The sequence below is a fragment of the Antechinus flavipes genome, chromosome 2, assembly GCF_016432865.1.
Source record: "Antechinus flavipes isolate AdamAnt ecotype Samford, QLD, Australia chromosome 2, AdamAnt_v2, whole genome shotgun sequence".
Lineage (NCBI taxonomy): Eukaryota > Metazoa > Chordata > Mammalia > Dasyuromorphia > Dasyuridae > Antechinus > Antechinus flavipes.
In genome coordinates, this window is record NC_067399.1 from 146,291,128 (window position 1) to 146,415,066 (window position 123,939).

Genomic DNA, 123,939 nt, shown 5'->3' on the forward strand with positions numbered 1-123,939 from the left:
GGGGGTCCAACCTACAATTTAAAAAGCTTTGCTCCATACTATTATCCTTCATTCTACTGCTTTCCAGTTCCAAAATCAAATCATGTCTGCCGTTTCTACAGAAAATATGCATCATTCTATTCACTTATGGTTCTACCCACTATTCCTGTCCTTTACCAAATTAAAATACTTTTGTGTCAGTCTCATTAGTTAGAATGTAAGTATCTTGAGAACAAAGATTGGTTTTTGCTTTTATATTTCCATCTCTAGCACTTAGCTCCATGCCCAACTTATGGTAAATGATTAATCATTCAGTCACTTTCAATTACTCTTCATTTATTTATTCAGTCAGTCAATAAACATTTATTAAGTTCCTCCACTATTTCTGGTACTGGGCTAAGATGCTGGTGATACAAGCCAATCTGCTTTATTGGGGGGAGGGGTGGAAATGGGGAAGAGGGAGGTGGTTCTAGCTAAGATTGTTGTCTCCAGTCACCTCCATCAACCCCTCAGCTGCTTCTCTTTAAGTCCACCCCATCCCTCCCAAAAATCAGTGTTCCAGATTTTGTTCAAAAAGAAGACATCCTCTACTAAGCAAAATGGCAATAATTCGGCCTGGGGCTGGGGCGGGGGGGGGGGGGGGGGGGGGAGGGAGAGTAAAAGGAATGCAGATTAGCCAGAAGAATTTTAATCTCTGGGTCAGGGGCTTGATAAATGAAGAGACTGGACACTAAAGAAAGCAAAGACAAAGAGCACCCGGAAGGGTTATTTAATGCTTTAAACTGGAGTCAAGCAAACATAGTACTGTGTATTTACACTTGTGAGATTCCCCAAATGTGTGTATTTTTTCTCTCCTTTTTTAATTCTCACACACACTGGTAGTAAATTTTTTATGCCAGGACCAACTGGGTATATTGGACTACAATGGAGAGAGTATTATTTAGATCATTAACTGTGTTTCTGAAGTCAAAAAGAGTGGGCAAAGCCCGAGAGACAAGGGTTTGTTGTCTAATAAGTTCAGCTCATAGCAAAGGAATGTGGCCCCTAGTTAATGCCTTCTTTTCCCAACTAGCAGCCCTAGAGCAGAAGGAATGCCTTTATCAAGAGACTAGTGAGGATTCTGAGATCTCCTTGCTCAAAGACTAAGGGAATGCTAGATCCAGACAGAACAGGAACCACTGAGAACCAATTGGTTGCTAAACTTTCAATGGGAGTATTTTTACTTGTGTGGTTGTCGTTGAGTTATTTTTAGTCATGTCCAATTATGTATGATTCCATTTGGGGTTTTCTTGGCAAAGATACAGGAGTGGTTGGCCACTTCCTTCTCAAACTCATTTTACAGATGAGGAAACTGAGGCAAACAGGAGTAACTGACTTGCCCAGAGTCACACAGTGTCTGGGGCCAGATTTAAACTCAGAAAGATGAATGTCTGATTCCAAGTATCCAGCTCCATCCACTGCACCACTCTCAGCAAATGCTACAAATAAGGGCTTGATTGGTTGTTTTGTGGGGATTTGATGAGAAAATGCTGATAAAATAGATTAATTTTAAAGAATGTATCTGGAGTTATAGAGAGTCAATTGTTAAGCTTTTATTAGCACCTTGCACCAGGATCACTTCTCCCATCTCCATCTCCCATGGAAATTGCACCTAATTTATCACTCAATCAATATTTATTAAATAGATTCCATAATGGATAGAGCTGGGGCCTGGTGTCAGGCAGTGCTGAGTTTTAATCTGGCTTCAGACACTTGTCAGCTGTGTGATCCTGGACAAGTCACGTAACCCTGTTTGCCTGAGTTTCCTCATGTATAAAATGAGTTGGAGAAGGAAATGGCAAACCACTCCAGTGTCTTTTCCAAGAAAACCCCAAAATGAGGTTAGGAAGAGGCAAACATGACTAAAAAATGACTAAACAAAGATGCCAGACGTTGTGTTAAATACTAGGGATACAAAAGGAGCTCACAACCTAATGGAGACAACACATAAACAATTTTATACAAAACAAGCTATATACAGGATAAATAGGAAATATTTAACAGAGTACCACAGCCCTCCCTCCATTTCCACAAAATGCCTACTTAAATACTTTAAGGCTTTCAAATATTTAAATATTCAAGATATTTTATACATATTTCCTCATTGACCACCATAACTCTGTGAGGTAGGTACTGTTCTTATTATCATCATTTCCATTTTAAACTATCAATTTGCCCAGGGTCACACAGCTAATAAGTTTTCTGGGGTAAGATTTGAACTAGGTCTTCCTGACTACAGGTATATCAATCTTTCCTCTTCATCATTTAGTAGGTTCTATAATAATGGCAATAGCCTGTCATGTTTTAAGATCTAACTATCTCTTCCCATGAAACTCTTTACTGATATGTAAATAACATGACCACTGATAACACCTAAATCACCTATTTGTTCCTACTTCCTCCATTTCTTTTACTGGATCTGGGAGGTTGGAACTCTAACCTTGCCTTTTTCAGGATTTTGGAAGCTCCTTTATTAGAGATGTATCTACCAAACATAGAGAGGCACTGTTTCATCCTACAATGCCTTAGTCCTTTACGACTGTTGAGTGTCCAGACATTAGGCCTCTTGATACTAGGAATTTCCATAGGATTAGAGTATCCATGAGTGGCATCAGGCTTTACTGGAGCCATGTACACACTTCGCATTTAGGTAATCATCTGACACAATCATCATCACCCATTATCTTCAGATGATGCAAAAAACAAACAACCCCAAACTCCCATGGTCCTGAATATAAATTTGCTTAGACCATTGGGGACCTGACTCCAATCTCATTTCCCTTTGATTCAACCCCTACTTTTCTGTTCTTTGAGAGAAAACAAACTCATCAACACAGAATTGAGAGTAGGAACTCCAGTTTGCTCAGTTCCTAGTCATATGCAAACCCATTTCCCCTCCTCCTCTAATTACTGTCATTCAAAGACATTGTAGAATCTGTCAGTGGAAGTAAAAACCTGTTACCAGGCCAGCACACTTGAATCTCTCATCCTCACCTTTCTCAGCCTTACCCCTATACTGCTCGGTTCTTTCTTCCATTGTGCCCTGCAGAATTTTATGCTACTGTTAAGAAACTTCCCTTCATGGTAGACATTTTCCATGAAACTTCTCTTTTTCCTCTTACATGCAATCTTTCTATCTTCTTGCATTCATTGAAATCTGGTTACTTCTGGATGACACTGTACTCTTAGCTCTCTTCTCCAGCACTAGATATTCTTTCTCTCATCCTCCCTTCTACCTCCCTCCCAATATTCCCCCCATATATACCCTGGACTAAAAAAAGAAGTAAATTTACCTCGTGCCCCTTGTGTCTGGGTTTAGCATCCTGTCACAAAATACAAATTGAGACAAGAGTACAGGAATTCAAAGGTCACTTAGATTTTACCGACTTTAACAACTGGATACCATATTGAGGAAAAGGAGGGAAGAAGTAATACTGTGATACACATGCTTCTTTTCTTCAAACCACAGGAAAAGAACTGTTTTTAAGTGGAAGTAGTTAATCTAGCTTCTACAATTATAAAAAGTGAAAAGGAAAGAGATGACATAAGGTTTCAAAATGGCTAAATAGTGGTGCAACTGACAGAAATGTAATAGGCTTGAAAAGTTCAGTTTTGGACACTTTGAATTTGAAGTGATGTGGGACCTCCAGTTAGAGATGTGGCTCTATATCTCTAAATTTTCTGCAAGTTTTTCAATAGGCTCCTCTATCTTCACCACTCTTACTCTCTTCTGGCAATTGGGCTTTCTGACTTATCATTCCAATGCTACTGAACTCTCCAAAATTACTAATGATCTCTTAGTTGCCAAATCCAGTGACCTGTCTTCAGTCTTCATTCTCCTTGATCTCTCTGCAGCCTTCAAGACTGTTGATGATTCTCCTCTCCCTGATGCTCTTTTTTCTTTGGGTTTTCAGGAAACCCTTCTCTCCTAGGTTTTCCTCCTATTTATATGACCATTCTTTCTCACTCTTCTTTGCTAGATTCTCCTCTGTGGTGTTCTCTTCTTTTATATAATATATGATGGTTCTCTGTGGGAGCAGGTTTCTTGGGGAGGTTTTCTGGAGGCAGCCTTAGTTTCGGTTCAGAGTAATATCACTCCAAATGCAGCCAGGTGTTAAAAGTTCACATCTTTTATTGCTTACTCCAAAATAGCCCTGTTAGTTTTCTTGGTGTCCTATCTCTCTGCTTGGTTCCAAGAGCTCCCTCTGAATGTCTCCACGTCCAAAGGTTTGTCCTTCAGCCTCCAGCCAGCACAAAGGTGGAAAATGAAATGAATCTGACTCCACCTTTGAGAGTGGGCTTGTGGGCTTCCTCCCAGAGTGCCTCTGTGTCTATCCCAGAGTGCTCTTTGGCCCTAAGAGCTTCTTGCTTATATGAGCTCTCTAAAGGTGTGAACACAAGCATTGTTTCTATCAGTTCCACTTAGTACCTTGTTTCAAATTCTGGCCCATAGCATCTCCTTGTAAGATCAGATCAATCATACTGAACCATGCTAAATTAGATAATTATTGTCTCTATTAATTCTAATTACAACAGTTTGTAAGGATTCCAACACTCCTCCCATGAAGTAATTTGTCCTTCAAGGTTGTCTTGGGCTCTCTTCTCTTCTCCCTCTATACTACTTCACTTGGTGAGCTCATCAACTCCCAAGGATTTAATTACCCACTCTTATGTTGATGATTCTCAAGTCTTCCTATCCTGCCCCAAACTCTCTGCTGACCACCAATCTTGCATCTTCAACTGTCTTTTAGACATCTCAAACTGAATTCAGACATCTCAAAGACAACTTAAACTCAATATGTCAAAACCAGAACTCATTCTTTCCCTTTAAACCCTTCCCCAATTTTACATTCTTTGTTACCATAGAGAACAACTCCATCTTCCCAAACCTTGAGGATCCAAACCTGGAGGCATCCCAGATTTCTTACTTTCCCACCCTACCCCTTATCCAAACAGTTGCTAAAGTCTAAGATTTCACCTTTGTAATATCTTTTTTATAGAGTCCCTTCTCCTTTCTGACACTGCCACCACTGTAGTGTAGGGCCTCATCATCTCATACTTGGATTATTGCAATAACTGATGGTGTATCTGCCTGCCTCAAGTTTTTCCCCAATCCAGAATATCCTCCAATCAGCCACTAAATGATTTTCCTAAAACAGGTTTGATCATGACTCCCAGTCCCTCCCTCAAAAATTCCATTGGTCCCCAAGATCAAATACAAAATCCTTTATTTGGCATTCAAAGCTCTTCATATCCTACCCCTTTCTGCTTTTCCAGTTTTCTTACAGCTTATTCACCACTGCTCTTTCATCCAATAACACTGGATTTCTGACTGTTCTATGAATAAGATACTCCATCTTCCAGCCTCTGACATTCTCTCCAGCTATTCCCCATGCCTAGAAGGTTCTCCTTTCTCCATGCTGACTGCTGACTTCCCTAGTCTCCTTTAAATCCAACTAAAATCCCACCTTCTACGAGAAGCTTTCCCCAATCCCTTTTAGTTCCACTGCATCCTGGGCCATTGCCAGTCATCTTGACTTTCATTGTACTTTCATGACTCTGGAGGAGAGAATAAGGCTGATGAAGGATGAACAATAACAACAATTACCTGCTTAATTAATTAATTAAATTACTTCCCATTTATCTTGTAATATCTGCTTTATATATATTTGTTCACATATAGTCTCCCTCATTAGGTTATAAACTCCCTGAGGGGAGAGATTGTCTTTTTACTATTTTTGTATCCCCTGTGCCAAGCATAGTGCCTGGCACATAGGAGCCACTTAATAAATGCTTTTTTTTTTATTGATTGATTGATTCAATTTCCATATCTTTAAAATGTGAATAATACTTATATTATCTACCTTATGGAGCTATTGTGTAGAAGGTATTCTGTGAAAACTCATATAGATATGAACTGGTTATTCAAGTTATTCAGTTCCCTAACATGTGTTAGGTCTTTCTAATCTCTTTAGACCATTGGATAAGTACCTAGCATGTAGTGGGGTACTCAGTAATTGGGTGTTGATGATCTCATATATAGATAAAAAATAGAGCAATCATTTCAGGATTAGGTGATCAGGAAAAATAACACAGAAGGAGCATCTAAACTGATCTTAAAGGGCAAGATTTCAATAAATGAAGCTAGGGTGGAGACATGAATGAGGGTAGAAGGTAAAGCATTCCAAGAGAAAGAAATGACACAATTGATGACTTGGGAGAGGGAAAGCATGGTATATTCTGGAAACAGTGGTAAAGCTAGAGTGGCTAGAATAAAGAGTTAGTGCTGGGCAGTAAGACAACAATAATAGCTTGCTAGAATTTTATGTAACACTCTGAGAACTACAATGTACTATCAGAAAGAAAGGGCTGAAGGACTTCAATGTCAAGTTACTTTAGAGTGTGTAACTGTTCTTTCAGCCACTTTTCTAAAGTTCTTGTTGTAGTTGTTATAGAATTCTCTTCTTCTGGAGTTCTATCTTGGGATTTTTAAGCCAGCAATTTTCAATTTTTCTGGCCCCAGGATCATTTAACACTAAAAAATTATTGAGAATTCCAAAGAATTTTGTTTTACATGAGATATATATCAATATTTATTATTTAGAAATGACTACATCTCAGTATTTTTTACATCGGGGATTCCCTGAGATTCCCTGAGAGAATTTCAGGGGAGCCCTTATAATGCTTTGAGAACCACCATTTTATACATACTATTTTTTTTTTTTCCTTTTCTTGCTCCTTTCTTTAATTGCGATCCTGGTTTTGACTTTATTGTTTTCCTGCATGGATTTAACTCATGAATTTCCTTCTGTAGTATAGTGGAAAAATCTTCAGTGAGCAGAGAAAAGAGACTAGCTGCAAATGACATTGAAGGAGTAGAATCAACAAAAATTGGCATCTGAGCCTCAAACTAGGCTGCAAATCTGTTTGCTGAGATTCAGCAGTTGACTTCAAGCCTCTTCTACAAAGTTCTGAAATCTCAACTTCTCAGCAAAGGCAGCTGCAACTGTTACCTGCTTAATTAATGAATTAAATTACTCCCCATTTATCTTGTAATATCCTGCTTTATATGTATATTTGTTCACATATACTCTCTTGGTGGGGGGTTCCCCCACTTGCTGATAGTCACAGGAGTCTCCTAGAAGTACCTGTAACCTTGGCTACCCCTATCCAGAGTCCTGATTTGAGAATAGTCAGAGAAGAGTGCAAACCACAGAGCACCCCTTTCCTGTATTTTTCTCCACTGATTTACTTAGTAATCATTTTTCCCTCCCCTTTATTTTTGTTGTTCTTTTAAAATGTTAATTGGTATATTTCTTACGGTTCTGAGGTTATGACTGGGAGCTGGGTTTAGGCACAACCTCTCACTCAGCCATAACTTCCTCACTCAAGTTTTTTTTCTAGTGAGGGAAGTGGTACTTTAGGAAAGTTAATCAGGATGAAGTATGTAGCATGGAGTGGGAAACAGTCTGGTGACAAGGCAATCAGTTAAGAGGTTCTCGAAATTGTCTAGACATGGAACTGATCTTAGTTGATGGTACTGGGAATGGAAAAGGACAAGATGTATAAGAGATTTTAAAAGAACTGTTGCTACTTGGCAATTGCTTGGATGGATGAGGGATAGGGCAAGGAGGGGAAGTTAAAAAGAAAAGAAAGAATTCAAAATCACCTTGAGATTTCCTAGCTTGACTGACAGGGAATGCTTACTCAATTAATAGAATTGGGAAGTCATAACTGCTTGTTGTTTTGGAGTGGGAAATGAGTTTGTTTTTAGATGGCTGTTTGGGGTATCAACAGAACATCCAATTGGAAATAAATGTTCAGTGGGAAATGTAGGGCTGGAATTCAGGAGATAAAGCAAGGCTGGGGATAATAGATTTTTGATTCATGTGCAAAGAGGAAATGTTTGAAACCATGGATGTTATCTCTTCAGGGAAGTAATATAATAAGGAAGGTAAAAGACCAAGAATAGAACTTTGGAAAAAGAAAAGGGAAACACCAGTGAAGACTGAAAATGAGCAATCAGAAAATAAAAACATTTAAAAAAGGGAATTGTGGATGAGACCTTGCTAAAAAAAGATCAAATGAAATGAAGGCTATCATATTTATGGGAGGAAGTGGTGGGACAGGAAACAGACTGGAGAGTCACTGACAACAGTGGTAATGCAAGAGATGAGGTGCTGTTGTTCAATTGTGTCCAATTCACTGTGACTCCATTTGGGGTTTTCTTGGCAAAGATACTGGCGTGGTTTATTATTCCCTTCTCTCCAGCTCATTTTTGCAAATTAGGAAACTGAGGCAAATAGGGTTAATTGACTAGCCCATGGTAATATAGCTGAGTAAGTGTCTGAGCTTAGATTTGAACTCAGGAAGATGAGTCTATCTGACTTCAGGCCTGGAACGATCTACTTTTCTGCCTATGTGGCTAGAGACAAGGTTATATAAAGGGAAAAGCATTCTCATTTGGAATTATTAGGATGTGGATTCAAATCCTACCTGCTGATACTTAGTTTAAAAATTCTGAACAAGTCACTGACCCTCCATATCCACAAAACCCCAAGGATTGTCATAAGGCTCATATGAGAAAATGTTTGAAACCTTAAATCACTCTATTTTCTTTGTGAATGAGAATGTGGTAAAGGGGAGGTAAATGAATATTGCTTATAGAAATAGAATTGTAAAGCTGAAAGGGATTTTAGAGGTCACACAAAAAAAGAATTTCCTGGAAAAGTTTGGCAGTGAAAAGAGAGTGAAAGGGAAAGGCTAGAATATAAACTGAAGCTTCAAGTCTCTTGAGTCTTTCTGTTTTACTTTGGGTTAAGGGTGCCAGAACGGGACAGGGGGAGGGATTTAAGAATTCAGGATTGAGTTCCCAAGGCCTTACTCAGGTATCCCTGAGCCAGAGACTAGCACATTTTATCCTTTTGTTCTGTCCAGTTTCCTTCATCCTCTCCAAGGGACAACCACTTGAGCCTACATCACAGGGTATGTATGTCTCTGCACAAGCAGGTGCCATGTCTGCCATGTTCTCCCAGTCCTTCTCTTTAAGTTTCTGTTCAAGTACCCTGACCAAAGGCTTTAGTTGGTTCTGCTGTTCGTCATTTCATTTGCCCCTACTCATAATCATTTTGCATTTACTTAAAAATTGTGCTTTACAGTAGAGAATATAAATCCTTTGAGGGCAGAGTTAGTTTCACATTTGTCTGCCACCTCAAACTCAGCACCCTGTAACATAGAAGAACTTAATTTATGCTCTTTGATTGACTAACACAGAAGGATTAAAGTTGATGGAAAAAACTTCAGCCATGTCCAACTTACTGTGATTCCATTTGGGGTTTATTTACCAAAAATATGAGAGTGGTTTGCCATTTCCTTCTTCAGTTCATTTTGACAGATGAGGAAATTGAGGCAAACAGAGTTAAGTGACTTGCTCGGGACTACCCAGCTAGTAAGCATTTGAGGCCAGATTTATCTCAGAAAGATAAATCTTCCTGATTTCAAGTCTGGTATTCTCTGCACTGTGCTACTTAGTTGCCCCAGTGGGAAGATGGGTTAACTGATATAAAGTTTTTGAAAAAGTAGAAAGTGAGGGCTCTAGAGCACAGGCAGAAGTAGAGACAAATTCAAATGTTTTCATTCAACAAATATTTAAGCACCTACTGTGTGTCAGGTGCTGTGCTATCAACTAGGGTTAGTCACAAAGACAAAAAAGGGAGTCTTTATTCTTTTGGGGGAGAAATACATGTATGCAGATAAATAAATATAAAATAATTAGTGAAAAAGCTCTAGCAGCTGGAGTGTGGGTGAGCAAAAGGATCATAAGTGAGCTGAGCTTTGGAATTCTTCAAATTTGAAATGAAAGGAGTCTATTTTTCTGACAGGAGATAAGAAGACATTTTGAAAATACAGTGCTAATAGAGGTCTCTGGTCCCAGGTGGCAAAACTACTTGCTGTACAAAGAAAACATTTCTGGGGCCTGTTGCTGAGGCCTGACCAACAGACCATAGCCAGGCTCTGGATAGCACCCCAGGGGGCTGCAAATTCCTTCAGACGCCTACACACTGCTTTGTAAATCCTAGCACACTACAGAAGTGTGAGTTATTCCTATCCGCTCAAAAGAGGGAAAAACTGACAAGTGCTTTTTCTTCCCATAGCAGAGACCCTACAACCTCCAAATACGAAAAGATTCTCTTATTTAAAAAAAAAAAAATCATTCTAAGGCTCAAAAAAGGCGTTTCTCTGGACAAAGGCACAAAAAGAAATTCTAAAAACAACATAGACTTCCCACTAGTGGCAAGAGACAGTTTTCCTGGCTTGCCATTCCTGCCTGCTTTCAACCCCAACTCCCCCCCAACCTCCCAAGAGTGGAATGAGCAAGGGGAGGGGAGGAGGTTGGAATGGCAGAAGCTCCCCCCTCCTCTGTCCCAGCCCGCTTCTAAGAAGGAGCCGGACAGAACGGCAGAAGCAGCAGCAACAACGTGACGGAGCGCGCGTGCTCGCAGCTCCCCTCCACTTCGTTCCTCCCCCTCTCCCAGCCCAATCCTGGTCCTGCCAGGAGCAACCCGGAGCGGGTAGGGCGGAGGCAGGAGGGGGGCTGTGGGATGTCCTGGCGAGGTTCCTGTGTCTTTCACGTGGTCCCCAGCACGTCTGCCGCGAAATTCCCTCTCTTGCTCTGCTGGTATCCTCTTCGGTCAGCGCAGCCGGGTGCGTAGGGAGCGTAGCGCGTAATTTCTTCTTGGTGGGGCTAGTGTTTGTACTAGATTCCCTCCAACCTCCAACTAAGTTCGTGATTCTCCTCCTTCTCCTTGCAGGGTTCTGAACATAATGTTCCCTTATCCCAACCCCCAACCCCGATCCTTCGGAGAGTGGAAAATGATCGGAATGAAACCGTGCCCAGACTCCAATCTAACATGGAGAAAACCGTCTCGCAGCAAAGCCTCCCTAGTGCGGGGAAACAGGCAGCTGGCGTCTCCACCCCCTGGCTGGTGTGGTGTTAGGGGGAGGAAGTGAGGGCAAGGATTGTTGGCTGCCAGAGAGGGAGCGTGAACTGCTGGGGATCCCGTTCCATTTGATAGGTACATTCTAAACCGCCTCCTTTGAGTTCAAGGCACGTATACAATAAATAAGGCAGCCCCTGGCCTCAGGAAGCAGTAAGATGCAGAGCGTTCTCGAAAACCAGCCCTGCGCAGAAAGGGGGTAGTTTGTGTACAACTAAGAGAATAGGGCTGCTTTAAAACAGACTCTGCCCACTTCACTCCCAGCTCCTTTACCCTGAGGAGGTAGGAGGGGCCAGAAATTGGATCGGAGTGGCAGTCCTCCTCCGCCTCCTCCTGCTCGGTCTCTTACCCCGCTTCTCTCCCTCCCCCATCCTGTTTTCTATTGGAAGTCTTTTTTTTTTTTTTTTTTTTTTTTCCAGCCACCCCCACAGAGACTCAGTTCAGCTCCCTTAATTTCACTTCATACCCCAGACGAATTGAACTGAAAGGAAGTGTAGGCTTTGGAGAGAAATTACATCCTGAACCCAGGAGTTGGAGAAAAGGTTGGGCATCCATTGAAGTGGATTAGGATGGGAAGAATATGAGTAAAAGTCAGATACGCTGGATTTGAACCCTGGCACTTGATATCTGTGTAATATTCAGCTAGTCAAATTCAATCTGACCCAACATTTATAAAGCACCTACTTTGTGCAAAGCGTGCATGGTTCAAATTATATTTAGACCTCCAGGCTCTCTTTTCAGCTGCCACAGCTGGAGCAGATGAGTCCAAGTGACTGAAGCACCAAGGCCTTATGTGCTAGTTAAAGTAAACCTCCTCCACCACCACCTCCTGTCACACCTGGCTAGACACATCACAGCACCCGGTGCAGAAGAGACCAAAGATAATAACAGCTGCCCTCCCAGACAGCCCTGCTTTTAGATGGGCCTGAAGTCACTCCAATCCAGGAGAACAATCCCTGTAGCAATACAATGATCAACCTGCCGCTGAAGTACACCTGGAAAAGACCAAAGTCCTTGGTTTTGCCAAATGATTCAGAAATGGAATGTTTTGCTCTTTTTTTTTTAATCAATGGAAATGGTTTCTCAATGGAAATGACTTTAACAAACTTGGTGAATATCTCCATATCTTCTCCCTGCACAGCAAGGACCACAGATGGATCCTTTTTATCTTTTTTACTGCTCAAACATCCTAAAAGTGTAATCACTTCCATTAGAATGTAAATTCCTTCCTTCCTTCCTTCCTTCCTTCCTTCCTTCCTTCCTTCCTTCCTTCCTTCCTTCCTTCCTTCCTTCCTTCCTTCCTTCCTTCCTTCCTTCTTTCCTTTCTTCCTTTCTTCCACTATATTTGTGCCAGATTTAAAGAGGACATTCAACAGCATTAGTCTTCTCCTGCATAGAATTGATAAACTCAAACCACCCATCTCAAATGAGGAATTATAAGTGTTTGATGCCATTCTCAGCTACCATCTTACTTTTCTAGTCAAAGCTGGAACTTTTAAGCAGAGTGCTTTGCACATAGTAAGAGTTTAGTGGGAGGTTTTTTTCAATTATTTCATTCAGTTTATTGTTTGATGTTTACCTATTCCTTTGCTGATTGAACACTGCCTCATATTTTCCTTAAGATAAGTTAGGGAGATTATAGACCAATCTCCCTAATGAATATTGATGCTAAAATCTTAAATAAGATACTAGCAAAAAGACTACAGAAAATCATCCCCAGGATAATATACCATGATCATGTTGGAGTTATACCAGGAATTCAGGGCTGGTTCAATATTAGGAAAACTATTAGTATAATTGACCATATTAATAACCAAATTGACAAAAACCATATGATCATCTCAATAGATACAGAAAAAGCATTTGATAAAATCCAACATCCATTCCTATTAAAAACACTTGAGAGTATAGGAATAAATGGACTTTTCCTTAAAATAATCAGTAGCATCCATTTAAAACCATTAGTAAGCATATGTAATGGAGATAAACTGGAACCATTCCCATTAAGAACAGGAGTGAAACAGGGTTGCCCACTATCATGAATACTATTTAATATTGTATTATAAATGCTAGCTTTGGCAATAAGAGTTGAGAAAGAGATTAAAGGAATTAGAGTAGGTAATGAGGAAACCAAATTATCACTCTTTGCTGATGATATGATGGTATACTGAGGGAACCCCAGAGATTCTACTAAAAAGCTATTAGAAATAATCCACACCTTTAACAAAGTTGCAGGATACAAAATAAATCCACATAAGTCATTAGCATTCTTATATATCACTAACAAAATCCAACACTTAGAGTTACAAAGAGAAATTCCATTTAAAGTAACTACCAATAGTATAAAATATTTAGGAATCTATCTGTCAAGGGAAAATCAGGAACTATATGAGCAAAAACTATAAAACACTTTCCACACAAATAAAGTCAGATCTAACCAATTGGAAAAATATCAAATGCTCTTGGATAGGGTAAGTAAATATAATAAAGATGACAATACTACCTATTTATTTAGCGCTATACCAATCAAACTTCCAAAAAACTATTTTAATGACCTAGAAAAAATAACAACAAAGTTCATATGGAAAAACAAAAGGTCAAGAATTTCAAGAGAATTAATGAAAAAAAAAATCAAATGAAGGTGGTCTAGCTGTACCAGATCTAAAATTATATTACAAAGCAACAGTTTCCAAAACCATTTGGTATTGGCTAAGAAATAGACTAGTTGATCAGTGGAATAGGTAAGGTTCAAAGGACAAAACAATCAATAACTTTAATAATATAGTGTTTGACAAACCCAAAGACCCCATCTTTTGGGATAAGAACTCACTGTTTGACAAAAATTGCTGGGAAAATTGGAAATTAGTATGGCAGAAACTAGGCATTGACCCACACTTAACACCATACACCAAGATAAGGTCAAAATGGGTTCATGACCTAGGTATAAAGAATGAGATTATAAATAAATTAGAGGAACACAGGATAGTTTACCTCTCAGACCTGTGGAAGAGGAAGGGATTTATAACCAAAGAAGAGCTAGAGATCATTATTGATCACAAAATAGAAAATTTTGATTACATCAAATTGAAAAATTTTTGTACAAACAAAACTAATGCAGGCAAGATTAGAAGGGAAGCAATAAACTGGGAAAACATTTTTACAGTCAAAGGTTCGGATAAAGGCCTCATTTCCAAAATATATAGAGAATTAACTCTAATAAGAAATGAAGCCATTCTCCAACTGATAAATGGTCAAAGGATATGAACAGATAATCCTCAGATGAAGAAATTGAAACTATTTCTAGCCATATGAAAAGATGCTCCAAGTCATTATTAATCAGAGAAATGCAAATTAAGATAACTCTGAGATACCACTACATACCTGTCAGATTGGGCTAGAATAAAAGGGAAAGATAATATGGAATGTTGGAGGGGATGTGGGAAAACTGGGACACTGATACATTGTTGGTAGAATTGTGAATATATCCAGTTATTCTGGAGAGCGATTGGAACTATGCTCAAAAAGTTATCAAACTGTGCATACCACTTTGATTCAGCAATGTTACTACTGGGCTTATATCACAAAGAGATTTTAAAGAAGGGAAAGGGACCTGCATGTGCAAGAATTTTTGTGGCAGTCCTCTTTGTAGTGGCCAGAAATTGGAAACTGAGTGAATGCCCATCAACTGGAGAATGTCTGAATAAATTGTGGTATATGAATATTATGGAATATTATTGTTCTGTAAGAAATGACCAGCAGGATGATTTCAGAAAGGCCTGGAGTGACTTACACGAACTGATGCTGAGTGAAATGAGCAAGATTAGGAGATCATTATATACTTCAACAACAATATGATGATCAATTCTGATGGACGTGGCTCTCTTCAACAATGAGATGAACCAAATCAGTTCCAATAGAGCAGTAATGAATTGAACCAGCTACACTCATTATAAGAACTCTGGGAGATGACTATGAACCACTACATAGAATTCCATTCCCTCTATTTTTGTCTGCCTACATTTATGATTTCCTTCACAGGCTAATTGTACACTATTTCAAAGTCTGATTCTTTTTGTACAGCAAAATAACTGTATGGACATGTGTGTGTATATATATATGTATATATATACATATATATATACACATATATATGTATATATATATATATATTTAATTTATACTTTAACATATTTAACATGTATTGGTCAGCCTGCCATCTGGGGGAGAGGGTAGGAAGAAGGAGGAGAAAAGTTGGAACAAAAGGTTTTGCAGCTGTCAATGCTGAAAAATTACCCATGCATATATCTTGTAAATAAAAAGCTATTAAAAAAAAAAAAAAGATGAGTTAGGAAGACTAGATGTGGATACCTCCTTTTTATAGAAGAGGAAATATGCTGTGATGAAGCAATGTCTGTAAAGTACTTTGAGATTCAATTTGGTTCAATTGAATTTATTAATTTAAGTGCCCAATAAATGCTAGGTACTATGCTGAGTGCTAAGGTTACAAATGAGAGAGAGAGAGAGAGAGAGAGAGAGAGAGAGAGAGAGAGAGAGAGAGAGAGAGTTAGTTAGTTCCTATTCTCAAGAAGAGAGTAATATTATACTCATCTCTTTTGGGCAAAAAGTTTGCCTACTAAATGTAGGACTCCTCTCCCCTATAGTAGTACCTCTCTTTTCATAGACATTTATATTGTCTTAAGGCTGAGGGGATAGTAGTGCCGACATTATTAGCCCCATTTTGAAGAAGTGGAGACTAAGGCTAATAAAGTTTAACTGACTTGCCTAGTATTTATATGGTTATTAAGTAGCAAAACTCCAGGTCTTGTGACTTCAAGGTCAGTGCCTTTTCAGGACCTGGAAAAGCATCTCACTTAATAGTGGCAAACTAGGACAGTATAGGCAGGATTACCAAGGCGCATGGGGCCCCTCCTAAACTACAACATGTCCCAGAATCTCGTACCCTTCCTGTCCCACTATCAATTTCATCCAGCCTGACTGACACACAGGCCAGGTGAGGAATCTCAAGCCAGGAATAAAAGGTAACCCATAACCCCATCAATTAGATGGATGGTGGTGTGATAGTGGGCATCTTCCTGTTTCCCTTAATTTTGGTTCACATTCTCTGTCAGGAGAGCACTCTGAGTCTTATATGTCTAGTCTCAGGATCATAACTAGGAGCACTTCTGAAAGCTAACACCAGAGGCTATGAGAATAGAAAGGGAGTGTTGAAAAAGAAATTGTGTCTACAGAGAAGTGCTATATGTGTTTAGATTCCTTTCCAAGATGTATGCAAGTTAATGAAGCACATACATGTTTCAGATGTCTGGGTGTATATAAATGTGTGTATATATGTATATGTATGTATGTGTATATATGTAAAATATAAATTTGAACCAATTAGAAAACATTTGCCTAAGGGCCTATTCTGTTTAAGCCTTAGTATATGCCTTCAATAGCTCCCATAACTTAAAGATCACATAATTGAAAGTGGAAGAAACCTGTAGAAAGGAACAAAAAGTTCCTCTATAACCTCCAAGAAATGGTCATCCAGTGTCTTCTTGGATGGTGGGTGGAGAGGATTCCATTCCATTTTTTTGATAGTTCTAATTGTCAGGAACTTTCCCCCTTAAATATACTAAATCTGTTTCTTTATAGTTTTCATCTGTTTCCCTCTGGGCTCAAACAGAACAAGCCTAATTTCTTTTCCACATGACAACTCTTTAAATATCTCAAAATTGCTACTATATTCCTCTACATTATTTTCTTTATCTCCAAGATAAATATCTTAAGTTTTTTTAATTGATCTCTCATCATAGCATAGCTTGATCTCTAGTTCTCATATCATTTTTATTCTCTTATTTTGTAGTTTTCTTTTTTTTTTCAATTTTTTCATAATTATAACTTTTTATTGACAGAACCCAGGCCTGGGTAATTTTTTGCATTATCCCTTGCACTCACTTCTGTTCCGACTTTTCCCTTCCCTCCCTCCACCCCCTCCCCCAGATGGCAAGCAGTCCTATATATGCTAAATATGACACAGTATATCCTAGACAATATATGTGTGCAGAACCGAACAGTTCTCTTGTTGCACAGGAAGAATTGGATTCAGAAGGTATAAATAACCCGGGAAGAAAAACAAAAATGCAAACAGTGCATTCATTTCCCAGTGTTCTTTCTTTGGATGTAGCTGCTTCTGTCCATCATTGATCAATTGAAACTGAGTTAGATCTCTTTGTCGAAGAAATCCACTTCCATCAGAATACATCCTCATACATACAGTATCGTTTTGAAGTACATAATGATCTCCTGGTTCTGCTCATTTCACTTAGCATCGGTAGCATCAAGTAAGTCTCTCCAAGCCTCTCTGTATTCATCCTGCTGGTCATTTCTTACAGAACAATAATATTCCATAACATTCATATACCACAATTTACCCAACCATTCTCCAATTGATGGGCATCCATTCATTTTCCAGTTTCTAGCCACTACAAATAGGGCTGCCACAAACATTTCGGCACATACAGGTCCCTTTCCCTTCTTTAGTATCTTTTTGGGGTATAAGCTCAGTAGTTATTCTGTAGTTTTCCAGCTTCTCTATATCCTCAAAATGTTCTGCCTTCAAGCATGAATTGATATTTTGCTGAAATTTAAGTATATTATGTCTATGGTATCTATTGTCTGACCTACTATTAGTCAAATTATCTCATTCCCTCAAAAATGAGATTAGTTTAGAATGACCTGTTCTTGATGAAGCCATCACAGCTTTTAGTGATCACTGCTGGTTCATCTCCTTTTTGAAAAAAATAATTCATTTTATTACTAATCAGCAAGAAATATATATATTTCCATGTGCAAATAAAAACAGGAAAGAGGATTTTAATTACATATTACTCTTTAATATCTTTCATATCACTTCTCTTACAAAATTCAAGGTGCCTTCTCATGCCCAATATGCATTTTGCCATTGTTTGCTGGGTGATTTACAACTTCAATTCTTTGGAGACTGTGGAAGGGTAGTCTATGTTTTATACCTATCTAATCTTATATCATAATCTGAATAATAGTCATTCTTCTTTACCTTGGTTTTTTTTCCCCTGTAGATAATTATGCTTAATTGGCTTATTACTATCCAAAAAAGTGATCAAGAAAATGTCATAGGCTTATAGCATAATAGATCTAGAACTGGAAGGAATCTTACTGACCCAAATTCATTTTCCTGTCTCTCCAAAATTTTTATGAGGCATTAAGGGCATTCCTTGGCAGAGATCTGAAATAGGAATAGACAGACTTTCACAAATAAGATTCTGTGACAGACAACATCTTTATGGTCATACAATTGATGAAAAGATGTAAGGATATAAGATCCCCCTTTGCTAATTGCTTGTTGAGTATAAGAAAGCATTTAATTCAGTAGAAAAAGATAATACCTTAAAAGTTTTTTTCCATCAAGATGTCTTTCATACATATATAAAAATTATAGAAGATTTCTTGGACAAGGGTGACTTTGGTGATGTTTTGATTATTAATGTGAAAAAAGGCATAAAACAAAGATATAAATTCAATAAAAGGTGTTTGCCACTATCCTATAGAATATCCACCATGGTGTCCAAATCTAAGACAGATTTCCTATAGATGATAAGGTCCTCCCAATCTCCTATTTGTGGATAACATTATGCTGATTGAATAAAGTTCTGGAATGTCCTAGAACTTTCCCATCATTAAATACACAAGAAAAAACAAGTAGATGAAAATAATACTTATTGTACAGATTGCAAACTGAAGTTGGATAGGTAACCTATAGAGTTTGTTCATAAGTCTTTTTTTGGAAATCTGTAGTATCTTTGATAGACATTGTAAATGGACTATAACTAGACCCTAAATTGAATAGGAGTAGCAGTACAAACTAAAATGCTTTGAAGGAAATAATATTTTTAATGACTTAAAATTTCTCCCTGGAATAAAGGTGATGTGTAGCTGAGTCAAGGAATACCTTGGGCTCCAAAAAATTGAATCATATGTTCACCCAAAGGATCTGGGAAGAGCAGACAAAGGGAGAAATACATAACAAATGAAAAATTGTACTGGAGGAGATGCCTTGGTCATATAATAAGAGCAAGAGATGACAGATGAGCAACTTGCAATGTTAAGAGCTCTAGAGAAAGTAGCCCATATGGCAGATTTACAGGTTATGAATAAGAGATGTACATAATAGAAAGCATGGAGGGGATGCAATCTCAATCACTGGAGAAAAGTTACATTGTTGAAATCACAGATCCATTAAGGATTAATATAAAATGGAATGAATGATTAGATCTTTCTTTTCTTTTCTTGGTAATCTTTTCTTTTTGAATCACCGTTACTTCCCCCAAAACTCCTTTTCTTTTGTATTCCTTACTCCCTACTTCAGAAATCTTTCCTTTTACAGAGAAATATTAGTCGAGCACAACAAATCAACATGTTAGCTAAGTCTGAAAATGGATCTCTCATTCTACAACTATAATTGATCAACTTTCTTTGAGAGGTCATCAATCAACAAACATTTATTAAGCACCTACTATGTGTAATACTGTTGGATTAGGATACAACTGAAGATACAAAAACAAACAAACAAAACAAAACAAAACAAAAAAACAAGGCAAAGGTAAGTCCCTGCCTTCAAGGAGATTAGAATTAGAATCTAATGGAGGAAGACGACATGCAAATAAATATATACAAAGCAGAGTATAAACAGATAAACAGGAAATAATAGGTCATAGATCAAAGTTTTGAACTTTTTCAAAACTTTTGCTTTTCTTCTTTTTTCTTGATTCTGCTAATTTTACTCTGTATCATTTCATGCAAGTCTTCCCAAATTAATAATTTTGGTTTTATTATTAGTTATTTAATTGGTAATTAAGGGAAAGTGGTAATTAATTGTTCTGGGTTAAGACTTTCTAATCTCTTTCCCTAGATATAACTACTGCCACTGCCTAATCCTTCTCCTATCCATTTTTCTAGATTAGCCTAGGAGCAGCATTATGTGTTCTTCAAAATTTACCTTATTTCTTCCCTCACTGTATGATCTGGTAACATGGGTTTTCTGAGTCTGTTTCACTGCCTGTCCTTTCATTTTTTAGAATGTTTGCCCTCTTCACTTGTGCCTTCTGGCCTACTTTTTGAAGAAGCCTTTCCAGGTCCCCCAGTAATGATAATGCCTTCTTCCTGAGATAATTTTCCACTTTCATTGTAAATATCAAATATATTTATAACATGTTGTCTCCTCTATTAGAATGTAAGCTCCAGAGAACTTGTTTTTGCCTTTCTTTGTGTCCCCAGTATTTAGTACAGTACCTCATACAGTAAATGCTTCATAAATACTTATTAGCTTACTTATACCAAGTACCAACCACACACATCTTACCCATTCCGATACAGCCAAGGCCATACTGCCCTATAGACAGTGTCTCTCGGCTGGATTCCAATGCCAACTATCTGCTCCAGTCTGGTTCAAGGTGAGCTAAAAAATATTTTAGAAGAACTGACAGTGAGCAGAGGGGTGAGGTGGTAATAATGAATCCCTACCATCAAGGGGGAGAGGAGACACAAAGTTTAAATAAATAATAATGAATCCCTACCATCAAGGGGGAGAGGAGACACAAAGTTTAAATAATAATGAATCCCTACCATCAAGGGGGAGAGGAGACACAAAGTTTAAATAATAATGAATCCCTACCATCAAGGGAGAAAGAAGATACAAAGTTTAAGTAAGAATGATTCTACAGTCTAGAAGAGGGATGAGACACATAGGCTTAATGTGTTACCTCACATTTCATAGTGCTTCTGGATTTACAAAGATCTTTCATCTCACACATCCTTAAGAAGCAGGCAGTACAATTACTGTAATTTTACAGTTAAGGAAATTGAGGCTTACACATAGGTTAAGTCACTTTCCTTTGGCCGCACAGCTAGTAAGTATAGTATCCAGGTATGATTCGATTCTAATTCGCCTTTTCTGACTTCAATTCTAGATTCTGTATACTACACCAGGGATCATGGGTACATTGAAAGAGTAGTGCAAAACAAAGTATTGTGTGACATCTGATCTGGAAAGCCCTTACCATCTTCTGTCTGTTTCAGACCTGTTTTCAGCAGTCTCTCCCTCCTGATTCCAGTTCCCAAAGTCCAGATCTTCTGACTTAGCTGCTGGCTGCCAAGTGCAGACGGCCCTGATGTTGCCTCAATAGAGGCATCTGGAGATGCATTCTCCTGTATATATCTCCTATATTACATAGAATTGTTTACAGAAATAATGAGAAAAGGTAGAAAAAATGAGAGGATTATTTTTTTCCCAAAAAGGAGCCATTTGGAAGATGTTCTTAGGGGTGGATTGCTCACTTCAATCAGTCAGTAAGCACTTATTAAATGCTTACTATATACCAGGTACTGGGGATACAAAAAAAATGCAAAACTAGTTCCAGTCCTCAACAATCTCACTTTCCAGGGGACTCCGGCTCCAACTACTATGTATAACAAACAAGATATATACAGGGTAAATTGGAGGCAGTATTTGAGGAAAGATATTAGCATTGAGGGCTAGGGGGAATTCTTGCAGGAGGGATTTTAGCTGAGACTTGAAGGAAGCCTGGGGAGGTGAACCGCGCCCACCTCTGAAAGTCCTACAGTTTTAACATGACTTGGGGAAAATTTGAGCCACCTCCCTCAGGGTGATATTCTGAACTAGCAAAGTGGGTTCAGGAAAACTGAAGGTAGTACCGGTCTGTGCAATGAGCCTTCATATGCATCAAGGCAGGAAGGCAACCCATTAATGCAGCAGGAAGAGCTGCCAGTTGGTTTAGCTTCGGGGGAGGAGAGCCTATTTACATGTAGAAGTTTCGTGCAATGTCGGATGCTTGCATATGTAGCGGGAACTCCAGCGGTCGAGGAAGAATGCGCTTTGCATGGTGGCAGGGCGTGGTCAGGGCCGGTGGAGCTGTAGGGATGTGAATAATGTGGCCTGTGTGCCCACCAAGATCATTGGAGCGCACAAGGGACAGGGTGTGTGTGTGTGCGTGCGCGCGCGCGTGTGTGCAGCAGGGGAGCAGCGGCCCAAACCTGATGCCAGCGGGCTGGAAGCCAGCGCGGGGGCCCAGGCAGGCAAGCAGGCTGCAAAGGAGGGAAGAACGCTAGGCCCCAGGCGGGCTCTAGGGAATGTAAAGGGGGGCAAGGCCAAGGACATGCCCCCGCCCCTTCCTGCAGCTGACGCTCCCGACCCCCCACCTCCCGTCCCCAGCCCAGAAAGGGAGGGAGGGTGGCAAACACGGAGCCTCCCACCACAACTCCTGCAGCCTGGGGGAAAGCACTTGGACACCCCGGGGAGGAGGGCGGTGCTTTGCCTCAGCCGGGCTAGGGGGGTGGGGAGGGGAGAAGAGAAAGAGGGAGAGACTGGCTACTCCGAACAGACGCGGGAGCGCTGAGGAGAAGGAGGCGGCGCGCGCTGGACCCGGAGGGTGCCCCGCCTCCCGGCCAAGACGGGCGGGAGGGCGGGGCCTGTAGTTAAGGGCGGAGCCTGTTGCTAGTTTTGGGGCAGGAAACGGGAAGAAAGGGGCAGGTCCAACCGGGCTGCTTGGTTAGACCGCTTGTTTACTCCCGGCGGGGGAGCTTTAACCCTGGGGGCGGAGAAGGCTGGAGAAAAGCAAAACGCGGATTCCGGAGTAGGTGGGATTGGCAGGAAGGCGGGGAAAGGAGCTAGAGTTTATAGAACGGTGCTATGGCTGGATGGATCGATGGACGGAAGGATATTCAGCCAGTCTTTTTCCCTCCTTTCTCCAGCTACAACTCTTCCTGCCTTTCTGTAAAGGATGTGTAATAAATTGGTGCAATCTTTCCCATCTTCCCCTTAAGATGGGCTTTGGGAGGAGGACTGACCCAGACAACCCAAGTTGCTGGCAGTACCCCTAGCCTTATGTGGGTGGATGCCCGTGAATGTGTCCCTGAACACGTTTTTACTGCTCTTCAAATCCAGGAAATTATTCAACTGCAGTTTCCTCATCAAAAGATGGCATTTTAAGTAGCTCAGTGTGGCCACAGTTTGCGCAAATTGAATTCCTCATTTTTCATACCTGGAAGTCTCTTGACCTCAGTTTTTGGACTAAAGCAACTCACAGCAGTCAACAGAGTACAGACATTCAAAACAAGAAACAGACTGCAGGCTGCATGCATAGTCTGTAACACTCCAATAATTGTATTTAGAGGGCAATTTAAATTCCAAATAAGCAAAGTCTTCACTTTCAGATTCATCACAGACTTGTAAATTACATTCCATCAGCCCACATCCGACTTTTGCACCCATGGAACAGGTACTTTCAGCTTTTGGGAGGAGGGAAAGCTTTTTTCCAGCAAAACCGTATCTGGATAGAAAGATAAAAACATCCAACTTGTAAATGACCAGTGTGTAGCAACATTGCTCTCTGGCATAGGAGGAAAAAGGGGGATCTTCAGGTTCAGAAGTAGAGGAAGATAAAAATGTGTCAAGGAGAGGAACAACTAACTAAAAGAAGCTAACTTGGTGTTAAACTCTTGCTCAAAGTTGACCTACCCATCTGGTGGCCCCCCTGCCCCAAAATATGTTTTATCATATTGCCAGAATAATGTCATTTGATATTCTCCTTGAAGTTTTTGAACTTTTTTTCCCATTTTGATAACTCTCTTAATAGAAGTGGATGCATAGTCTGTAACATTCCAATAATTTTTAATTTAATACTTTTTTACATTTACATTTTTATACATTTAAAAATTTTTAGAAAGGATTATTAATTAATTAATAATATTATTAGAGGTTTATTTGTTTTGATGCTGTTTAAGGTCTTAATCAACCACACTAAGTGACTGGATAAGTGTATATAAATTACTTTCTTCCTCACTCTTGGAAAAGATTGTCCTTCATGGAGGGAATGAGAAAGAAAAATATTGTCATACCTTTCCCATTTTTTGACTGTTCCCATCTCAGATTCTGATATATTGAGGGTTGGCAGAAGAAATTAAATGGGAATTTTTTTGGTGTTTTTCAGAAGTCACAGTTGATGTACAAAGGCCAGCAGATAATAGAAAGTTTTTAGAAACTCAGAAATGTATAGTATATGTGTATGGTATTAAATAATATCAATGTATTTAATCTTTTAATATCATAATAATTCAGGCTTCTTCTCTGGTACAAAGGAAGGGTCAAAAAATTTACTTACATCTTCTAGATCACAAGCTCCTAGGATATGGAAGGTGTAACCGTAGTTGATTTTGGAAAGAAGGAAAATAGGTGATTTGGGAGCTAGGACTAGAACCCAAGTCTCAACTCCTAATGATGGATAAAGTAAAGGCTAACTGAGATGTTAAACTGAGCAGAAGGAAACAGAGGAGCAGTCCCTTCTTTCTAGACTGTGAGAGAGCAGAAATAGATCTTTCAGAACAAGGTCATATCATGAGAGAACTCAATGGTAAACTCAATGAGTGAGAATTAATGGTCAGAACTGCTAATTGGCCTTCAAAATATTAAGAGAAGCAGGTGGCTAAATTTCATCTCCAGTCCTTCTCTAGATTGATTTAGCTATCTTAGGTTTCTGTTAGCACCAATCTTAGTCTCTATAACTGTTTCTGCCTGTCTTCCACCTCTACTCTTTCTTCTGGCTTGTTTGGTTAATATTATTTATTTTTCCCACAAGTAGTGATAGGAGTTGGATGGGGGCCATGGCTAAAGTCTATTCAACCTCCCATTATACTTGATGCAGTCAGGTATAGTGAAAAGAATACTGGACTTCAAGTTAAGGGTTTAAATTCTGCATTTATCATTTACTATGTATCGTGTATAAAGTTATTTAACCCCTCTATGCTTCAGTTTGCCCTCTGAAATGGAAATAGATATTCCTATTTCCTGTATCCTAGGGATATTGTGAGCTTCCATTGAGATAATTTTAAGTGTTGTGTAAACTTTATATCTCTTCAGCTATTAATAAGATACCTAAGAAATCATATTGTACTCTATTACCTCCACATTTAAAAAAAGTACCCTAATGTCTGAGCAGAGAGCAAGAAATTAGATTCTATCACATGATCTCATGCCACACTAGGCAATTTTCTTTTAGTTGGTGCAATGGGAGACAAATGACTTGAGTCAGTGAAACCCACTGATACTAAAACTCATTTAAATTGATAATTTCAAATTTTACCTGAAGTATTAACTTGTAACAAAACTAATAATTTTGTGTCTCCTTTCCTTTTCTTTCCTTTACCTGTTATCTGGAGAAGGTATTAATGAATAAAGCAGAAAACAGGAAACATTCAAATTAATGGAGTAAGCCTAAATTAAATAACCTCAAACAATCCCAGAACTACAAAATCCTAAGAATTTGAACGGACCTTAGTGGCCATATCTTGTCCAATTCTCACACAAAAGGCATCCCCACTATAACATACCAGACAAAGGGTCATCTAACTTGTGCAAGACCTCTATGGAGAGCTACCACTTCTCAAAGCAGCTACTAATTGGACAGCTCTAATTGTTCAGAGGCTTTTCCTGAAGTTTAACCTAAATTGACCCTTTTACATCTTCCATTCATTGTCCCTAGTCCAGTGTTCTGAGGTCAAACAAAGCAAGCCTAGTCACTAGTTGATTATAAATGAGCTATGGAGCTATGAATTGTTGAGATAAAGCATTTAAAACTAAGACTTGAGTGGTCAGCGTGGAATGCAAAAGTTTTGCTGCTTCTTCTTCTTCTTTTTTTTTTTTTTTTTAAAGTATGGCACAGCTGGAAACAAGACTGAGAAATACTGATGTGATAAGATTATATGAGGGAGACAAAAGAATGAATGATCATAGGGAATTGGAGGATATGAAGAGAAGAGTGGAACTAATGGATTTCCAATCTAAAACCATGTTGCTTTGCTTTTGCAAAGCTTCTTAAATTATGGGTTGTGGGTTGCAACTGTAGGACCCTGGGCAAGTCTGTTTGTTCTGTTTGCCTTAGTTTCTTCACTTGTAAAGTGAGCTGGAGAAGGAAATGACAAATTATTCTAGTGTATTTGTCAAGAAAACCCCAAATGAGGTCTTGAAAAGTCAGACACAATTCAAACAGCTGAACCAAAAAAACAAAACTAATACTCTAAAAATTACACAGCTTACATTCTAAGGGACTTCGCATTTTACTTGAGCACAAACTATCCAGAAGCCTTTGAAGGGAACTGTGATCTTGAAAAGTGGCTTGATAAGTGAGGTGGAAGCTATCCTAAACAAGTAAAACAAAACAAAACAAAAAAAAAAAAAAAAAAAAAAAAAAAGAGGAAGAATCTGACCTTGGCAAATTAGAGAAAGGTAAAGATAAACCAGAGTCTCAGCTGGAGTCTGCATCCTGAACTTGATCACCATGCTTTCAGGTGAGTGTTTCTCTCATGTAAGACCCCTCCTCTCTACTCACATAGCTGCCATCCTGGTACAGGTCCTCAAAACCTTACATTTCGACCATTGCAGTAGCCTTCTGATTGGTTGCTGCCTCAAATCTCCCCTCATTCGATTCCATCTTTCACTTGACTGCCAAACTGTTTTTCCTAAAGTACAAATCTGACCATGTCACCACTCCCCCCACTCAATACATTAATTACTTCTAGGAACTTGAAATAATATTTAGCTTTTAAATTCTTTTATAACCTGTTCCCTTCATATCTTTCCAGTCTTCTTTCATTTTATTCTCTTTTACATGCTACATTGGTTTACTCATTATTCTTCTCAAGTGATATGATAACTCTTGTATGCCAATTCCATGACTTTTCACAGGTTGTCCTCCCATGTTTAGAATTTTTTCCTTTCTCACTTCTGCCTCTTCCCTTTTCAGGCTTAAGACTCTGCCCAAACTCTACCTTTAGCAAAACAAAATAAAAAACTGGCTTTCTTCCTTCCCATCCCAACCTAAGTGCCTGCCCTCTGAGAATATGTTTTTACATCCATTATTGTATTTTGGATTTTTTTTTGTATATTAATTTTTTTTGTCTTACCATTAAAAGATGAGCTTCTTGAGGATAGAGGCTCTCTTTTTTCTTTTTCTGTATTTCCAATACTTGTTGACTGACTGACTTCCGTCAGACATTGAACTGACTCAAGAATAGTGTTCAACTTTGGAGATCTCAAATTAGTGTGATATGGTGAAAAGACTACTGGTTTTGGAATCAGTGTTTAATCCTGTTCAGGAGCTCTCTACTGCTAAACAGAGATGGAGCTTTCTGTAGATTAGCCTTAAGGAAGAGACTCCAGGTTGACTCCAATTCTCCATTAGGAAAAAATCCAGCACATTATTATTAAATAATTATAAGTAATGTCTTTTGTGGACTTAATTATATGGGCTCCTAAGTCATATAACTTCCTGGATTATATCTTTTCTAATTTTCTGATCAGAAATGTTTCCAATGATGTTTCAGGGAGCTGTGCCGACAATGAAGGCCATTACATTTACTCAAATCTTTTGTTTATTTAACATTTCATATGTTTATGGCTGTGGTTATAATTCAAAGAGACTATGGGCAAGTACTATTTTTATTTCCTTTTATCTCCCTAAAGTATATAATTCCATGCTTTGTTCATAGTTGATGCTTAACATTTGTCTAATTGAATTAGGGTCCCAAGGAGCAAGATAGGATTCTTGGATTTCTCAAAGACCTAGGTTAAGAAGAGCAGGAAACACCAGAGTTCTGAGGTAGGTAAACAACTTAACTTTATGAATTTGTCATGGAGAGTGCCGCATAATGTGAATCCTATTTTTTTTTTTTTAAATAAGACTATAATCTTGGCCTGAATTTCCTCTTTACCTCCACCTGGCCTTGGTTTCTTTTATGCTTTTTTTCAGCATGTATCTGAAACTTTGAGGCATCTCTTATGCAGCAAATCTCAAGTCTGGCAGATTATCATGTCATTGAAATGCAGAATGTAAAAATATTTCTGGCACAGTTGGTCTGGGCTTTGAGGATCAGGCCTTCTTACCAGGCCCCATTTAAAGGGTCCCATACAGATAGAATATCTTGAATTTAGCTGTGTTCTGAATTCTACTCTGATTTTAAAAAATGTTCAAATTAGGGTACTGAATCTGGGTTGGTGAGCACAATTAGCATTTTCCTTTGCCCAATTTGATTTGGGGCCAAGGTTGTGTTTAGTTAATCTTGCAAAATCAAACACAATCTCAGAGACTAAAAAGGCATTAGGGGCCACCCAGTTTAACTCCTACTTGACAAAAAATTTCCCTCCACAATGTTCCCAGTAAATCATCTAGTCTTGAAGGGGAACCCCTTAGTTCTTGAAACTTTATTCCACTTTTAGATTGTATTATTAGGATGTTTTTTTTCTTTCACAAATTCTAGATTTGTTTCTCTGCAAACTTTTTGCCCATTACCATTAGATCTGCCTTCTGGGGGTTAAGTAGAACATCTTGTTTCCTTCTTCCACATGACAGACTTTCAAATATTTAAAGACAGTTATCATCTTTCCATCATTTTACCCTTCCCCCCCAAACTTCTCCAACTATCCTTAGTTCCTTTAACTGAACTTCATATATGGCATGATCTTAAGACACTTTACCATCCTGTTTGCTATCCATTAATGTTCTCTAGATAATCAATGTTCTTGCCAAAATTTGGCACCTGAAACTTAATATGATATTCCAGGTATAACATAATACCACAGAATAATGATCAGAATGAAATGGGATTATCAATCACTTTGCCCATTCAGGAGACTGTGTCTTTTTTTTTTTTTTTTTTTAAATGCAGCTCAAGATTACATTGTTTTTGTTTTTGTTTTTTTTTTGTTTTTGTTTTTTCTTTTCTTTTCAGATGAACTGCTTTCTAGTCAGAGTTCTTGTATTGTGTAAAGCTGATTCAAAAAAACAAATCTCAGGTGTAAGCCTTTGCATTTATTTCTATAGTGGAGGGATTGATTAGAACATTTTTAATGGGGCTGAGCACGCATGTTTTAGTTTCATGAGAAGGGATTCATGTTTCTTGGCCTTTTGCTAAAAAGGGCATGCTGGACCAGAAGCTCTTGGTTGGGTCACATGGTACTTGTAATTGGGCTTTCATATCAATGAGAAATCAGTGACTAAGTCAGGGTGAACAATCTATTCATTGAGTTTTTAAAGGAAAGGATAAAATATCTGCCTATCTTTTTTTTCTCCTCTATTTTGAGCATTTTACTTGGGATTTGTTTAGCTTTCTTCTCAAAGTCTACTGAGGGAAGGAATTTTCCTTTCATCTCCCTGGTAGCTACACACATGTAGCAGTGTGAACATGTTCTTTCCTAGATGAGCTTAGAACTGAATCTCAAGCCCCTAACTGCCTTTTCTACTGCCTCTTTCTTCCTTTGGGCATAAGAGACAGAACAAGCATCTTGAAAGATGGATGTTTCTAGCCCTTAAGGCTAATTTGAGAGTTTGAGAGGTCAGCAGTTCTTAGGTACCCCAGTCATGAAGCTTCAACTATAGTGCTTCTGAGAGGAAAAAAAGAAAGTATTACACCAAGAGGATTCTGTAGCCCAAGAGATAAAGCCTCAATTATACCCTGGCTTGTCAAGAAATCTGGACTTGTGAGCAATATACATTGTGTTGGTCACAGATGAAAGTGAAATCCCCACTCAGCAACCCCACAAAGAATTTAATCTTTTAAGTATTTGCTAATATGCACTTATGAATGTTTTGTATTTCAGATACTTTTTAATGAGAGAAATAATTGTTTTATACTTGATATTTTGTGTAGTTTTATATCTTTATGAAAGTGAGCCTGCTAGTATCTTTTGAGTAGATCGTAGATATGAGACACTTCTAATCTTTGTTTAACAGATTTTTCTCAGTCTTCAGTCTACTCAAATTGAGAGCTGAAGACTTTTGTCGGATAAAGTCATCCTCTGGACCAGTAGGTAACATCTTTGTTAAATTTAATCTTGTTAATTAGAAGGGAAGCAACAAACTGGGAAAAATTATTTATTTATTTTTCTGTCAGGGTTGGGGGAGTTTGGTTCTCAAATAAATATGTTGCTCAACCATTTCCTAGTCAAAGAAATATGCACTGACTTGGTCTGTGTGTAGTTAATTCTTTATTTACTATTGTATGAGTGATTTTGTCACTTGAAAGGGCTGTATCAAAAACACATCTATAGCATCAGTTGTCACATTTTCAGTTCTTTTTTTTAATTTTTAAAGCTTTTTATTTTCAAAACATATGCATGGATAATTTGATAACATTGACCCTTGTTTCAGTTCTTTTTCCCTCCACCCCTTCCCCTAGATGGCAAACAATCCAACATATGTTAAACATGTTAAAATACATGTCAAATCCAATATGTATAAACATTTATACAATTCTTTTGCTGCACAAGAAAAATCAGATAAAAAAGAAAGTAAATGAGTAAGAAAACAAAATGCAAGTGAATAATAACAAAAAGAATGAGAATGTTATGTTGTGATCCACATACAGTTCCCACAATCCTCTTTCTGAATGTAAATGGCTCTCTTTATCACAAGATCATTGGAACTGACATCAATTATCTCATTGTTGGAAAGAGTCATGTTCATCAGAATTGATTGTCATATAATATTGATTTGCCATATACAATGATCTCCTGGTTCTGCTCATTTCACTCAGCATCAATCATGGAAGTCTCTCCAGACCTCTATAAAATCATCTTCCTGATCATTTCTTATAGAATAAAAAAATTCATTCATATGCCATTCATATACCATATTCATATACAACATTCATATATCATAATTTATTCAGCCATTTTCCAACTGATGAGCATCCACTGAATTCTAGTTTCTTACCACTATGAAAAGGGATGCCACAAACATTGAAAAATTTTTTACATCCAAGGGTTTTGATAAAGACTTCATTTTAAAAATATGTAGAATTGACTCAAGTTTATAAGCCATTTTCCAATGGATAAATGGTCAAAGAATATGAACAGACAATATTTAGATGAGGAAATTAAAACCATTTGTAGTAATATGAAAAAATACTCTAAATCACCATTGATCAGAGAAATGCAAATTAAGACAATCCTGAGATATCATCACATACCTCTCAGATTGGCTAAGATGAAAGGAAAAGATAATGATGAATGTTGGAGGGGATGTGGGAAAACTGGGACACTAATACATTGGTAGAGTTGTGAATTGATCTAGCCATTCTGGAGAGCAATATGGAACTATGTCCAAAGGGCTATCAAACTGTGCATACCCTTTGATCCAGCAGTGTCTCTAAAGGGACTCACATGTGCAAAGATGTTTGTAGCATCCCTTTTTTGTAGTGGCAAGAAACTAGAAATTGAGTGGATACCCATCAATTCAGTATGGCTGAATAAGTTATGGTATATAAATGTTATGTTATGGAATATTATTATTCTATAAGAAATGATCTTCAAGATAATTTAGCAGGATGATTTAGAAAGCCCTGAAGAGACCTATGTGAACTGATGCTGAGTGAAGTGAGTAAAACCAAGAGATCATTGTATACTAGCAAAAAAAGATTATATGATGATCAGTTCTGATGGAAGTGGCTCTTTTCAACAATGAGGTCATTCAGGCCAGTTCCAAAGGTCTTGTGATGAAAAGTCATCTACACCCAGACAGAGGACTGTGAGGACTGAGTGTATCACAACATAGTATATTCAATCTTTTTGTTGTTTGCTTGTATTTCCTTTTCTTTTTCATTTTTTTTTCCTTTTTGATCTGACTTTATAGGTTATCTAGTCTAATCTTCTCATGTATAGAAGGAACTTATTGAGATTAGGGTAGTAAGTGGCAGAGAAGGAATGTAAAATTGTTCCATTGACTTCCAAGTTCAGTAGTGCTTTTTTCCATAGCATCTACCTTCTAAGGTTATTGTCTGGATCAAATGAGACAATACATATACATCATACATAGTAAGTATTTAAGAAAAGCCTATTTCCCTCTTCATTCCTCTTGTTCTTTCTTTCCTATTTTCTTGCCTGCCTTTACCTTCCTCCATTCTACTTTTTCATTATCTAAGTCATTGGTATAATTATTAAAGGAAGGTCAGATTTTGAAATTTCCTTCTAGAAATTAAGCTGAAACTGGGCTTGATCTGATAAGTTTCAAAGTCTGGTCCCAGTTCTGAATTTACCTAATTGTACTATCACATAGCTCAGAATTGTTGAACACTCAAGTTCTGCCAAATATGGTTACAAAAGTCAGGGGTGCTGCTGAGCCAGATTAAAATGTAATTGAGAAATATTTTAAAAAATAAATAAAAGTACAATAGAACATAGATAATGCTAATATGTGGTTTTCTAAGTCAATATGTGGGCCAAAGATATCCTTTGTTATTATTTAATGGTTTCTTTTTCTATTGGAATGGCTCCCAATTCTACGCACCTAAGTAGTATAGTGAATGAAGTGTCAGTCTTAGAGTCAGGAAGACTCAATTTTCTGAGTTCAAATCTGGCCTCAGACACTTATTAGCTTTGTGGCCCTGGGCAAATCACTTAACCCTATTTGCCTGAAGTTTCTCATCTGTAAGATAAGCTGGAGAAGGAAATGGCAAACCACTTCAGTACTTGTCAAAAAAAAAAAAATCAAATGAGGTCACAAAGAGTCATACATGACTGAAGAAATGACTGAACAGCAACAATTTCTATTTGAATTTGATATCACCAGCCTAGCTCATCTATTTTTATTTTGTTCAAAAGGATAAGAGGGACTTTGTTTGCCGTTTTTTTTTTTTTTTTGTTGTTGTTGTTTGTTTGTTTTTTTTTACCCATCTAGCTGTAGACCTGTCTAATCAAAGTCAAAGTTACATTCCTCTAGGAAATCTTAAGCCTGACACTGAATACTATCAAATCAGAGAATCATAAATGTTTGTATTACAAAGTAGCTCCTTGGGGCACCTAGGTAAGTGTAATGGATATTACATTAATACTAATTGGATACTAGTTTACATTATTACTATTTTACATTAATACTAATGGATATTAGTTTTCTTAAAAGCTATAGTTATTAGAATTGTAAATAGAAAAGTTAATATCAAAATTGTAAGTAGAAATGAAGTCTCTCAACTTGTTTTATCTACTGTATTCTTTATTATTTATTCCAAGAGCATGTTAAATTCTAGCTACCCCTTAAAAGCATTTAGGGACATAGCCTATGATAAAGTCCATATTCCTTCATCTTCCTCATAGACTTCATCCTACACTTAGTAGAGAGAGAAATCCTAATTTGTTTCCTATTCCATGCCTAAAAAATCAGAAATGTTTTACAGTAGATTTCTTACTTCAAAGACCTAAGTAAACTGAGACATAGATGAAAAAAATGCTAATATGCATACAGATAAATGTTCTGTCAACTAGTCAATCATCAACAAGGGTTAATTAAACTCCTGCTTTGTACCAGGTGCTAGGCATTGTACCTAGGCTAAAGCTAGGTGCTATTTGCACTTATTCATTTATTTGCATGCTCAACAAGATATGTAAAAATAAAAACTTAATTGTCCAATGTATTTAGTTTTTCTCCTTATCTGAGTTTACATACGTACGTCATAAGAGCATAAATATAACTAACAATTTTTCTGCCTAGGGCAAGCAGCATGAAGTATATCCTCTGTGGGTGTGTAAATTATCTCATGAGATCAGTTAATCAACAAGGATTATTAAATATCTGCAGTGTTAAAAGCATAGTGCTAGGTGCTGGAGAGATAGATAAAACAGCTCCTTTGACCAAAGAGCTTAAATTCTATTTGAGGAAAGATGTGTGTTTGTATAATGTATGTGTGTATGTGTATGTATACACACATATACACACAGACTCTCTCTCTCTCTCTCTCTCTCTCTATATATATATATATATAGAAACATGCACACAAACATATGTGACATATAAAATAATAGTATAAAAATGTAGCCATAAAATAAATATATAAGTACAAGAGGGAAGGGGGAAATTACTAGCAGAATGGGGAAAAGGAAAGGTTTTATGCAGAAAGTAATGCTTGTGCTGACTTTGAAAAAAACTAGTGATTTATGAGGTGGAGGTAAAGAAGGAGTACATTTCTGGAAGGGGAGGCTGGCCTATGTGAAAGCACAATTACGGGGCATGAAATGTCATGCATTGTTGTTGTTGTTCATCCTTTGTTCTCAAAGAGAACTGATGATGTCACATGGGTGATGTTTTGACTTGCAAATGAATTGGATTGAAGTGAGGCAGAAGCACATTGTCATCTCTCTCTCTTCCAGAGTAATGGAAGTCTGGTGGCTAGATAAAAATCGAGATGACTGATGGTGGCCAGGATGCAGTGGGTAATCTTGACCTTTCTAAATTAAAACCTCTCTTAGATCTCATTTTATCTGAGGTAACTTCTATTGAATAATTGAGGGCTAGGTAAGAATTGAGACAAAAGATGTCCTACTTTACCATCATCAAAGTATCAGCCTGGGAGAAGACCCTCAGAGTTGTAGGGCCAGGAGGATTGTTGACCTACAGTGTACATGAAAAGAAATAATGTAGAATCTGAAACAGAAATTCCAAGTCATTGGCACAAAACTGCTGTGGAAGCTATTAAGCAGAATATGGATGAGAAAGGCAGGGATGAGGAAGAATTCTGGTTTTTTTTTTTTCTTTCTTAATAGCATTTTATTTTTTCAAATACAGATAAAGATGGTTTTCAGCATTCATTTCTGTAAGATTTTGTGTTCCCGATTTTTTTCTCACTCCCTCTCATATCTTTCCCCTCCCCATGACAGCAAATAATCTGATATGGGTTAAATATGTACAATTTTTGAAAACATTTCCATATTTGCCATGTTTTGCAAGAAAAATCAGAACAAAAAGGGAAAAAAAAGAGAAAGAAAAACAAACAACAACAATAAAAAAAGAAAATTCTATGCTTCAGATCCATATTTAATCTCAATAGTTCTTTCTCTGGATATTTTCCATATCCAGATGGTATTTTCCATAACAAGTCTCTTGGAATTATCCTGGATCACCACATTGCTGAGAAGAGCTAAGTCATAGTTGATCATCATATAATCTTATTGTTACTGTGTACAATGTTCTCCTGGTCCTGCTTTCTTCATTCATCATCAATTCACATAAGTCTTTTTAGTCTTTTCTGAAATCAGCCTGTTCATTATTTCTTATAGAACAATAATGTTCTATCATATTTATATACCATAATTTAGCTATTCCTCAGTTGAAGGGTATCCACTCAATTTTCAATTCCTTGCTACTACAAAAAGAGGTGCTACAAACATTTTTGCACATGTAGGTCCCTTTCCAATGACGAAGAATTTTTAACTCAATGTCCTGGCTGCTAGCTTCCTATTTTAATTATTTTTTCTTGCTATTTGGTGTTAAGTTCTTTTTTTTTTTTTTCCTATTTTGCCAGAGGATCACAAGTGCTGCAATGTTGAAATTAGGTACACTTTTCCATAAGTACTTGAAGTCCCTGGGGACAATAGATTCAAGCTTAGAGAGCACATGTGACCAAAAGATAAATTCACAACTCCTGGTTATTGGAAATCTTTTTCTTTAATTTGATGGAATCTTCATCAAGTTCCCTTTAAGTGGAATTCTTTTCTGAGATCCATGCATTGGTTTCTTTGTAGAGTACTTGGTTTATCTATTTTGTTCTTGGTGTGCACTCAACTCCAACTGCAGATGTGATTGTCATTTCTACTTGCTTCAGGAAGTCATTACTGATTACTTGAAGACATTGCAGCTGACATAAAGGAGAATTCTGGATTTTCCAACTTTTCAAAATATAAAACTCTCTTTTCTCTTTTCTTTTTTGGAATAAATCTCTCCTTAGGATTTTTCTGCTTTGTGTTTTGGCTGCTTATCTCTTTAACCAACCAGAAGATATTTCCTATGTGATATCATCTGCTTTTATCCAATGACTTTAAACCCTATAGTCCTTTCAAATTGATTGAAGACTTATTCATCCCCAGTTTACTTTTGATTGATTATTGATTGATTCAGCTAAAATGTCTGGAATTTTTATGATTTATTAGGGGTTTAAGAGCACTCTTATATTCTCTTCCCAATTAAACATTTCCTGCCCTCAGCAAATCAACTGAAGTACTTTTAGTATAGTTAGTAGTCCCAAATTCTGAATACTTCCTTAGTGATTTGAGGAGATTTAAACATTGTTTTTTTTTTTTTCAGTATTTGTTGACTTAATGTCAAAAAGTGCCAAAAAGCTTTACCATATCCCCATTCTAGTAATAATAATAGCAATAGTATTAACATCTCACATTTCTATAATGCTTTAAGTAAGGCCTACAGAGCGCATCTTACTTTTCATAAGCAGGACCCAATTGGTGATATGAAAACAAGATCTTAGGATTGAAAGTGACCTCAGATATTATCCCATCCAACCCAAACTTAAAAATCACCTCTATAACATCCCTCCAAAGGAGTCATCCAGCCTTTCTTTGGAGATCTCCATGAAGAGGAACAAACTCTGTATTGAGGCAGATCATTCTATTTTTAGACAATTCGTTATTAGGAACATTTTCCCTATATAAAAACTTTTTAAAAAGTTTTTTCCCTTTGTAATTTCTCCCCATAATTCCTAATTTTTCCCTCTGGGGCTCAGCAGAGCAAGTATAATTCTTCTAAGTGTCAGTCCTTAAATACTTGAAGATAGCTATCATGTCCTATCCCTCCCCCTTTCTACACCCCCAATCTTATCTTCTCCAGACTAAACATCCTCAGTTCCTTTGACTGAATCTCATATCATATGACAAGATCTTGGTGTCCCTCATCCCTCTGATCTTTTTCTCCTGGGTGCTCTCTAGCTATCAGTGGCCTTCTTGTAATATCCAGTTTTCAGGGTAATAGGAAGGAGTGTTGCAGGGAGTTTTCAGTGAGTGACCTTTTGTCTTTCTAACCTGACTCTAGGTTATCCTTTATAAAAGACCCTTCCTACCCAGGAGAACAGATTAGTTCTAAGATGGTCCCAAGGATTGCAGGCCTAGTTTAGATGAGATTTAAGGATTTTGTTAAGTTTGTAAACTTCAGAGCCAACTTACACTAGTCTTAAAATTGACTAGAGGCTCTAAGATAGCTTTGAATTAGCTTTCCAACTGAAGGAATGTAGGATTTCCTAGAGCCCTACGAGGGTGTACTGGAGCTAGCTCGGATAGCTCCTGAAGACTGATTATTAAATTTAGTGTGAAAGTTTATACCTTCAGAAAATCAGCAAGAATGTTTAAGAAAAGCAGCACTGAGCTTGGAATCAGGAACACTTTTCCTGAGTTCAAATCTGGCTTCAGGCATTTCTTAGCTGTGTAATCTTAGGCAAGTCATTTAACCCTGTTTACCTCAGTTTCCTCATCTGTAAGATGAACTGGAGAAAAAAATGCCAAAATACTCCATTATCTTTGCCAAAACAACAATAACAACAACAACAACAACAAAAACCCTAAATGGGACCATGAAGAAGCAGACAGGGCTGAAATGACTGAACAATAAAAATTTAAGAAAATTGTGGAGATTGTATAACTATGTAGATTAAATTTTACCTACTCCACAGGACTATTTTGAAGAGAATTCTTTGAAAACCTTAAAGGACTCTATGAGAAGCAGTTGATGTAGTAAGTAGAGAGGATACCTTGAAGCATGCTTGAAAAGATCATTGGATTCAAAGTCATCCTACTGTCTTTGTGACCCAGGCATTTACTCAGCTTCTGGGTGATTTCCCAGCTCTTAAAAATATAAGTTGCAAATGTTGATTTGCTTTGACAGAGGAGTTTCCTATGCTAAATAAATTGAAGATCTAGTTATTTTAAGTGCTTTGTAAGCAGGAGTTATTATTATTATTCTAGGAGGGAAGTGGAAAGAGGCCCAGATTTTTTCTAGCCTTCTTCTATTTTGTCACATTATCTATTTTCTTAAAAAAGATAGAGACTGTCTTGCTTTTGTATTTGTATATCTAGTAGCTAGTCCAATTTCTGGCTTATAGTCAAATTTAATAAATGTTTATTGATTGATTGACTGATTGAGATACAAGACAAAAAGTTCCTTCTAGCTCTAGACTTGTAATGCCATTACACACATTACAATGTGTTGAGCAAGAGTGATCGCATTTGCTGGGAAGGCAGAGATGCTCACAGTACAGAATGGGAGCATAAATTTGTGTTGATTTATACAAGTACTCCTTACAGGAAAATGCTACTTTGTCTGTTTCTCTTTTGATATGTGCATGTGACTGTGAGATGATTGGTACTAAGCTTTTGTGTCAGCAAGAGCTTCCCATCTTCTGATTCTGACAAGCTCTGAGAAAGCGGGAACAGTTCAGAGGGGACTATTAGGGATTCAGGTTATGCTGACCTTGGGACAGAGATTCATAAGATTATAGCCAAAGTTGGAAGGGACCTTGAATATCATCTTCCTTTTTCATCATCTCCAGCTGGCTTTAAGATTGAAAGCCTCTAGTGAAGAAGAATCCATTATATTTTGAGGCAAGCTGTTCCATCTTTGGACAGGAAGCATTTTCTTTATATTGAGGGCCAATCTGCCTTTTATAACTGTTGCTCTAGATTCTTTTGGGCCTAAGAAAAACCAATCAAATCCTCCTCTCATATAACAGCCTTTCAAATATTTGAACACATCTACCCTGTCCATCCCAAGTTTTCTCTTCTCCAGCCTAAACAGCTCCAATTCCACGAACATATCTTTGTATTACAAGGTTTCACGTCCCCTTATTATGCTGTTTGCCCTCCTCTGGAAGCTTTCCAGCTTATCAGAAGCCTTGATCAATGCCATGCTGAACACAGCCAGAACTGAACACAATACTTTAGATAGGATCTCACCAGGAAAGCTATAGAGTGAAGCTATCACCTCAGTCATTCTGGACACTGTTTCTGTTAATGTAGGCTAATGTCATGTTAACTTTGTTGTGATATGACTCATTGAGTTAGGAGCCCGCTGAAAATCTCCAGGTGTTCTGTCTCCCAAACCTAATCTTTCCTTTCTTAATCTCAGATAAACTACAGTTTAAGCAGCTGCTCATTTACTTAAAAAACCCCCACAAACCTTCAAGTATAGCAATATTGTAGAATAGAAGGAGTACTGAATTTGGACCCACAAGATTTGAGCAAGCCTCTGACTCTCAGTTTGCTCATCTGCAAAATGGGGATAATTCATTCGTTCATTCATTTTTATTTATTTTTTCTAGTAAATTTATTTATTTTTTAATACATATTGCTTTGTGAATGATGTTGAGAGAGAAAATCAGAACAAAAGGGAAAAACCATAGTAGTGATAAAAAAAAAAAAAACCCAGAAAAAATGAAATGAACATAGTATGTGTTGATTTATATTCAGTCTCCTTATTTCTTTTTCTGGTTGCAGATGGTATTTTGTGTCCAAAGTCTATTGGGATTGTTTTAGATCACTGAACCACTGAGAAGAACTAAGTCTTTCATAGTTGATCGTTGCACATTCTTGCTATTATTTTGTACAATGTATTCCTGGTTCTGCTTGTTTTGCTTGGGATCAGTTTGTGTAAATCTTTCCAGGCCTTTCTGAAATCAGCTTGTTCATCATTTTTATAGAACAATAATGTTCCATTACCTTCAAATACAACAACTTGTTCAGCCATTCAAAATAGGGATAATATTTCTACATACCACAAGACTTATGGGGCACCTGGAGGGCATCTCCAGTTGTCTTGACCTAAGCCTTGCTACTGGACTTTGATGACTTTGTAGGAGAGAGTGAGGTTGGTGACTTTGCACAGTCCTTCCTCACCTATATTCAATTCAATTGAAAGTCAAAACTTCACTCTCCTGATGTTATTGGTCCTCTCTGACCTCAGTTTCCTCACCAGAAAAAATGAATTGGAAAAGGAAATGGCAAAATCCAGTTGGATACAATTGAAAATGACTAAATAACAACAAAACAGCACTTAACGGTGTGGTTAGGAGATTCAAATAGAAAATGTAATAGAGCTGAAAAAGTTCTACAGAAATATTAGTTATTTTTCTCCAATGGGACCTTGAACAACTAGATTAATTCTCTAAGCCTCAATTTTTTAGAAGAAGTATAAAATGAAGACATTGGACCAGATTTCTGAGGTCCTTTCCAGCTCAGTCTATGTTAGTCAGTCAATAAGCACTTATTATGTGCCCATTATGTGCCAGACACTGTGCTAAGTATTAAGAATATAAAGAAAGTAAAAACATAGTCCTTGTCCTCAAAGAATTCACGGTCTATGATGCATATACCCCTATTAAATTGATCTCATTAGATTTCAATCCATTGTTCTAGCTTGTCATTTTTTGGGTATTAGCTTTATGTCATCTATAAATTTGATGATAATGTTATCTAAGAAAATAAAGTTAGACTTAAGACAGAGCCCCATGGTGATCTACTATAGTGAGGTGCTTCATCTTTTCTTGTGTCACGGGTCCCTCTGGCCAACTGGTGAAATCTACAGGCCCCTTATCAGAATAAAGATTGTTGCTTACATTCATAATGGAAATAAATGCTAAACTTCAGTTAAAGGCTAGTAGAAATAAAGATATAATTCCTCCCTCCCTGATCTGAGTTCATGGACCCCTGAAATGTATCCACTGACCTGGAGATCCCCTGTACTGGGGATTTCCCTTCAAAGTTCACACTGAACCATTAATCACCACTGTCTAGGTCTGGTCATTCAAACAGATCTGATTTCGCCTAGCTCTACTGGCCTTCAGCCCATATCTCTCCACTTTGGGCAAGAGTATGTTATTAGAGACTTCTAGGATTTAAGATCATTAGCTTTAGAGCCAGCGGGAAGCTTAGAGGTCATTCAGTCTACTCCCTCATGGAATAAATGAACAGGAGACCTAGGAAGTGATATGTAGCCCAAGATCACAAAGATAGTATAAATTGCAGGACTGGGCTTGAACCCAGGTCCTTTGATCACAAATATAGTGTCCTTTCCACTGTTGGAGGAGTCTTTAATGGTCATCTGATTTTATTCAGCATCATTGTTTTATACATGAAGAAACTGAGTCCTAAAAGTTTTAATTACAGTGTCCAAGGTCACATAGTGTAACAGTCAGGAGTAGAATCCAGTTCCTTTATCTCCTAATTCCTTCCTTTTTATGTCTCTTTTCCCTGTACTGCACTTGCCTCTTTGTCAAATGTCTTGCTGAAACTGAGGCTTATTTAAGTCATAGTATTTTCATCTATGAGTTTAATAACACTATTGGAAAGGGAAATAAAGTTAATCTGTCACTACATGTTCCTGATAATTGTCTAAACTAAGCTCATTGTGATCATCTCTTGCTAATCCAAACCCTCATAAATATTCCCTTTAATGATGCATCTTGGAATTTTGTCAGGAATGAAAGTTAAATTTGACAGTATAGAATTGGAAGATACATTCTTTTTTGAAAATTGGCCCATTTGCTACTGAATGTCATCCATGTCCATCCTGCCTGCTATATGTATGTTAGCTCTACCTGAGGCTCTTCCCTTGGATCTTTTTTTCCCCCTTCCCGATATTTCCTTTTTTTTTTTTTTTTTTTTAGTGGTCTCAATTCATTTTGATTATCTCTAAACAACTGATTGTCAAATCTTCATAACCTTCATCTCTCTCTTGAACTGCAGTCCAGTATCATCAACTGCTTGTGTTGAGCCTGTGGACTCAACACATTTAAAACAAAATTCCTGCTCTCCCACTCTCAAAGAGACCCTTTCCCAGATTTTGTTAATTTCTGCCAAGAATGCTACCATCTTTCAAATCAGTCATTCTGGTATGCATCCTTTATATCATTTTTCAAACCATCTTTCCCCTCACAAAGCCCTTATTCTAGTTCACCCTCATTACCTCTCATCTGGTTTATTGCAATAAATATCCAGATAATTGGTCTCCTTGTATCTAGCCTTTCCCCTTTCTAATCCATCTTCCACGCAGCTGTGAAGTTGATATTCCTAAAGCAATATCTGACCACATCATGACTATCACATGGTTTCCATTGCCTTGAGGATAAATGCAAACTCATCTGTTTGGTATTTAAAACTCTTTACACCATAGCTCCAAACTGTCTTTCCAGATTTAATATGCTTTAACTCTTCCTCATTCAGTGTATGGTCCTAGCAAATGGAGCTTGAGTTTCCCTATCCATGATATTAGTACCTGACATACAGTGTTGTTGTGAGGATCAAATGAGATCATAATTGTAAAGCACTTAGTACAGTGCCTGGAATATGGTAGGTGCTTAATAAATGCTTATTTCCCATCCCTTCATTTATTTTTGAATCAGCTCATTATGTTTCTAATTAAGATGTACAAATTAAGCCCTATTCCCTTTCTTGTGTTCTAGTCTCTTATTATCAACTGCCTATTGAAGATTTCAAAATAGATGTCTCAAATTAAACTTGTCCACAACAGAAGTAATAATCTTCACCATACTCTCCCCCCGCCCCAATCCACTTCTCCTTTCCCTTTTCCTTTTCCAGACATTAATTTCTGTTGAGGGTCCTTTTACCTACTTTTTTTGTTTCATTTATGATTCCTTATCCTTACCCCACTTATCTATTGTCATTATTGCCCCTACTTTGCTCACATTTAGACAGCCACCAGCCTTAGTCCAGGCTCTCATCATCTCTCTCCAGAATTATTGCCATAGCCTCCTAATTGGTCTTCCCACTTCAAGTATCTCTCCACTCCAGTCCATCTCCACACAACTTCTTAAGTGATTTTCCTAAAGTGCTCCTTTACTCTATAAACTCCAGTAGCTTCTTTATTGCCTTTAGGATTAAATATAAACTCAATTTGCCATTTATATCCCTTACCAACATGGTCTCAATTTCCCTTCTAGTCCAATTATTCTTTACTTCCCTTCACATACTCTACAATCCAGTCAGATTGGCCCTATTGTCCTATAGGAAGCATTTCCTGATTCTCACAACTGCCCCATTATCTCAGATTTATTGTGTGTGTATGTATACATACATAATATGTATATATATATATACACATATAGATATATATGTGTATATATATATATAGTTTAAAAAACAGATTTGGTGTTATCCTTTATTTTTACACTGCCTCTTTTTTTCTCTGTATAACTCCCATTCTCTTTCCTTGAAAAGCCTCTTTTATAATAAATATCTTTTTAAAGGAAGAATAAGAGGGAAAAAAGATCCTCAAAACTACACTGAAAATGATCTGACTTTATACATGGTCCTTCATACACATGGATCCCAACCTCTTCAGTGAAGAAGTGAGCAAAGTGTTTTCTCATATTTTTTCTTTAGGATCCAAGTTTTTTCTTTTCAATTTTGAAAATTCAGTTTTAATTGTTTTGTGGTGGTTGTTCTATTCAATTACATTGTTGAAGCATATGGTTGTAGCATCATTATGCATAATAGTTTCCCGGCTAACTTTTCTTAATGTTAGTTTACAGATCTTTCAGTGTATTTGCTATGTATTGACTACACCAATAGAATGTAAGATCCTTGATGTCTGGGATAGTTTCACATTTGTATTAATATCCTTGAATAGTAACTGGCATATTGTTGTTTAGCCAATTCACATCTGACTCTTTGTGAGCCTATTTAAGATTTCTTCGACAAAGATACTAGAATGCTTTGCCATTTCCTTTTCCAACTCATTTTACAGATGAGAAAACTGAGGCAAACAGAATTAAGTGATTTGCTCAGGGTCATACATCTAGTAAGTATTTGAGGTTAGATTGGAATTTCTAATTCCTGGCATGATACTTTTTCCACTTCACCATTTAGCTGCTTTAACTATATTGTAGATAATAAATACTTGTTGATAGATTGTCTAGTCTATAGTGGGTGTTTAATAAGAACTTCCTTTTAAATGAATTTAGAAAATCTAGGGTATATTTAGATAGCTGAAGTTGCTCATCATCCTAAATGCCAATTTTGGGATCTGCTTCTAAGGTTTATTATCCATTTTCTTTTTCTAGAAGGCCTATAACATTTTCATATCTCAGTATCATTTCTATTATCCCCCCATTGACCCTCACCCAAATGTACTCCACCATGCTTCTATATCCCTGTTTCATGAATTTTCCTAAATGAGTATATCTTAGAGAAATCCCAGTACCCTTTTTATCTAATCTCTTCCTTTGGAATGCTCTACCCTTCTGTGGCAAAATTCAATTGTGAGTCAGATCTTACCAAGTCTTAGTAATGACACTTTTGAGGTCAAATTCACTTTCTTGTGTTAAAATCTCAAGTGGCCCTTGAGACAGGGTTTACTCTTCAAAGTTATTCACCACAACTGTCGCCTCCTTGTCTCCACAACTCATCAGCATTCTACCATTTTTATTTAATGGTGCCTGTGATGAAAGAATAGGTATTCTGGGTGTGATGGAAGAATCTATTCTTTCAGTGTATATTCTTAGCATAGGACTCAAACTCAATAAAAAAACTCCTTTGATCTTGGACTTGGAGACTTTCAGGATATTTTGACATTCTCATTTTGTTGTTTTAGTATTGTTTAGAAAATGTATAGGCCATGCCTCATAATGAGGTAAAAATTAACCTTGGATTCTCAAAGGCTACACAGTCTTGGAGGCAGCTAGATGGTATGGTGGATAGAGTTCTGGACCTGGAATCAGGAAGACCTGAGTTCAAATCCAGCCTCCTATATTGCTTAGCTGTGTGACTCTGGGCAAGTCATTGAACCTATGGTTTGCCTTGGTTTCCTCAACCAGAAAAAAGGAACAATGATTCCTACTTCCCACAGTTGTTGTGAGGATTAAATGAGCTAATATATGTAAAGCACTTAGCACAGTGCCAGACACATAGTTCATTCTTCATTTTCAAAGAGGAATGACATCTTGAGTGATGTCTTGATTTGCTTGTGAAACAAATTTAAATGAGAGAGATTCTCTTCCTAAGTCATCGAGATCCAGGGGCAGGACAAAAGTCAAGATGACTGATGATGTCTCAGTATGCAGTGACGGTATCTTTGATGTCTGACCAAGCTCTAAGTGCTCCACAGAGCCTGCTTCAGCTGCCTTCATGGATGTTGGAACAAATTAATCTCATTTCCCTATTCTGCTGGGGCATGTCTTCACATGCTAATTCTCCCTGAATATTCCATACATTCTTGGCACATAGTAGGTGCAATATAAAAATGTTTTATTCCCTTTCTTTCCGTCCTTCCCCCATATCAGTAAAGTAGATGTCCTGACTATTCTTACTAAGGTGAAAAAGTTTTGACTATGGACTCAATAAACCATTGTACACCTGTTTCTTAGCATCAACTTGGATAAATTTAAGAAGTTCTGGTTGGCCATAAGGTACAGAATTTTTTGTCCATAATCAGAATCACAGCTCAAGTGGATCAACTGGGCAATGATATCTGGGTGGCTCTCCAGTCTCTCAAGTCTATACTTCATGATCCTTTCCTAGCCATGTTCTTTGACCCTCAGGCTACCATTGGTAGTCTTATCACCATTTGCACACCTCTCCTAGGGCTATGTCCCCTACAGCCAATTTTTTTTACTTTCTCCAACTGAATTTTGTTATGGCATGGAAATAACTAGTTATAGTTAGTTTATGTGGATAAAATTAAAGAAACTGGAAGTTTTAAAATTTACATATTTTGTGACCAGTTCAAACTGATTTTATTTTTGTTTCCTTAAATTTTATGTAAGAAAAAAAAAAATCATTGACAGACAGGCACAGAAGTCCATTTGCAAGATTACATGTTTTGTTTTGTTTTTTTCTTAAAGAAAGTTTTATTATTTCCTTTTGTTTTCATATTACAATCATTTTTGGAAATATTCTTCCTCTCCTCTGACTTTCAATGGGTCTTCCTTTTAACAAAGAAAAAGTTAAAAATGAAACCAGCTGACATAGTGAATGTTTAACACCATATGGAATATCCCATACACATAGTTCCCACCTCTTAGGGAGAAAAAGGAGTATGCTAATTGGTCTCCTAGCCTTCAAGGGTCTAGCTAGGTGGCACAGAAGGTAAGAGTACGGGATCTGAAGTCAGTAAGACCTGAGTTCCAGTCCAGCCTTGGATATTTACTAACTGTGTGACTTTGGGCAAGTGACTTAATTTCCTCATTTGTAAAATGAGGTGCAGAAGGAAATAGCAAGCCAAATCTTTGTCAAAAAAAACCCCCAAAACAGACCCAAATGGAATCACAAAGAGTTAGATATGATTGAAAATGACTAAACAACAACAAACACTCTCCAATTCATCTCTTAATTGATATTCCTAAAACACAAGTCTGACCATGTAATGCCCTCTTTTCAGGAAGCTACAGTACTTTCCTTTTTCTTCCAGGATCAAATATAGATTTGTTTATTAGATGTTTGAAACCTTTAACAACTTGGTTTTGGACTCCCCTTCTGGATTTAATATACATATTAATCCCTTTCTTACGCTGTATTGGGACCAGACTGGCTTATTGTTGCTTTTGAGAACATGAAATTCCATCTCTTACCTCCATACATCTTTGTAAACTGTTTCTCTAGAATTGGAAGACACTCCTCACTTTCATCTAGTAGCATCTCCAAAAACCCAATATAGGAATAATCGATCAACAAACTTATCATGAAGATTGAAATACAGGCATCTCCAACTTTTTTCAAAGTTCATGTTAAGTGGTATCAGGGAAAATAATGGAAATGGGGCTTTTTCTGATACCCTCCCTCCCCAAGCTATTAATTGCCCATTCCCCAATTACTTTGTATTTTGTATCTATTTATGATGGGTAAGTATCATTTCCTTGGACAGAATGTGAGCTTCTTGCTGACAGGAACTATTTAAATGTCTTGATTAACCTAGTCCCTAATCTAGTACAGGGCCTGACCCTGTATTTCAATCTTCATGATAAGTTTGTTGATCGATTATTCCTATATTGGGTTTTTGTTTTGCCTATTTCCATGTTATTTTACATACTGGTTGTATCAAATCACGCCTCTACCACAATATTCTATTCACTGGTGTGTGTGTCATCCTGGACCCTCTTCAATATCATTTTCATCTTTCGTCATCTTCTCTTGATTTGCATGTTGGGCAAAACCTCAGTGTTGTTTTAACGGGCTTTTCTCTCATTATTAATGATTTGGAGTAACATTTCCTAGTTGCTGATAGTTTGCACTCATAAAAATCGTTTGTACATATCCTCGGATCACTTATCTAATGGGAAGATTAGATAACCTTCTTTCTGGCCTAGCTGTGGTCCGGTTTTTTTGGCCAACCTGGTAGTGATTGAGCGTTCTTTTCTCTGAAGAGCTTTTAGAATTTTAACATTGAGCTGTGCATCTTTTGGATTCTACTTCAATTGTTACTTATCTTCAGTCCTCTCTTCAGCTAGACAGGGAAGGTCCATGAGTATTGAGAATGTGTCATATTCCTTCTGTCTTGTCCTAGCACCTAACACAGTATCTATCCCTTAATCCAACTGGAAAAATATCTGATGACTTAAGGAAAACTTGAGAACAAGGAACCTAAGATGCAAATGGGTCAATAAGAAAAAATAAACTAATATTTGAATGATAAATAATAAAAATAAACTTCAGTTCTATTGTGGGCAGCAGGGAGATGTAGTTGGTTTGGAACTGTTAGTTATTTAATTGGTGTAGAGTATTCCCTAATTTAGAGTAATAATTTCTCTAATCTAATTTTATATAGTTATCTGGGGGGCATTGTAGATAGAGCCCTGGGCTTGGACTAAGGAATACTAATCTTTCAGAGTTCAACAGCTTCAGACACTTAACTAGCTATATGATTCTGGGCAAGTTACTTAACCTGTTTGCCTCAATTCCTCATCTGTAAAATGAGTTGAAGAAGGAGATGGCAACAATTCTAATATTTTTGCCAAGAAAACCCCAAATGGAGTCATGAAGAATTGGACATGACTGACATGACTGAACAACTGAGAAGTTAAGTGATTTGTGCATGGTCTCACATCTAGTGTGTGCCAGTTGAGGGATTTGGACTGGTTATTCCTGACTGATGAAGCAGCGAGGTGGCTCAATAGATATCGTACTAGGCCTGGAGTCAGAAAGACCTGAGTTCAAATATGACCTTATTAGATGTGTTACCCTGGAAGGTCTCTTAAATCCTGTTAATGAAATGACAAACCATGCCAGTATCTTTTTCAAAAAAATTCCATGGACAATATTGGTATGGCTTTTTCCCCAGAGACATGACTGAACAAATTTCTGATTCCAAGGCTATGTCCACTAATGTTGCCTCTCAATTCTATATTTTGGTCAAGTAATGGAAATAATATAAAATGAATTACCTTAATGCTTGCCTTATCGGGGAATGTTTTAAACATTTGTTTATTCAGGATGCTGTCTTAAGTTTGCACTGATTCCCGTTATGACAGGAAGGAAAAAAAAAAACTCATCTTAACTAGTGATTTGCTAAATAATAATAAATCCTCCATAGGAGTTTAGGCTCTGTCCATGTTTTTCCTTTTTCTTTTGGATCTGTGACTGTCATTTGGGAAGCCTTGATATGGAATTCACTCCCTTATAGAGAAAGGCTGCTCATCTGTAGTTCAGCCTTTCATAGTTGCCTTGGGCCCTGAGAAAGGTTAAGTGATTTGCCCGTAGATACACAGTCAGCATATTACTTCCAAAAGAAATTTTTTTTAGGGAGAAAAATAACATGCAAAACACTGAACTAAATGGCTTATATATAAAGAGTGTTCCCGAATTATTGCCAAAGTATTTCTTAAGGGGTGATGGTGGTGGTCAATATTTTGTTAATTGTAGTGAATGATTTGTTTTTATTTAAGTATTCACCTGGACACCCAAGGGGAGACCCCAGCTGTTTGATCTGGTCTAGTCTCTGCAAAGCGAAGAATCGAACAGTTACTTCTGCTAGTGTCATCAATTCTCCCTAGGTCACAAATATTCCCGTCACACGGTGGGGGGAAAAGGAACCAATATTGTGTATGAAAAGGCTTCCTTTCCCCTCTCCTATCGGTTCTAGGAACAGTAAAAGAACCTTCCTGGAAAGGCAAACGAGTCAACCCAGCCTGATTCTGTTAGGGAAAGAGAAGGAGAGAGAAAAGAAAGAGGCTGGTTAGCCTTCCACCCACCCCCGCCTCCCTAAATCACCCCTCCCCCCACAGCTGGCCAGCAGCCCAGGTCCAGCCCGGTGGCCTGGGCCCCTCTCCCATCCGAGACACAGAGTTTCTGGCTTTCGTCCTGGCCCCGAGCCTCAGCCCCATACTCAGGGAAGGAAACGCCTAAGCACGACCATTATTATTTTTTCTTTTCTTTTTTAAACACTAAACTGGACAACCAACTTTGGTCGGGTTTGTGATTCAGCCAAAAAACAACAACCCGACACTTTGCTGAATTCAGTTAGAGGGTTCAGCAAATCAACACGCCTCCTTCCGAGTTTTGGCTCCCAGTGCGGGCAGGTTTGGGCTTAGGTTTCAGCAGGAGGGGAGGGAGGAGAGGGGGCCCAAGTCGTGCGTGCAGCGCATGTGCAGGAGGAACCGGGAACACCAGCACTTATTGAGCGCCCGCTGTGTACCCGGGAGCCCGAGCCGGGAGCTGCTTCGGGGGGAGGTGTGTACGAGCCGCCAACTGCGTGCGTGCGTGTCCGGAGGAGGAGGCGTGGGTCTCGCTCGCGCGGGGCGGGGAGGAGATGGAGGAGGAGGGATAGGGAGCAGACAGGGGGAGGAGGAGAGGGGTGGGTTGGGGGTGTGTCTCTCCTCCGCTCCCTTCCCGGGGCGGGAAATCCGGGCCGGGTTGTGGCCGCGGCCGCGTACGTGAGCACTGTGTCCCGGCGAAAGGCTGGCCAGGTGGGCGCGCACGGAGCCGAGGCGGGCGGGCTGCGCGGGGCCGGGCCGGCGGCGCTGGACAAGCGGGGCGAGCTGCGCGGTAACTTCCCACGCTCTGGGACCCGGGGAGTGGCGCGGGATGGCACAGGCCCGGCGTGGCCGGAGCAGAGGCAGACTGGGATGAGGGTCGGGACTGGGGTGGTTGCTGGAGGGGGGGGGGGGGCGATGCGGCAGTGCCCCCGACAGGCGGAGAGGTTGGTGGGGGGGAGGGTGCCTGTCCCTCGCCTGCCGCCCGCTTATCTCTCCTTTGGTACCCGACACCGGCTTCCTCCTCCTCTCCAACTTCGCGCCCCTTTTCTCCCCCTTCCCCCGAGGGCTAGCGTTCAAGGGCGCCCCCGGCCCCCAGGCGCAGCGCTCGCTCCTCCCGCCCGCTGCTTCCAATCTCCACCCACCCTCGGGAGCCTGGCTTCTGGATGCCTCCCGCCGCCGGTCCCACCCTCCTCTCCCGCCCTTCCCTTCGCTCGGGGTCCCCTCCCCGCCCCCACTTTGCTCCCCCTCGGCCCTCCGCCGCGCTCCCCGCTAGCTCTGCACAGTTTCCTCCTTCCTCCCTGGCCCCTCGACTCTCGGCCCGGGCGGGGCGGGGGCGGGGAGGGGGGGAGTTGCTAGAAGGGAGTTTGTGCGGTGCAAACAGCATTGGAACCATAGAATTCCCCTGCTCTCCCTTCTGGGGGGAATCACTTCGAGTTGGAGGTTTTTAACTCCTTCACCTTGGGCTTGGCTCTGAACATGTTCAAGTGTGGGTGGGGGAGTGGGGTGTGTGTGCTGTGTGTCTTAGTGTTTTCCCTGCAGGACTAGGCAATTTGTAACAGCTAACCTCCGCTCCCAAAGGGGCTGATAGCATTTTGACCAAGCAGGCCGGTCACATTCCCATGATTTTAAACCATTAAGGCACCGAGGTTACAGTACTGCTTACTACTTTTCTGAAAATGAGCAAAAAGTCCATTCCTTCCGTCAGTCATCTGTAGATCCTGGGTAGAAAAAGCATTTATTAAACACACTGTGCACAGAAAGACTCCTGAGAGCATACTCTGAGCAGAGTCCTGGGCTGGGGAAATGGAAGGCCTGGTTCCTATTGTCAAAGGAATTTACAATTCAAGATTCTGAATTAAGCAGCTTGGCTCCAATATTTATAGAGTGCCTACTATGTGCCAAGCCCTGTGGGGATACCAAAAAAAGTATTAAAAACCTCAATCTCTACGTGAGTACACTATTTGAAGTAGACGAGGGAAACGGGGAGGGAACAGGTATTTATTAAGTGCATACTCTGTATCAGGCGCCGTGCTAAGGGCTTTATGGATAGTCTCCTGACAAGACCACTGCAAATGATGAATGCATAAATAACTTGAGGAAATAAAAAAAAGAGAGCTCATTGGAGTGAGTTTTATCAGGAGAAATTTACAGGAGGAGATGAATTTTGAAAGATACACAAACTGGAAGAGTAAAATAATCTATGGAGGAGATGGTAAACAAATTTGTTTATCAACAAGCATTTATTAAGCACCTACTCCGTGCCCAACATGCATTAGGCTCGGAGGATACAATGAGAAAATTTAAAATATTTGCTTTCAGGTGAAATTTCTCTTGGTGAAAGGATAGGTACATGTATTAAATAGAAAGTCATTGTGGTGGGGGAGCACCAGCAAACTGGGGGAGAAGACTAGGAAAGACCTCATGGTAAGAGTTGAAGAGCTATTCATTTATTTAAAAAATGAGGGCTACAAAAGAAGTATTAAGGCATAGTTATAATACTTGAAGAGTTTATAATCTTATTGAGGAGACAATAAATGTAGTACCAATTAACATTAAAAGGCATTATAAAATTAAATGTTAAAACTATGTTACCAAAATATGCAACAGCAGTTAAAGGAATGGATTGATTGTTATAAGTAAAAAATAGACAAATTATTGCCTCAGCTTTTCAGCAATTAAGCAAAAATAAGTACCTAATATATACAGAATACTAGGCACTGGTGGGAGATATCAGTATAAATAAGACAAGTTCCCACTCTTCTTGTAACTAATAGTTGAATAGGTGAATGTAGCACCTACATATGTGATCTAGCCCTTTCCAGATCTAAATGTATAAAACTATAAACTAAGTAACTAATGCAAAAATAGAATGTATTAAAAGGACATGAGATTTGGAGAAAGGTGAGATTTCAACTGGGTCTTTAAGGATAAATGAGATTTCATTTGAGACAGGGAGGAGGTTGTTTTTGGTGTGTTGGGTCTTGTGGAGGTGGAAATAAACATGACTACTTTGAGGCACAGTGAACTGACCACCTTGGCTGTATCAGAAGATACCTGTTGAATAGGTACTTTGGGACTAATTTGAGAAGGTACTTGAATGCCAGACTGAGATTTTGAACTCTATAAGTAACAGTGAGCCATTGATGGTTATACAGTATATGGGGCCAAATGTAAGAGAAATAAATAAGCATTTATATAGCAGCTACTATATGCTAGGTGTGCCTGAGTGCTTTACAGATATTATCTCATTGGATTCTTAAAATAACCCTGGGAGATAGGCAGTATTATTATCGCCATTTTACAGATGAGAAAACTGAGGCAGATAGGTTAAGTGATTTGCCCAGGGTCATACAGGTAGGAAGTATCTGAGGCTAGGTTTGAACTCATATCTTCTTAGTTTTAGTATTAGCTTTTGAACTCTGACTCATTTAAAGGAATTGTTTGTAGGATATTCCCCTGAAGGCTTCTGATTCCTCATTGTGGCTGGGCAGTGACCCTGGGTTCTAGAAGGCATTGTCAGAGGACAAATTTAAGTTCTGGGTAGGACTCTTAATCCCCATTGACAGTCTGTATGTTTGTCATCCAAAGATCAGCCTTCTTTGGGGAGGCTTAGTACCAGTTGACAGTAGGAGAATGTAATTTTTTAAATCTATAACAAATCATGAGGTGTCTATGAGGGCAAAAAGGGTTACCATCTGGCTTGTCTAATCTCGCTGCACTAGAAAAAGCATTGATCCTTGTATTGCTTTTAGGACCAATTAGAACAGCAAGATCTTGGAAACAACCAAGAAGAAAAGAGGTTATTATAATATTCTGGGTATAAGACAATAAAGCCTTGGAGTAGGGTGAAGATTGTAGAAATGGAAAATTAAGGCAAGAAAGAAAATGGTGACAATGAGTAAAAATTGGTTTCAAACTTGGGAGACTAGGAAGGTGGAGTTACTTTCGGAGGTAATGGGGAAATTAGGAAGGCATGTCTGTTTGGGGGAGGTATGATTGACCTGAATTTTAGAAGTTTCAGCTGTTTGGCAAAGCATTTACATGGAAGGAAGTGTTTTTTAGGCACCAGAAGATGTCACCTTGGTGAGAGGACAGAACTGCAGATGTCAGTTTTTTGAGTGGCATTTAAACTACATGAGTAAATGATGAGCCCTTGAAGGGGAATATATGAAATGTATGGGATAGTACACAGCCCAACTCAAATTCATTAGGGCCAAATTTCAGCTTGCTTTTAGCTCCAGTCCCAGGTTCAGTGTCAGCTCCCAAAGGATATACCTGGCTGAGACATGGAAGTGAGGCAAGAGTAAGAAAGTTAAGTTGAAAAGGAGAGGAACCTAAAGTCAGGAAGCTCAGCAACTGCCTTGGGATTTGGGATTTCCTGAGAGAAAGTTGACTACAGCTTTTGGAAGTAGATTGGCTTTAGGTGATTTTGGCTGAGTCCCTAGCATCTCCAAATTCTTAACGGAGGTTTGCAGATCATTGACAATAGTTCCACTTGATCCTATCTTGGGAAGTAGAGTTTGGAGATTTGAGGACAGGAGGAGATTTGGTCAAAGGCAAAAGTTGGTGGAGAGAAAAATAAATACTATTCCATACAATCTTTGTTCCTTTTAGTCTTTTATCTTGAAGTGTTCATTTTCTCAATGGGAAGATTGTTATATAGGTATATGTGTATGTGTTTATATATCTTTCTTTATGTGTATATATACACAGACATTTATGTATGTATATGCACACACATACATGATCTATGAGGGACATAATTCACTAAAGACCTACTGTAGTTAAGGAATCTAAAGTTCTTTGCTTTTTCTCCTTTTAAAGATTTGAGAATCCTTATATTGGACTTGGCACCCCACCCAGATTGAAGGGTTGGAAAAGGATCCTAAGTCTAGGAAACACTGTACTCTCCAGGGCTGGTGTCTTTCCTGTTCCACACTGTTTGCTTATGAACTGGGATTGGGGCGATCAGTGGCTTAAACACAGAGGGGGACTGTACTTCCTGTGGCCTGAGCTCTGCCAACCTTTCACTAGGTTGATTTAGTATTGCTTAGTTGCTTCCTTCAGTCTCAACTTGCAACATCTGAGAGTTGAGGGTTGTGGGGGGATGTTTAAGAAAAGATTGCGGAATAAAGATCAAGGACTTTTGCTGATCCTGACTCCGGCTGATTCTAAAGTATCCAGGGTGCTAACGTGGTCACCACAATTGCGGAGTTGCAGGATGAGCAACATGCTATTCTGTTGTGGAGTTGGATATGAATTTGTGGCTACTAATCCTCTTGTCTTTCTGAGGACAAGGGCAGTGAATTGTCAAGTGAATAGTACTTTACACAGTCATATGTTACTCAGTATTATGAAAAAAAGTATTACATGAATGGCAAGAAATATAAGTCCTACTGGATTACTCATTGTAAAGGATTTTCATTCCTGTTTGAGTGTCTGTTGCTATTCTTCCTGGGTGTTGTAAGAGAGGAAGTACAAGAAAAGGGCCCTACCCTCGATGAGCTTACATTCTGATTTGGATTATATCACACTCTGGGACTCAGTTTCCTCATCTGTAAAATGCACAGGTTGGGGTGGATTGTTTCTAAGCTAAGGATTCAGTGATTCTACTATAGAAGTTAAGGGAAAGAGTGGAGAGAACATTTTTAGGTTAAGGTCTTATATAAGAGGTAAGATTTGAATTGATTCCCTGAAGAGTAGGTTTAAAGTCAGGGTTGAGTGTAGCATATATTTGAATCAAGAAATAGAGCTAAAACCCTTGTAAATAGTCATAGGTAGCATTTATGTTAACCTTTAGTTTGCAAGTTTGCAAAGCAGTATACAGATGTTACTAGATTTAATCCTCAACAATAACCCTGGGAGCGAAGTGCTATTATTAATATCCCCATTTTTCCAGAAGAGAAAGCTGAGGTCGGTGGAAGTTGTGACCTGTCCAGTCACACAGTAATTGCCTGAGAGTATTTTTGACCCCAGATCTTCCTGATTCCAGGTCCAGTGCCATAACTACTGTCCCATCTAGCTGCCTTGCTGGGGAGTGATGGGAAACAAAATTAGTATGATTGGTGAAAGCTGCGTCACAGAGGATCTTGAAGGCTAGGTCAAGCTTTATTTACTTCATCTGCTAGGTATGAGGAGAATATTACAAGTTCTTTAGTTGTAAAGTAATTTTTTGAAAATTGGCCAGAGAGAAGAAGAAAAGGAAGAGAAAGAGGAGAAAAAAATGAGAGACAGAGAGTGAAGAGAGAGGGATTGAGGAAGGGAGAGAGAGAAAAAGAGGAAGAAGGGAGAGAAGGAGGGAGAGAGAAAAAGAGGGAGGGAGGGAGAGAGAGAGTGTGATTGATTGATTGTGTAGGATTGATATGTTGTAATCAGATCAGTGGAACACTGGACCATTGGCTGAGATTTTTGTAATGTTTTTGGTTTGAAATTTTCAATTGAAGTGGTCATTCTAGGGGGATTTGATCAGCACTTTGTATTTTAAAGGTTGCCTCTTGTGTGCTGAAGTTACTGTCTTTCTTTCACATGTTCATAGAATGATTCTTGTTGTGCACCAACTCTGTGAGGTCATTCAGTTGTTTGGTGTGTCCAGATTGCTGGGCATTAGATTCTCAGGAGTGATTCACAAGGTATGAAATTCACCAACTCCTAACCCCCCCTTCCAGCATGAAAAAAATGAAGTCAGGAAAGATGATTATATGGCCATCTCTCTCTATACCCTTGAGAAACTGTTTCATTACAGGGTAAGTGAGGATTGAAGTCCTGCAAGGCAGACAAATACAATTATATAAAAATTCAGAGTTTCTTCAGAATATCTGATTCAACCCTAGGTTATTTCTGGTCAGGAAACCAGATTAATTTTGGTTTGTAATTAGGTTGGTTTAGAGTGGAACTGCCATGGCTGTCTAGAGAATCAAAACCTTTTCCGTGGCTCTAGAACTGATGTCATCTTCCAGATGTTGTGATAGAGGAGATATCATGCTGCCATTTGTAAGGCAGAAAAATTGAGGGTTTTAAAAATTGAATTTTTAAACATTTTCATGAGAATATCTTTTAAAAATTACTTTAGTTAAAAATACCCTAACAGTTATGAAAATGAAATATAAAGCTAGATCACTAGAAACTAACATGGGTGCATTAAGAACAAATCAATGCTACACTAATTCATTTCTTCTTCTAAAATTTATAAAGGACCTCATTAAATTGTTAGATTATGGAAAGGACATAATGGGTTTTGTTTTGAACAAGGTATTTCACTAGCCATGTAGAGTTTTTTTTTTTTTTTTTAATGTGTATCTTTTTTAGTCTATCTGTGGCTATTTTAGTTAAACATGAATTAGTAGTTGTGCTCATTACATTAACAGGGAGATGAATTACTTTGGGCATTGGGTTGCCAATATAGTAGGTAAGTAAAGTCTTAGGATTGGACTACTACCACCCTACCACCATTAGATTGTTGTACATGGGCCTCTTCGTAGTTGTTGGCCCTATTTACATGTGTTCCTTTCCCTTTTCCACCTTGACTTCCTTCTTACTTTCATTCTCTCTTGTTCATATCTCATGCATGGAGGCCCAGGTTCTCTCTGCTTTTCAAAGTGACAATTAGCTAATTTGATTACTTCATGGAGAAGGATCTATTACCTCCCCAAAATTCTTGATTTAATTCCTGAGCAGCACATTCATATTATAACAAGGGCCTTTTGGAGTCAATCAGCAATTGATTTGGCTTTATTGTCATATTAACTTGTATAAATTAAACAGAAAAATAAAAAGCTATAAGTAGATATAAATAAGATGGTAAAAAAAATTTTCTGGTGTTGTTTGGAAAAAATATAAAACATAATATGGCTCTTCAAAAAGACTTACTTTTTTTTTTTTTTTTTTTTTTTTGCGGGTGGGGGTGGGGGAGTGGGGGAGTGGGGAGGAAAGAGATGCAGGTAGGTGGTGTAGTGGATAAAGCACCAGCCCTGAAGTCAGGAGGAACTGAGTTCAAATATGACCTCAGATACTTAAATATATCCTGGTTGTGTGACCCTTGGCAAGTCACTTAACCCCAATTGCCTTAGCAAAAAACAAAACAAAACAAAAAAAGACTTACTTTTGAAGAACAGTATAACTCAAGTGAGTTGCTGATAGCTTTGTTAGGGGAATTCAAAACTTGTTCAGTTCAGTAAGTTATATTCAAAAAATGTTGATTAACAATTCTTTGTCAGGAGAGAGTGATATTTCCCTAGCAGAGGGACAGAATTCTGTATCTGCTCCTTTTTTGTTTGACAGTTTTATTATTGACTCCCTTAAAAAAAAGAAGAAGAAAAAGAAGAAGTTCTGCTTACCAGATTGGCACTAGACAGAAGGTTGAAAGGGCTGGCTGATGACATATTAGAGATAGTTGATATGATAGATGACTGAATCAAGATGCAAAATGATCCCTGCAGAATGGAATGTTGGGTCAAAACCAACATGGAATTGAGCAGACCTAAATAGAATATATCCAGTTCATGTGGCACAAATCTGGGAGGTATGCTCATGTATAGATCACAGGAAATAATAGTTATATGGCATTATTATTTTGTTTAAACTACACCTGGTTTCTTGGGTTGAATTTTGAAATATACTTTTTAAGATGAAAATGCACAGAGTCTTGAGAAGAGTCATGAAGAAAGGATGGAAGAACTGGGAATGTTTAGAAGAAAAGGAGTTGGTAATTAACTTCAAGTACTTAGCAGGTTGTCTTGTAGAAGACAGCTCAGAATTGTAGGCTGTCAGGGCTGCAAGAGCTCCAGATATTGAGATTAGGACCAATGGGTGGGTTTTGACACAACTAAATTTCCTTTCAATGTAAGGAAGAAAAAGCTTAAAGTATACATCAGAGAAATGAATAACTAGAAAAGAGAAGATTATGTAGTGAGAGACAAGATGACTGATGGAAGAACTTTAGTAATGGGGAGCCTACAGCCTCCTTGGACAACCTGTTTCACTTTGGACAACTCTCATTTTTAGGAAGTTTCTTACATTTTAGGAAGGATGTTGATGAGTTTTTGAGGGTGTTCAAAGAAAGGCTACAAAGGTGGTGGAGGATCTTGAGTTCTTGCCAGATGAAGATCAATTGAAAGAACTAAGAATTATAATTGTCTTCTATCCTGGAGAAGTAAAGACCTGGAAAAGTGTGATTGATAGCCATAGTAAAACATTAGAAGGACTGTTATTTGCATTAGGCCTACTCTGCTTGGCTCACAGATTGAATCTAGGAGTTAGAACTGGAATCTTAGAGGTCATATAATTAATCCCTTCATTTTACATATGAGGAAACTGAGGCTCAGAAAGGTTTTGTTGATTTGTCCAAGTGTCAGTAGTGGCAATTGGCTCCAAGTCCATCATTATTTTTACCCTTGTCTCCAGATGTGAGCTAAACTAAGGCAGAGTACAACAGAACTATCACCTCTCACTATAATAATCTTTGTAACAGATTTGAGTTAGCTTATTTGGCTGCTGTATCGCACAACAAATACGAGTACTTTATAGCTTGAGTTACCTTACCAATGTCACTTCCTTGTTGAAATCCATCAGAATATATTGGAATGACTACTTTTGGTCTTGAAGTTGGAAAGATTAGATTCAAGTCTTGCCTCCTGAAAGCATATTGCAGAAAGCTTACTAGGTTGGAATACAGTAGGGCAATTTCCTCTTTAGTCCTAGCTGGCCTCTTTGCCACTCTGATTATAGCCTAAGGTCACATTAGGTTTTTTTGGCTCCTGCATATGCCACTGTTCTCTCATATTAAACTTGTCATCCTCTCAAAACTTTGAGATCTTATCTAGCAAACTGCTATCCAGTCAGACCTCTCCTTCTTGTACATAGGAAGTTGTCTTTTTGACAGGATAAGACTTCACTTTTATTCTTGATATTCTTCACTTATCATTCTGCTAAATCTAGCCCAACATTCTAAATTGTCAGGATGTTTTTGGATCTTTGTGCTATCATCCAGTATGTTAGGTATCTTTCCTAGGTTTGTTAAAGTGAAACGTGATAAATATGCCTAGATCCTTATTCAAATTTTTTATTATGACAACAGAGAAACAATTATAGATCCCTGGGACAATCCACTAGAGCCTCTCCTACGTTTCTCTTCCCTTAATCATTAAGGTTTGGCGATTCAATTGCTTCCGAATGTAGACAGGTAGACCATCATTGGGGTGGTGCTGTGGATAGAACACTGGGCTGGAAAGCAAGAAGATTCATTTTCATGAGTTCAAGTCTGGCCTCAGACACTTACCAGTGTGACCCTGGGCAAATCACTTAAACCTGTTTAATTCCTCTTCTTAAGATGAATTAGAGAAGCATAAAAGGTATGCTCTAGTACCTTGTCAAGAAAACCCCAAATGAGGTCATGATGAATTGGATATGACTGAAAAACAACTGAACAGGTAGCTCACTATTTTCTTTGTTGTCCTCAAGGATATCATGAGATCTTTGTCATGTTTTGCTGTAATCTGGGTAAACTTTATCCTAGAGAGCAGCTGCTAGATGTCTCAGTGGACAGAATACTGGACCTTGAGACTGGAAGATGGGAGTTCAGATTTGAACTCAGACACTTAACTTAGCACTGTGATTCTGGTCAAGCCACTTAACCTGTTTGCCTTGATTTCTTCAACTATAGGATAGGGACAATACTTAGCACATACTTCACAGGGTTGTTGTGAGAATCACATGAGATAATATTTGTAAAAGTGTTTGATACAGTGTCTAGCACATACTGTAGGCACTATGGAAATGCTTATTTAAGTTTCTGATTTGGAAGCAGGAAGACCCATTCTAAATTTCCCTCTGATGTTTATTAGCTATGTGACCATGGGTAAGACATTTATTTAACTTACTTGAATTTCAGTATCCTCATCTGTAAAAAGGGAATAATATCAGTAGTACCTTTAGCAGGGTTATTGGAAAGGTCAAATGAGATAATGTTTTTCCTCATCAAAAAGGAAACACAGTTAGGCTGGCATGATTTGTTCTTGATGAAGCCATCTTGTTTCTTTACCATTACAATTTTCATTTCTAGATGTTGCTAATTTAATAATTACATTCTAGGATTTTGCTAGAAATTAGATTCAGACTCATTGGCCTATAGTTTGTAGACTCCACTTTCTAACTTTAAAAAGAAACAAAAAACATGACATTTGTACTGCAGCTTCTTTTATGTTTTTTGCATTATTCCAAAGGTCATTGACATTGTCTCAGCAAATGTTTATGTCAGTTTTTTTCCCCCTGTAAGTATCTTGGATTGTAGTTTGTCCTGCCTGGTGAATGAACTCATTGAGAGTTAGTGGCTAAATGCTTTCATATCACTTCACTTATCTTGAGTTTCAACTCCTTGTTAACCATTTTCTGCCCAATTCTTCCTAGTCTATTGGGAGCCAGAACTCATTAGTTATATAATGGGAGTGGATAGCCTATAGTCAAAGGCTATATTTGCTACTTTATAACTTTACTAACTTAAAGTTACACCAATACCTTCAGGACAGTCTGTGTTTGATTTCTTAGGTGACATGTCATTTCTGCCTCCCTACTTTGTGTATAAGTGGTCCCGCATGTCAGATATGTGCTCCTTCCTCCTATCAGTCTGATGGGATCCTTAGATTCCTTCAAAGCACACAGCACAGAAGCCACCTGATGTAATCCATATGCATTCATTAATTGCTTACTATATGCCAGGCGTTGTACTGTAGATAGAAATACAAAAGTGAGAGTTCTGCCCTCAAAGAACTTACATTTTGTCTGGGGGTGGGGCAACATATTTGGGAAAATATAAACAGAGACTTTATACAAAATAATTTAGAGGAAAAAGAGATAACAACTAGGTAAATCAGGAAAGGCCTGTTGAGAAACATGGTTCCAATGGGGTACACCTTGTACAAATAAATATGTCTTGTATGGGTTAGACTGTTTTGGCTGGGATGTCGAACATGAACAAGAGTAATGCATAATCACTTGGGAAAGATAGGCTAGACTTTGGATTGTGAAGGGCTTTGAATGTCACTCCAGGGAGTTTGAATTTTAGCCCAGATGTAATAAGGAACCACTGCAACTTTTTGAGCAAGAGAATAATAAAGATTAAACCCATGCTTTAGGGAAATCACATTAGCAACTCTGTGTTGACTTGATTGAAGAAAGGAAAGCCTAGATGCAGAGAGATCATGTAGGAGCCTCTTGTAAATCATCTGAGTGGGAGGTGATGTGGAATTGAGGAATTGTTTGTGGAATGAGTGAAAGGAAATGGCCAGACTTGGCAGCACTGATTGAGGCGCTAACATTGACAGTAAATGACATTGGCTGTAACATTTGCCAATTGGTTAGATGAAGGAGGCTTTCCCCCACATTTGTTAGCACTCTTTCTTGAAATTACTTTATATTGCTTTCTATGTACTTTGTCTTCATTTATGCATATGATGTATCTTCTTTTCTTTTTACCAGAATATAAATCCTTTGAAGGCAGGGACAGCTCATTTATTTATTTATTTATTTGTTCATTTGCTTGCTTGCTTCATTTATTTATTCGTTCATTCATTCATCCATTTATTTATTTATTTGTTTGTTTGTTTGTTTGTTTATTTTTTGTGTTCCCCCTCTATAAAAGTATCTTACATAGAGATGTGCCTAGAAAATTGTTCATTGAATTCAGTTTGTCAATTCTTTCCCCTTAAATAAATGAGTTAGGTATTAGCATTTTGGGAAGAAATGAGATTATTGTCAATGCTGGTGAATTCTGATCTTATCTTTTGTCTAAATCAACAGTTCTCAAAGCTTTTGGTCTCAGGACCCTTTTAAAAAAATTAATAGACATATCCTTAGAACCTTTTGTTTACATGGATGCTATATTTATTAATATTTACCATAATTGAAATTAAAATTATTCTTGTTATAAAAATAGTTTTGGTTCCACAAACCTCCTGGAAAGGGTCTTGGGCACTTAGCACTCTTGTTCTAGAGTCCTTTTGAGCATAAAAGGTATGCTTGGTTTCATTGTTAGAGACATTATTCCTATTAATTGCTGTAAAAATTTATATACATACATATTTTTATATATGACTGAATGAAAAGCAATATATTCAATCACGAATGCTTTTTTTCCATTTTTTTTTGTTTTTTTTTTTTTTTTTTAGTAAAATAATTGAATAGGGAATTATTGGACCACTAGATATGGGCAAAGATAAAGTATGGAGATAAAAAACTGCAAAGAAGAAAAGGTATTGAGAAACTCTGAGTAAAAATATTTCAAAAGAATGTTACCTTCTGTTTCTTCTTCTATGAAATATGGGAGTTGGACTTTGATGACCTCAAATGTTTCTTCCAGCTTGAATATTGGACTTCTTATTTAGACTATATCAGAAAATGAGATTGTCAATTGATTTGAATCATCAGTCTTTTTTATGTTTTCTTTCTTGACTGGTAGGACAATTTAATTAAATATAATCATCTTGCTTCATTTTAAATTTGGTTTACGCATATGATTTATATAAGATCTTTCCTGACCTTTTTCTTGGTTGAACTTCAAATATGACCCTTAAAAAAAGGCAGGGAGCTAGAGAACACAAAGCACAGGGAATATATTATAGAGAGAAAGCCCTGTAAGGTAATGGGAGTGAAGGTTTTTCAAGTCTAAGCTCCAACTTGGGAAATGTTCAGGTTGACTTCTCAGCAAAATGTCTTTCTCTGTTTCTATCTCCTTTCCTTCTTCCTCTCTTTCTCCCCCTCTTCCCGCTTTTCTTCTTCCCTCTCTTTCTTCCTTCCCTTTCTCTTCCCTTCTCTTTGCCCCTCCCTTCCTCCTCTTCCACTTGGAAACATACTGTACTGTACTTGTAGTTAGCAACCTCAAGAATCAGAGCTTCATACTGAGTAAAATAATAATGGGGAAAGAGCTGTGGGAAAGGAATGAATTTAAGAAGTCACAGCTTTTAGAGAGAGGTGGATTTATTTCAAGTTGAAGTGTATAAGAAATCAACAGGTATATCTCATGTCCTAGGATAAGCATTAAGAATCCTTGCTGTATTTTAGTTTGCCAGTGCTTTGCTGGAATGGACTCAGTGAAGAAAGTGTGTTGCTTGCTGTTATTGCTTGCTGAAAAAGAAAGCAAAAAGGGAGCAAGAAATAATAGAAACACATGACCATTATTATTATCCATTGAAGGTCAGGAGACTATAAGCTCTTTTTGACAGGAGTAACTAGATCTAGGGAGAATTTTTCATAGTGTAAAAATTCATAGACATACATCTTTTTTTTCTTAACGAAAATGAATTGCTCTTGGTGTGCTGTTTTTAAATTCATTATGTCCTCCATCCAATTTAATCTTATTGCCTATTTTTATGGTGACTGTCTCCATGGTACTCAGACTCTTTGCATAGCACAACAGAGATTTCACATATTGGATAGGGCAGCTCAAAGTTCTCCTAATTCCTGAAGGACAGTCTCTAAACATTCTATTAGAGTTATTCTGCATTTCTGTAAGACTTTTTAATTATGTACTGCTTATAGATTTTTAAAAAAATGCTTGGTCCTATACAATATTTATTTAAGGCAGGTAGTCAGTTTTATTATTTTTAATCTTGTCTGGAGGAGATGAGATCCTCTATGCTTAAAAATCTTGGACCACTATTTCTGTTTTTAATTCCCAATTATTTGATGATGAACACTATGGTAATGTGCTACAAATGTTTGAGACTTGATGATAGCAAAATAATAGGTGTAGTGCTATGCAGCTTTTCGAAGCACTCATATACATTTCAGTTAAAGATTGCAGCTCTATGACAGATGGTTGGGGGGTATCATTATTATCATTTTACCATTTAGGGGAAACAAGACCTAGCGAGGCTCAGCCACTTTTTTTTTTTAATAACTTTTTATTGACAGAAACCATGCCAGGGTAATTTATTACAACATTATCCCTTGCATTCACTTCTGTTCCGATTTTTCCTCTCCCTCCCTCCACCCCTTCCCCCAGATGACAAGCAGTCCTATACATGTTAAATATGTCATAGTATATCCTAGATACAATATATTTGTGCAGAACCAAATAGTTCTCTTGTTGCACAGGGAGATTCAGAAGGTAAAAATAACCCGGGAAGAAAACAAAAATGCAAACAGTTTATATTCATTTCCCAGCGTTCTTTCTGCTGTCCATCACTGATCAATTGAAACTGAGTTAGGTCTCTTTGTCAAAGAAATTCACTTCCATCAGAATACATCTTCATACATATCATTGTTGAAGTATATAATGATCTCCTGGTTCTGCTCATTTCACTTAGCATCAGTTCATGTAAGTCTTGCCAGTCCTCTCTGTATTCATCCTGCTAGTCATTTCTTACAGAACAATAATATTCCGTAACATTCATATACCACAATTTACCCAACCATTCTCCAATTGATGGGCATCCATTCAGTTTCCAGTTTCTGGCCACTACAAACAGGGCTGCCACAAACATTTTGGCACATACAGGTCCCTTTCCCTTCTTTAGTATTTCTTTGGGGGCTAAGCCACTTTTTCAAAATTTAAAAAGGTAATGGCAGCTCAGGACTATAATCTAGCTTTTGTAACTCCAGATCCATTTTTATTATTATATACCTTTTCTTATTATATACCAAATTGTCTTTATTGGGCCCTCTGAGCCTTCCAAACTCTTGGAATTAAGTGTGTTATTTAGTTTGGCTTGAGTATGGTTGGGACTGAGAGTTGCTATAGAAGGTATGTATGGACTTCTCAGAATGACAGGAAAAGATAATGATAAATATTTTAGGGGATGTGAGAAAACTGGGATACTAATACATTGTTGGTGGAGTTCTGAACTGATTCAACCATTCTGGAAAGCAATTTGGAACTATCCAAAGAGATCATAAAAAAGTAGCAGCCCTTTTTGGAGTGGCAAGGAATTGGAAAGTTAGTAGATACCTATCATTTAGGGAAGGAAGAATAAGTTATGGTATATGAATGTAATAGAATATTGATCAGCAAGATGATTTCATAAAGGCTCTTGTTGCTAATTGAAGTGAGTAGAACCAAGAGAACATTGTACATAACAACAAGAAGATTGTGATGATCAAATCTGACGGACTTGGCCCTTTTCAGTGGCGAGGTGATTCAGGCCAGTTCCAGTAAACTTGTGGTAGAGAGAGCCATCTGCATCCAGAAAGAGAACTGTGGGGACGAAGTGTGGATCGCAAGATAGTGTTTTCACCTTTTTTGTTGTTTGCTTGTTTTTCTTTATAATTTTTTTTCTTTTTTGATCTGATTTTTCTTGTGAAACATGATAAATATGGAAATATATATAGAAGAATTGCACATATTTACTATATATTGGATTATTTGCTGATTAGGGAGATGTAGGAGGAAGGGAGAGAAAAAATTAGAACACAAGTTTTTGCAAAGGTGAATGTTGAAAACTCTCTTTGCATGTATTTTGAAAGTAAAAAACAAACTTATTTTTAAAAAGAAAGTATGTATGAAATACTAGAAGAGAGTTGGAAAAATTCAAAAAGCATTGGAATATTCCTGTATGATTCCTGTGACACCCCTTTAACATTCTCTCTGTCTCTGTGTGTGTCTCTGTCTCCGTCTTTCTCTCTCTCTGCCTCCTCCTTGAACTAGCAATAAATTTCACAGTTTGCAGGGCTACAGGGCCAGGCATGTGATGTTGAAACAAGATCCTGTGTTTCAAAGCATAGGGTCGACTAGAACCAGATGTGTTCTCCATTGTTGAACTCCTTGCCTCTTTGAATCATGGTGTCAGGTTATTGTACTCTCACTAGCCCCTCCCAAAATAGAAAAACCTAAGAAATTTTCTAAAAACAGTACACTACATCAGCATCTCATTGTTTCTTTGGACAAGTTCTGCATTTTAATAACCTGGGCAAATAAATTATACTCTGAGGGATTCTCTGAAGTTGGTATGACTATGGAATGAAATGGAAGAAATATTTAGGAAGCATCTATTACATTCAAGATATTGTGATAATCTGTAAATATAAAAACCAAAATGATTCCTTTCCAAAAGAAATTTCAGTTCTGCTTAGAGGTATTATAGGAGGGGACTTATAGGAGGAGGGTATTTAGCTAAGAACATAGGTACAGGTATATTTAGTATATTTTCAATGCATATTGAGACCTTCTTACCATAGTGTTTCATTCAGCCTCTGGGAGAGGTGGGTGAAAGTAGAGTGCTGTTACTGAAAAAGATTTTTCTGTGTGTCTTACAATTAACTCCATTGTCATGGCATGCCAGCTTTCTATAGGACTTTGGCCCCTGTCTTAGAGGGTGTGTAAAGGAAAAAAGCTGGACGGTTAAGCAGCCACCTGTAACTCTTTGTCTAGAAATAATGATACTCACTTTAATTTAAGTGGTTAGGGCTCCTAGGAAGTATGGTAAAGATTTTTGCTATTTTGGGGAGCAGATTTTCCACATGGGTTATTTCATTAATTATTTATTAAAAGGTTATGGTTCTTACCTCCTTTGTTTTTTCATTTCTTAGCATCATTAAAATTAAAGAAATATCAGAGCCTGAAGAGATCTTAGAGATCATCTCTGTATTTTATAGGAAGCAGAATAACATGCTGTATTTCATATTTTTATCTCTTATCCCTGCTTTGATGATGTTTCTACCTTGTCTTTGGGATTTGATGGATAATTTTTTGCTTACCTTATCAGTACTATTCATGATTTTATATTCATATTCTTTTCAGTATTCTATCTTTTCAGGCTAGAAAGCTCCAGACTTTTTAATCTTCCACATAAAGCAGTATTCACCCTCAACTCTTTCCCATTTCTATTATAATTTCATTTGATTTTCCTAGCTCTATTATGCCTTTTTGGAAGAATTAAAACCACAAACAGAGTTTTAAACATCCCCTCCAATATTTATTGTTTTCCTTTTCTGTCAGATTAGGAATCTGATAGGTTTGAGATTGTAACTCAGTTGTTTTAATGTGCATTTCTCTAATCAATTGTGAGTTAGTAATTTTTCATATAACTGTAGCTTTGAGTTCTTTAACAAAAAAAATTAATTTTTAATTTTTTGACTATCACTTGAAGAATGACATATTCTTTAAAAAATTGATTCTTTTCTCTATATATTTGAGAAATGAGGCATTTCCCAGAGATACTTGCTATTAAAAAATTTCCCCTCATCTTTCTTCTATTTCTTCCAATCATGGTTGCACTGTTTTTTTTGGCAAAAACTTTTACATTTAATATAATCAAAATTATCCATTTTATATCTTGTAATGCTCTCCTTCTTTTATTTGGTAATAAATTCTTCTCCTCATTTCCAGGACTGAATATAAAATGCTGTTTGGCATTAACAATCAAACACAACCTGTCTCCTTTCTACCTTTACGGTTTTCTTATATTTTTGCTCCCCATATACCCTATGATCTAGCAATATTGCCTTCCTTGCAAGTAACACTGTCTCCCCATCCTAGACTTTTTCAGGAATGCTCTCTACATCCTGGCTTTTCTGGTTTTCTTCAAGTTCAAGCTAAATTCCTACCTCTCTGAAAAGTCTTTCTCTATTTTCTTTACTGTCATTCCCTCTGTTGATTATTTCTAATTTTTTCTAAAGATATCATGTCTCTCATTAAATTGTGAGCTCTTTGAGAGCAGGGCTTGTCTTTTGCCATTACTTGCACCCCCAGTGCACATAATAAGCACTTGGTGAATGCTTGTTTGACAGACTATTAGATAATCATCAGGTTGGCTACTGGAATTTCCAACCATAACACTTCTTAAAAGACTGTTTCCAGAATCTTAGAGGGGTTTCAGCAGACTTTTGAAGTGTTTATTTTGCTTGATGATGTTTGGCATTTCAGTAGTCATTTTGCAAGCCCAGTGTAAGAAAAGGCAGATTTTCTCAGGAAACAGTTGACCATGATTCTTGGGTCTCAGCCTCTTGTCTTTCATTTTGTATCTATAAATAATTTGGGTTTTTAAGTCCTTATGTATTTCTCTGTTGTTACTTCTCTGCCTGGTTTATTGTGAAATCTGGTTGGGCTCTGATTCTGCCACTGATAACAACTAGCTTTGTTAGTGTGAGCATTGTTAGTCTGAACCTCTAGTGTACAGTACTTCATTCACAATATTGTTTGAGATTCAGATAAACATAAAATGCTGGTTAAATTGTCATAGAGACTGACCCATTGGTTTGGTGCTCCCTGGAGAAATCTTCTGTCTCCCCATAAACTTAGAGATTTCATTGTGTATCCTTTCCTTTAGATTATTTATGGAAATGTTAAATAAGACTGGCCCTATCACCAGTTTCTAATTCAGACAAGTGCCCACCTATCTCCTGGTATTTGTTTCCTATCTCTTAAGTCAGTTTCCTCTCATCAGAGAAAAGCCTTTCCTAGCTTGTTTCACTTTTTTTTTTTTTAAATAAACTTGGTGTAGAAACTTATCAATAACTTGGAATGTCTATGGGATTTATATCCACCGATAATAACTTTTGATTTATATGTGTATTTATGTCCTCAAAGCGCTCTACTGAATTGGATATAATTTCCTTATAGAAATCATGTTGCCTTTCCTCAGTAGGTTCTAATCTTTATATTCAATAATTCTATCCTTTAGGATAGATTTTATTAGTTTTTTTGGTATGGAGGTAAAACTCAGTGGTTCACAATTATCTGAATTGGCATTTCTCCTCAGGCTGGCTCCTTTCCTCCCCTCTTATAAATAAGGAGTCCATTTGCAATCTTGAGTCCTTTGGAATAGCAACAGATTGTGATATGTAATTATACACTTTCCCAGTTAGATCCTTAAGAACTCTCAGGTAGGGTCCCTGGTGGCATATCTACATTTATTTTCATCCCGAATATTCAAGACTGAAACTATCATAGGTGCATAGTTTTAGAATGTGAAAGGGTCTGGAGGTCATTTACTTGACAAAAGAAGAAACAGGCCTTACAAGGTAAAGTGATATACCTGTGGTTTCTTCACAGGTAGTAAGAGGCAGAAATAGGATTTGAACTCAAGCCTACTGACTTTAAATCTAGTAATCTTTCCACTATACCACACGACAAAGAAAGATTCTCAGCTCTGAGGTTTGGAGAAGGGGCTGTCATAGTTGGGTAGCTGTAAAGAATTGAGGAGAATTTATGCTCCTTTGGATATTGATCTTTGAGACTTAGCCCCACTTTAGTTCTATTTCTGAGTTCTAACAGATGAGTAGCAAAGATTAATTCTTTTGCTTCTTTATCATTCTGCCCAATGATTGACATATATTGAGCAGCAAATAGTTAATGGAGAGAGAAAAGGGGAAAAAAAGGGATAAAGGGCTCATGGAAATGCCAAAATAGGTAAATCTGTTATAATATAGTATAATTATTTATTCCAAGAGTATTGAAGGAATTTGTTAGATTAATTTTCTCTTGTAAGGGTAAGTGACTTATTCTTTTCTTTTCAAGCCTTCTAAAGATGGGAATTTTTCCTCAGAATAAAAATTGCCTCTGAAATTTCCCTAGCACAAAATCTAATTTGTGATGTAATTGAATATAACTATTTGTTGTAATAATAGTGTTTTTCTACTTAAGAGGATACTTTGAAAAGAGAAATATTATTAATATTCTCAGCAGAGACTAAGGCAGAAAATTTATTCAGCCTCTCTGTCTCCTTCTTCAACTGTAAGAAGAGTATAGTTTTATTAAGGAATCCCATGCAGAGTGATCTCTAGAGTCTCTTTTGGCTCCTTGGTTTCTGCTTTACACATGAGTTTCTATGTTTTTTTCACTTGTACTTTGCAAATACGTTTCCTGACATACTTTGTGAGTTTGTCAGTTCTTTCTGCTTTTACCTTGCAGTAACTTCTTTTTCTCTCCTAGTTCAAGGCATTGTTTGGAGATCCTGATTTTTTCTTAGTTCTTAAGCTACTCTTTTTCTTGCATCTTAAATAGTGTCTGGGTTTTTATGGGTTGTTGTTATCCAAAAGTCCTACTTTGATACCTTATTGTGGTATAGGATGACCATGTGTTCTTAAAGACCATACCACTGAAGCACAAACTCTGGCAGGTTCTGCCATCTGTGTTGGACAGGTTTCAAGTATAGTCCTGCCAACAGATTGAGTCTGTTATCCAAGTCCCAGCCTAGTTAAGTAGGATGAGGCTCATCACTGATAGGCTGGCTATTTGGTGACAAATTCTTTGACCATGGTAACCATTGAAACAAAGAAAAATACAAAATGGCTCTCAGTCCTGTATGACCCACTTTTGCTTCTGTGTTGATAATGGCTGAGTGGTGGAAAAGGGTATAGAAGGTGATAAGAATTAGGTTTTTATCCAGTTTACAACCAACAACAGTTTTTTTGGTTAATGTAAATTTGACTAAGTGGATAGGGTAGCATTAAAGCAACTTAATCATATCAGTTTTGTCATTCTTACTATAAGTGGACCTAGAAGACAAAATGAAGTAATAACTAAATGGAAATATTAATTAATAGGTTTTTCTCAGAGAAACAAAGGATTTGTCATAATTAGTTTAAATGAGTATCCAATGCCAACATGAAACATTTTCAGGTGATGCTTAATTATCTCTTATTGAAATACTCAAATGTTTTCAAAAGGACCATGAATCTATGAAATCTCAGCTTATGCACCAGTATCTGTTGTAGAATATGAGGAACAGAAATTCTCAGAAGAGCTTACTAAGTCCCTCTAAATGAAGTAGTTTTTGTTGACTTGAATACAAAAATGGATACAAGGGGAAAATGGCAAAATGCATGATTGACATTTGGAGTAAGAAATGAAACCGGACAAGGTTTAAATCTATACAGAAATCTTTTGTCTATAGGTCAAAAATATCTCCTTCAAGAAGAGAGTTAGGCCTCTAGATATGGCAAGTACCAAAAAATCCACCAAAATGAAATTGATTATCTTTTGAAAGATGAAAGAAAAATAGTTTGTTACTGATATGATAATTATTTACAACTGTTCTATTAAGTTAGACCATTGAATTGTTAGAGCAAAAATAAAAATAAATGTCAGATTAGAATTGAGACTAAAAATGAGAAGCCATTGTGCTGAAATGAAGGAATTCCAAAATGATTTAAACAATGTGTTGATGATTAAAAGCTCAGAAAAAGTTAATGGAACAGATATTGACACATTAATAAGCATTTCCTAAAATACCCAACATAATTGTTATAATGAGGAGGCTAACAGGATTAAAAAAAAAAATAACCTTAACAAGCAAGGACTTCTTATGGAATAGAAAAATATGGCAGACAAGGACAAGAACAAAAAATGAGAATACTACTTATACAGGATAGCATATGTCCAGAAAAGGTAAGTGCTGAAGGCATTGAGAGATTGATTTTCAAGATGCCTTATTTTAACCCAAAAAAGGGAGCCAAAAAAGTATAAATAACTGAGAAAGTATAAATTAATACCTATTTTTCTGTCTCTGAAAAATCTTTGAAACTTATCTCTGTGTATATCAAAAGTAACTTTGTTGCCATAAATTTTCCCTAAAATCGTATCTAGTTTGCTCTCTATTCTCTTCTTCAGTTTTGGGCCCAGTTCAGTGTCTAACCAGGACATACAAAGAATTGGACTAACTTGTATAGGTTGTCTGTCCATCTGAATAACACAGTCTGAGCATTCAGCATTTTATGCTCATGTGGTTTTTCCTATGTGGATTACTAGGCCAAACTCTCTTGAGCAATTATGGATCTCATTTCATAAGCTGTGTAATGCTTTGGGACTTGATGTAATCTTCAACAAAAAAGAGCATCTAGAGAACCTGTCATCTATGAGGAATCACGTGTTTATTTGGATTCTGTAATGATATCCTCCATGATAGTGATAGATACCTTTGACAAGCATTTGTCTCCTATTTTATGCCTCACTTGATATTAATAATAGAGATTTTGACAAAGTTATCCCTGTGTTACACATTATAAGGAATACTGTATGCTTTTAACATGTGCAAGATAATTTGCTGCTCTTCCAAATAATTTTTTTAAATAATAAAAAGTCAAGACTTTTCTGTTAATCTTGTCTTTTTTTTTTTTTTTTTTTTTTGGTAAATGTGGTTAATTATAAAACACAGTTTGTGTTGCAATCACTGTTATTTAGTAGCTCACACATGGGCACTTTCTAGATGGGTCTCATTTTCATTATTTAGGACCATATCTTGCATGTTCTTCTTTAGCAGCAGCCTCTTAATTTGCCAGTTCTAGAACACAGTTACCTCCACTTCTTCCTAATGCAGCATCTGGTAGTTCTATGTTTAAAGTTTCCCATGTTCACTGTCCTATCCAATTTTGAAGGTTTTTTAAAAAAAATGTCATGTAGTGTTTTTATATAATGGCACTAGTCTAGTCATATAGTCTTTAATGTATCCCTATTGTTAAGTTTTTATTATATGAATTTAGAAGGTTTATCTCAGAGATTTCATAATTTGTTCTTTCTTTTTTTCCCCTGGATACTATTTTTACCCTGTTACGGTTTATGGTAGCCCTCCTCCCATCCACCTGTCCCTATCCATCTGTGAACTCTGGATCCTGCAGCCACTGAGTCCCATTGACTACCTTCTTGCCACTGCATCTCTAAGATGCCAACTATGTCAAGACTCCTGTTTGTTGCCAAGCATGCCAGTTCAGCCATCTCATTTTGACTTCTAGCATGGACACAGAAGCATTTATATAGCCTAGCTTGGCTATTTAGCTTTTTTTCAGTGCCCATTTAACGTCCACTTTGATGGATTGACTTCTCCATTTCATTTATTTTAATATTGCCTGGGGCTTTTTTTCTCAGCTGCTCTAGTTGAGTTTACATGAATCTGAGATGCATTTTTCTGGGTTCTTATTCCTCCAATTTTTGGTTTGAACATTATCCTGTAGATCAGTTTTTAGTGCTAGCACTATGATGTCATTTTGGTTCAGGAGGACATCTTGCTGAGATAATCCTTCCTTTTCTAAGAAAACCCCAATACCCTTTCCTTCATGATCTTGTCATCCATTCCTTAACTCTTTGTCTTGCGGCGTGGTATGGGGAAAGGGAGTTCTTAGGAGGATATTCCTAAGAGTAGGGGTTCTTTAACTTTTTTTGTATTGTGATTTCTTTTGGCAATATAAAGCCTGTAGACCCCTTCTCAGAATAATGTTTTTACATGAAAATGTTTTACATGAAAATAATACAATACATAGCATTACAGAAGAAACCAATTTTATTGAAATAAATAATTGAAATTAAAAACAAGTTCATAGAGTCCCAAGTTAAGAGCCCCTACTCCAGAGATCTTAGATTCTAATCTTCTTTCTATAGCTTAAATTCTCTTCTATATATATATGCTGATATGTATAACTGTATATTGCAATAGTTTTCTCCATCTGCACCTCTCTGTCTCACTCTGTCTTTCTGTCTGTTTCATTCTCTCTTGTCTCTCCCCCACCAATGTATACCATGACCACTAAATCCTCCTGTTGTAATGTGGCATTTTATAATTGATAGCATATTGGACTTGGACTCAGGAAGATCTGGATTTGATGTCACTTCAGACACCACTTATTTGAGTCTGGGCAATTTATTTAACCTTTCTCTATCTCAATTTCCTAATTTGTAAAACAAGGGATTAGATTCTGTGACCTACAAGATCCATTTCAGCTCTAAATGAGTAATCTGTTAAAAAGCCATTGATTCTTTCATTTAGGACTTTACTCAATCTTACTCAGATTGCTTGCACTTTGAAAGGATTATCATAAACTTGGGTTTATGTTCTCAGCTTGTCAGGTTCAAAACTTTCTTTCTGTTAACCCACTTAGTGAGTGATTAGGCCCTGGGAAGTTGGCTTGAATGTAACTGTCTCAGTAGAGAGAGATTTAGACAGTAAAAATCAGTTATTAATTTAAATGAAAATATGACTGCCAAGGAATCTGGAATGTTCATATCAAGTAGTTAACCCAGTCCCTTCATGGTGGGAAAGTCCCACTGGGAAACCCAATTAGAATTCAGAATTGCTTGTTAAGCACAGTCAGAATACTAGACATTAGCTGATCTTAGGGGATGGTATCATTTAAGCCTTGACAGCCTGGGGAAACTTTCTCCACTGCAGTGAAAATATTTGCCAAGTATCAGCTTGTGTAGGACAGTAAGTAAGTGCCCTTTCGGCAAAACTGGAAAAACAAATTGGTCCTGTCAATTTCCTCTTCAGTTTTTCACAGATCACCAGAATTATTTGTTCTTCCTACTACTTTGCTTTATTTATATCTTCCTTAAAAATTCCTCCTACCCCATATTCATATCTATTTTTATAACATAATAGAATTTCCATAAATATAGTTTTTATATATATAATAGATTGCCAGTTTTAATTAGATTCAGAAGGCTGGTCATTGTTAGGGCCTTCTTTCTATCCCCCATTTAGTTGGGGGAACATTTCTATAAATGCTTAATTTCCATTCATTATGTGTTTGTTGATTTTTGTTAGTTTCTCCAACATAGGGTGATATTTTCTCATTTTGATTCCAGATGATAGGGGAAGTACTTTATTTAAGGGCTCTCCCTACCATAGCCCTAGCACTATACACAACTCATCAAGAATGATAAGTTTTTCTCTTGGTAATCAAGTTACCAGTTTCTCTTGTGTGTATTAGAATATAAAAGGTGTTGCAATTGGGGGATGAGTGATTCAAGATAAATATATTTTCCAGATAGCACTGCACTGTCTGAGAGAAAGAGAGAGCTCCTCACACCAATCAAATCACAAGTTTCATCAAAAATTAAGTTTAACCCCATGTAGGCTCCCATACTACTCCCCTTCCATTTTTAACTGTCCTAACCATTTTATCCTTTTAGAAAGATAGAATTTTTCTGAAAATAATTTGCACTATTCTTTGTTTTCTTAAACAATATACTGAATGTAATATAAACATTTCACGTCATTATCCTTTGTTGAGTCAGCAGAGTTGTAATGAGCTTTGAGTTAAGAAGACTTGGATTCAAATATTGTCAGATCTTTGACTTAATAAATAGCTGTGATTCTGGGGAAGACATTTATTTTTGTATCCCAGTCAGCTTCCTAGGATTTAATAAATTATAGAAAGTTAAGATCTGCTTTGAAGGGTATTGTTGGGTAACATTTCCATATAGGAGCCTGCTAGGTATGAATACTCATTACAGTGATATCCTTAGGAACTTGACTGGAAAAACAATTTCTCCCTGTATTAAATGACCTCATACTGACAGTTTTTTGGAGATCTTTCAAATCAATAAGCATTTATTAAGTTCTTACTGTGTGCTGGAGATTCAAAGAAAAGAAAAAACAAATCATGCTCTGAAGACATTGTTCACAACCTAAGGAAGACAACATGTAAACAAGTGCATATAAATAATAAATTGTAGATAATCAAAGCGGGAAAGTGCTATAATGGAGGACTGAGAAAGGCTTCTTGTAGAAAGTGGGGATTTAGCTGGGACTTAAAAGAAGCCAAGGAAACCAGGAGCCGAAGATGAAGAGATAGTGAGTGAAAATTCTCAGAACTGAGAACTGGACCATCATGTTGGAGAAACAGGAAGGAGACTGGTGTCCCCTGATCAGAGAAAGTTGTAAGAAGGCTTGAAAGGTAGGAAGGAATCAAGTTATAATAAAAGACTAAAAATTAAACCGAAGATTTTCCATTTGATCTTGGAGGCAGTAGTGGGCCACTGGAGATTATTGATTAGTGATGATCTCTTTGCCTTAGGAACATCAATTGGATGACTGAGTGGAGGGGTAGCCTAACATGTGCACAGACTTGAGGTAGGAAGATCACTTAGCAGGCTGCTGTAGTAGTGCAATTATAAGATGATGAGGACTTGTATGATGGTGGTAGCAGGGTCAGAGAAGAGAAGGACGCATAAATGAGAAATAATAACAAAGATAGAATTGGCAGAATTTGGCAAATGATTTGATATAGCTAGTGAGAAATTGATGACCCCAAAGATGGGAGCCAGGGTGATTGAAGAAAAGATGATAGTATCCAAGAGAGTAAGAGGAAAATCAGGAAAAAGGAAGAATTTTTTGGGGAAAGAACTTGTGCCTACTTTTTATAGTTTTCTTGTTTTTTATTTTACTGCTTTATCTTTATAAATACTTTACTGCTATATCTTAATGCTATTATCTATCTCCATTAACACCTCTCCTCTCTCCAATTTTGCTTTTTGGAGTAGAAATTAGACAGTTTATTAGGATTGTATGTAAAGTAATAAATAGAATTTGAGTGAACAGCTGCCCTGTGATTAAAAAGGTGGTACTTGAACTTTGACATTTAGTCTAACTTCTCAGAGACTTACTCTTCTTTCTTTTGCTTTCTTCATTGAATTTAAAATATTTAGTCAATTTAAAAAATAAATATGTTGCTTTGAAATTGTCTTCATGAGCTAGAAGTGAAATGGAATTGAGGTCCTGCTTCTCTGTAGTGATTCAACAGCTGAAAGTCTTCCTTTTGGAGAGTTAGAACTCCCAAGTATTTTGTGCATTCTGTAGTTATTTTAAGTAGAATTTCTTTATCCTTTCCTGCTTTGTTCTATTAGTTTTATGTAGAAATGCTAAAATGTGTGGACTTGTTGTATATGACGCAAGTTTTTCTCAAGTTAAATTTTAATTGACTTTTAAAGAATCTTTGAATAAACTTATCATATCTTATCAGTGATAATTTTGTTTCTTCCAAAGATAGGGCGGTGGCTCTTTGGGATGAAGCATTGGGATAAAGTTCTGATTTGTCCTTAGATGCTTACTATCTGAAGGTCTCTGGCCAAATTAAAAAAACAAAAACAAACAAACAAACCTCAATATATCTTGTTTTCCTATCTGTAAAATAAGACTAATAAGAGCATTTCCCTCATAAGGTCATTGTAAAGGTCAAATAAGATAATATTTATAAAGTGCTTAGCACAGTTCCTGGAACATATTTAGTGCTTAATAAATGATTATTCCCCTTCCCTTTCCCTTCTCTACCTATGATTATTTCTCAATTTCTTTTTTGTCTCTTTGTTATAGTCATTTTTTTTGGTACTGTGTCAAATAGAAGTAGTGACAATGCACATCCTTGTTTAATCCTTGATTTAATTGGAGAGAATATCATTTATTTCTGTTACATATATTGGTAGATTTTATTTATTTTAATGAAAAGACTATCTATTCCTATGTTTTTAAACAAACTTTTTTTGTTTAATACCTTCATTTCCTAATATAGTTTCCTGCCCATCCCCACTGAACCCTCTCACTCCAAAAAAAGAAAAAAGCAATTTAGCAAGACCAACACAACCTATAGATAAAGTCTTAACAGACTTGGTAAAAGATATAATTCATTTTTAAAATAAAAAAGAGTTAATACAAAACCTTTTAAAGCTTAAATTCAGGTATTCAGTAGTATAATTTCTACCTGATGGAGTTGAGAAAATTATTTATTTCCCCATCTATAGTAGGAACAGAACTTTCTTACTAAACCTTTTTTCTCGTTACAAACAGGGCCAAAATAGACCTTTGCAAAAGGGGGGTGTGGGTGTTGTGTTGTGTATAGCTATGTTCTTTGATTGGTGATGTGTTTGAGTCTGTTCATACATGTATTTCTTTATTGTCCTTTTGGGGAAACCTTAAAAAAAAAAAAAAAAAAAAAAAGGAATTCACTGTGAACTTCAGCCCTAGTGCTTGATTTCTTTCATTGTACTAAAATTGTATTCAAATGGACATATTTTATTGCTTTAAATTCCCTTTTGAGGAACTGGTCTTTTTTTGTTTTTCTTTGTATCCCTATGGCTTAGCATAATACCTGGCACACAGTGGGTGCTTAATGAATGCTTCTCGATTTGACTGAGTTAGAGATGAAACAATTGATGCCCGGGTTTTTTGAAGTGAATTAGCAAGTACTCTAAACATAGGAGAAAGAAGAGAGATATGTCATATATATGTATACCTTTGAATCTCAGTCCTTTTCTTTTCAAATACCTAAGTGTTTATCTCAGAATTTGGAACAGAATTTGGGGAGAGGAACAAGCATTTAAGGACCTACTGTGTGCCAAGCACTGTGCTAACGGTTTTACAGATACCTCATAGGATCCTCACCATACCCCTGGGAGGTAGTTACTGTTATCTCCATCTTATAATTAAGACCAGGAAGATCATTCACTCCATCCTCTTCATTTTACAGATGAGGAAGCTCATGCCTGAAGAAGTTATGGCTTCCCAAAAGTCATCCTCCTAGTAAGTTATAGACTCGGGGGTCTAATCTAGGACCAAATCTAGTATTCCACCTTGCCATGTGTTTAAGGATGTATTTTTTCATGTCAGAATGTGTGATTGAAATATTGGATTGGGAAGAAAGTAAGGGAAGTTGGGTAATTGGAAAAATAATAGGCATAGTAACAGCTATTCCAATGAGCCATTAAGAAAAAAGTTATATTGCATTCAGTTTCTTTTAAGAAGTTGGTAAAATAGATAATCCATTTTAAAAACAAAAAGATGTAAATAGAAAATATTTTAGCATTTAAATGCTTAAATTCAGGTATTCAGTAGTATAATTTCTATCTGGTGGAGTTGAGAAAAGTATTTTTTTTCCCTTCTATAATAGGCACAGAACTTTCTTACTAAACCTTTTTTCCTTCCTTGTTATGAGCAGGGCTACAACATAGTTTTCTAAAGGTATGCGGAAGCATACTTGTTTCGGGGAAGGGAATAAGATTTATTAAGCTCCTACTATGTGTCAGGCACTGTACCGGGATATGCTATGAATTATAAGGAATTTAGGCTTATAATTAAAAAAAAAAAAAAAAAAAAGGAGCCTCACTAGAATTGTAACACTGTGTTGTGAGCACTGGGTTAAAGAAAGTATTCCTTGAGCCAATATCATTTGTTGTAGAGAATTTATTGTAATCAAATTGACAAAAGATACTGTTACTATGGCCCATCTGCCATAATTTGTTATAACATTGTTATTCTGGATAACCGCCTATTGTTACATTATCTGTTCACTATAGAGGAAACATTTGCAGTCAATCAACAAGCATTTAGTAATATAACATAGTAGAAAGAACATGATGAATTTAAATCCAAATAGGCTTAATTTGATTCAATTTTGGCGTCTTGAGTATTTTTTATATTGGCTCACAAAGCCCCATTTTGAAGGCAACATGACCATATAATGGCTTCAGAATCAATAAAAATGTGTGTATGTATATATATTCTGTGCATAGTGTGTGTATACATACATATATGTATATCTGCATGTGTACTTCTACGTTTAATCATTTCAGTCTTGCTGACTTTTGTGACCCCATTTGAGGTTTTCTTGGTAGATATTGAAAGGGTTTGCCATTTCCTTCTCCAGCTCATTTAATAGATGAAGAAACTGAGGCAAACGAGATTAAGTGACTTGCTCAGGGTCACATAACTAGTAAATGTCTGAGACCAGATTTAAAATCAGGAAGATGTGTTTTTGTAGTCCAAGGTTGGTACTCTATCCAATGTGCTATCTAAATGGAATGTGTGTGTGTGTGTGTGTGTGTAGTGTATATGTTCCAATTTTAATAAATGCTTCTTAATTGATGGATAGCACTTATTGGAGCAAGAAGTATCCCACAGAGCAAAGATATCCAAAGATATTCCCTAATTCTGAGAAAGCATCCCACCAGATGTCAAGTTTGAGAACACTGAATAGTAATGGTGGTGGGGAATTTAGGAGTATACTAGTTAGAATCTTATCATGTTAGAGTTGGATGGGACCTTCAAGATGATTGAATTGAATTCTCTCTATTTGTAGAAGCAGAAACAGAACCTAAGGGAAGTGAAAGTAAGTGGCTTTTCCCATGGGCACTAGCCAAGTTAGTGGAAAAACTGTCTTTTGGTGATGGGGATATAAACTGTTACCATTATTCAAAAATAGGGAGATCTCAGATGAATTTTTATGTAATGAATGTAATCCCCTCATGAAAAAAAAAACTTTAAGGAAGATTTAATGTTTGTCAAGGGTCTATCCCTTAGTAGATAAATCCTTAGGCTATTGGACTGTCAGAAGTAGGATTTGAGAGACAGTATGTTAAATGGACGAGAGTGCAAGATTAAAAGTTGGATTTGAATCCTGCTTTTGACCTTTTCAGACTGTGTGGTTCTGGGTAAGAGTTTCTTAATCTTTTAAATGATTGGATTGAACTTGACGACCCTCTAAAATCTCTTTCAGCAATTAAATCTATGATCCTATGACTTGATGAATCCAAATCTTTCCCATTCCATGCTGAGCCTTCTACAGATTTGTTCTTGGCTTACTTTATCCTTATTAGAAGTATTTTTAAGTGGTTTTGAGTGGATTGTGTGAAGTGAAACTTCTCTTTTGAGGGTTGACATCTGTTACAAAATCAGAAAGTTTGCTCCATAATATTTTGATCTTTGGAGATATTGTTTCATGATGTTAAACTCTCATCTTTGGAACTGGAGTCTAAGGCCTTTGAGGTATTGCAGTACTTGCTGTGTGTTCCCATCGTGGATTCATCACTGCAGTCCTGTTGGTCAATAATGACTGATACTTGGCTTCTTTCTAGACATATTGCTCACTAACCACTATAACAGTTGGTTATAGTATCTGTGGATGAATGGCATGACATAGTAGATAGGGACATTCAGTCTTTTCCCTACCTTCTTAATGGACGCGTTGTCTAGTGTCAGCTGGGACATGGACTTGTCTGGCACCTGTTGAATGTCAAATAGCAACTGGACAGATTATTGTAGTAGATGGAGCTTGTTCTTACTCCTGTTCCTTTTATTCAATTGATGGTGGGTATCCTCATGCTTTTAATATAACAAACTGATATTTGTTGAGCCTGAGAAAATATTGATCATTTTGGGGATATTGTCTAGAACCTACATATTAGGAGAGAGGAGTGAAGTGGTACCTTCTTGTTATACTTTTAAGTTTTGGGAAGTATTCTTAGGAAAACATTGTAGGTATGTAGTGTGTGTGTAGTGAGGAGTCAAGAAGCCTTGACTCCCATTTCAGATTTAAAAAAGATGATTGCAATGAAGTGGAAAGAGTGTTGGTCCTGAATTTGAGGTCTTGGATTTGAATATTGGCTCCTATAAGTTTAGAATTCTACTAAGTGAATTTCTATTAGTTAAGAATGCCTGAAGTGGCTTTTCCCTCTTCCCATTCTTGCCAGACTAAAATGTGACCATTGCTACCCTGCAGGTTTAGTCCTCTCTTCTCTATCCTGTAATTGCGTGGCAGAGTCTTCAGATAGATGACTAGGTAATGTGGGCCACCTATTAACTCTAAAGAAAAAAGATGGGAGATGTATGGAGGAAAAGAGAATAATTGGTATAAGGGAAGTTGTATCATAATTTAAGTAAGGTAGGAGAAGTACAGACTAGGCACAAAACAACAGGAGATGGGTTCTGTAAAATGCTGGATGGGCCTGAAGTAACTTGGGAAAGAGGGCATTATTATTTGTTTTTATATTCCTAAGGAACACTGATCTGTTGTTTTCTCTATAGGGCCATATATTTTTAGTAAATATGAAACTGTTTGTTTCTACTATCATTGTTCATTAACATAAAGAAATAAATTCTGTTAATATTAGAGGATCCTACCCTGCTTTTCTTCTAACAGACCCTTAGCATTTGTTTTAATTGAATTGAATTTATTCCTGGAGATTTTTCATTGTCTTACTCTTACCATAAAATTGGCTAAAGCTTTGATTAAAATTTTAGGATGATCACATTTTCTCTCAGTGCCCTTTAAGAAAGTAAGCAATGTTTAAAGGTCTCGCCAGAGCTACTAAATCATTAACAGTGATTTAGTCTGTTTACCAATGTTGGCATAAGGCATTGACCTTTAACTTGAGGGTAGACAGTTGGTAGAGTGGAAAAAGAGACCTTTTTTTTAATAGAAGGAAAATGCATGAATCAATTAAATTATAAATTTGTGGAATAGTTATTCTTTGGGCATTTAATTAGTGTTTTGATTTTTAATTGAGGAAACAATATAAAGGGACCTATTTGTTATTTTAAAAGGTTCTATTACATAAATAGGGTTTGTTAAAATTCTATATTGTGGTCAGTAAAAATAAGATGGGGGCAAAGAAGAGGAAGAAGTATAAAGGGAGAGAGTAACCTGGTGGCAGATAGGAGCTTAAAGAGAACTGGTAGAGTCACTAATTTTGCGGGCAGATTCCATAAGATAATAAGGTAATAAATACTCCACTGAGTCTGTATTTATGAAAATAAAATTGAAGGGCGAAGAGGGAACTCATTTTCTGTATTGCCACAGGTAGACCTTATCCATGGTTCTGTGAAAACAAATTAGGTCAAACAATATTCTAGGGAACAGTGCCATAGATACAAATTGTGTGCCTGAGGCACTTAACTGAGACACAGCTTTGTTTGGATTGTAATTATTGCTTTGAAAGAATTAAGATCTTTTAATTTTGTTTTAAATGTTATCTGCAAATTATTACTTGTTTTTTGTCCTGCTTAAGATTTAGAAGGATAAGTATTTTCAAAATTTTCAAGATGCTTTTTTCCCTCTCTTATTCTGTGCAGAAGAATCCTAACTTTTTGCCCAAGAAAATGTTACATTTTATTTTGTAGAGAAAAAAATGTCTGCTTTTGTGGAGTAACACTGCCACCTTGTGGTCATTTGGGTTACACCAGCCTGGGCCATTTGGATGGAGTTAAATTAAGCTAAAATTGAGATAACTTCTGGGTCAGGAGGAATGAGATGGGAGAAAACATTTTTCGGGGAAAAAAGTAGTCTGTTCCTCAGGTTAAAATGTTTGTTTCTACTTTAAATTTTGAAATTCTGGATTCCCTTTTTATTCTTTGGAAGTTTTAGGGGAAAGTATACTCATTTTATTGAATATACTAATTCACATTTTATGTAGTTCTTTTTAGAGTATTTTAGTCGGGAATTAGTATAATTACGCTTATTTTACAATTGAGGAAACTGGTTCTCTGGGAGATTAAAATGATTTTCAACAGAGTTATACTAAGTAACACAGCTGAACTCATGCTCAGGTTTTCCAATTCTAGTATTCATTCCATTAGACTACAATAGTTTCTATGGATATATAAGGTCAGACATCTAAATTGGAACTAAATTGTTTAGTGACACTGATTTTTGTTAATAGTAACATTCATAGGGTTTTTCATAGGGTTCATATTAAGCCCCTTTTCAGTTCCTTACTCTGTCTCTAATTATCTCTGTGACTATAAACCAGTAACTCTCTTTATCTGGACCTTAGTTTTCCCATTTGTAAAATGAAGGGAATGAGATAGATATCCTCTTCCAGTTCTAAAAATCTTGTGCCGTCTATTCCTTGAGATCCTGAATAGAATCCAGGAAGAGAAACTTTTTTTAATGATACTTTACTTGTGAAGCTTAATGTAACAGTCTGGGAAGGATATGGTATATATATCCTTCAACTATGAACTCTTCAGAACTAGAAAGTACTCTAAAGACAAAGATCATAGCTGAAAGCCTCCAATCTCTATGATTTCTATTTAAATTACATCCTACAGAGTATTGTGTTTCTTCTATGTCTCATTCTCTTCATGCACATACCACTTTTCTTAGTGTTTATAGTTGAATTATTATTATTTTTTTTTAATCCAGAAATCAACTTTTTGTGTAAGCTCTCTTTCCAAATAATGATGCCATCACCAATGTGGAGTAGAGTAGAAGTGAGATAGGATCCATAAAGTTAAAAAAATAATAAAATAAGCTAAGAAATATTTGGCCCCATATCGATCATCATAGTTGAAGCCTAACTTAGCAGTTGGTAAGGATCTTGTATTCTAGCCAGTTATCCAAACTGATGTCTATCCAATTCTCCTATCAACTGTCTGCCTTATTCTGATTTCCTGTAATTTGTAAAGGTCATAAATGTGAATAATAGAATCTGAGCAGTCTTGAGATCTTAAAAAAAATTTTTTTTAAGATCACAAACTAAGTTTATATATGGAGTGTGAAAAGTATTTAACTTTATAGAGCTTAGCCAAACAAGTTAAAGAGAGAAAACAATGAGAAATTTCAATTTGTATCTGCTCAGTATCTCCCCACTTTGAAGCGTCTTAGATGTAGAAAGAGAGAAATGAAGATGGATGAACTTTTTTTTGACCCATCCTCTTGCCTATCAGTCATATTGTTTATGTGATATTGGCAATTTGATTTGACTTCTATTACTTTATCTGTAATATAAGGCTGTACCTAACAACAGCCTGGAGAGGATGTAATGTATACTTCTTCAGCTATGAAATCTTCAGAATTAGAAATTACTCTACAGATAAGATCATAGTTGGAAGCCTCCAATCTCTGGATGGTTTCTATTTAAATTACATTCTACAAAGTATTGTGCTCTATTTCTTCAATATCTTATTTCCCCCAAGCAGAGTGGAAGTTTCTTAAAGGCAAGGACCACATTACCAATTCACTTGAATTGAATTAAATTCAATCCAACATGTAAATGGTATGTGCAAGGTTCCTTCCAGCTTGAAGTCTATGATAGATCTAGTGAGACAGACATGCTTATGATGGTACAATAGGGAGGAGATCATTTTTTTTTTTTTTTGTAAAACTGCATTTTATAGGAAGATTTATTGAACATTTAGCAGGGAAATGGAACTGGGTTGGGCTGCAGGGCTGGATCAGTAGTTTTATGAAACCAAAGAGAAAGGAGTTGGATTCACGACATATTCCCAAATAGACTGAGAAGACATTAGAACCACAAAAATACACGAGTCTGTTTATATATTAATGATCATTAATACAGGATGGTTCATATAAGTTAGGCTTTGCCAAAGTCTAAGTTAGCATCTAAAAGAACTTGGGTTTTGTTTTTTCAGAAAACCTGGATGCAAGTGTGGCTTGTTCCATGGAAAGCAGCATGGTGGGATAAGAGTGCTTCATTAGGAGTTGGGAAGATCTGGATTCAAATTTTGTCTCTCATACTTATTATATACAGATTACTTAATCTCTTTGTCTCTTGTCTCTCCCTACTTCTACCCCCGGCAGTCAGGGTTAAGTGAGCGTGCCCAACTTCTCCTTGCTAGTAAGTGTCAAATGTCTGAAGCAGGTCTTTCTGACTTCAGGCTTAGTCCTCTATCCATTGTGCTAACTAATTGCTCCTCACTTAATCTCTTAACTTCAATGTCCTCATAGGACCTTCCTCATAGGGTTATTGTGAAATTCAAAGAAGATAAGAGTGTGTAAAATATTACATGTGTTATATACTGGTTTTCATCTCTTATTTAGTACTTTGTGACTCTGATCACATTTTTCCCCACTCTGTACTTTTTTGCTGAGATCATCACATCCTATAGGTCAGTTATCATTTCTATTACACATAAATCTTGCCTATTGTAGGAACTAAAGCCCTGCATGTCCAAGTGTCCGTTGAACATCTCCAGTTGGATGTCCCATAACAATTTAACATTTAAGAAATTTACAATCAGCTTGGGGAGAATGAGACATAGAAGAAACAGAGACAGTAATTTTAATAGAAACCATCTGAGATTGGAGAGTTCTAGCTGTGATCTTATCTGCAGAGTACTTTTTAGGTTGAAGAGGTCATAATGGAATAAAAGTATATACTGTATCCTTCCCAGATTGTTGTATTAAGCCTAAAAAGTATCATTAAGTGGACCTGTGATTGATTGTTATTTTGGACTGAGTAGTTGATCTGTTTATGACTCTATACATAGAATTGTTGTTTGGGAGATGGAAAAAGCCTTTGACATATTTTAGTCCATCTTCCTCATGAAAGTGACTTGCCCCAAGACCAGTTTACTGGACCCATCTCAAGTTGGTGATCAGTTTAACATTGTAGAAAATTCCATATAAACTGTCTTGCTTCTCTCCCCTCCCCCCCATTAATTAAAGCTCCTTCTCCTCCCACTCCTTTCACTAGGGGAAGTGTCATTTCTTTGTTACTAATCTCATTCTTATTCTCATTGTGCTTTTATATGCATCTTTTCTTTATATCATCTTCTCCTTTGCCATTTCTTGTATCATAAGGCAGATTCCCAAACTATAGGATTCTCATGTTTCCTGGGGCTGAAAGAGAATATCAGAGTCAGGAGTTTCCTTAGAGAAAGAATCTACTTCAACCATATCATTTTATAGATGAGAAAGAAGGTCAGAGAAGTGAATTTTCTTGCCTGAGATAGCTGAACTGGGATTTCGATAGTTGATAGAGGTTGTGGCTCCTAGTCCAGTAACCTTTAATCCTCTGCTTTAATCTTTTGGCACACCAATCATTTCTGTGCTTATTTCCTCTCAAAAAAAAAACAAAACAAAAAAAAAAAAAACCCAGAATATGTGGCCATTAGTCATTTTGTTGATACTGCATAAATTCTGTGGGCACAGGATTGTGAAATCAGGGGAGGGGAGCTCAGAATTCAAGCACGTAGACTTTTGTTCCATGGCATAGTTTTGCTGATACAGCACAAATCACATATGTACGTAGTCCTTAGGGTAGGAAGGCAGTTCTATCCAAATTAGGTGACAGTTTGTCAGGTTATTTGGAATACTTCTGATCTCTCTACAAACAGAAAAAAGAATCAATGAAGGTTGTTGCTGATCTGGTCAGACCTCCTTTTGGGTCCAATTCTAGGTATGTTTTAGGAAGATATTAATAAACTAGAGAAAAAATGGAAACAGTGATGGAAAAGACTCAAAATTGCACAGTCCGTTGAGGAATGGGCGTGTTTAGCCCAAAGATAAAAGGAGCCTCATAGATTGAGTGAAGGTATCTCAGCGATCATTTAGTTGAATTTTCTAATGTAAAATTAAGACATTGAGGCCCAGAGAACACAAATAACTTGTCCAAGGTCTGAAAGGCAAGTTATATATTAAGGTCTTTGAAACTCGGGAACTAGTGTCTTTCAACTATACTCAGCATTTGAAGGATTCTCTTGTAGAAGAGGGATTAGGTTTATTTTGCTTTGCCCTAATGTAGCAGAATTTGAACTATTGAGTAGAAATGAGAGGAATTGATTTTGGGCCAGTATAAGGAAAAGCTTCCTAAAAAAAATAGGGCTGCCCAGAAATGGAACGGGCTACCTCACAGAGTACGGAATTATTAATGAAATTCTTCAAATAAAAACTTAGATGAGCATTTCTGTGGAGATTTTTCTCTGCTCTTATAGTGTATACCACAGAAGACATCTTTTTTTTTGGGGGGGGGGGGCAGGTCAGCAACAGAGGTCAAATGATATAGCTACCAAGTCTGAGGATTTGAACTTGGATCCTCCAGACTCCAAGACCATTGTACCACTAGATGCCCCTCACAGGGTATCTTTTAAAAAAAAAAAAAAAAAAAAAAAGGACCAGCTGAGATTAGGTAATCTGAGGGTTCTTCCAACTTTGGGAGTCCATAATTTTAAGTAGTCAGTCAGCAAACTTTTCAATTTAAGTAAGCACTGGGAATACAAAGAGAAGCAAAAAGAGAGTTCTTATCTTTAAGAAGGTCATATTCTATTAATTTATATCTTAGTTCAGAGAGGAGGAATAACCCAAAGATAGCATATAATTTCAAAAGTTAAGAAAAGAGATAGTTTGAAGAGTGAGGTGGTAAACTGTCAGATGCCTGTGATATCAAAGAAGACCGGAACTGAAAAAATACTATTGGATTTGACAAAAAGGAAGTTATTAATAGCTTTCAAGGCAACAGTTTCAGAAAGGAATGGATGCTGAAGCCAGATAAGTTAAGGGAGGTTAGTGAGGAAATAGGAACCAAGTAAACTGTATATTATAGCATAATCCTATAATAATATGTTACAGCAGTAACTACATTTTCATTTTAGAATTTTAACAGTGAAAGGTAGAGAAAGTCTTGCAATCAGATATATGAAGTCACAATGGGCAATTCGACGATGCCTCAGTGGTAGAATATATGCCTGTTATATAGTAGAGACTGTTGTATGTTTTAGGGATCACAAATCTGTTGTTGTAAAAGTTCTTAAATGTTGTCTAGTTCAATTCCCCTCTCGTTTTATACATGGGAAGACTGAGGCCAAAACATGTTAAGTGACTTGTCACTTAGCAAGAGTTAATAAGTACCTGAAAGAATTTGAAGTCAGGTTCTTTCTCTATCTGTTTCTGACAAGTCCAATTGTTACTACTTATTCTGGTACTTTAGTACTTTGGGGATCTTTGATTTCATCTGTGACAATTTTGATAACCTTCTTTGTTCTTTGCAAGTAGTTTCACAAGTTGCTGTGGTCAAAAAAAAATTCATCATCTAGTGGCTTCTGCTAATAGGCTTCTTTGCACCAAGCAAGGCTGGTCTTTTGGCAAAAGGCCAATAATCCATCATTGGGCATATACTTGATGTCTTTTTTATTTTGGGACCTACTAGAGTTTGTACTCTGTTCTTAAAGATTTTGAGATCTTAGGTTCTTCACCCAAAGAACTAACATCCTAGGACTGAAGGATTCACAGGTTAGTTTATGTCACAGACCAGTGATTTTTGCCAGTTTGAGTACTCCTTTTACTAACTCAGATTATAGTCTGTCTGTTACAGCTTTACATGTTACTGAAGCTCAACAAGAGAGCCCACATTTAATCAGTGAGGCAATATGTTTTTGTTAAATGCTAGGAACTGTGAATACAAATCCAAAAGTGAAACAATCTCTGCTCACAAAGATCATACACTCTAATGAGTAAGACAAATGAGAGCATATAAAAACATATGCAGCATAAATATAAAATGAATAAACAGAAATTTATACAAAATAGTTAAATACAAAGTAGTCTGGAAAGGAGGGAGGGTGCTAGCAATTGAGGGGAAATAAACATTTATATTGTGCTTACTATAATTAGCACTATATCAACCACTTTAAAAATGTCTCATTTAATCTTCATTTCAACCATAGGAAGTAGGTGCTATTATTATCATCCCAGTCTTACATTTGAATAAATTGAGGCAGAAAGAGACTAAGTGATGATTTGCCCAGAGCCCTACAGCACAAAAGCGTCTGTGATTAGATTTAAATCTTAGGTAGGACTTTGACTCCAGACCCCATACTTTATCCATCCTGTCACCAAGTGCCTGTAGGATCAAGAGAGACTTCATGGAAAAAATGGTGCTGGAGCTGGGATTCTTTGAGGTGGCACCAGGATTAGGTGTTGAACTCAGACCTTCTTGATCATTTCTTACCCAAATCTCTTTACTGAAATATGTAAGATTTGCAAAGCTCCTTATAGACATTATTTCTGTTGATCTTCATGAGGGGCTATTGTTGTCTCCATTTGACAGATGAGGAAATTGAAGCTTAACATGTTGTGGATCCCACAACATAGCTATAGCTAATAAGTCCATGAAATGAAATTTGAGCTTGAATCATCTTGATTCCAATTTCAAAGCATTAAATCAATAAAATCTTACTTCTTGTGGAGCAAGAGTATTAAAAAGAGATATATGAGGCTTATACAAGCCAGTGGGATATATTTGGGTACTGGAATGTCAGAACTAAACTCATGCTCATTTGATAACTTTGAGTCCCTGTCTTTTACTCTTTTGGGGGGAAAGTCAGTTTAATTACCATCATAACAGATTTATGATGTGGGCTTGTTTTTTAGGTGCTTGACTTCTCCAAGATTTTTTTTATAAAGGAGAGATGGTAGGGAGCAAGTCTCAACATCAGAAACACTCATTAAAGTGTTTCTTGGGGTAATTTTTGAAGCTGAACAAATATAAGATGGAAGAATAATCATTCTTGTATTAAAATGGCAGAAAAAGAGCTTTTGGTCAAAGTGATCTTCTGATCATGATATAGAAGCGCCACATTGTGTGTTAATCCCAAAATTAAGTCTGATATTGGAATATAAAAATTAAACCAGTCAGGCTGTAGGAACCGTGAGGTAATCTCTTTATTTTACACAATACTGACATTATTTAAAACATAATACTGTTTTAGAATTTTGCAGCCAAAGGGGAACCTGGGATATTTGGATAATTTTCAGAGAAGACACTACACAAATGACTAAGGGCTTGAAAAATAAGACTTGAGAGAAAAAAGGGCTGTTTATTCAGCTTGGAGAAGATAAGAATGAGAATATTTAATTATACTTTTCAGGGATCTGAAGGATTATTCTAATGAGAGCTTACCATACCCAGGCTAGTGACCAAATGTTCATCTCAACTGAGAATAGAATTGGATTAAACTTTAGTGTGAGGGATATAGGTTAGATGAAAGGAAGAATTTCTTTTTTGAGGAAAAAGTTATAATTATATTTGTATTGTATTTTAATCTCTCTGGGCTTCAGTTTCTCATCAGCAAAGTAAGGAGCTAGACTACATAGCTTCCAGTGTTTCTTCTAGCTCTAAACCTATGATCACGTTTGCATATTGGTGACTCATGTGCAGCACAGATATAGTAACTGTATTAATTAGGATATATTTTCTTTATTGAAATCCCCCAACTACTCTGAATAAAACTGAATTTATTATATAGATTGCCTGGTAGGGTTGGCTCTGGACTTGGAAGAATTTCTTTACAATGACATTTTAATTTTTTTCAGAGAAATTAGAGTTTTATTAAGTGGTCGTAGTGAAGGGATTCTCTTTTTTGGAAGTAATTAGGATTAAGTGATTTGATCAGTACCACACAGCTAGTAAATGTTTGAGGTCATATTTGAATTCAGGTCCTTCTTGATTCCAAAACCAGCTCTCCAGCCACTGTGCCTTTAGCTGCCTCTAGGGAAGGGATTCTTTTTAAAATTATTATAGCTTTTTATTGACAGAACATATGCATGGATAATTTTTCAATATTGTCCCTTGTACTCACTTCTGTTCCAACTTTTCCCTTCTCTCCCTCCACCCCCTCCCCTAGATGGCAGGCAGTCTCATACATGTTAAACATGTTAAAGTATATCTTAAATACAGTATATGTGTACAGATCCATATGTGTACAGTATATGCACAAGAAAAATCAGATTCAAAAGGTAATAATCTGGGAAGAAAAAAAATGCAAGCAGTCCACATTCATTTCCCAGTGTTCTTTCTTTGAGTGTAGCTGATTCTGTCCATCATACAATGACATTTTTAAACATGAATATGTATTATTGAAGGAATTTGTAGAATTAATTTCATCTGTTCAGGAGATATGATAGGCTCTTGAAAGTAGAGAGATTGGGTTGGGGACTGGCAATGGCAGGCCATGATGAGCTGAAAGCTAGATATAACAACCTCCCACTGCTTGAGTTTTTAAACTGATAATTTTGTATGGACTGTGAATGATGTAATAAATATCCAAATGGCCCTTGGCAGAAAAAAAGATTCCTTACCCTTGGGCTAAATGAATCAACAAACAGTATGAGGCAGGCAGCATACTGAACACTGGCAGTACAAAGACAAAAATAGAATAATCTTTACCCTCACAGTGCTTACTTTCTTTTGGTGATATGTAAAGTTAAATAAAGGAAACAAGGTAAGATGGCACTAGCAGCAGGAAGGATATGAAAAGGCCTCATTGGAGGGGAACTTTGAACAAAATTAGGGATTCTAATAAGTAGGGGTGAAGAGAGAATGAATACCTGACATGGAAATGGTTGTTCTGAAAACATGGAGGTAGGAGGTAGAATCTTCTACAAAAGAAACAGCAAGACCAACTTATTGGACTAAATTGTATGTGTATGTGTGGGGGAATAACATGATGCTAGAAAGGTAGGTTAGAACGTGTAAAATGCTTAAATTTTCAAACAGGAATTTTTATTTGATCTAGAGGGAGCTGTTGTGTTAAGCTTGGGCTTTAGAAAAATCATTTCAGCTGCTGTTTTGAGGAGGGATTGGACAGGAGAGATCTGAAACCAATTAGGAGGCTATTGAAATAGTCCAAGTAAGAAGTGATGAAAACTTGGACTAATGTGACAGTTGTGAATAGAAAGAAGGGGATGAATGTGAGATGTATTATGGAGGTAGCCTTGAGTGATGCTGAGTAACTGCTTGGACACATTGTGTAGGTTTGTGAGGTGTGGAGGATTACTCTAGGAATGGGAACCTTTCACATCCTGAAGTGGTGGTGTGCCGGTGACAGAAATGTGCAAGTTTGCAATAGAGATGACATTTTGGGGAAAGAGAATGAATTTTGTTTCAGACATGTTGAGTTTGAGAAGTCTCTAGGACATCCAGTTTGAAATGTGTAGTAGGCCTTTGGTAATGTGGGACTGACCCTTTGAAAGAGATTAGTGCTTGGCCACATGTAGACTTCTAGGAGAGAGAACCCTTGAATCTTGGAGCATGAGGGGATCAACCAGAGAATCAGAAGAGAGGGCGCTGGACAGAGGCTGGGGTGTGCCCACAATTAGGGAGTTTGATATGGATGATAAAATAATAATGAAAACTGAGAAAGTTCAGGTAGGTATGAAAAGAACCTGTGATTCAGTGAGAACCATTCTTAGATTATGTAAGCACTTCACAAGTGCTCTCTCTGCCAGCCACTGTGCTAAGCACTAGAGATACAAATACAAGCAAGTGAAATGGTACTTGTTCTCAAGAGCTCCTATTCTAATGAGAGAAGACAATTCATAAAGGGCAGCTGAAAGGTATAGAAGAGGTAACCAATCTGTGCTGGTAAATGTTTAATGACTGACTGGTTCTCTGGGGGGGAAAGTGTCAGTTTAATCACCATCGTTAATATTTTCTCCATTACTTAAATCAACAGAACAATATATCAAACCCTGATTTATAGTATTTGCCAATTTCCAAGTCGTAAATGGTCACACTGAAAATTTTACAACCTGCTCATTTGCCAGAGGTATAAATGCTGCTTGCATTGGAAGTTTAATAACTTGATCATTTGCTAGAGATGTAAGTGCTTACATTGACGATTTAATAAGCTGCTTGGGCAGGTAAAGGCTGGCTCCAGGACACACCTGGTTGGCATGATGTGTGGAAGGCAGAGAAGTGGTATAGAGGCTTCATTGGGAGAAAGAGAAGGTTGAAGCTCATCTATCAAAATCTGGTCCCAGGTGCAGACAGGGACAGGGAGGTCTCGATGGGAAGTCTAATAGTGTGAGTGATGGAGGAAGCATGACAGCTTTGGAAAACTTGCTGCTTCTCATTCTTCTGGCCTTGGGTCACATTGGACAGGTATTGTTCTCACTAGGTTTCTGTTTGTTTATTTATTTTTTTACTGCTAAAGTTTTCCTCTAGAAATGAGGGAGAACAAAAATGGTTTATAGGGAGACTGTTGCCCAAGTTAAGTAAGAAGATAATCAGATGAATTTGAATTGCCTAGTTCAGAGGAACTGTTTAAACCAGCAGATATGATTGGTATCAGGAGATACTGTGGCACTAGGGAAGGGTAGAATGTCCTGATTTTCAAAAAGGGAAGAATGCAAATGCTAAGTCAGTGAGATTGATTTCTGTTTTTAGGAAGAATCAAACATAAATCACTAAAGAGGTGGTTAGTGAATATCTAGAAAAGGAAGCAGTGATTACAAAAAGCTAGGGTGGTTTCATGATAAATTAGTCTTAATTTTCTTTGGAGACTTTTTACACTAGTAAGCTCAGGAAAATCTTGTAGATAAAATTTATCCAGAAAACAGTTAATAAAGAACTTCATGCTCTCCTTTTAGAAGAAATAGAGTTATGTTGACTTATATGATATTACATAATTAGTTGGGTTTGGAACTAGTCAAATGTCCAGACTCTAAACAAGCAGCCATTAATAATTTGGCAAGGTGGCTCTAGATCTTGCCAAGAATCTGTTTGGCTCTGTGCTGCTTGGCATTTTAATTTATTTATTTCATTTATCTGCCCATCTCCCGTTTATTTCAATCAGTGATAAAAGCATAGATGATTATTCTTGTCAAAAAACAAGGCTGAGGGGACAGCCGACACAAGTAGATGACAGAGTCAGGATCCCAAAATATCTTGATTGGCCAGAGCACATTGAGCTGAATCTAATAAAATGAAACCAATAGGGATAAGTGTAAAGTCTTACATTTAGGTTCAGAAATCATCTTCTAGGGAACTAGATGGAGGAGCTGTGGTAAGGAAGCAATTTGTCTGTGAAAGGTCTGGAAGTGTGGATTGCAGACAGTGTGATGTGGCAGCTGAAAAACTATTGTGATCTTAGGCTGAGTAAAGAAAGTATTAACTTCCAGGAATGAGGTAGAAAAGTTCGTCTCTATTCTCCCTTGGTCAGACTACATCTGGAATATTTGTTTAAATTTAGGCATCATGCTGATGGACATGGATAGAATGGACACTGATAAACTGGAGGATTTTGAGACCATGTGATAAGAGAATCACTTGAAGAACTTGGGAAGGAGTGGGGAGGTACTGTGTCCTGTAGAAGAGAGGTTATACTTTTTCTGTTTAATCCTTGAGGTAGAACCAGGAGTAATGTATGGAAGGTGCCAAAGAGTCAGATTTAGACTTGACATCAGCACCAAAAATTACTGAAAATTAGTGTTGTCTGGATTTGTAGGGGCTCTCAGGAGGCAGTGGATTTCTCTTCATTATTGTTGCATTGTTTCAGTCGTGCCCTGTTCTTCATAACTCTATTTGGAATTTTCTTGGCAGAGATATTGAAATGGTTTGCCATTTCCTTCTGCAGCTCATTTTACAAATGAGCTAACAGAGGCAAACAGAGTTAAGTGACTTACCCAGGCTCACATAGATAGTATGTATCTTAAGTCTAGATTTGAACTCAAGAAGATGATTCTTTCCACTGTGTTACTTAGTTGCCCTCGATGGTAGATTTTCAAATATTGGACTACTATTTGCTTGTTATATTATGGCGATTATTCTTTTTCTTGTATAGTTTTTGGAGAATTGCCTAGATAAATAAGTTAAAACTTACAAGGAGCCCATTAAAAGAAGGTACAATAAAATAGCTGTCATTAGTTTTGGGAAAAAGCTTTTGAAAACTTTTTACAAAAATGATCAATAAATTAGTTTTCTCTTTGATAACGGAACTGAACTGAGGTGGGTTAGGTATATTGTATTCTTTGATTTATATTTAAAGAAACTAGGATATTAGAAGGATGAAAAATGAACAGCATGTTTATTATAGTCATAAATTTTGAGTTTCTTCTGAATGCTTTTGAGCAGGGCTTCTTAAATTTTTTCCACTCATGACCTCTTTTTGCCTGAGAAATTTGTACTTGTCCCTAAATATGTAGGTATATAAAATAGGTATACAAATCAAATATTTACTGATAATAAAAATAATTATACAGTCCTCATATTTAGACCCTATATATGGTGGCAAACCAGTTTAAGAAGCTGAGTTTATTAGGACAAAGAGAAAAACACATCCTTATTTTTCAAATCTAAGCAATACATGAAAGGCTCAAATTCCTTCTTGGAATCTTAGACCCTGATGCCTTTTTGGTTGCTGGACATAGTTTCAATTATTTCTCTTCTCATTTTTCTTTCCAGTACAGGAGGCAGAATGGCAAGTGTATTGTCACGGCGCCTTGGCAAGCGATCCCTCTTGGGAGCCCGAGTGTCTGTCCCCAATGCTTCTGGAGAGGGCTTAGCAGCAGCAGTACAACCCTCAGGTTCCCATGCTGAGCTGGTTGGGGTGGTTGCCCCCCAACCCTTCCCTGCCTACAAGGACAACCATTGCCAGGAACATTCTAAGGAGATCCTCATGGCTCCTGGTGTTCCAGGTCTACAGCAAGTGGTATTTCAGCCAGGGCAAAAGGTAAGTCAGAGAACAGTATGGGTGGAAGTGTGGTTCTGTCTCCTTAGGCTTGGAGTTGGAATGCTCAGAATCTTTACTCTCAGTTTGGGGATAAGATTGAATATAGGGAGAGGAGTCATGGATGCTGTTTTTCCTCTCAAACCACTCATTTCTGATCTCTCCTACATTTGTCATAAGAGAAGCACACTTTCTTTACTGTATACAGTGATCTTTTGATTCTCCACATTTCACTATGTATCAGTTCATATAAGTTTTCCCAAGTTATTCTGAAACCATCCCCCTCATTTCTTATAGTACAATAATATTCCACCACAAATATATACTACCACTTGCTCAGCCATTCCCCAATTGATGGCATCCCCTCAATTTCCAATTCTTTGCTACCACAAAAAGAGCTACTACAAATATTTTTGTACATATGGATCCTTTTCCTTTTTTGTTTTTGGATCTCTTTGGGATATAGACTTAGTAGTGGTATTGCTGGTCAAAGGGTATGCTTAATTTGATAGCACTTTGGACCTAGTTAATAATTGTTCTCCAAAATAATTGAACCATTTCATAACTCTGCCAACAGTTCATTCCTGTACCTATTTTCTTGTATCCCCTAAGAGAGAAATTTTAGAACTTAAGTCTGGATATTTGTACTACAGACCTTCTGCTGCCTGTGGGTACACCATATTACAATCCATCATACCTCCTGCCTCTCTGTTGAATGAAGTGCTTCCAAAGTCCACTGAACTGAGTTATTGGTATGTCTTAGACTGTCCCAGAGTCTTCCCAGATACTAATGAAATGAATGATATTTGTCTTAAATATTTGTAAAGACTAGATGGCATATACATTGGTATAGGAGCCAGCAAACCTTTAAAAACTAGATACCATTGTTTTCTTTAATGCTTTTTTTTCCCTCCCTGGAATGTGTACCAAATGAACTTTTAACATTAGGGGTAAGAGGAATACTGACTCATTGTGGATAGTTAGCTGTAGGCTGTTTATGGATAGATACAAAGAATCTAGGTGCTGTGATGTTGGAAGCTGTGATGGTGGTGAATGACAGTCATTGTTCTCATGATATAGATCACAAAACCCAACTTTACTTTATAAAGTCTCTCTTTGACCATGCCTTGGAGGCTTTGGGTACATGTAGAAACTTCTGCTTCCTCTCATATATTATGACTTTTCCTTCCTCTTCTTTTGAGTTATGGGTAGGGTTGGATGTGGTGGAAGTTTTTTATGTTAATGCATCTTGAAATAAGTGATTGGCTGTGTGCCTTCTCTCTTTTGTGCTGTCAGAGTGCTTGGATCCTCCAATGCTGTGTACTCTTTTTGAGGAAGTGGGGAAGGGAAGAGCAAATGACTCTTTAGACTCAAGGAGCCATTTGGTCTTGAAGCTTGTTTGTTTTAAAGAGGTAGTTTGGGATCAATCTCTAGTCATTCAAGAATCATGGACAGCAGCAGGTGAGACTCGAGGGCTGAATGAGATTAGCAATATAGATTAGAGGTTAGTTTTCCCCTGTCCCCCAGGAGCAGACCTAGAGTAGAAATCAAAGGCCTTTTGTCAAGTCAGAACCAAGTACATCATCTCAGCCTGGGAATGTTGTCAGATATTAGAGAGAGTGTGTTGTGTAGGACAGAGTATTGGTTCAGGAGTGTGGGTCGGACAGCATTCAGATCCCGCCTCTGGCAGTAACAACTGCCTTAACTAAAGGCTTAATTTTCATGAGTCTACATTTCCCTCTCTGTAAAATGGAGATAATTCCTCTACTGGTCACTGCCTTAAATAAGGGCTTCATTTTCATTAGTCTCCATTTCCCTCTCTGTAAAATGGAGATAATTTCTACACTGATTACCTCACAAGTTCTTAGGAGTGTCAGGTGGAATTAATACTTACAAAGTGATTTGTGAAGTTTAAAAGTGCTGGGAAGATATCTCCATTCAATCCTCTCTCTGTCATCTAAAGGGAGAGTTGGTAGGCTATAGGTATGGAATAACATGACTTATCTATGTTTCTTTGTTTTGAAGAAGAATTCTTCTATTAGGTACAAGAAGGAAGGCCAGAAAAGAGTTGTTGGGAACTGATAAGGAGGCATTATTGTTGTTGTTTTTCTTAAAGAGCATCAATAAAACACATGTTTTTGTGAAGAACCTTTATGAGGGAGCCATTTCTTTGCCTTGACTTAGAACTTTTATGTGGTTTTTCTTGAGGCAAGAAGAAATGCAGGGTGTTTAGTGTGGGCCCTGCAGGTGGGGACCCCTGGCTAAGGGAAAAGGTGTGAGCATGGGGAGGCAGCAGGTGGATCTGGACACCTGAACTTGAGGGGGTATTAGAACCCCAGGAAGAAACCTACAGGACTGACGGTGGGTTTCCCTTGTTCTCTCCCCCAGGTCTGCGTGTGGCATGAGGGCCAGGAGTGTATGGGATTAGTGGAGCAGCATAGCTGGGCAGAGGATAAGGTGACTGTTCTGCTGCTGGACCAGAAATTGCAAATCTGCTGCAAATCGGAGGAGGTATGGCTGCCGGAGCTGAAGGGATCTGGGCCGCCCCCAGCCATGGAACAGACAGCTCCTACTACAGTGTACAGATCTGTCTCTCGGAATATTGATGTCCCAAAGAGGTTTGTATGGGAAGGACCTGCGTCCCTGCATGTGTGGGTAGCTGTGTATGTCATGGGGATGCTGAATGAGAAGAATTCTGGTTAGGATGACAAAGATTTAAGGGGGTCCCTTTAGCCAGCCCCTTGGCTGTGGGCTGTGTGCCCCAAGTTTTAGGGATGGGACCCTGGCTCGAGGCTCTCTCTCCCTCACCCAGATTTAATTTGAGGGAATTTTGATTTTGAGCTCTTTCTCTATCAGCTAATAATAATAGCTAACAAGGATATATAACAAGTATACAGCCCTTAGATTTTCAAAGTGCTTTATGTATTTTATCTCATTAGAGTTTTATTAACTCTATGAAATGGGTAACTATTGTTATCCTAATTTTATAGCTGAGGAAAGTGAGATTGAAAGAACCTGAATGACTTGTTCAGGGTCCCTGAGCTGGTAAGTGTCTGCTGTGGCAGGGTTTGAATTCAGGTCTTTCTTGCTCCAGGTCCAGTCTTTTGTTCCTAGTGACATATTGCTGCCCTGGGATGCTCACCTCACTGTAAAGAGGGCTAAATAAGCAAGTGCTTTATCACAGCCTTCTCTGAGAGGAGGGCGATATTCACCCTTCCTCTAGGTTCTTTCTCACCTATAATTGGCCATTGGTTTTTTGTCTTAGTAGAAGGGAATTTGGTGATATAGATGATCCTAAGCATCATAGAATGGCCACTTGGTTCTTTGCTTTAAGGCAGCTAAGTGGTGCAGTAGGTAGAATGCTGGGTCTGGAGAATGGAAGCACTGAGTTCAAATGCAACCTCAGACACTTACTAGTTATGTGACTGAGTAAGTCACTCAACTCTATTTGCTTCAGTTATCTCATCTATAAAATGAGCTGGAGAAGGAAATAGCAAATCACTCCAGTATCTTTGCCAGGAAATGCATTGGGTCACAAAGAATTGGACATGACTGAAATAACTGAACAACAACTTAACTTTAGGTTCGGTGGTATAATTTTTTTCTCCCAGAACTCCAAAAGATTTCCATTTTTAGTTGCCACATATTATAGTATAAATTGATCTATCAAAGTTAAACAAATTAAGGAACCTTTCTTTCTTTGGGATGGATATATTGGGTAGATTGACAGCAGAGGCTTATCCCATCCCTCTGTATTGTTAGCAGTGGCTGGTTTGTAAAATGCATTCTCATCACCTTGTTTTCTTCAGCTCTTAATATTCAGTTTATAATTTGGCATTAGGTGGTATTTGTGATGGTTTTATTGCCTGCTGCTTCATAGTCATAGTGGTGGCCAGATGGCTCAGTGGAGAGAGGGCCAGACCTGGAATCAGACCTGAATTCAAATCCAGTCTGAGACACTTACTAGTTGTGTGATCCTGGGCAAGTTACCTCTGTTTGATTCAGATTCCTCAATTGTAAAATTGGGTAAATAATAACACTTGCAAGGTTGTTGTGAGGGCTAAATGAGATATTATTCATAAAGCACTTTACCATAGGGTCTGGAACACAGTAAGTGCTATGTAGATGCTTATTCTCTTTCCCTCTAGTTTGTAACTTCTTTTCATCAAATTCATAAGATGAATTTTCATCAAATTCATCAAATTCCTATGAAATTAAATATTTGAGGGATTTTCTCTGAGAAGCAATATGGTAGAAAGAGCACTGGCTCTGAGGATAGATATCCTGAGTTCAAATCCCAATTCTGACACTATCTACTTGTATGACCTTCACCCCAAATCATTTAGTCTCTGTGGGCTTCAGTTTCCCTAACTGAAAAATGAGGGGATTGGGTTAGATAGCCTTCCCTTTCAATTCTGAATCCAGGATTCTATTGTGCTAAATGGCAGCTCAGTCTCTTGTTGCTTCAGATGCTATTAAAACAGTTTGATGTGCCTGGGTGTTAGCAAATAAAAGACATATTGTTTACTACTTTATATAACACATTCCTGTTACTTTTGCCTATCATTTAACCTTGTACACTGTTATTTATCATTCCTGGTGTGAGTGAAAGAGGAAAAACTTGCTCATAGTCTTTTCTAAAGCAAAATTTTACAAACCTTTTGACCAGGCAGCAGAAAATGATATGATGTATGGGACTTAAATTTGGGGACAAATATTTTTGTGTTCAGATCTACAAAGCACTATATGTGGACTAATATTTAGTAAATTTTTTTTTTTGTGTGTGTCTAGAAATTTGTCTAGAAAGTGTCCCAGTATGGAAATATTCATTCACCCATATTGTCAGTTCATGTATAACTTACAATTTCCTTGGGCATTGAGAGGTTAGTTAAGCTATTATTGATCCAGAGTTAGCTAGGATGTATCAGAAATAGGACTTAAATCCAAGGTTTCCTGGATTCTGAGGCTTATAGCTTCTCATTCAGTAGATATAAGTAAATGAATAAAGAAGCATTTAAGTGCTTAACTCTGCAAGTCACTGTGCTCACTACTGGGGATATAAATGGAAAATTGAACTCATGTTCTAATAGAGTCTTAGGAGGCAGTGGTTTTTATTGGGGGGAGAAGGGGGAATAGTGTCAGGACAGATGGAAATGCCTGGGAGTTTGGAAGACTCAGAAACAAAGCTGTGGTAAGATCCTGTGTTCCAGATGGCAAGTGATCTAGTTTGACTAGGGTGTAAAGAAGGGAGAAGATTAATATAGAAAATAATCTTTTTGAATGTCATTTTGATTAAGAAGATCATAGTAATTTCTGATATTGAACCATTTAATAGTGCCAAGGATTTAGGGGGTGAGAACTTTCTTTTTCAGGTTTTAAGTATCTGTGGTTTGGGGACTGCCATGTTAGCTGAGACATTTCTTATGGTCTTGAAACATCTCTAATGGAGTTGCTTGCTCTCCTGCATGATGGTGGCAGGATCAAACTGGAGATAGAGATAAGGGATACTGTTAGTCATAACATAAACATATAGGCATAAAATCCTAGGTGTTGTGTCTGTGGGGGGCTTGAGATGAGGTAGCATGGCTGGTAATCTGTTTTTCTTCCATGTCATAATGAAAGAAAATTTTAAATTATGTAACAAGGTGTTAATGTTAGCTTCATACCATAAATTATTATTTTTTGGTGGAATGAAATTTAAGGTGGATCTCTTATCAAATATTGGAATTCTGGAATGCTGTCCAGAAGTTTATTTCAAAATTGTCTCAACCTTTTCTTTTGGTAATTTCAAGTTTAACTCATAGCTATAATTTTATTCTCAAACAATTTATTATTATTTATTATTGTTATTATTATTTTTGAAAGAATTTTAAAGATTTTATCAGTGTGAAAGAATTTGATCGTTGAAATTTGGTTTAGGGAATTTTTATTTAAAGATCTTAAAATTTCTTTAGTTTGTGGGACTATTATCTTAAGAAATAGGTCCTGTTGACATTCACAATTGATAATTTGGTTGGTTTCTTGAAGGGATAAACCTAGTTTGTTTTAGTTATGTCCTTTTGTGTGGAAGTATAGAGCAAAACCTGCCCCTCCTCAAAAAGAGGTGGGAGAATGATTTGAATATTTAAAAGTTTCAATAGGCTTCTTTGCCATCATCTTTTCTTTTTCATCATTTTTGTCTCTGAATAAATCACTGTGTATCATGTAATAGAAAGATTAAACTGGGATTCCAGAAGACCTACATTCAGATTCTGCCTGTGACCTTTATTAGTTATGTAACCATGATCCATTCACTTTACCAGCCTAAGCCTCAGTTTCAACGTCTGTAAAATGGCAATAATACTTGCAGTACTAGCCTCTTGAGGTTACCTTGTTGATTTAATGTGAGTTTATGGGCCTTGACTCCAGCAGGTCATTTGGGATTGGTCTGAAGTTTGTACTTGTCTACTTACACTAGCAATAAAACTCACAACATGAGTTGTGAAAAAGTTGTGAAAAGAAAGAAATCTGATCGGTGTGCTGTACATGTCTTGTGCAAAACATGTTACATGTTAGGGACAACCAGGAACCATTGTGAATAGAATGAACCTCAGTTTTCTCATCTGTAAAATGAGGAAACAATAGTGTCTACCTGCGAGGCTTGTTCTGAAATATTTATGAAGTGTATAGCACAGTGCCTGGCACAAAGTAGAAGTTTAATAAATAGTTGTTCCCTTCTTTTCTTCATTGATTTTGGTCTTATTTCTTGAGTAACCAATAACGTTGCAGAATGTATCCTAGAATTGTAGGATTGCAGTTATCTCCAGAGTGGATAATACACATGCAAACAGTCATCAGGAGGATTGTGGAGCTCTTTGGAACCATCTTAATCTTTATTACACCCCCTTCCTCCTCTCTGTCTTTGAATTCAGGAAGTCAGATGCAGTGGAGATGGATGAGATGATGGCAGCCATGGTCCTGACTACATTGTCTTGCAGCCCAGTAGTGCAAAGTCCTCCTGGCATTGAGTGCAATTTACCTGGTGAGTCTTCCCACCAATCCCACTCAAGAAAAGGACTGATTGGGGATCTGATTTTGGAGGGGGCCCCTTAAATTTAACTTTTTTTTTTAGCCGCCATATGCAAGGAACACTGGCCTGGACATCAGGATTCTTGAATTCTATTTGCAGTCACATTCCACCTCATGCTTTTCTGAGTGATCCTGTGTTAGTTCCTCCCTTCTCTTTCCTCAGTTTGCTCACCTGGGGAGGAGGATCCTGGAGCATTTTGAAGATGAATGAGAGCACTGGACAGAGTCTCACTGGCCAGATGAGTAAGTTCTTCCATGGGAGTAAGTGAGGCACTTAAGGTGGGAAACTTGAAATAAGCCAGCAGAGGGATATTTGGTTTACTAGGAAAATAGTGTATGTGGCCTCCAAATGTTCATATCCCTCTCCAAGTGTCTTAATTCAGCCTTGTAAACCAGGACATTCCTGCAGGGCCTAACCCCAAAAGAAATTAATTTAAGCCTAAAATCAGTCCAGGTATGGGCAAAAAAATATTTTAATAGAAAGTAAAAATATGACCTCACAGCAAATTGATTTGGTTCTCTTTCTGAATGCTTTTGGTACTATTTGAAACATGCCATTGCCATAATTATGGGGAATGGTTGGTGAATATTAGTAGTTTGATCAGATTTGTTGTGTGGGCCTGAAGGTTTTAAATTAAATTGTAAGGCTGGCCTGAAACTTACTCCCAGGGAACAACTTTACTTACTGGAACAGTCAGTCTAATTTAATTGCCAATTATTCTGAGTTTTGTGGGGCAACATGACATTTTTTGTAAGAAAAGTGACTGTATAAACTCCTTATATTTATATAATTGATTAACTTATCAGTTACTTAAATAAGTCTGACATTCAAGAATTTTATTCTTTCTTAATATCAAGGAATAAGTTGATGTATATAATTAAGTCAGTAGAATGTGTTTTATTGGTTCTGTAAACACATCTTAACTACTTCAACAAGAGGAAGAATGTAGCCAAAGTTCTGAACTTGTAAGAATGGAGGATATGCATTCACATATGTAAGCATATATGCTATAATATAGAAATAGAAAGAAAAATGTAGTAGATATTATGATATAAATATTACATACTGTTATCATATTATATAAATACAATATAAATATATAAATGATAAAATAAGTATATACCATATATAACACATACATAATAAACATAATAAAAAATAAGGGAAAGTAGATGGTTATAAAGACATCAAGTCCTACCAATTCATTGTACTCTGCTCTTGTACTCCAACTGGCCAGTTCCAGTCACCATCTTATCTCTTTCTTTGAAATGTTTTCAGGTTCTCTTTAGGAATTAACTATTTTAAAATCAGAAAAGATAGCTGATTATCATTGGAATAAATGGGCAAATGGCATTTATTTAATGGCTAATTTTCCTGAAATGCATTTATTATATAAAGCAATATATAATTTGCCAACCTTCCAAAACTGGGTTCTATTTAAGAGTATTCCTTAAGTTCTGAAAGTTCTTCTTGGCTTTTTTCTTCAGGATTGCTACGTGAGCATTGATTTTTGTATAGGTAAAGACGGTAAGGATTACTGTAAAGTTAGTGGCAATAGAAATTATCTAGAAAACAATTTTATGTGTTATAAGCACATAAAAGTAACATCCATTTTTTTTTTTTAACAGATTTTCAGTACTTAGCACATAGTACTTACTTTAGTAACTGCTTATTCAAGGGCACATAGGCAGCACAGAAGATAGAGCAGCAGCCCTGGATTCAGGAGGACCAGAATTTAAATCTGGCTTCTTATTATTGCCCAGGAGGACCTGGGCAAGTCACTTAACTCTGACTCAAAAAAAAGGCTTATTTGTTCATTTACAGAGTTTTGATACTGTACTGATGATAAAAAGAATATATACATATTTAGTCCTGGTTTTTAAAAAACCTGCTAAGGTGACATGACATGTATATGTTATCTACATAATATAAGCAGAAATTACTTTTTGGTTTTTTATTTTTCACCTATTAAAAAAACACTTTATTTGTCCCCTTTAAAACTTCAAGTGTATATAGAGTTAATTCAAGTGTAGACAGTTGGAAAGAACAAGTATATATGGAAGATTTGGGATCAAAGTTTGCTCACATCTTGACCTCCTTTTATTTTTATCCCTGATTCTTGAACCAGATGCTTTCTGTGTTTCCTGAATTTTTCCTGATGGTCCCCATCAGGATTAAACTCTGTGCATGCTTCCTGATATTTGACTTAAACCAGGAATCAATATTTGAGCTGCTTTGGAACTCCTGTAATGCAATGGGTTGTGCTAGTTTCAAGGTCTAACAATTTGGAAACATGACTCATTTACTTAGCCTGCAATTTTCTTGCAAGGGGTGGGATTTGAGGGAAGCCTTAAGTAGGAAACTATATTCGGTATATGGGACAAAAAAGTGGGATAAAGGCAGGAATGTGTTGCTACCACAAATGTCGTGACAGTATGCTTTGAAATCCACTGTGAGGAGGTCTGACGTAATTTTAATGGCAATAGAAGAGTTGATAAGAGGTCTTTCCTATTTTATCTTACAGAACATTGGGTAACTGTAAGATTCTTATTTCCTGCCTTATTTGAAAAATAAGTCATTGTCTAAGCTTTTCAGACACATGATCTACTTATTGCAATGCTATAAATTATCCTGAGCCAAGCATTTGAGAGAAATTGGATTTACCCCTCAACAAGAAACAGGCAGGAGTGATTATAAAAACTGAAGATGCAATCTACACATTGGCACTGTGTATAAAGACTGGTGAATACCTGCATTCTTCCACTGTCTCTGAGTAGTAGAGAATGGAATACAGAAAAATTTTACAATCCCAAAACTTTCCCAGGGGAGATCATCTGAGATAGCATGGGGTAGTCTTCCCCTACAGTGCTGGTCTTCATTGTTTGTTCTATGTTACTATCTCCATGGGACATGTCACTTTTTTCTTAATTTCCTATCTCTTCCATATTACCTGACAGTTCTTTATTGTTAGTCCAGACTAAATCCAGAACAATAATAGTTTTCATTTTTACTTCATCTTTATTGTTACTTTCATCTCCCAGAATGGGAAGTCATTAATCTCCCAGATATTCTGCTTGGAACACAATTTGATTTCCAGAAGATATCGGAGAGTTAAAGTCCTTTTTGGCTGCCGTATGTTATCACTTGGCCAATTTTATAATCTGCATTAGCAAAGTGTCACTTATGTTTTCTGTGTCTGAACAGTCCAACAACATTTTCACACAATGTTATCATAGCATTAGAGCTAGAAGGAACTGCAGAAGTCATTCTAGTTCAAACTCCAGATGAAGAAAAGGGGGTCCAGAGAGGTTGTATTTTGCCTAAGGTCCCATAGATATTAAGCATCTAAAGTGAGACTTGAATCTGATTCTGGAGGGCAATGTCCCTTTCACCCTGCCACAGTAGACCATCTAATGTCTCCTGTCACGCTTCCTTTATCAAGTCTGTCTATGCTTTATTTAGATACAATGCAATCTTATTCCTATATAAATACATATTTTAAACAAAATATTTTCTCCACTTTTCTATCATTTAATGATATCATTATTACCTTGTACTTCTATTTTTTGTTTTGTTGTCTAAACTCTGTATTAGCGTGTACAAATCAGAGATGATATCTATTTAGCCCAAGTAACTTCCTTGTGTTTTTGCTTGAAATTTATTTGGTGCTACATTGACTAAGTTGCTTTGTTCTTTATCACGTGTTTATAGTATTATTTGGAACAGTTTATTTGGGCATTTTTCTCCCTCTTCTCTTTGTGTTTCAAAGTTTATCTTAAAGTCATCTTGATCAAGTTATTAAATCTTTTGCTAAATATGTTATTCCCAGTATTGATGAACTGTATTTCATTCTTTATCAGGAGCCATTATGGGATCTTAGACCAAATACTCTTTGACACCATTTATATAATCAGCTGTTCACTTCCCATATCATTCTTTCTTTTTCAATTATGACCTTTGGCTTGAAGAGGTAAAAATACCACCTGCTTCCCTAAATCTTTCTGATTCTTTATGTAGGACTTTGAAGGAAGGAGGGAAGGAGGCAGTCATTTATTAAATTCTTACTATTTTTCAGGTACAAACACAAACTAAAAAAAAAGTAACCAAAGGTCATTTTTACACATTTTTCTGATGATAGTTTTTTCTTACAAGAATTAGAGGAGGCAGGTAGCGTTTGGCGGATTTGAGAAATATTGGCAAGGCCTTTGCCATGTTTTGGATATGCACCCTGAGGAGACAGTACACCTTGTCAGCCATGTTGGCTTTAGACACAGCTGCTTCTAAATGTCTTAGAGGTGGGGTGCTCCATCTGTTTCTGCTGGGAGCAGTAACAAGATTTCTCCCACTTACCAGTGGTTCTTCAGGTGCTATATCCTATAAGACAGAGCCTTTTCAGTTTGCTCATGAATACTTTTTCATAAGGACAGCTTTCAGATCAATGTAGAATTCTCCGGTGGAAGGTTTATTTTTGTTTGTTTTCACATTTATGTCTTCTCCCTTAACCCTTTCTTTTTTGTTGATCAGAATCAGAACCCACAGTAGCACTTAACCTAGGTTACAACTTCTGTCTTTTGAAGAATCTTTAAAGCTGTCTTACTTTAACAATTTAAAGCCAGCCCTTAGAATATAAAACGCAGCTAAGTCAACGGCATTGTCTCATAACTGAGTTTGGAACTAAGATCTATTTATTCTCTCCTTTCCCTCTTCTGCCTATTTGCTTTTGGTGCCCTCCATTCTTTGATACCCATAGAACTTGGCTTGTATAGTAATAGCCAACTGTTAACTAATCAGCTGTTTGAGATTTTTCCTGAAGCCTCTCTGAAATTGCCTATGTCTACTTTTGCATGGATTTTGTATCTTCTTATATGTGTATGTAGGTTTTCCCTTAATAGGTTATAATTGTTTAGGGACAGAGAGGACTTCATTTTTGCTTTGTGATCCTAGCCTCTGACATATTGGTAAGCATTTAATAAATGCTTGTTGATTGATATCTTTAAACTTTGAATTATCAACTATCAAGTCTTCCATGTTGCTAGAAGTTTGCAAGGGTTTCAACTTGGGATCTGGGAATCTTTTTTTTTTCTTTATATATAAACTGGGAATAATAATGACTACAGAATTTGTCTTGTAGGGTTGTTGTGAGGATCAAATGAGATAAATGTGAAATACTGAAAAATTTAAAGCATTGTAGAAATGTTAGTAATTATTATTATTATTATGAATAATAAAAATAATGATATTTGTCTTGACTGTGATAAGAATTTGAATTGCTTGTAAACCATTAGCCCTTGGTAAGATACTTTTATATTTTGAAAATATTTATGATCATTCTTTTCAAGAAACCTGGTTGTAAACAAGATAACTTGATGTTTCCATCCTTTCTCAGGTGGGAAAGATGTTTATGTAATGCCTTTCCCAAGTGTTATTCCTCTGTATTTTAATTCTGCTCTCATTCATCCTTATATTTACCCTTAGGGGCCTGTGAAGATCTCTTCCAACTTTTTTGGGACTCAGAAAGATAAGTCACCTCCTAGAAGATCCAGTTAGCCAATATCATAAACAGGAATGAGATCTAGAAACCCAGACTTCCAGGCTAGAATTCATAGTCATTTTATCTCTGTCACCCAGTGTTTGGGGTTTTATTGTTTGGGATAAATATGTACATGTGGAAAAGAGTAAGCTGTTTCCAGTTGGCATGGAGACATGTGCCAAATCCCAGGTATTCTATGGGGTGACCATGCCTACAGCCTTTTGGGGCTCTTATCTTCTCTTTCTTTTCTGCACAGCATCCCGAACAGCTTGTGACCCATGGAAGGAGAGTGGAGATGTGTCAGATAGTGGCAGCAGCACCACCAGTGGGCACTGGAGTGGGGGCAGTGGGATCTCCACTCCATCTCCTCCCCATCCTCAAGCAAGCCCCAAATATTCAAGCGAGGCCTTTGGCTCACCAAAAGCGGACAATGGCTTCGAGACAGACCCGGATCCTTTCCTGATGGATGAGCCAGCCCCACGCAAGAGAAAGGTACTGGGGGAGTGTGTAATTTGTGTGTGTGTTTAACTTTACAATTTTTATTTTTCATTTTTCTCTCCTGCTTCAAACTTTTTTTTAAATTTATTTTTATTTTGGCAAGGCAATTGGAGTCACACAGCTAGTAAGTGTTAGGTGTCTGAGGCCAAATTTGAATTCAATTCCTTCTGACTCCAGAGCCAGTGCTCTCTTCACTGTGCCATCTAGCTGGCCCAAATTCTCTCCTTCTCGCCTTTCATTCCTCCCCAACCCATTGAGAAAGCAAGAAGTGTATTATCAGTTACACATATGAAATCATGCAAAACATTTTGTCCCCTTTTGCTTTAATGCCAGTTTCCTTAATCTTATAGCCTTCTTAGGACCTTCATTATCCTCTTCTCAAAGCTCTGATGTCCCTGTTGTATTTTTAGACTAATGCTTTTAAAGACAAAGATGGATTGCTTTTTTATTTTTTATTCCCAGTGTCTAAAAAGGAGCTGATGATTGATTTGTAGTTTTCACTCTAATCTCTGCGTTATTGCTCATACCCCTACATAGAGATTTCTCATATTTATTTTTTTCTCTTTGCACCAACCATCACACAAACCTCTAGGACATGTCTGTGGCCCAGGGCCCAAGCTTTTCAGCAAGCAGACCCCAGTCTTGAAAATGGACAGATGAAGCAGCATCTTACTGCACTGTCTCTTAGGTGGGAAAGGGATTATAAAGAAAAAGAAGTGTTCCCTAATGCCTAGGATTTCTTTTCTCTCCAGAACTCTGTGAAGGTGATGTATAAGTGTCTGTGGCCAAATTGTGGCAAAGTCCTGCGCTCCATTGTGGGTATCAAGAGGCATGTCAAGACCCTCCACCTGGGGTAAGTCAAGGGTCAGGCAAAAGGCCTTAACTTAGGCCTCATCTTTCAGGTGTTCCTTCTCTTTCCTATAGTTTTTCTATAGCCTTCAGCCCCAGGATGCTTTTGAGAAGTTGGCACATCTGCCTTCTTCTTCTCTCGTTCCCAGCACATGCTCCTCTTGGTTTCTGGTGCCTCTTCTTAGAGACTGTCAGAAACTATTTCCTTCATTCCCAATGGGAAAAAAAAAAGGAAATTTGCTGAATGAATGTCTGTATTATTTGTGTTGCCAAGGGCCACCCATGGATATCTTTTCCTTTCCTTGCTGAATTAACTTATTTTAATGGTCCCACTTTCTGAGTGGGGGAAGAGAGAGGAGATTTGATATCTCCTAACACAAGCTAGTTAAGGCCCAATAATTGGGTTCTTTGCTGGCTCTTCCTGAGGAAAACTGAGACTATTAATTTTGGCACTTTTAGACCAGGAGAAACTATTTTCCTATAAATCCGAGCCAGGCTCAGTAGAGCTTCTCATCATGGTGGAAACCCACTCACAATTCTTAAAGAAAGAAATACTGACTCAAGAAGAGGATTTCTTCTGAAGAAGAAATACTGACTCAGTGGCAGTTCTTTAATAGGAAATCAGATGAAGACTACAGTATTTTTTAGTATCAGGGGAAATAGTTCTTTGATTATTCTATAAATTCCTTGAGAGTAGTAGAGGCTATTTTTACTTAGTTCAGTGCCCAGTGTGCTTGCTGACTTGATGAATAATCTAAAACAGTGGTTCTCAAACTTTTGTTTTCAGTATCTTTATCCTATTAAAAATTATTGAGGATCTCTCCAAAGAGTTTTTGTTTACCTGGATTATATTTATAGACATTTACCATATTGGAAATAAAAACTATTTTTGAATTTGTAGACCCTCTAAAAGGGTTTCAGAGATCCCCAGGATTCTCTAGACCATACTTTGAGAACCACTGGTCTAGAACAATGGCATTAGGTGAGAGAGAAGAGTTCTGTTTTTCCTTTGGTTCTATCCCTGATTTGCTCTGTAACCTCCGTGCAAATTACTTCCCATTCACACCTGAGTTCCCATGGTATTGTGGGGTTAGGAAATTGAAAGTGAAGATGGCTAGTTTCTTCCTAAGGGAGATCCTTCCACCTTTGGAATAAATATAGAACCCATAGACATCCTTTATATTGCCAGTTTGGGATATTTCCCCCCTTCCCCTTGGAAGCCTATTGAGTTTCTCCTTTTACTTACTCCTCTGCCTCCATCTTCCTGGCAGACTACTCTGACTTTCCCAAAGTGTGGATGTCTGCTCTCTTAACTGAATCCTTATGAGACCTCCCTTTCCTTCTTCCAAAAGGGACAGTGTGGACTCTGACCAGTGGAAAAGGGAAGAGGATTTCTACTACACAGAGGTGCAGATGAAGGAGGAAGCTGCTGCTGTGGCGGTTGCGACTCCGACAGCTGAGACAGTTCCCGTCCAGAGTCTGACCAACCCACCCCTTGCCATCATACCACCGCCTCTGCCCCAGGCCGAGTCGCTAGTCCTGGAACACCCTGTCTTGGAACCTTACTTGCCCACTGGTGCTCTCAGCAAGTCAGCCCCTGGATCTTTTTGGCACATTCAGGCTGACCATGCATACCAGGTATGGGGAAACATAGGCTTGGACTGATTTTGGGTTGCCTTGAGTGATCCTGGGTACACATGGTAGTCATTGGCACCTGCAGACTTGATTAATATTTGGGCACTCTGATCTAGAATCTAAATAGCTTAAGGTTTAATCCATTAATCAAACTTCTAATCCAAATATTTGTAATGTATATTTTTATAAAATAGAAGTATTAGCTACTATAAAGTCATGTGACTGGTTTTAAAAAATATAGGATGTAGACATACAAATGAACATTATAATTACCTGAGGGGCTATGTACTTGTTTCAAAGATGCTGCCATTATTTATACTATTTTTGGAACTAGGTTTTGGAAATTGCCTTTGGAGCCAAACGCAATTCTTTTGAATGGCTTTAGTCTTATTAAACATTTGTGTTTTAAAAATGGTTTTGCTTTTTGAAAACCACCTAAAGTCATTGGAGCCAAATTTGATGACTAAGATGAGTGATGTTCTTTAGAGACTGTTGATGAGATTGAGACTGATTTTTCTTATCTGTCAGTCAGTAGGGCTTTATTAAGCACCAGCTGTGTACCAGGCACTAAGGATGCAAATAAAATAAAGGAAACAATCCCTGATTCCCAAAGAACTCATATTTTCATGTGGGTGTAAACTGCTTCTGAAGACACTTTGCAAAGAGGAGCTGTGAGCAGGATGTTTTGAGCAGGGACCTGGATCGAACCACTGCTGGGTCAGTGTGGTCTGGTGGATAAGGGCTAGATAAGATCTGAATTCAAATATGATCTCCTACTCTTAGTAGCTGTGGGAAATCACCTAACTTGTATCTGTCTCAGTTTCATCAACTATAAAATGGGGATAATCCTGGCACCTACTTCACAGAGTTTGTTAAGACGATAAAATGAGATAATTGTAAAGGGTTTAGCACAGTGCCTGGTACATGGTAGGCGCTTAATAACTCCTTCCCTCCTTCTCAATGTGTCTGTCCAGTTAAAAGTCCATTGGCCCTGCAGCCAGCAGATGTAAATGTGTATATGACTTCAGACTAGTTCTTTTGTCCCTCAAGCTTCAGGTTCTTTTCCTCTAAATGGAAGTCATCCTTTAAGAATCTCCACCTTCCAAGGCTGCTGGGTGAAAGGTACTTAGTTATTCCTAAAGAGATATAGACGCAGGAGATGGCAGTAGTGATGATGAGGTTGGTGGACCTTGGTGGTATGTTCAGATACATAAATTCTATCATTTTTTGCAGTGGTTGGGAGAGAGTTTGGATAAATTCCTACCTTTACTCCCCCATCTTGGCTCCTTCCTAGAGCATTTTCAATTCTATTATTTTTTAATAACATTATTGTGTCAGGTCTTGTATCTCTACATTGCTTATAAAATGAAAATTAGTTGGAAATAACTTTTTAAAAAAACTTCTCAAGATCTAGCCTTTACTAGATTTATTTATTACATATATTTAGCTTGATTATAATAATATCCATTTTAATTTTTTTTCTTCTCTCAGGCACTACCATCAATCCAGATCCCAGTCTCTCCACACATATATACCAGCATTAGCTGGGCTGCTGCCACTTCTACTATCCCATCCCTCTCTCCGGTAAGTCTCATTGTGGTTCTAAGGCAATTTTCAGATATCTGGAAGATGGGAGAAAAGGAGGTGATAACTTAGAAACAGATGAAACCTGCTTCTTTCTTCTGAAACACGAAGTCCTAAGAAGAACACCCTGTCTCTCTGCCAGGTCCAACCCCAATGAGACCAGAGAAAGTTTATCATTGAGAAAATCTTTGAATGATATAAGAGATCAGAGAACCCCTCTGGCACCAGATGATATTAGTGGAACTAAACTGGGCCTGTGGGTGCCAATGGCTGAGCTAACTTGCAGATGGCAGCATGGCTTAATGTACTAAGAAAGTTGGAATTGTTGGCAAATATGGGACACATGGTGCATCTCTCAGAAAAATGGTGAAAAAAGTAGAAATTTGGTATTAGAATAAAGGAAGAAGTTAGGGAAAAAATATTGATTGACATTTATGTAGTGGGTTAAAATTTGCAATGTGCTTTTTATACATTTTCTCATATGAGAAACACTTGAGAAAAGATACCAAAGGAAAAAAAGTAGGTAAGCACTTGACTCATTCCAGACAGAAGATTCTAGTTCTTTAGGGAAGGTGAGTTCAGTTCAGAAAATCCTAAGAAGGGACCTGGAAGCGAAATTTGGCCTACCTAGTAAGGAGATGGACCATTAAACAGCCTTTAGAGAATGCTACAGGATCTAGCCAAAGCAGAAGACAGGCTTTTCCTGCCAGTCCTGGACTCTCTAGCTGTTCAGTAACCCTTAAAGTAGGACTTCTTAACTTAGGGACCTTGGGTAAATTTCATTGGGTCTGAATTTGGATGGGAAAAAAAATTACAACTTTATTTTCTCTATGATTCACTATGATTTTCACTGATTTTCTTTGTAATCCAATTACTTTATTTTGTGCATTTAAAACTATTCTGAGAATGGATCAATTGGCTTCATCAATTACCAGAGGGATCTGTGATACACAAAAGATTAAGAGCCCTTGGTTTAAAGGCACACACCTCCCTTTTCGTTCCCTTTACACTCAGTTTCACAAAATTCTGTTCCAGCTAGACCCTATTCATCTTGAATATCCCTCACTAAGATGCTAGCTTTCCCGCCCCATAAAGAGATAATATTTAGCATCCAGGACATGGCAGGTTGAGTGAGTATTGCTTGATGCTTGAGAGTGTTAGCCTAGGTATGCATATTGCTTCCTAATCTGAAATCCATCTTCCTTTTTCTTGTGTACAGGTCCGGAGCCGGTCACTAAGCTTCAGTGAACCCCAGCAGCCACCACCTACGTTGAAATCCCATCTGATTGTCACATCGCCACCCCGATCCCAGAGCAGCACCAGGTGAGTCTTCTACTGGGACCCCTCTTAACTTTTGGAAGATTTTAGTATAAATAGAATTCAAATATATGGTAATAAACAGTGGTAGTCATTCCCCTGGACTACTCCACAGATGGAGAGCCTGATTAAGAACTTAATGATGGAAAATTCTTTTTTTTTTTTTTAAACACTCCACATTGCCTGTTCTTCAGTTGGCCAGGTTAGTAGCTGCCCAGCTGACATAGGGAACTTCCTGGCCCTCTTGGTTTATCTTTTGAACCATCCCATTGCCTGACCTTTATTTATACAGCCTTTCCCTTGGCCAGTCCCTTGGTGGATTAGTCAGGAATCAATGGGCATTTCTTTAAGTGTCCACTACATAGATACATGTGTGAGGCACTAGAATACAAATACAAAGAATGAAATATTCCCTGTTCTCATGGTACTTATAGGTAAAAACATATAAAAAGATGTGCAGCATCGATATTAAAAGGAAACAAATATATCCAAAGTAGTTAAATACAAAGTAGGTTTTGAGTCAAATCATCACACATTTATTCATTGGAGGATTAGGAAAGGGTTCATGCAAATAATAATAATGATAATAATGGGGCTCCTGGTGCATTTTGATCACAGATGTCTATCTCTCTCTACTCCCCTTTCTTAGGAAAGCCCGTGGAGAAGCCAAGAAATGCCGTAAGGTATATGGCATTGAGCATCGGGACCAGTGGTGCACGGCCTGTCGGTGGAAAAAGGCCTGTCAACGGTTCCTGGATTGAACTTGTTGAACCTGCTCAACTTCTTACTTCCCTGGTCCCAGGGCCTACCCCCCAGGCCCTGACCTGGCAGCCCAGAGGAGGAAGTGATCCAGCAGTGTCTCCAGAGACTCCAGCAGTGGCCTAACAATTCAAGTTCAGATTTTTGAGTGTGGGATGTTTTGGTCAAGGTTTAACTGGGTTTTTTCTTTCATTCTTCTTTTTTTTTGGTGGGGATTTTTTATTTTGTTTTTGGAAATGCAAAGGAAATGAGAGAATTTTTCCTTCCCATTGGTCACAGCAAACAGGAGAAAGTCAGAGCTGATGATTTGCGTGCTCTGTAATGACTCAGAGACCAAAGAATTATTTTCTTTTTTTCCTTCTGTTATTTTCCCCCCATGCCGGGACAGGTTCTTCTGATGTGCATAGAAAGAGCAGCAATCTTGGGGTTGCTACGGAGTTGGCAAATTTTCTCAGAAATCTTCCCAGAGGAACTGCTTGTTGCCCAGGAGAGGCAGGATGAATTTTTTTCAAAAGTGACTCCACTGGCCACATGAGGAAAGGAGGTTTTGATGCTGATAAAAATGGAAAGTCAAGAAAAAGGGTGCTTGGATATTTGACCAAGTGCCTTCTTTGAAGTGCGTGCTTCAGGAGAAGGAAAGATTTATCCTTTTTCATCAAGCAGCATCGATGGAAGTGAAAGGACATTTTATCTTTTAGTAATACATTTGTTCAAGCTATTTTAATCTGGGTTCTTTTAGACATTGAGTTTCACCCCTAGCCCATCTCATTTGGTTCTTGAAAACCTGGCCTAATGGATTTTTAAGAGTCTCCAAGCCAAGCTAGGGCAGAGGGTAATTGCAAAGGGGAATCGTCACTGCTTTGAGCATTTGTTTGTTTGTTTGTTTTTTTCTATTTCAGTGAGGAAATGCTGGAGGTTCTTATAGCCTTCCTTGAAACCTCTGCTGCCACCCAAAGTGAAATTCCTTTATCTTTTACACCTCTCGTTATAGAAATATGTCACATTAAAAAACAAAAACAACAAAGAACCTCCTTGGGGTTTTTTTCCTTATGTTTTATCTTGCTAACCTCATTTTCCCTTATTGATCTGTAAGAGAGACCATAGTAGATTCCTTAACCTCTCCCATTCTCATTTTGGACAGTTTTTCCCCTTTTATCTCTCCCCCAGCTGCTGCCAGAGATGTGACTGGTTCTAGCAGAGAGGGCAGGGTTGGGGGAAGATTAGGTGAAAAGATATGATAGATGGCAACTTGGGAATGGAGAAGGGAATTGAGGGGAACCCAAATTTGCCTCTCTGAAAAAAGAAGTTTTGGTATCCAGTGTGAGCATCCTATGAACTCCCAACTTAGTAAAATTTTACATTCTGTTATCTGTGCTTTGTCAAAACCATGTGGAAGCATGGGGTCAATCATGAAACTTAGAAAGTCCCAATTTCTAAAGCTGATGGCAAGTAGGGTGGATGTGGAAGAAAGGTTAACTCTAAGGGATGTGAGATGAAAGTTGCAGGACTTATGTAAAGGCCATGTGGGATGGACCTAGGGACCATTGGAATATAAATTCTTTAAAGGTCTTTGGGGACCAAAACCCTTAGCTGCAGTGCCTTGCTTCTAGTGGTAGATGAGCAAAAATGGTGCAAGTTTTGGCATCAGGAGTTTGGGTCACTTGGAGATTCTACTAATGACTTGGCAGAGTCATGGCTTGAGGGGGCTAAGGAAGTAAGGCACAATTCTTCCTCTTAGTTTCCTACCTTCCCTCTACTTTGGCAGCCTATTTGACAAAGCCCAGATGGCAGGTATTCTCTGGAGCTCATCTGAATAGGCTGCCCAGTGCCTAGTTGCCCTAGGAGAAAACCTGGATGTAATTATAGAGGGCTGAAACTCAGGGAACCACACCAAGCCACCTCAGCTGGAACTTTGTCAGAGCAGTGCCTGCCCCAGGTTCTAGACTGAGTTCTCACATCCCTACAAACACCCAGCCACCAAAGTTCATTTATTAACTCAAGTGAACTGTTTAAGTGGAAGTTTTGCTTAAATTTTCCCCTAACAAAACAAAATTGCAAAAGTAGCCATAGAGAGCATGCTATCGTGAGTCATCCGAGCAAGCTGGACTAGGGTGATAAGAAGGGAGAGAGGAAATCAGAGAAAACTGCCTTATAGCAGTGAAATATATTTTTGTAACTTTGTAAAATGCTTCTAAGTTGGAATTCTAGTTCCTGGTCAAGCTAGAAATTAGGCCAGAAAAAAAAAGGCCGCTTTCTTCCTCCCATGTGTCTGTCTTGGGTCAAAACTGAATTTGAGTCCAGAATAAAACTTTACCCAACTTATTTACTTTCTCCTCTATGTATGAGAAGAAACTAGTGTTTTCCTGTTACCTTGATCATCTGTCAAATCCCCCTGAAACAAAAGGATCATTCTGAGAAGTGGGAAAAGGTGGACCAACCTTCTCTTCCGAGGCCAAAATGTTCACTAGACCTCTCCTCTGAGACATCATTAGTGAAAAAGTTGTTTCTCAGGGTCTGGATAGTATAGATTATCTAGCAATGAAGATTTTTTTCCCTTGGTGAGTTACCCTTCAAGTGACATTGGTACAGCAGAAAACACGGGAGGCAGGAGAAGATACTAATGAAACCTGAAGAATAAAGATCCAAATAATTTTCAATTTAGCTTCTTCTTATTCCTCCTTTATTTCTTATTCCACTTTGGTGGTGGCGTATCTCCTGTCCTTCATTCTGTTGCTGTTGTGTTGATTCTTAACTTTTGGTCTGTCCTTAGGGTAAAAAAGTCTCCCAATGTTTTTCCTCTGTGGGGTTGGTTTATGAGTTGATCAAGTAAAAAACTGTTTCCTTCAGCTTTCTCTCTCCACTTCTCAGCCTCTCCAGGTGATGGATTCTGATTGTTGGAAGACAGGATAGAAGGAACACTTCTCAGTAGAAGGCCTCTCAGCACTTCTTGAGTGTATGAGGTGTGACTTAGAATAATATTGCTTAAAAAAAAAAAAAAAACACCACCACCATAAAAACTTAAATGTTCAAATGAACTACACTTCGCAGGAGTTACCTTAAGAGGGATGCACTTATTCCAGTGCTGCGCTCAAAACATTTTTGGAATGAAATCTGCCACCCCCTTTTGTTCAGTTATTTACAGATTTCATTTAGAAATCAGCAGTTGTGATAAATCCTTGTTTGGGGGAGAGGATGTTGCATTATAAATAACAAAAGGCATTTAGAACCATGCCTGGGGGAAAAAATTGGGTTATCAGGCTAGGTTATATACTATTTGCTTAAAAACAAGGTGTGATTATAAGGTAATGAAAGTAGAGAAAGAGAGAGAAAAAAAGTGATTCATTGTTGCTCTTTAGAGACAATTCTTTTTGTCCTCATTTTTAAAAAACTTTTAAATATCTTTTTTATATTCTCTATATTTCCTAGTTTATTCCTCAGGCCTCCTACTTCTGAGAGCCATCTCTTATAATGAAGAATAAAAAAGTAAGAGGGAAGAAAAGTTCAACAAAATTTACCAATACTTTGAAAAAGTTTGATATTGTCTGAAATATCATGGTCCCACCCACTTCTGCCAGTTGGAGACAGTTCTCAAGGAGGAATTCCAAAGCTGTTTTGAGCAGTGGTAACATCATTGAAATGATTGTGTAGCCTCCTAATTAAAGAGAACACTCACTTGCATGCATGAGTTCTGGTCTGTTTAAACAATCCACCTCATTCTTTTATAGTCACACCTTGTAAAAATCGTGAATACCATCCTAGGGACTGGCCATTTACTAGGGGCAAGGAAGAGAAAAGGGGGATAAATTCTGGATCTGTGAATTTGTCTTACTGGAGCTTTTCCCCTTCCCAGCTGTCTTCCAAGTATTATTTTTATTGTTAAAAATTTTTTAAATGTGAAATGTAATGTTTTTACTGCAGCAATATGAAATATATTTTATAAGGAATAAAATGGAACATTGGTTGATTTCCTTTGTGCTAATTTTTCTCCCATCATCCATAAAAACGTAGGTGGTTACTGGCATTGGTCTGACCAGCAGATGATACTTCCCCATACTTCTTTTAGCACTATCAGCAGAATTTATGCAGTCTTCTTAAGGAAATGATATGGGTTGAATCATCTACACTCTCTTGAATCATGTTGCTGTATCTCCTGGTAGCTAGGACCCAGTAATGGGCAAATCTAAGATAAAGTAATTGGGGGAAATTATCTGCTCTTTTGAGCAGCTAAGTTGCACAGTGGATAAAGTGTCAAACCTGGAGTCAGGAAGACATCTTCATGAGTTCAAATGTGGCCTCAGATACTAGCTGTGTGACTCTGGGCAAGTCACTTAACCCTGTTTGCCTCTATTTCCTCATCTGTAAAATAAACAGAGAAGGAAATGGCAAAGTGCCCCAGTATCTTTGTCAAGTAAAGACCAATGGGATCATGAAAAGTTAGGACTGAAAACAACTGAACAGCAACAACAACCTACACTTTGGGAGGCTGTAGCAAATCAGGGGCACCTGTCCGCATTGGTGGGAGGAGTACCCATACCAGCAAAATTGCAGATCCTCAAAATATTAAGTAGCTATAATGTATGGGATTATGTGTTCTAAGCTGTTAATTCATGGCTTGGTAAAGAGAACGTGGGCAGTATTGTAGACATCCTAAGAACATCCTAAGTGCTACTGTGGTCAAATTTTATTTAGCAATGAGCTTTTTAAAAAAAGTCTACTCACTATTATATAGATCAAGACTTATTCTGTAATTTATAGTCTTAGTTGCCTATAGCACAGAGAAATTATTTGGCTCAGGGTCACACAATCAATATGTAATCAGTATTTGAACCTGTCTTTCTGTCTCAGGCCAGCTCTCTATCCATTATACCTCTTTGACCAAAAGACCAAAAACTTGCTTGTTATTGGAATTAGAAATAATGCTTATTAGGAACTATTGGAAATAGAATAGAAGGCGGTAGCCGTATCTGTCCTTACTGTCTATTTGCAATTACTACATATCGAGACTAACTAAAGGAAGCTGCAGAACTTTGAAGGCACATCTGACATAATAAGGATATGTAATATAGGAAACCAATAGAGGAACCATTACACTTGTTTTGTTCAAGATTTTTAAAATGCTGAGTAGGGGGAAAGTTTGGGTCCTTTAAGAAAAGCTTCTTAAAAATAAAATTAATAGAAGCATGCAGGATTTCTAAAATCTAGTTATCTATATTTTAGTGTTAGATATTTTATGTATAGGAGGCATAAAAGACTGAATTAGTCACAGAGATAGGCTAAGTACCTGGCTTTCAAGAGAGAGAAAGAGCAAGAACTTGGAAATATAAGACACTGCTTCCATGAGAAACTGGTCCAAGGTTTTACTAATAGAGTTCTAAGAGGCAAGGAGAATGTGACTGCCAGGGATGCTTAAGGTAGCAAACACAAACTGAGGAGGAACAGTTGTAACATTTTTTGTTGGCTACTCTGTAGCTCTAAAATGAGAATGACTTCTGTTACTGAGAAAAACATTTAAATTTGCAACCCGAGATTAAGTTAGTAGCTGTAAATGAGAAAAGGCAAGAGCAAGAAGGTATTAATGTGACTAATAAATTTCTTTAAATCTTGCTCCAAAATGGCATTTCCCCCTTAGGTTTGGTAAATAAACATTGGTGATTATGCAAAAACAGTAATAGCTTAGTAAAAAAAAAAAATTAAAAATTAAATAGGCTATATTTTTAAAAAAATTTATGTAAAAAACAGGTTGATAGTATATGAACCTAGTCATCTATTCATGAGAACCCAATCATCATCAGATCATGAGTCTGATTCAGGAACATTTTTTTGTTTTTCTAAAGATCTTTAGGGTTAAACTACCTATGGGATGCATGTCTAGAGGTAGTCCTATTTACAAGGTTTTGTTTCCATTTTTTTGCTAAAGAAAGTTATGAAAATTTTTTAAAGGAGCTTCATAACATACAGCTGCCATTGCAGAATTTGTATCTTGAAGTCTTTTTGAAGATAAAAGTTCGAAGGATTTTAAATATGACCTTAATCAGTATATTTTGCTCATGGTGCAATAAAATTCCAGCTATCTAGATTCATGCTATAGGAAGTTTTCAACAGAGAATCCTTGAACTTGGAAGAAGTTGAAATTTTGTATTTCCTTTGATTATTAATTTAAAAGAAAACATTTAGAACAGCTAGGTGGTACAGTGGATAGAGCACCAGCCTTGATTACAGGAGGACCTGAATTAAAATCTGACCTCAGATAGTTAACACTTTCTAACTATGTGAACCTGGGTAAGTCATTTAACCCCAATTGCCTCTGCCAAAAACCCCAAACCAAAACAAACAAAAAAACATTTAGAGAAGAGATCTATAGGTCCAATATAAAAGGTTAAGCATCTCTGTTCTAAAGGGTCATTAAATATGTAACTGAAACATTATGTACCAATAAATTCAAATTTAACAAACCTGTATTAGCATCTATTATATGTAAGGGGTTTTCTCCAGGTGTTGAGGATACAAAGAAGAATTATGACAACTTTTGCTTGGGAGGAGGAGTTCATGAAGGGAGTCATACAAAAATAACTATAGGGTTACAGACCTGACTAATGGCCAGGCAAGCTATTGACAACCTCCTATAAATTATGGGGAATGTAGAGTCTCCCTTACACCAGTTTCAGTGCTAAGAAGGTGGCAGGCTCTGCAGACATGTCTGGAGCAATTTAGAATACTTGGACAGAAGTTTGCATTAGGGCTACTTACAGATATTCTTCTGGATCTATTAGGAAATCTTCCCATCTGCTTCCTCTCCAACTGATTTAAAGCAATTAATCAGATGGAAGGAAACCAATAGTACTCAGATGCTGATGGCACTGCAGGAGAAATGATCATGAAAGGTAGTCCCCTTTCCCCCAGGGCTCTAAAAGCTAATTCTGGCAGGTTATGTAGGTCATAGCCAGTTCTTTATTCCTTAGGTGCCTGACTATCTCTCCCAACTATTAATACCAACCAGCTATATGGTTTTAGGTAAGTAACTTCATTCTCTTGGCTTTTGAGTCTTCATTTGTAAAATAAGGAATTTGGACAAGCTGATTTCTTGAGATCTTTTTTAGTCCTAACTTTTTACAATGCTTTGATTCTATCTTTTAATAAAACAGAGCAGGCCAAAGGGGAAGTTTAATTGTATTCAAGAGGTGTGACTAATACAGTTTGATAGTCTTTGTGACATAATTATAAACGATAGTAAAAGTGATTGATGATTATAAGCCTGATCAAAGTAGCACAGTAGTGATGAAATCTGATTTAGTTAATTAACATGTCGAACCCTATTCATCCAACCAGAAAAGGTTTTAATTACAGAAGAGTAGGGAAAGAAATATGAAGGATGAATGTGACCTTAGGTCAATGTGGGAAGTCCAAACAGAACACAGTATGGAAGAAGCCACATTTGCATGAGCAATCGTGGGAAGATCAATGAAAGCAATTCCAGCTGCCTCTGGGAGGGGGTTTTAAATCCAGGATCACAAGATGGGAGGGCTGAAAAATCTGGAGGTTTCCAATCATTTCACTTCCCCAAAGAAACCTCCCTTGTAACAAATAAATATAGTCAAGCAAAAAAAAAAAAAATTCACCAATTTGGACTTGTCTGAAAAGTATACCTCATTTCACATTGAAGGATACTACCTCTCTATTGAGAGGAGGAGACATGCTTCTACTGGACTTTTACGAGGAAAATAGTGGGTGCAAAAGCCAGAATTCATAGGGTAGAAATGGACAAAATGGGTGTACACATTAAAGTACTATATAAAATGTAAGGTATTATTATAATGAGAATAACTCACACATAAGTACATAATACAACAATTTTCAAAGCACTATGCATATAATTATACTTTGCACAGTATATACATTAGGGTTTCTGGGGGCTGCAGATAATTACTGGTGACTATGAGTCTTATAGGCTTTCTAAGGCAGAAACCACCACCCTTACCAACTCTTCCATGACTCTAACCAGGGGAAAACTATTGTGTCTATATAAGAAAATGTGCCAGTGAAGAAATTGTTTTATTTTGCCATCTTGCCACCAGGAGACACTGTCTGCCCACATTTCACATTATTGAGATCTGTTCAGAAAGCAGATAGTTTTTGAGAAAGAAAGTGTCTAGCCTAACTTTCTTCATTCTCTCATCCCCATTTTACAGAAGAGGAAACTGAGTCATTGAGATTTTTAAAAACAATATTTTTTAATATATTACAAACCTTGGTATAATATAAATGCTATAATTAAGCGATTTGTCTAAAATCACACATGTATTATTATAAGTTTATGCTTTTCCTCTCTGCATCTTTTGTTATCAGCTGGTCAACAATAAATAAGCATTCATTAAGTACTTGCTATGTGCTGGATACTGTGTACTAGAAATACAAAAAAAGAGGGGAAATCCCAATACTTAACCCACAAGGAATGTATATTCTAACTCTAACTCTAACCCAGCTATCAGCTAGTTCTAAGGTCTTTTTCCTTTATGAAGGCATTTAAGCAATTACACTTTTTAGAGATTAAGAAAAAAACAATAGAAACTTCCAGTGCTTTTAATTCTCTGATTTATTATCTCCAGTTAATCCTGTTATGTATCTTATTGGTATATAGTTGCTTTCATGTTTTCTCTCCCATTATATTGTAAGTTTGTTGAGAGGAAGGGACTGTCTTTTCCATCTTTTGATGTTGTATCCCCTGAGGAAAGGTGGCAGTGGGCTGACTTCCATATGCCCTAACTTGACTTTGTCCTATATGGGACTTCTCCCTGTACCTCAAGACTTCCATCTCCTGCTGTGTCCACCTGATTTCCAGCTGTAGGAGATAAGGGACCTTTCTCTGATCTCTGACCAGGGACCATCTTTTCCTGAGGGAAAACTACTACTGCCTACTAGAAGGACTTCCATATGTTCCATTACAAAGCAACTACCACC

The 123,939-nt window shown here is 37.4% G+C and overlaps 1 protein-coding gene across 2 annotated transcripts; it reads left to right on the forward strand.

The window, feature by feature from the left end:
* The first annotated feature begins 25,773 nt into the window (after positions 1 to 25,773).
* ZNF395 (zinc finger protein 395) lies at positions 25,774 to 118,948 on the forward strand. 2 transcript variants are annotated; one of them, XM_051975747.1, is made up of 11 exons: positions 25,774 to 26,414; positions 27,646 to 27,724; positions 95,479 to 95,746; positions 98,132 to 98,361; positions 102,655 to 102,764; positions 108,599 to 108,834; positions 109,593 to 109,693; positions 111,042 to 111,327; positions 112,816 to 112,908; positions 114,128 to 114,231; positions 114,875 to 118,948. In XM_051975747.1, the coding sequence occupies exons 3-11, from the start codon at positions 95,492 to 95,494 to the stop codon at positions 114,984 to 114,986; spliced, it is 1,527 nt and encodes a 508-aa protein (XP_051831707.1). In that variant the 5' UTR covers positions 25,774 to 26,414; positions 27,646 to 27,724; positions 95,479 to 95,491; the 3' UTR covers positions 114,987 to 118,948. The 2 variants fall into 2 exon arrangements, with proteins under 2 accessions (XP_051831707.1, XP_051831708.1); XM_051975748.1 differs by lacking the exons at positions 25,774 to 26,414; positions 27,646 to 27,724 and adding an exon at positions 49,790 to 49,878.
* Positions 118,949 to 123,939: the final 4,991 nt, after the last annotated feature.

What these genes read in the sequence shown, in the direction of transcription:
- ZNF395 (XM_051975747.1), top strand. Translation starts at nt 95,492, where the DNA reads ATGGCAAGTGTATTGTCACGGCGCCTTGGCAAGCGATCCCTCTTGGGA. An exon ending in AATATTGATGTCCCAAAGAG is followed by an intron (nt 98,362 to 102,654) that starts GTTTGTATGGGA and finishes CTTTGAATTCAG; the next exon opens with GAAGTCAGATGCAGTGGAGA. An exon ending in CTATCCCATCCCTCTCTCCG is followed by an intron (nt 112,909 to 114,127) that starts GTAAGTCTCATT and finishes TCTTGTGTACAG; the next exon opens with GTCCGGAGCCGGTCACTAAG.